The 144,179-nt window shown below is 44.5% G+C and overlaps 3 protein-coding genes and 1 pseudogene across 6 annotated transcripts; 2 read left to right on the plus strand and 2 right to left on the minus strand.

Moving 5' to 3' along the window:
* The first annotated feature begins 21,190 nt into the window (after nt 1-21,190).
* Nucleotides 21,191-25,292, plus strand: LOC124703606 (receptor kinase-like protein Xa21). The gene is made up of 2 exons (XM_047235829.1): nt 21,191-24,233; nt 24,640-25,292. Exons 1-2 carry the CDS (start codon nt 21,227-21,229, stop codon nt 25,026-25,028), a joined length of 3,396 nt encoding a protein of 1,131 aa, XP_047091785.1. The 5' UTR covers nt 21,191-21,226; the 3' UTR covers nt 25,029-25,292.
* Nucleotides 25,293-26,949: 1,657 nt separating this feature from the next.
* On the minus strand, nt 26,950-48,731 carry LOC124696730 (annotated as a pseudogene).
* Nucleotides 48,732-55,346: 6,615 nt separating this feature from the next.
* LOC124703608 lies at nt 55,347-94,442 on the minus strand. Of its 4 annotated transcripts, none has more exons than XM_047235833.1 (10): nt 94,255-94,442; nt 93,391-93,442; nt 91,776-91,849; nt 91,565-91,654; nt 90,572-90,715; nt 89,841-89,892; nt 88,635-88,708; nt 88,092-88,181; nt 87,633-87,679; nt 55,347-55,375 (listed from the first exon to the last, which is right to left on the minus strand). In XM_047235833.1, exons 1-10 carry the CDS (start codon nt 94,380-94,382, stop codon nt 55,362-55,364), a joined length of 765 nt encoding a protein of 254 aa, XP_047091789.1. In that variant the 5' UTR covers nt 94,383-94,442; the 3' UTR covers nt 55,347-55,361. The 4 variants fall into 4 exon arrangements, with proteins under 4 accessions (XP_047091789.1, XP_047091787.1, XP_047091788.1 ...); XM_047235831.1 differs by lacking the exon at nt 55,347-55,375 and adding an exon at nt 86,609-87,198; XM_047235832.1 differs by lacking the exon at nt 55,347-55,375 and adding an exon at nt 87,262-87,296.
* LOC124703607 (receptor kinase-like protein Xa21) lies at nt 81,200-85,276 on the plus strand. The gene is made up of 2 exons (XM_047235830.1): nt 81,200-84,307; nt 84,701-85,276. The coding sequence occupies exons 1-2, from the start codon at nt 81,226-81,228 to the stop codon at nt 85,096-85,098; spliced, it is 3,480 nt and encodes a 1,159-aa protein (XP_047091786.1). The 5' UTR covers nt 81,200-81,225; the 3' UTR covers nt 85,099-85,276.
* Nucleotides 94,443-144,179: the final 49,737 nt, after the last annotated feature.

The following is a 144,179-nucleotide window of genomic DNA, read 5'->3' on the forward strand; positions in this document are numbered from 1 at the left end:
AGCTGCTCAAGGCGGTGCTCATCTTCGTGAGAGCTAAAGAGTCCACCTTCTTATTTAACGGCTCCGGGAACGTGTATCGTTGGTGAAGCTTCTGGAGGAGGGATTGGGCGATAGCCTCGTTCTCCTTGCTTCTGAGGTCCTGAGTTAGGATCGGCTCGGTTTCACGGACGATGCACCCTAGTTGCATGCCGTACCCTTTGGCAACCCACGAAGGCTCCAAGGGTAGGCCACTTTCGGAGACTACCGTGAAATGATCGGTGACGTTGGCGAGCACTTGCGGCCTCCGATCCCTCCTTGGCCTCCTCGCCGTCCTCTTCTTCTTACCCTCCTGAGGGTTGCCGCCGCTATCACATTCCGTGCGGTTGGCCGCATTCTCTTCACCGGCCGTCTCTTCACCGGTTTGGGCGGCGTCGTCCCAGGTATCGTCATCGTCGCCGGTGTCGGCGGCAGCCCCCCGGCCCTCTCCCTCGGAGGCAGTGTCCCGGCCCTCTCCCTCGGAGGCGGCGTCCCGGCCCTCTTCCTCATCGTCGGGCGACTCGGCGGCGGCCTTCCGGGGCTGCTCGTAGCCCTCCCAGAAGTCCTTGTTGGCCTCTCTCGCTTCTTCGTTCTGGCTCCCGGGCTTAGAAGTGTTGCCCGACATGTTTATTTGCACTTCATTAAAAAGAGGCAACAAGTTAGTACAAAAGTCAACCAGAAAATTCGGCATGACTTTTGCTAATTTTTCTACGTAGGAGTGCCCATTTCTCAACCGAAACGGAAGTTAATCAAAGCTTCGGGAGAAATGGGCAACTCAATGAAATCCTCGCAAAACCCGGAGCCCACATTCATCACCATATTCACGAGATTCTAACCATGTTCATCATCATACAAAATTGTATCCAAATACTACTACATCAAAACCTGGAGCATCAAAAACCTGAAGCATCAAAACCTAGAGCATCTACAACAAAACCTGGAGCATCAAAAACCCGAAGCATCAAAACCTGGAGCTACAACTACATCAAAATCGAAACATCAAAACCTGAAGAATACAACTACATCAAAACCTGGAGCATCAAAACCCGGAGCATTACACTTATACTTACAGTAGCACTAACCACTTATACTTACGAGTAGCACTAACCAAAATCCTAGCTAGCAGTAGCAATAAAGAACATCAACATATAAAATTCCGAGAGATAATTAAATAGCAGAAGCTTGAGCATCATATGGAAATGCTAGTGACTACAAATGAAAATGCTATTACTCATAAATATTCCCCAAAATGAAATGCTAGTGACTTCAAATGAAAATGAAAAAGCTTGAACATCAACCATCTATGCATTCTCATCTTGCAACCAGGGAGCATGAGCATGATCATTTCATAAAATTCAAACAGTAGCATTTTCTAAACCTGCCAACAAATCCTAGCATCAATTCAAAATCAACTAGGCAGTAGCATTTCATTTTATTAAAAAACCTACTGCATTGTATTGAAAAACCTACTGCATTGTTCATTTTATTGAACCATTAGCTATACTGCAAGCAATGAAAGCATTACATAAACCCTTTTATTCATCATTGCATGGAAGCATTACATCAACCCTTACATTACATAATTATTCAGACAACCTAGGACACACTAAAACTAGATGGCTGAAACTACAACTAACTACAACAAACTAGGATAGCAAATCTTTGATTTTTTTCATGCCCTTCCTCAGCCAAGCACAAGATAACTCCAGCTTTAACCTTTTCTTCAAGATTTGGTTCTACATAGTAGGGCAACACCTCTCGTGGGTCCTCCTTCCCTCAACTGATGCTTATACTTTTTCAGTTTGATCTTGCCCTTAGGTCTGGATTTTGGAACTGGGAGAACTTGTGTAGTGTATGTGAACACACCTAGCTGGTTCAAGCCATCTCGTCGCTTCTTCTTCCCCGAACCCGGCAGCGAGGCTTCCCTCTCTTGCACACTTCTCCTACGATACACTAGCAACTCCTTGTCTGCCCTACCCATAGAAAAAGTCTTGGAAAGAGTGGCATCCCTAGAGCCAGAGGCACCAAGGGAGCCAGTGCTCCTCCTCTTTGCACTCCAGGACAGGTTGTCCATGTTTGGTGTGGTTTTCAGGTTCACTACACTAGGCATTTATATAGGATGGAGGGCATGCACAGAAGGTATGAGAACACAAGCTGAACAGTTGTGTTACATAGGACAATGCCATCAGTTACTTTTTTTGAATTGTGATGTCAATCCACAAGAGGGAGAATATTCTCCAAAATGGGTCAGAGACAAGCCATTGGGAATATTCCCCAAAATGGGTCAGAGAGCCTGTCCATTCTTGCTAGGCAGAGGCATTTTTGGTTCGGAGGAATATCCTTGCTAGGGCGAGAGGTGGCCAGAGGTGAATTAACCCAAGCATTTTCATTTTCTAAACCTAGGCAGTAGCATTTCATTTTATTAACAAATCCTAGGTAGTAGCATTTCATTTTATTAACCCAAGCATTTTCTTTTTCTAAACCTAAATTTTCTACTGCCAACAAAATAGCAAGAACTTTATTAGCTCTAGTGCAAGCAATGAATTAAAAAAACAGCAACCAATGAATTAAAAAAAATAGCAAGCAATAAATTAAATAGCATTTGACTGCATCATTTGCATTTACATTTAAACCAGTAGCATCATTTGCATGAACAAGAGAACCTAAATCAATTTCTAGCTTGTACATTTCATCATTTCATCATAGCATCATTTCATCATTTCCATTTAAACCAGTAGCATCATTAGCTTTCACCAAGAATTGCTAACAAATCCTAGCAATAACATATACATACTACACTACGACATGCCACCAAAGTAGATATAGGTCATTTGTTTCTACATTCATTTTGCTACAACATTATTCTTGATAGCAAGTACCTTTTTATCTGCTATGTTTCTACTGCATTCATTTGCTACAACATTAGCTTGTTCATTTTTATTTGCTACTGCATTCATACTAACCCTCTTTTGACTCTCTCTTACAAAGAAAATTGAGGTGTTCTTGAAATTCTATTTGACTACAGCAGCACTACTGCATTCATTTGCTACTGATGCATTTTATTGAACCAACCAAACAACTAATGGAGATGCACATTTGAGCAATCCATAGCAGCATTGCAAGGAGATGCACATTTGAGCAATCCATAGCAACATTGCAAGCAATCCATAGCAACTAGGCTAGCCAGAGAGGGAATTCGAAGCAGCATTGCAAGGAGAGCATTCACTGGGGAGGTGAGAGGGGCAGGGGACAGGGGAGTGGGGAGGACAGGGGAGAGGAGCTCTCACCGAACGGGTGGCGGCGGCGGCGGCGGGTGTCCTCCTCCTCCTCCTCGGCGACGGCGGCTCGGGTGTCCTCCTCCTCCTCGGTGGCGGCGGCGGCTCGGGCGTCCTCCTCCTCCTCGGTGGCGGCGGTGGCTCGGGCGTCCTCCTCCTCCTCGGTGGCGGCGGCGGTCGGGCGTCCTCCTCCTCCTCGGTGGCGGCGGCGGCTCGGGCGTCCTCCTCCTCCTCGGTGGCGGCGGCGGCTCGGGCGTCCTCCTCCTCAACAGCGGCGGAGCTAGGCGGTGGCTCTAGGCGGTGGCGACGGCGCTAGGCGGTGGTGGCGGTTGCGCGAGAGAAGTACTGTGGCGCTAGGGTTGTGAGTGACTGAGTGGGGAAGAAACTGCTGTTGATCGAGTTATTTCACCAAGTGTCCAAATTCTGTGGCGCATCCCTCTCAGTGCGCCACATAATTAAGCTTTCTGTGGCGCATCAACACTGACATGCGCCACAGAATTCCTTATTTCTGTGGTGCACCTAGCGGGGAGTGCGCCACAGAATTAAGACACTTAGCAAAACAAAACGGTTTACTGCTGTGTCTTGACAGATACATAGCACTAGTCTAGTGGTTAAGGCCAATGTTAGGCAGTTAGTAGCCAGAGTTCGAACCCCGGCTGCCACACAATTTTTATTCCTTTTTTCATATTTTAGTTACATTTCAATAAATAACACAACATTATTTAGTAATTAGTAGAGAGAATTATAAATTACTTGTCTCATACAAACATGTTCTTGTTTCTCTCACACACACATGCATGTACTTGTCTAACACACACACTCACACACATGTGATAGACCAAAAAAAGATCTTCTTCGTCCTAGCAACAAGCTCTAGCGTCTCTTCGCAATCTTCTTGCCCTTTCGGTTGTTCGCGGTTGAATACTTTATGCCGGCCACCTTGAGATTTCTTCGCGTGAACGGACAACCTTTAGAGGGTAGGGAGGTCTTCCTTCTTACTTTACTAGTAGTAGGCATGTCGAAGTGCTCGTCGAATTCCTCCTCCATCTTCGGGTCACCGTTCTTGTCCAAGTCTTCCTCGTTGGTGTCTCCTTGCATTCCTATGATGCTCCTCTTGCCCCTCCTCACGACAACACGGCTAGGCCTCGACGGATCGGTGATGAAGAAGCATTGGTCAACTTGGCTACCGAGTACCCATGGCTCATTTTTCGCGGATGCGTTCTTCGATTTTGCATCGGGTATAACCATGGTTGTGAAATATCGGCCTTCTTTTTCGACCTTCTTGGCCCATCTCACACGAAACATTGGCACCGTCTCTCCACAGTAATTGAGCTCCCATATCTCCTCGATCCTTCCAAAAAATCTTTCCTTGACATTAGTCTCGTCATCGGCGTATGACAAGCATAGTTACTCCTGAGTTTTGATTTTCACTATTTCTGTCCTTTTCCTCGGTGTAGAATCTGTAACCGTTGATGTCGTACCCCTGATAGGTCCTTACGTTATGCGCGGGTCCCTGTGATAAGGTGTATATGAGTTATTCATCTTCGGTAGAAGGCGTATTTCTCTGTGCTTCAACCAGTTGAGTTTGCTTGAACCAACGCGTGAAGCTGGAGTTGTGCTTTTTGGTTACGTCTCCCATCTTCCTCGGCCGGCCCATATCGATGTAATTCTGCTCGACCATGCTTTTGTGCTCTTGCACGAAAGGTTCGGTCAGTTTTAAGTGTTGTAGCGCGACCCGGTGAGCCCTGTCAAAGTCGTCGCGTCGATTTTCAATGCCGACATGGACCGAGCGGTAGCCCTCGCGGTGACCGACTCCAGCCGAGCCTCCCGAGGTGCGTCCTGGGGGTAGACCAACATGATCCTCGTCGTCCTCGGTGCTTAGATAATTCTGGCAGAAGGAGATGCACTCGTAGGTTAGAAACCCCTTGGCCATGCTTGCGTCTGGACGGGCCCTATTGCGAACGTATCCTTTCATGACACCGTTCTGCCTTTCGAAAGGCATCATGTTGTGGAGGAACATTGGGCCGAGCTGCTTGATGTCTTCAACGACATGGAGAAGGAGATGGACGCATATATCACAGAATGCAGGCGGGAAGTAAATCTCGAGCTCACATAGTATCACCACGATCTCATCCTGTAGCATCTTGAGCTGCCTCACGCCGATCGACTTCCTGGTGATAACGTCAAAAAAGTTGCATAGGCCAAACAGCGTATCACGGACGTGCTCGTCCATTATGCCTCGGATCGCAACGGGAAGTATCTGCGTCATTAGCACATGGCAATCGTGAGACTTCATCCCGGTGAACCTCTTCTTCGCTACGTCCAGATATCTGCTTATATTCCCCGAGTAACCGTGAGGAACTTTCACTCCTAGGAGGCATCTGAAAAACTGCTCGAGCTCCTCCGGACTCGTTGTGAAGCAGGCAGCGGGAAGCTGCACCGCGTTCTTCTTAGCCCTTTTACGGAGACGTTGAGTCCCTTCCGTCTGATCATCATCATCATCATCATCATCATCGTCAGTATCGGGGGCTTGAAGATCTTTCCTGATGCCAAAATGTTTAAGATCGTATCTTGCTTTCGGTCCATCCTTGGACTTTTCTGAGTTGCAAAGAGTGCCAAGCAGACTCTCGGTAACGTTCTTCGTAATGTGCATGACATCGAGGCTGTGGGGCGTGTGGAGGACCTTCCAGTACTCCAAGTCGTGGAAAACAGACCTCGCTTTCCATACACCGAGCAGCGGCTCTGGCTTCGGTCGCTTCTTTCCCGGCGCTGGGCACTCCTTCCAATTTTTCAGAAGATCATTGATTTCTGCGCCGCTCCTCGGGCGTGGGGGTCCATCGGGCTCATCTTTACCATTGAACAGATCACCGCGTTTTCTCCACGGGTGATCCAAGTGAAGCCACCTTCGAGCACCTGGGTAGACGGTTTTCGAGGACCCGGGATCCCTTGGTAGTTGTAGATGCGGGGTATCGTCCATGCACTTCACACAGCCGTTGAATCCGTGGCCCACCCGGGCGGATACATATGCGTAACCAGGATAGTCCGTGACCGTCGTGATCAACGCGGCTCTCATATCGAAATAAGTTCTAGTGTAGGCGTCCCACGTACGGGGTGGCGTCTTCCACAACGTGTCTAACTCCTCTTTCAGCAGCCCGAGATACAAATGCATGTCGACACCTGGTTGTTTCGGCCCCTGAATGAGAATACTCAGGTGTATGTACCTTTGCTTGGTGCACAGCCACGGGGGTAGGTTGTAAGGCCATACAAACACAGGCCAGGTGCTATGCGTGCTACTCTGGTTGCCGAACGGATTGAGTCCATCGGTGCTCATACCCAGCCTGATGTTCCTTGTGTCGCCCCCGAACCTAGGGAAGGAGATGTCCAATGTTTGCCACTGTCCAGCGTCTGAAGGGTGTGTCAGCATATAGCCCATCTCCGGATCTTCTTCGGGCTTCTGCCTTTCCTCGTGCCATTGCATGAGCTTTGCTTCCTTAGGGTCCACGAAATACCGCTGCAGACGGGGAGTGATAGGAAAGTACCATACCACCTTTCGAGGTACCTTCTTGTTCCCAACCTTGTACCGTCCGTGGCCACACACCGGACATGTGGTTCTGTCCTTGTACTCGCACCTATAAATCACACAATCATTAATGCAGGCGTGGTATTTTTCGTGCGGTAGGTCAAGGGGACACACGACTTTCTTGGCCTCCTCGGTACTACTTGGCAATGTGTTCCCCTCCGAGAGACGATCGTGCCAGAATTTTAAGCTCTTGCTGAAGCTGGAATCGGTCCACTTGTTCCGCGTCTTCATCTGCAGGTAATCAAGCGTTACATGCAAGCGCGTATCCTGCGGACGACACCCAGGAAAGATCGGAGTCATCCCGTCTTTCTCCATTTGCGACAGCTTGGCTCTCTCTCTAGCTACAACTCTATCGTTGCTCGTCTCCTGGAGGAGAAGATCTTGAACATGAGAGTCCCGCAAGGCCGAAATTAGCGGGGTCGCGCCGGAATCTTCTTCTTCATCATGATGATGTTCTCCGCCGGCATCTTCTTCTTCATGATGATCTTCTCCGTCGACTTCTTCTTCATGATGATAGTCCCCGTCGGCATGATGATAGTCTTCTTCATGATGATAGTCATCTCGCTCGACATGGTCTTCATGCGCACCATTTGATGGGGCCGGCCGTGCCTGGTTGTCTTGCATGAAACCGCGCCTCAGCAGGTGCTCCTCCAGTTGTCCGGAATCAGGGTTGATCCAGCGCTCGAGTTTGCATGATCGACACGGACATCTTATCTCGGCGCCTATTGTTCCGAATCATGTCCTCCTTCGCGTCTATCTTGTATCTAGAGATTCGAGCGGAACTCATCGAGAGGACCATGCTTGCTCGCAAATGGTATACATAGAACAGGAAATTAGAACCGCACCAAATGCACACACATGCATGGGCCGTACCTCTCCTCAAGGTATTACATGGAGTGGAAAAATTCGGCATGACCTCTCCTCAAAGTAGGACATATGGGTAGTGCAAAACTTGCCGAAACGGAAATGAATCAACATTTCGGCAAACATCCATGCACCACACCGGCACACACACAAGCGCTTCACCCGCAACAAGCATCCATACACACGACGGCCACACAAGATCTACAAGCATATGCATGTCTCCTCCAAGCATATGTATGTCTCCTCCAACTACTCACCTTCTAGATTCGATACCGAGACGAGACCGCGATCGATGACTTCGAGAGGAGGAGAGAGTATGGAGAGCCTTCTCCTCAACTCCAATTAAGTATCAACCAAAGTAAGTGCAATAAATACCCAAGCAAGTGAAAAGTAGAGTCAAAATGGTATGAGAGAGAAGGGGGGACGAGCTAGATGGAGGAAGAAGAATGGCTTGTGTAGTGTGGTAGGTGGGAGGTTGGCTCACTTTTGTAGATCTGGTTCGCTAACTTCGTGGCGCACCAACCACGGTGCGCCACGGAATAGCTTATTTCTGTGGCGCACCGAGCGCAGTGCGCCTACGTAATACCTTATTTCGTGGCGCACACAAACAATGCGCCACGTGAATACCTTATTTTTGTGGCGCACCGTTGCCGTGCGCCACGAAGAAGTAATTTCGTGGCGCACCGAGGTTTGTGCGCCATAGAAATTGTAAAACCAATGATTGGGGGTGACAGGGTGTGGGGCCCACCAAGTTTTTGCGGCGCACGGTTTAGTAGTGCGCCACAAAATTAAGCTATTTCTGTGGCGCACCGAGCTTTGTGCGCCACAAAATAAGTTTCTGTGGCGCACTCAAAATGGTGCGCCACAGAACTAAGCTTCGCCTATAAGGGTTTTCCGTCCAGCGGTGGAGATGGCGGTGATGATGGTGGAGATGATGATGATGGTGATGGAGATGATGTCCAGCTCGATGGCGGTGACGATGGCGTCGATTTCCCCCTCCGGGAGGGAATTTCCCGGCGGATTCCTGCCCGCCGGAGAGCTCTTTCTCTCTCGGTGTTCTCCGCCCGCGAGGCGGCTGTAACCCTTCGTGAGGATTCCTCTGTGGCTTAGGTCTTCGGGACGAAGGGTTTCGCGAAGAAAAGGAGGCGAAAGAGGCCGAGGGGGCTCCACACCACATGGTGGCGCGGCCAGGCCATGGGCCGCGCCACCCTATGGTGTGGGCCCACCCTGGGTCCAGCTGGCTCCCCCTTCTGGCTTCCTCCGTCATCCGGAAAAATAGGATTTTTGGTAAAACTTCCTTCCACAGTTGATCTTCCGAAATATCGCATCCCGACGGTGCTTTTTCCAGCAGAATCTCGGCTCCGGTGCTCGATCTCCAAATAATCATGACACATGCAAAATAGATGAAATAACATAAGTATTGTGTCCCAATATGAAATATATCAATGAATAACAGCAAATTATGATATAAAATAGTGATGCAAATTGGACGTATCAGGTATCACCGTTTGAGAGGCGGCAGGGGATCGAAAGAAAAAGGCAAGTGACCAAATTTGAGGTGCCAAAAAAACTCCAAGAAAAGAAAGTTGATTGGACATAGAGGATGACATGCGGGTCCCATTTAGCAGCAGCGGTCTCAACGTTTCCAAGGCGGCAAGGGATCAAAAGAAAAAGGAAGGAGCCAGAAATCAGGGGGCCAAAAAAATCCAAGAATAGAAAGAATTTTGGTTCATAGAGGATGACATGCGGGACCCATGATCCTGCATCGTAAACGGCTCGATCGGAGAACGTTGAACGAGATGGCGCGATCGAGAAAAAAACAATGCCGGAGAGGCTGCCATCCGGGCCCTACATCCCTCGGCGGTGCGGATTTGCGTTGACTCGGCCGGCGAACCCGAGATTTCGAGATGCACCACGTCCCGGGCCACCATACGCGACGTTTTGGCCGCTTTCGTCGGGCTAGGTGGCCTAAAAAACGAGAAAAAAAAAGTTTTGACATGCACCACGGAGGGACCAAAAATCGTCGGCCATGGTACACCAGCAACCACGGCGCGACTTCAACTTCGTCGGCCATGGCAACTTTTCTTGTAGTGAATTTTATATCCTTGGAAAGCTTATGAAACTATTCGAATAGCCGTGTCCACGGTTATGGACGATTGGAAAGGCCATATTGTTCAGGTCATCAGACCATTTTCAAAATGTGACATGTGACGGGTGACTTGAACTTGAAAGATGAATTTGACTTGAATCACAACAGAGTTGTGGGAATGACACTAATGTTCCCACTTGAGTTAGTTAGACAATTAAAGAGTTTTTTACTACTAAGTGCTTATGAAATAAAATTGGCTTTATGCAAATGAACCTAGAGCTTAGAACCCCCTTACTATAGTTGATAGTGCTTACACTAGTATTAGTTTGCGAGTACTTTAAAGTACTCATGGCTTTGTCCCTAGCTATTCAAATGGCCAGACTATGAAGAGGAGTACCAGAACCAAGAAGATGGACAGCAGGACGTCTATGATAACTAGGACTACTCCTGACGTCAACAGTTGCCTGTGGAACAGATGGACCGCGACCGCTACTTCGCTTCCGCTATGTGTTTTGTATTTGGATCTCTAGATCCCTTATGTTGTAAGACTGGATCATGTGATCCTTCGATGTAAGACAATTATGGTTTGTAATGAATGATGTTCTGTGATATCAATCTATTATGTCTCGCAAAAACAATATTCCTGGGATTGCGATGTATGGCATAATAGGCATCTGCAATTAAAAATCCGGGTGTTGACAAGGTTGTGTCAGAGCCATTGTTTGACCTTAGGAGACCCTAGTTAGAATGGACGTCTGAAAAACTTAGTTTCAAAACAAATGAAGTGAATATTTATGAAAACTTATTCTCACTCTTATCCTTGCGATCTTTTCAAAATAATAAATCCATGCTCTACTTTTCCTTGTAACTTTACATAAAAGTTTGCACACTTGACCACTTCACTAACTTACTCATCCTAAATGGTTCACAGATGGAGTACAACTGTGAGTCCTATCAGCTTGGCCACGGAGGAAACCTAATGTTCGAGAAGGATTTGAAGCAACTAGTTGAATACTTAGGACGCCCATATCCCGAGTTCTTTGGAGTGCCACTCAACAATCCATCGTGAAGACAACCTCGGTGGGAAGTTACTGCAGATCTGGGAGGAAAGCTAGGAGCCCCAATCCGGGAAACCATATGGTTTTCTGTAAGGGGAAACACTTGGAAGGAAGGAACAGCCAAAGCCATGCAAGAAGCAATTGCCCGTCTGTGTGGGCAGAATGCGAACAAGATCAAGAACACTCGCTTTGTCTACTACCCAAGACATGATCCCATGGGAAGGCCAATAACCATGCCACCGCACCCGGAGATGAACCACTATTGGGTATACCTGAACTTTATGTTGTACAAGACCCGCAAGGAGTTGGACAACGCCCTCGCCTTTCGCCAAGCCCATTACCCATGAAGATGAAAAAACCACCATCCCGGATGAAGAGTAGTATCACTAGAGCACTCTCGTAGGTATGAGTTTGTATATGTCCCCTTGTATCGTAGAACGAATGAATGGTTCTTAAAACCAACGGTGTGTTAGCTTTGTAATGTGTGATGTTTGGTATGAATGAAAAAGTGTTGTTGGTTTTTACCCCCTCAACACTACTCAAGTTTTCAAGTTTTGAACTTTTTAAACTTAAACCAAACAAACCCTAGAAATTTCCCTCTTATCTTATGATCTACCTCATTATTCAGATGGCCCCTCCAACCCGCAGCACCAACCAGGATGCAATGGTGCAGATGCTCCAAATGATGATGGTAGATAGAGAAGCCGAGAGAGCTGAACGACAAGCCAATATTGCCGCACTGCAGCAGATAGCCCATAACAATCAAGGCCATGGAAACCATGATCACCCTGGATCTAAGCTGAAAAATTTCCAGAACACTAATCCCCCAATGTTTAGCAAGACAGAAGAGCCCCTAGATGCTGATGACTGGCTCCAAACAATGGAGAATAACTTGGAAGTTGCGGGAGTAGAAGCCGCAGAGAAGGTACTGTTCGCCACCCACTACCTGTCAGGACCTGCCAGAGCCTGGTGGACAAGTGCCCGCGCAATGAATGCTGGACAAATGTTGACTTGGGAAGACTTCAAACTCAAGTTCAGCAAGTACCATGTACCCCAAGGACTGATCAAGAAGATGAGAGACGAGTTCAGGAAACTCAAGCAAGGAAGAATGTCCGTGGTGGAATACCGCGACAGATTCCTCACTCTGTCAAGGTACACCCCCGATGAGACCGACACCAACGAGAAGAGGAAGGAGAGATTTCTGAACGGACTGCATGATGAGATGCAGACTGTGTTAGTGAACATTCCCTTCGCTGACCTGGAAGCCCTTGTGAACTCAGCCATACAGATGGAGGGGAAGCTGCATCAAGCCAATGAGAACCGCAAGCACCGTATGATGAACCATAATGGACCCAGCAATACACAGAAGTACCGCAACAATTCATCTAGAGGATTTGCCCCAAGACACAATAAGCCACCTGCTCAGACGTACCGCCCAAATTACACCCACAATAATGGAGGCCACCCGAAGCCCGGAGGCAACAACAACAGCAACAACCACAACAGCAGCAACAACAACCACCACAACAACAGCAACCACAACCAGAATGGTAACAACAACGACACCAATACTGCCCCAAGGACTGGAAGCAATGCTATCCCCGTCACCCCAAAGGACAAGTCAACTGTGACTTCTTACGAATGTGGAACTGTGGGTCACTACTCCAATGAGTGCCCCAAGAAGCTTGCCAAGACTGCCCCCAATACCGCTGCACCTGCCCAGCAACAGCATCATGTCTCCACCGGAAGGAACCCGAACAACCGCAACGGTCGTTTCTACCGCATAAATGCCACTGAAGCCCAGGAAGCATCCCATACCGTGCAGAGTATGTTTTCCCGTTAACCCATGTGCCCAATCTCTCTTAGGAACCTAACTTTTCTTAAAATCTCGGGATGGTATTTGTTTAAGGGGGAAGGGTTTGTAACATCCCAAATTATAAAACAAAGAGAAAATGAATTTCCCTATTTCCAAAATTTGGAACCAACAAAAACTTTAATTAAGTTAGAGGTTGTGCATAGTACTCATGCTTATAGGTTGTGATATTGCCATGATGCTTATGTGAAGTACTTTGGAATGTTCCTAAAACCCTAAACCTTGCTCCTCTTTTCACCATCCAAGATAAAACAAAGAAAAGAAATTAAAATAAATAAAAGAAAGAGCTCATGTAAGCCTATGGTTATTCTTGCAAATAATAAACTATGCCATGTTCTACCTTGTTTAGATGGTTTGAAAAACCTCAACAAACCCAACCTATCACTTACCAACTAACTCAAAGGTGAAATAAAAATAAAATGAAAATATACATAGAGGCATATGTGGCATATAACCATAATGGAAAATCTTGACCTATGCCCTCATACTTTACCCAAATGGTTTGAAACCATTAATAAACCCAATCTAACACTAAATGAACACTAAACCATGCCTAAGTGAATCAAAGAGAAACAAATGAAAAGAAAAGAAAATTGGAATATCACCACATATATATGAGGCTATGGCCATTTTTGTAAATCTTTAACCTAGGCCATTTTGAATTGTGTCAATGGTTTGGAAGTGTAACTAAACTAATAAGAATCACTTTTGAATCAATAAAACCCAAATCAAATCAAAGGAAAATCAAAATCAAGTGACATGTGATAATGGTCACTTGTGCCAATTTTAACATGTTACCCATTTTGAGCCCCTGTATTAAGAAACTTTTAAACCAAACTCTCCCAACTCTTCGCACCTCATCCAAGAAATCATCAAGGTGAACAACTTTGGTAAAGGCCAACATAGCAAAATCTTTCTCCATTGCTTAATATAAGGATGCCAAGTGGCAACACCCAATCTGATTTAAGATCATGCCTATTTTGAATTTTCACAAACCACTTCCATTTTGCACACCACCACCAACATTGTGTGCTAAATAATATTTGAATCAACTCCACCAAAAATCTTTGAAAAATTCAAAAACAAATCACTTGCGGCCATTAACACAAACACCTTGTGTGTAATATTCAGTAAAGTTAATACTCTCTAAAACCCACTGGACTTTAGACTAAACCAACCCCACTCTGATCATCATTGACTTCCTCTTACACCCAGTACACCATGCCAGGCCTTGGAGACCATGATTAAAGCAAGACATGATCAAAATCTCACCATGTCGAGCACCTTTGGCATCACCATGCCACTCATCATCTCCCTCCCTCTCTGGTCACACTCACCTTGCCAAACAAGCTTACCACACTCCCCTGGTCCTGCCTGTACCCTTCCTGGCAGAAGACACGCACGACATTGGCCGGAACACCACGCGCCCGTACGCGCCCACGACGCCCAGGACGCGCCAGAGCGTGCATGACCACGCTCTGGACGCGCCAGTACCTTTGCTTGCCCCGTCTCCTCACGCTCCCTCTCGCTCCCTTATTTCTTCCACAGACCCTCCGCGACCCTAGCTACCTCGTAGACACACTCGTTTGCCCATGCTCACCCTGTCGCCGTCGCCATCATCACCAGCTTCCGCCACGGCACTGCCCGCTCCCATCACACTCCAGCATGCCCTCGTCCTCCATCTGCTGCGCCCTGACGCTCGTCGTGACCGCTGTGACATCGCCAACACGACGCGCCCCTACCTTGCCCTCTAGCGACACCTAACGCCATAGCCACCATCGACCTGCCCCGCGCCCCTCGGTCACCTCTGGACCCTATAAATAGAGGCACTCCCTGGACGATTTGTTCACACCCCTCACCTCTCCTCTCCTCCCTGAGTCTCCTCGAGCATTTGCTTCCCCACATTGAGCCCTCAGTCGCCGGAATTTCGTCGGAGTTGCCGCGGCAGTAGCTGGAGGGAGACGGCGATTTCGTCCACCTCAGCACCACATGCGACCCTCCATCGACTCGCCGTCGTCTCCGCCACAATTCGCTCGCCTCGCCGACCTCGCTGGACGCCGGTAAGCCCTCCATCGCGACCCCCATGCCACCAGTAGCTAGGGTTCCCTCGCTGCTTACCGTCGAGGAAGGTGACGACCCACGGCCGCTCGATCCTCTTTTAATCCGACGGCTCACATCACTGCGTACCGCTTTGGGTTTGAACAGCCGCTGACAGGTGGGTCCCTCCTTTTCAGGCAGCCCACTGCGCACTGGCGCGTAGCTGGGCCGGCCCAACTCCTTTCCCGCGCGAGCCCACGTTTTTGAAATTGGTTTAAATAGTTTAATTCAAATCCAATACTGGTGCTGTGTTCAACATTGAATAACTTCAAATCTACTGAGCCAATTTGATGAATTTTATATCCTTGGAAAGCTTATGAAATTATCTATCAAACCCCACTGGTCTCAAACCCTAGTTCCTTGTAAACCTTATGTAGTAAAAATAACAAGGCAGTAGCTTTTCAAACTTCAATGATTTATTAAAAATCAACCATAAATTATTTTGAGATGATTTCAACTCTCAAAAATCACATTTCAAATACTCTACATGATTATGTAAAAATATAGCATAGTTGTTTACCATGATCATGGGCTAGAGAAAAATAATGGCTATGTGGCCATTTCTAGTCCATTTAAACTATCTCAATTAATTTATTTAAATAGTATGAGAGGTACACTCTCATTTAAATCATTGTCCTAAGTAATCCAATATGAGGTAATGACCTTAATTTATAGCACCTCATATTTAATTACTTAGTGATATTAAACTGTTCCATAGTAGTATTTAAATTGCATGAGATGAAGTATTTCATTTAAATCATTTTCCCAAATGGTAAATATGAAGTGTTGACCTTGGTCAACATGATCTCATACTTATAATTTTAGGATATTAAATCTTAGTAATGTTCAATGATAGGAAATTATTCTTCAAAGGGAATGAATAGAAACCCTACTAAATATTTCAATGAGAGGAAATTACTTTTCAAAGTAAAGAAAAGTCAAACCCTAGTATGGATGCTTGTGATGATAATAGGTCATCTTGTGTGAACCATTATGGTTGCTAGATTACTTAAGTATTTGTTTAGTGATTGTGTACCTCGTATTTATTTTTAGACGCTAGTACTGAGTGCTACCTGGAAGAAGACTTCTACGAAGAAGAAGAAGAGAACTTTGATCACTACACCAATCAAGGCAAGCTAGACTAATGCAAGCTATATTATTGCAAGCTATTCCCAAGCTACCCTAATGTAAAGATCTACTAGAGAAAGGCATCATTACAATATTCCAAGTTTTATTCTTACAAGCTTTACCTTGGTTTATCAAAGTTTATTTTGTGCATAGTTCACTTTGGTCTAAGTATAGAGTGTTACAAGAGCATCAAAATTAGTCTAGAGAGATACAAGCTAGTTAGCACCCCTCATGACTAGTTGCTAGTGCTAAAACTAAAATTGACTACTCTAGATGGGAGCAGGTGAATCAAATGACTTTGAAAACCTTGAAATGATGATTCATTCTATTGAAAGATTTTGAAGGTGAATATGACTTGTGAATGACATGGTGAACTTTACAAAAACTGTTGGTTGGGTTCGGATGCGATACCATTCCAATTTGAAAGTACCCCCACAATACCTGATCATGGGTAAGGGCTTAACTGGAAATTTATGTGCTTTAGTATGGGTTCCCTCTAAAAAAGCGTCATAGGGGTTATACCGAGGCTGCCTCCATTGAAATGTGAAATGACGTGAAAATGAGGTGAATGTCCTACTCAAGCCCTGTGCAGTTCCCAGGCTGACGGTTTGTCTTCACTAGGAGGCCAAGCTCATGGGGAGAGGTGCCTGTACTAGGGTATGTAAGTGAAAGGTTATGGTTGGTAGCCCGCACATGGAGTGTGATAAATCAGGGTCAGTTAACCCTGACGGATTATTGAAAATGTTGTGGCAAAAGTGTGCGACCTCTGTAGAGTGTAAAACTATTCGAATAGTCGTGTCCACGGTTATGGAAGATTGGAAAGGCCATACTGTTCAGGTCATCAGACCATTTTAAAAATGTGACATGTGACGGGTGACTTGAACTTGAAAGATGAATTTGACTTGAATCACAACAGAGTTGTGGGAATGACACTAATGTTCCCACTTGATTTAGTTAGACAATTAAAGAGTCTTTTACTACTAAGTGCTTATGAAATAAAATTGGCTTTATGCAAATGAACCTAGAGCTTAGAACCCCCTTACTATAGTTGATAGTGCTTACACTAGTATTAGTTTGCGGGTACTTTAAAGTACTCATGGCTTTGTCCCTAGCTATTCAAATGGCCAGACTATGAAGAGGAGTACCAGAACCAAGAAGATGGACAACAGGACGTCTATGATAACTAGGACTACTCCTGACGTCAATAGTTGCATCTGGAACAGATGGACCGCGACCGCTACTTCGCTTCCGCTATGTGTTTTGTATTTGGATCTCTAGATCCCTTATGTTGTAAGACTGGATCATGTGATCCTTCGATGTAAGACAATTATGGTTTGTAATGAATGATGTTCTGTGATATCAATCTATTATGTCTCGCAAAAACAATATTCCTGGGATTGCGATGTATGGCATAATAGGCATCTGGAATTAAAAATCCGGGTGTTGACAGTCACTACGATGGTGCACAGCACGGCAAACCCGAATTACACATGAAATCCTACGATCTATTAGGTGAGCTTCATACACAGATTTACGCTTGGAGCAGAGGAAGAACTGAAAAAATAATATCCAAGAAAAACAAATTTCGGGAACAGATTTACGCTAGTGCAAACGCGGGAGGCGCGCCATGGAGACCGCGCTGTCCTCAGCATTTTCGCCGGCGCGGGCGAAGTAGCGGCAGCGCCTAACGTGGCAACGATCCCCCCGAGATGGGTTCTGCGATGGCGGCCTCGACGTAACTTTTCGTGGATGGAGGGTCGGGTTTCCAGGGTTTTCCCGAGAAGATGTATAAATAGGCGAAGGATTTAGGTCGGTGGGGTGCATGGGGGACCCACGCCTCCCTTGGCGCGGGCCAAAGCCAGGCCGCGCCAAGGGCAGGTCTGGCCGCCCTGTGGCACCTCTTCAACCCTCCTCTAGGCTTCGTCTTCGTTTCGGCAAAATATTAACTTTGGCTTTTGTTTCGTCCAATTCCGAGATATTTTCTATACAACTTTTTTGAAATGTAAAACAACAGAAAACAGGAACTGACACTATGGCATCTTGTTAATAGGTTAGTTCCGGAAATCATGTAAAAGTGCAACGAAGTGTAAGCAAAACATATATGAATTGGTGTAAAACAAGCACGGAGCATCAAAAATTATAGATACGTTTGAGACCATTTTTCAGCAGCTTGCAATTTATTGCCTTGCGTATTGGAATATTTTTATTATGGCATCACCAACGGGACGACGCATTTCGGACAACCAAATTATCAGCGGGCGTCCGTTTGCGTCACCTGGCGGACGCGAAAATGACCGCGAGGCGCGAATTGTCCGTTTGCGTCGAGGGCCACCCCGCCGGTCCGACGCATTTTGGACATCCCAGTGTTTTATTTCCTTGCTCTTTTTTCCTTTTTATTTAAGAACTCCCCAATTGTATGAATGATTACTTGAAAACAAGTTCAAACGCGAAAACAACTAGTACTGATTACTCAAATCGAACAAGTTCAAACATATTTAACATATAAACTAGAGAATAAATTTAAAAACAAAGAAACTATAAGCTAATTCTTGGCCTTCTTGTTAGAAGGCCCTGCTTCGTCGTCCTCACTCCTGTGCCTCTTGCTTGTCACCTCCTCGTCGGAAGAGGAACTGTCGGACGTCGCGTCTGTGGAGGAGTTCGAGTCGGACGAAGGGGCATATTCGTCATCCTCATCGGTGAACGTACGATGACGTGCCGCCCGAGCCTACGCCCTTTCACGGGCCCTGGCCTCCTTTCTTGCCGCCGCCTTCTCGTCCGCCGCCTCCCGCGCCTCCAGCCGGGCGAACCTGGCATCGGAGTCCTCCTCCTCTTCCTCCTCCTTCTCGTCGTCGCTGCCAACGGCGCCTCCGTCCTCTTCCTCCTCCTGGCCGTCGCTGGCAACAGCGCCTCCGTCCTCCTCCTCCTCACTCGGCGTGGAGCCAGGGTCGCTGGGCGTGGAGCCAGGGTCGCTGGCGTTTCCCACCAATGCCGCCATCCCGGCGGCTTGCCCTCGCTCTCCGAGTCCGACGGCAAGGTATAGTCGCTCATGACGCCTGGCTAGCTGGTGTTGGAGAAGAAGAAGAAGAAGCAGGCGGTTCGACGTAAATTGCAGCAGGCACAGGGGTTATAATCTGCGGGGATTAATGGCGGCGATAACGAAGGGGCCTGCGGTTGCTCTTCCGCGGCGGTTCGGCGCTCCATTCCGGCGGTTGGCGGGTTGATCGGCGTGGTTGCCACTCCGGCGGTTGACATCGACGTGCTTGTTGTGCTTTAATTCGAGGCCGATCGAGTTAGGGTCGCTACCAGGCGGGCGCGTGGGGGAAGCGAGTGGACGCTAGGCGCGACCGCGCAGCGTCCCCGCGGAGGTAAACGTGCCACATATTTGTGCCGCGTTTGAGTCGCTGCGAACGCCCCTGACACGATGTGTCGCCCTGCTGGAGCAGGGTGTAGATGCATTTCCGGTCCGCACGGACGAAAACGGTCGCACATCATCCGTTTGCGTGGCCCGTTGGAGATGCCCTTACTCAGGCACTCAGCACTAGCATGATGGTAACATTTTTGGTTTGGAATAGTGACCGTTCTTCAACACCTTGCTACTAACTAGCTTTCCTATTGGATGGGGCAACCGAGCAAGGAAGCGACGCCCTATAGGAGAAGGCAGTGCATACCAGAACATGGCGCTTGTACCTTGACACATCACATCACAGTTTCGGTTGTCTCCTTCCCGGTCAAGGAAATGTCGGCATGTGAGGTCTCTCTTGTACTACCAAAATTTTGACGATGACTCATTTATTCTTATAAGAGCATGACTTCTTGATCCCGGCCTATAATGTGCTGAGTGCGTTGAGTAAAAAAGAAGTATTATGTCTCAGATGGATGCTACTGGATTCTCCTTTCTTTCAAGGCCAAGAAACGGGGCAACGATTTGGAATATAATGTCCATACCTCTAAACAGTGACACTAGCACACATATCATTGGTTGTTGGAGTTTGACCGGGTAAATATTCTAGTAATTCTCTTGCGAGCAAAGCGACCTGAGAAGTGAGCAGGAATGCAACAAAAAGAACCTTTGTAGGCTACTGAACGGATGGCAGTGACAAGTCTTCAGACGGTCTGTAGCCGCGAAGGACGAGGGTGACAGATCGGGCCACACTAGAACGGTAAGTATCACCCTGCCTCATCTACATCTTTCAACAGATTCTGTTTCCCGTCATCTCCGCTGCCGGTTGCCATGTACCGTCTGAGGCTGGTCATAGTGGGGAGTAACTTAGACTAGTAACTTATACCATGTTACTAGTCTAGGTTACTACCTTTATAGTGGGTAGTAACTTATATGTGATGCCATGCATTGTATCATTTATTATGTTGTGGACTCATCTTGCCTTGATGTGTGTGATGTTATGATAACATAGCTAGTTATCACCTCACTCTCTTTCTTCATTTATTAGCATGCCATGTCACCAAAATGCCTTGAGATATGTGATGTTACTAGCTATGTTACTCCCACTATGAGTAGTCTGAGGGCCTGCGGCTCACCACAAGTTCAACACTTTTTATTGCACAAGAACTCCAGGTACACATGATAAGTTCTCCAAAGTGCACACAGCTATGAGTCAAGGTTTTTCATCCTCTGGAAAATCAACTAGTCATCCTCGACAGTCAATAGGATTGGAAAAAGCTACTGCTGGGTCCAGCTCCGGGAGCAGGATAAAACCTCTGTACACACCTAGCTACTGCTGCGTCAATGCGAGCAACGATAATTGTTTCCTGAGTATTCTCTAACCTATCGGACTCTTGTCTTCTATGAGAACGTGGAGCAAGAGGTTGGATTAGAATCCCTCAAAAAAAAAAAGTTTGATTGGAATGTCCGATGGCTCACAAAAATCTGACGATCGTACACAGGCATTAAAAAGAGAGGAAACACCCGCAAAAAAAGGACACGAGAGGGGAATCTGAACACCTTTATCAGACAAGACGGTGACAATGACAAGTCTCCTCTTGCGGTCAAGCCTTGATAGAAGATGAGGCAATAGAACGTGGTCATCTTTAAGCCATGATTTGCAATGTTTCGTTAAAAAGATCTTATTTGTACGCTACGTTTTAACCACATACATGTATATTTGAAAGTGTTGTCTTGTTTCTTGCACTACCATTCAACTGTATATAAGTTCCCCGCAACAAAAAAGAAAGAATAACTTACAAGCACAACAAGTTCTCAGTAAACCAGCCTTTCCAATTGTCACCAGCATGTCAATCATCGTAGTCATGGGGTTCTTCATGTTTGTCTCCCTTTGTCTCCCATGTTTGGCCAGTCCCGTGCATGTAGCCACCTTGTCCACAGCTGAAACTGCCACAACAAGCGCCACCGACCACCAGACGCTCATGTCATTTAGGTCTCTGATAAAAGGAGATCCATTCCAGGCTCTGAATTCATGGGGAAACCAGTCGATCCCTATGTGCCAATGGCGCGGCGTAGCCTGCGGCATGCGTGGCCACCGCCGTGGCCATGTCGTAGCGCTGGATCTCCGTGGGCTAAACCTTCTCGGCACCATCACCTCTTCCATAGGTAATCTAACTTACCTCAGGCGGTTGGGCCTCCAAGAGAACCGCTTTCATGGTACCATACCATCAGAGCTTGGACATCTATTACAACTCGAGTATCTGAACCTCAGCAACAATTCTATCGGTGGGGAGATCCCACCGGCACTGACCACTTGTGTGCAGCTTCAATTTCTCGACCTGATGCACAACATGCATAAAGGCTTAGTGCCCCGGGAGCTGGCATCCCTCCACAATCTTGAGGTACTCGCTCTTGGATACAACAACCTTACAGGAAATATCCCTGTGGAGATCGGAAACCTGAAAGGCCTGATCCGTCTTCATCTTGAATCAAACAAGATAGTAGGAGAAATCCCAACGGAAATTGCTAATCTTCAAAACTTAACAGATTTAAGTCTTGATTCCAATGGTTTGACAGGCCGTGTTCCCGCCTCGCTCGCAGGCCTCCAGAAATTACAAATCTTGTATCTTTCCAACAACCATCTTTCAGGGACGATTCCACCTTCCCTAGGAAACCTCTCATCACTACAAATTCTAGATGTCCAAATAAATGGATTAACTGGTAACATCCCTGAGTCATTAGGAAATCTGAATCTCCTCAACGTCCTTTCTCTCACATCTAATAGCCTGACAGGCCCAATCCCTTGCACTCTTGGAAAACTCAGTTCTCTGATTGAGTTTTATCTGAACGGGAATCTACTGGAGGGTTCCATTCCACCTTCAGTTTACAATCTTTCATCAGTCAAATACTTTGCCGTGCAATACAACAACCTTAGTGGGTCCATTTCAGATGACTTGGGTAATAAGTTTCCAGAACTCAAGCAGCTTGCCGTAGATAACAATCAATTTCATGGGCCCATCCCCGAGTCTTTGTGCAATGCGTCAATGGTTGAATATGTTCAATTGGGCAGCAACTTTCTTTCAGGTGTGATACCAAAATGTCTTGGAGCCAAAATGAAGAGCTTATCTGTACTGGGTCTCTCATACGGTCAGCTAGAAGCAAGGAATGATCCTGATTGGGGCTTCATTTCTAGCTTGACAAATTGTAGTATGTTGCAGTACCTAACTCTGGGCTATAACAAACTAGAAGGAGTGCTGCCAAATTCAATAGCGAATCTTTCCACAAATTTAATTTTTCTCAGCATTAAAAGCAACATGCTACGGGGAAATATACCTCAAGGACTTGGAAACTTAGTCAACTTAAAATACTTGCGGCTGGAAAATAATCTCCTGCATGGGAACATTCCTGAATCCATTGGCAATCTTGGGATGCTGGGTGAACTATTCTTGTCATACAACAGTTTATCTGGACCAATTCCACCAACACTTGGAAATCTCACATCTTTAAATAGACTCGTCCTTGGCAAAAATTTGCTTACTGGCCCCATACCATCCAGCCTTAGAAGCTGTCCTTTGGAGACACTCAGCCTAGCATTCAATCAGCTTGTTGGTCCAATACCAAAAGAGATTTTCCTCATATCTACACTATCTGTTCTCTTGCAGCTCCAAGGCAACATGTTAACTGGGACATTTCCTCCAGAAGTAAGTAATCTAGTGAATCTTGGATCTCTTGATGTGTCTGACAATAGTTTATCTGGCTCAATTCCTGCCTCGCTAGCTCAGTGCCGAAGTTTGGAGTATCTCAGTCTGAGTAGAAACCTGTTTCAAGGCACAATTCCAGCATCAATATCACAGCTGAAAGGCCTTCTAGTTCTTGATGTTTCAAGAAACAACTTGTCCAAGAGCATCCCAGTCTTCCTCGGGGACATGCAGGGGCTTGTTACCCTCAACCTGTCATTCAACAACTTTGAAGGTGAAGTCCCGGAACATGGATTATTTCTGAATGCAAGTGCAGCTCTCATTGAAGGGAACTATGGCTTATGTGGAGGCATCCCCCAATTTTACTTGCCTCCCTGCTCAAGTCATACATCCAAGAAGTGGTATCACAAGCTTGTCTTGTCCATCTCAGTAGGCAGCGCAGTTTTGTGCGTTGTCTTAGTACTATTTGCAGTATTTGCACAACGGAATTTGAGAAGCAAGTTTGCAAAGATGAGAAGGGTTCCATCACTCCATGGTGGACAACACATAAGGGTTACATATGCTGAATTAGTGAAAGCAACAAGTGGGTTTGCTCCTGAGAACCTCTTAGGCACAGGAAGCTTCGGCTCGGTGTATAGAGGAACAATGATGGAGGGTGATCAGGAAGTGATTGTTGCTGTGAAGGTGCTCAACCTCCAGCAGCGAGGGGCATCTCAGAGCTTTGTTGCAGAATGCGAGACCTTAAGATGTGTTAGACATCGAAACCTTGTGAAGATATTGACCATGTGCTCAAGTATTGATTTCAGTGGCCTCGACTTCAAAGCTCTCGTGTTTGAGTTTATGCCAAATGGAAATCTAGATCAATGGCTACACAGCCATCTCCTGGAAGATGGGAGCCATGAGGTTCTTAGTCTTATCCAAAGGATAGATATTGCCATTGATGTAGCTTCGGCACTTGAATATCTTCACAACTATAAGCCAGTGCCAATAGTTCATTGTGATCTTAAGCCAAGCAATATTCTCCTCGATAATGACAAGGTTGCCCATGTTGGTGACTTTGGACTTGCAAGGTTTTTGCATCAGGATGATACTAGCGTCCCAGAGATATCAAGTGGTTGGGCTACAAGAAGGGGAACGATTGGATATGCTGCCCCAGGTTAGCCCTTAACCATTTCATCTTTGTATGCCAGCTTCTTTAATTTGCAACCTCCGTGTAGTCTTAATTCTAAAGATTTATGAATACTTGAATGCCTACAATAAAGAAAGTGAGGTTTAATTTACACTATTTATCTACTTAGGGTATCTCTGCGCGGTTTTAGAAAGTCAAAGCACTAATTTATAAGCAAATACATATTTTGTAAGCATTTGTTTGGCTTACTGATGAGAAACAACCTATTTTATAATCATTTGTAGATCTTGCTGATGAGAAACATTGTTACCCCAAATAGCAAGTGATTTCCATTTCCATTAAAATGCTAACAGTTTCAACAAAATTCCGCATTGTTTTTCATGATAAACATGCTTTCTAACTGTAAACTAACTGCGCATACATACATGTCCAGAGTACGGTCAAGGAAATGAAGTCTCAGTCTATGGTGATACCTACAGCTACGGAATACTCTTGTTAGAGTTGTTCACTGGTAAAAGGCCAACGGATGATGAGTTTCAGCAAGATCTAAACCTACATAGGTACGTCGACAGAGATCTGAGAGACCAAGGCACCAACAGGGTGGACCTGAGTTCACTGGTACAAAGGATAAAAATAACTTCTGCATCTGAGAGTGCAACAGAGATGAGAACTGCGTGCATCACTTCAGTTCTGAACATAGGAATATTATGTTCGAAGGAACTACCAACTGACCGCATGCATATTGCTGATGCTACAAGAGAGCTACTGGGGATCAGAGACAAATATCGTACACACCTATTGAGTGAAGGTGAATCCATCTAGATGCCTGCTGACCTTCGCTTCATTTGGATTAGTATTCATCCGGTTCATCAAACAGAAGGTGGTGCAAGCTTTGTTGTTGCAATTTAATAGCCAATTACTATGTTCATGGTGTGTGAACAGTGGTACTCGTACACCACAATATATCTTAGGGATCAGGTGAAAATTCTAGTTAGAACATACTTAGAATCACATCATGTTTATTCCTCTGCTTCTATCTTGAGGCAAATTTGTGTAGTTAACAGATAAATAAGCACTCTTTTATCATCAAAAGAGTCATGATATATAAGAAATTTACTCAACTTCTGATAGGCGCCAGATCAAATCAAGCAAACACACATATACCTGTAAACGGACACGTCCGTGGCGTTCCACCAAGTGCCGCTTGTGCCCTTGTAAATTGAACGGGACGTTTCAGCTTGTCCATTTTTACTCCCGTCACGGTAAGCGGCTGGCCGGTTGCCCGCTACGTAGCTGACCAAATCTTTGCCTCGTATACGTGCGGCTCTGGTTTCTTGCTCCCGGCAGCAGAGGCATCGGGCTGGGCGTCGGAGTAGCTGATGCAGTTCCGCATCGTGAGCTCCTCCACCCTCTCGTCGGCCCCGCTGTTGGACAGGCCGACGTCCTTGGCCCCGCCCTCGGAGCTGAAGAAGGAGAAGTGCTCCGACCAGTAGAGCTCGCGCGCCAGCGGGAGCGGCGTGGCCGGCATCTCTAGCGCCTCGCTCCCCGACGGTTGTGGCTGCAGCTGCAGGGGCTTAATCTGCGCATCGCCGACCGCGCCGCCGTCCCTTCCATGCCCGAAACCTACGCCGAGGAAACTAGCCCGCGGCCTTCCGGTGAGATCACGCCGCAACGGAGCATTCCCCTCCAGCTGCTGACTGCTACTCCTCCTCCGCCGATTCAGTGGCGACCACGCCGCTGGGCGGGCACTGCGCACCCACGGAGAATCCCTCCCGGCCGGCCGCGCGAGAGAGGGGACCAGGGCGGCCCCGCGCGGAGTACCTGCAGGCCAGGAGCGGAGGGATGGGGCGGCGGCGGACTCCATCCCCATGGGCCATGGAGGGGTCAGGAGCGGCGTGACGGCGGTAGCAAGGTAAATGGACTTGGGCTGGCACTGGCAGCGCCGTGGCCTGCCGTTTCCATTTACAAAAGATGGAAATACTACCTGATGGTGTTCTCCATACCTCAAAACGCTGTGGTTCCTTTTGGTGAAGAGATATCATGAAGTTGGTTGATAATTGCAGGGAAGTCTCTGAGATCTCCACTGGGGCAGGTGACACTGTTCTTGTCAGGTATATGGAATAGCACAGCCTTGCAACAACAATTACCAAGACTTTATTTATATTTTTCCCTAGATGTTAATATTTCAATCCAAGAAGTGGTTGGCTCAGGAAAGATCCCAACTTTTTTGTTTGCCTCCCTCCCAGCAAGGTGGATCCATGGGGTGCCCAATCTTATCCAAAGGTTGATACCACTATTGATGTAGCTTCTGCACTCGAATATTTTCACCACAATAAGCTAGTGCCAATAGTTCATTGTGATCAGAAGACAAGCAAAATTGTCTGTGACAATCATGGTTGTTCATGTGTGCGATTTTGAAATTACAAGATGTATACATCAAAAACCATAGTATCCCATTGGGCATATCAAGTGACTGGGGAAAGAACAAAAGGAACTAGGTACGTTGCTCCTTCACACGGTAGGTGCTGAAATCAAGTGAAGAGAAACAGCAACTATCTTCATATGTTACCCAACGCCTTGTAAGTCACGGTATACGAAATATTGCAAATGGTTGAAGGATTTCTATGCCTTGAGTTGATGCTTCCACGTGCGAGATGCCTCAAATAAAAAGGTTATGCAAACTTTGATTTTTATGGTTTCTATTTGTCAATGAGATTAATTCTCCAACATATCAAGAAAGTTGCTATCGCCCTTCACTAGGTTTTAGCACCGATTGTGTTGACTGATTTATGATTCGCCTAAAAATAAGTATGGAATGATTTAGGATCATGACTGCAGTAGTGATAAAGATAATTTACCGATCAATTGAATCAAATATACAAATAGAGCTTTCTTCATGAACACATCAAAGTAACAAATTTAACTTCACAAATAGCATGGAGAAATTGCCAAAAAGATTGTGTCATTCCATCAAGTAATAAACTCCACTAACTGCTATTCTGATATACCCTTTATTGATGTATGTTATGGTACAAGAGATAATTTATTGTGTACGAAACATATCATAGCCCTTCAATATATTCAAATCTTCCTACATTTCAAACAGATAAATTCCATATAAATGACTATCAAGCAAAGTTTACACAACTGCAAGCTAAGCAGATCCGTAGAATATCAAGGATTATTGAGAGGGTGCAAATCCATACTTGCTATGAGAGTTCAGCAGCACATGGTAGATTGGGTCTTGGTATGATACTTGGAGAAGTTGAACCACAATGTAGCCACATGTTGTGATGCTAAAACAAAGAAGAAAGAGGATAAGAGTAAATAAGTTGCATACACAAGAGGCTGTATGCATCGCTTGATGCAGGCTGGGAATATACCTCATTTCGAAAGAAAGAAAAAAGTTGCATACACAAATTAATACTTGATGCTGCATGCACTACAATTTTGTACAATATAGTACTTGAGAAAATGCCTACCACATGTTAACCAAAAATAATCCTAGCGGACACTCTTAGAGTATTAAAATGTATGAGTCTCACACCTAGCATCAACATAAAAACTCATGCTAAATCAAACGAACATCTGGTGGTAATAATTCATCAGCATGGACAAAAAAAAAATCAGTTAGTACTAATTGCATCTTATGTTTTTTTTTAGATAAAAGAGCGGGAGTGGTGTTTTGGAACATTGTACATATGCTCCCTATATTTTGAAATGCATCTTACACATATTTTCAATTTTAAAAAAATTAAAACAAAAAATTTACACGTACATCTTCACGTGCTACGCGCTCACAAAGTCGTTTCTTAAAAAAAATCGACTTATCATGTGTCATGTGTAAAAAATACAAAATTCAGAGCTAAAAATAATGTTTTTCACAAGATAAACTCTTTTTTTTACATAGATCACAAAAAATATTGATTTTTGGCGGAAACTTGACAAACTTACATATATTATGGAGATGTACATGCAGAATTGTTTGTCCAAAATTTCCGACATTTCGAAATATGAGTTTGGTAGAGGGGGTATACGCACCCGGGAGCCGAACTGAATTTCCGTAAAAGAGCTGTGTTATATTAAGCCAATACCCTGTCTGATACAATACGGTTTACAATGCAATCAGGAATAATCCTAGACCACTCCTTGGACAATTTATTCATGCAGCCTTGTTTCGTCATACTATGAGCAGCTTCATTTGCTGATCTCCTCACCGCTCGCACCGAGAACTCATCGAAGTCTTGAAGAAGAGATTTTATTTCTGACACTAGCGGACCGTACACAAAACGATCCCGACCCTTCTTGCAAAGCTTCGCTGCAACCTCGACACTGTCCGTCTCTAGAATGACTCGCTGACTCCGAGCCTCTTTCGCAACCAGAAGACCCCTCTTGCATGCCATCAACTCGGCCCCTCTGCATCCAACAAGTGCGGGAAAAAATGGCATGCTCCCGCCACAAAGATACCATGATGATCGCGAACGACCACACCACCCCCACCAACACCATCAGTAGAGTGAAAAGCACCGTCAACGTTTACCTTGTGCCAACCATCACTCGGAGGAAGCCAGTGCTCCCTGATCTTCCCGGGGTTGGTTTACAGTGGATGTTAAACCATTCCTCCACCATATCCAATGTCTTCCTGACTAGAACCCTTGGATCCTCAACTTGCTTAGAAACCCGAGCATCATTCCGAGTTTGCCACAAATTGTAAATAAGCATTACCGCCGTAGCAGCCACCCTTCCATCCATCTTTCCAATTCAATCTAGGATCCAACCTTTGATTCGAGAATGACATGCCACGTGAGCAGGGGGTTTTCCATCACCACCTCCACCGCCTCTTCAAGAAGATGCCAAGTCATAGCCGAATGAGGGCAGGACCAAAACCTGTGGGACAAGCTCTCCACTCTGTGGCACACTAGATAGGTAATATCGTCTTTTATACATCTGCGTTTGAGCTCCTTCCCCACTGCAAGTCTATTCTCAATCAGCCGCCAGAAGTGCACCTGCACCTTGCCTGGCACATTTGTTCCCCACATCGCGAGCCACCCCTTATGTTGGTCACATGAACGAGAGGATTCCTGCCCACCCCTCCGAATCTTCTTCCTATGAACCGCCAGGTGGTATGCTGACTTTACTGAGAAGATCCCGGATTTTGTATGATTCCAAGCTATAAAATCCTCCATCCCCGGCCTACCAACATGAATTTTCAGAATATCCTCGACATCCGCCTCATAGAAAAATTGCCTTATCTCCGACTCATCCCATGCCCCTCCACCCGAAAGCATAAGATCACTGACATATTTGGGGCAGATAGCTTCCTTACATCCCAGTGGATGTTGGGCACTAGCTCTTGGGATCCAGCGATCCTCCATTACTTTCACAGCCTCACCATCCCCAATACGCCACACTAATCCTTCTCGAAGCAACTCACATCCATGGACTATGCTTCGCCATGTGTACGAGGCTCTCTTAGGACATGGCGCTGATAGAAAATCACCATCTCTGTAGTATCTTGCTTTCAAAACTTTCGCACATAAGGAGTCTGGATTAGTCAATAGCCTCCAACCCTGTTTCGCCAAAAAGGCTTGGTTGAAACACTCATAGTCCCTAAAACCCAGTCCTCCCTGATCCTTTCGTTTGCACATCCTTTCCCAAGCCACCCAATGAACCTTGCGCTGCTCTTGGGCATCTCCCAACCAGAATTTTGAAGACACGGAGCTAAGATTTTTGCACTGTTTTTTAGAGAACCAGAAGCAGCTCATAGGATACGCTGGTACAGCTTGAAGAACATATTTGAAAATAACACCTTTAGCTTCTTTAGACATACCATGTCCCTTCAAACCTTTTACCTTTGTCCATGATTGATCTGTGGCATATTTAAAGCAACCATCCTTTGATCGACCCTCTACCGTAGGCAGTCCTAGGTAGCGTTCTGACAACGCCTCACATGAAATACCAATGCGAGTCTTCACATCCTCCTTCACCGTATCGGGGCAGCCAGGGGCAAAGAAAATAGCCGATTTATTCAGATTTACTCTCTGTCCCGAGCTCACCTCATAATCTTAAAGGATTTTCTTCAGAGTCTGAATACTACTCGCATTAGCTTCCAGAAAGACCACACTGTCGTCAGCAAACAACAAATGGGTAATATGGGGTCCCTGGGCTTCAAACTGAACTCCTCTGATTAGGTTGTTTGCTTGAGCTTCTCTTAGGAGTGCTGAAAAACCTTCCACACAGAAGAGAAAAAGATAAGGGGAAATAGGATCCCCCTGTCTCAAACCTCGTGAGGGAAGAAAACTTTCCGAAATATCTCCATTGAGCTTAACCGAAAACATGACCGTAGTGATACATCGCATCACCATCTGAACCCAAGGGAGAGCAAACTCCATTTTGATCAGCATTCGTTCCAGGAAGATCAGGCAATTAGTATGGTAAAATTATAGTTGTATGAACCATAAGAACTCATATGTTATGTAGTGATATGTTAAGACCATGTATGTTGGAAGCCCCAAACAAGAATTATATACCTTCCAAAGCATATCAACAAGCATATCTAAATGACTGATGAGATCCAAGTCGACTCCTTTTGAACAACCCATACCTGTAGACATATCATCAAAGATTAACCGTTTGGCCTTGTGTTGCACATCAGGGAGTAAAATACAAGAAAGTGCATTCTCAACCAAGAATAAACTTCACCAGCTAGTAGCTAGAAATATGGAAGTTACTGAGCAAACTAAAAATAATCACCATCAAGGAAATTAAAACATACTGACATAGCATATTTTCTAAGAGGGGCTAAAAAAAGTAGGAGTGTATACAGGAAATATTATAGATTAACTTAGGCTCCGGTTGGAAACGTCTGTTAAAAATTGAGTGGAGATTTCTGGTTCCCAGGCTTCGGTGATCACTTTATTAAAAAAAATCAAAAATCATATTTAAAAGTTTCAAAAAAAATCTGAAATGATTCTGGAATTAGTCAATGATTTATCCCAAAAACATGCAAAATCACAATGCGAAATTCTTTGTATTCTGGGATACCCAAAAACTGACAAAATCTGATAATTTAAAATGTGCATTGTTCACTACACTCATATCCACACTTTAAAAAAAATTGTGTATACCAGAATTAAACGAATTTTGCATGCTTGTAGGATACATAATTGATTGCATCCCAATATTTTCATATTGCTTTAAAACTGTTAAATATGATTTTAGAATTTTTAAAAATAAAAGGATCACTGGGAGCTCTTCGAAAAATGCACACATGTTTTGACACACCTAACACCAAACAGTAACATCCATTCACGTCAAAAAAAAACTATATCACACGTCCACGTTGAAACGAAAGATGGTTAATTCTATCATTTGGTGTTTGGGACAAAGCTGCCACAACATCCAGACAGGCTAAGTATTAATTTATCATCCTTACCAAGTAGCACTGCAGGGGCTAAATATCTTAAATCTCGTCCATCCATTTAGCAGTGTTTGCTACTAGTAATCCACTTATTCATATAAATAAGTGGAAAAGAGATTACCATATGTAACTTATATGTGGGCCCTGCTATTGAGTTGAAATATGAATCTTTACCTACTAATAAAGGAAGGAAGGTTTCTCCCCAAAAATTTCGTCCGTTTTAAAACTACCCCTATTTTTAGATCACAATTACAGGAACTGTCACCGCCTAAGGCCTTGTTTGGCAGCCCGGGTTCTAGGTGGATTCACGTGTATTTTACCAGCCTAGCCCATTACCCAGAAATACTCGCTACAGCCCATTTGGCAGCCCGGTATAGAGGCGTGTAAGCCCGAGAAAACTCCCACAAACTCGTCGGCTTGACGGGTTTTCAAGACGCGAGGAGGGTGACGCGTTTCTTACACGCTCGGTGGCGGCAGCGGCGGCTGCAGCAAAACTACCGTCGCGGCGGAGCTTCACCGACGGCACGGTCGATCTTGCCGCCATCAGATTTCGCCGCCGCCAGATCTCGCCACCGCGTCCTCCCGCCACCACCTCCTCGACACGAAGACCTCTTCGGTCGCCAGATCCCGCCGCCTCCTCGCCGTCGCCCCCAACGGAACCTCCAACCACCGTATCCTCTGCGCCGTCAGCTCGGCCACCAGCAGCTCCGTTGAACTGGCGTTCACTCCGGTATGAATTTGTTATACTCTGTGACTTACCTGTGCAGGGAAAAATTTATCTGGCTTAATTCGTTGGGTCTTGTAGTTGCCTGTAGGATCCGTAGTTGTGCAGTTATACTCTGAAAATCTTGTGGATTTGATGATATTCAAAGAGCTCTGGTATGGACCATACTCGCCATACCGTATGGTGTTTTGGTATATACATGGCGAGTACTTTGTAGTTTCTCATAGCAGGTCAAGCATACAATCTCTGCCTGGGGAGCCTGGGAGCTTTATATTGCAGAATCTTGCTAAGTGTTGGGCTTGGTTGTTATGAGTACTGATAAGTGTGCTGTCAGATAACTCAAATGCAAAGTTATGGACGTTATCGGTGTTTGTTTTTGTTTCTGTCCTGGCTTGGACATGTCGTGTCCTGAAGCTTTTAGACATTGTTGACTTGCCCTGCTAAAACAAGTCTGCTTGGTCAGCATCCTATTTAGACATTGTTGACTTGCATCTGCTAAAACAAAGCGTAGCAGTTTCCGTTTGCAGTAACATATGCAGCTTACTAACAGTTTATGCCTCTTTTTCAGCTTACTGACAGTTGGCTAGGTTAACTTGAGGTAAGATCATTGCTCTCGTCTCTAATTTTCTGTAACACTTCTCATCCTGAATGCTATGGTTCATAGATACATCTTTCAAATGCTATTCTACTGTGCTGAATTATTTCTCATGTTTTCAAATGTTATGTTTTCTCATGTTTTCAAATGCTATGTTTGTACAAACACATAAGCCCAGCAATTTTCTGGATAGGATTCAGTGCCTGTTAGTTTTGGAAAGTTGATAGAGATTACATTCATTTGTATGTGCATATCTTGCCTTCTGGTTCATGATTTTGTTATTTCCTGTAGATTTTCTCTTTTACCGTCTGACATGTCCTGGGTCTGTTCTAAAAAAAAAGTCAGTATTTCATTGATTTTTGGCAACCTGAAATCAACCGTCACTCACAGGCTCACAATGAATTGGCAGAAATGCCGCATCAAATACTTTACAGGCTAGTTGCTACTTGATAGTTGCTACAAGCTGTGCCTAAACTATCCAGAGAGTCCATGTTGCTTTCAGTTTCAGGCAATTGAAAATGAAATCCTATTGATCTATTGGAGTGGCTGACGGTAGACTGTAAACAATGCGCTTGCAGCCAAAGATGTCGCTTTGCCCTAAGTAGGTTCGCAATAAAGTATGACCATGATTTTATCTTGTATGCTTAAAAAGTGTACCCATTATCTATCTCTGAACAATGGTTAGCTGGAACTAATCGGGAAACTGAAACCACTAGTCGGAAACGACGACTTACTATGTGCTGACGAAGTGAACGAAGTTCATCAAACTGATCATCTGAGCAATGATCTACACTACTCCTAAGTCATGACAAAATATATTAAACATTTGCAATGTCAAGTGAATTAAGGATACCAACAGGCATGTAAATTGGTATGCAGAGCATCTGAAATGCAGCAATCAGAATTCAGAATCATTTTCATTATTACCTATGCTGCAAGATGAGAGCATGCTATCCTACTGTGCTGAATTATTTCTCCTGTTTTCAAATGCTATGTTTTCAACTTGATTCCTTACGTTCGTCATTATTATTTTTTAACTAACTTCACAGATCTGACACATGTTTATTAATGAATGTTCAATGTCCTTTCAGGTATTGTTCTCATCTATCCCACCTATGGAAGATTGTCTTGAGAAGGGAGAAAAATCTCATCTATGTATCACTCTTGCTTTTGATGGGAGGAGATGTACTGATTTTTTTTTTGATGCAGTGTACTTAAAGCGGCGGAAGCTTGTTTTAACTGTTGGTCGTTAAGCTAGGGACATGTTTAGCCTGTTTCATTGTGTCAGGGCCTTGTTGCTGGATGTTCAGTTTGCACTGGTATCATGTGTTCGAGAATCTTATTTCGCAACAATTAACTTCAGCGCTCCTGCATGCTTCAGGACACAAGTTTACAAGGGATTGTTGTTAATGTACTCTGATCAAGAAGTTGTACTCCCTTACTTGAAGTGCTACCTAAAAACTAATGCTAGAACTTCGGTTACTTGTGATGCCGAGCTGTTGATGAACAAAATGGCATAAAGTTTTGTTTTTTATTACTTCACTCTGCAACGTGTCATTTGCTACAGGTTAGTTTCCAATTGCAACCAAATCAAAACCTATGTGCCAAACGATAGGGTTGGGTGGAGTGTATTGTGGTGTAAAGAGTATAGGGTGGGGGAAGGGGATTTGGTGAACGGAGTGTATTCACCCAATACACTTGCAAAAACACTCTCAAAAACTCTAGGATACACTCTTGCCAAACAAGGCCTTAACCTGGAGCCCTAGATCCTCCCTCTCTGCGTCGTTCCCCGCCGCCAGCGCCCAGCAGGAGGAAAAGGAACCCCGCCCCGACATGGCCATTCATGCTGCATGCTGGTTGCGTCAAAGTCTTGGCTGTCCGATGCGTCGAGGTCGCAGCCGTCTGCTGCGTGGACACATCCTCCCATCGTCTCTTCTGAAAGAGGGCCGCCACCGACGGTCGCCCGCGTGCCCAGAGCTCTCGGCCGCCGGCTGCATCCACCTAGCGTCCGCACGTTCAGAGCTCTCCGCCGCCGGATGCAGTAAGCCAACGCGGCCTCCCTGAAATCTGCTCCCGCCTGTGCTACGGGGACCAACAGAGGGGACTAGGAGGTAGTAGTGCAGGCGATTTGATGAATCCAATCGTGATTTCGTGATGAAGAACTTTGCTGAATCCCATGTGAACTCACTCCTACCCCGTATGCTTTTCAGATGCAATCAGGCATCAAAGATGGGCAAGCGCCAAGTTTGCTCCACTATCTGAAACAAAGCAACAGTAAGATTTAAGATCAGGGAAGCATCTTCCATGAACTTAACTAGGGAGGATCGGACTCAGGTGTGGCACAAGGTAGCTTTCCGGGACGGCGCACATGAGCTTAAAACAGCCTGCCGGCAGGAGCACGGGGACGGCGCGCTGTACAAGTGACTCCCTCCTGCGATGGGCCTTCTGCAGGGCATTCAGATGTGCCGCCTGCTGCAGGTGGTGAAGAGGTTGGGGTGCCTCTGATGCCGCCCGTTAGGAGGGCGATTCAGGTTGCTGCTGCTGGTGTTCAGAAGTTTGGGGCGGCAGGCAGTTTGACTGGCATATCGGAATCAAGATCTTGGCTCCAGTTGTTGCCGGATTTGGTTGATTACCATAGCCCCAGTTGATGTCCTTGCTCTCCCCGACTTAGCAACTCTGCATGAATTTGATATCAGATAAGAACAAACTGGTATGAGATGTGTCAACATCATCTCAGCTCACACACTCATTTGTTCAAAGTCTGGAAACTGAAAACTAGCTGCCGTTTTGGTCATGGATTTGGTTGCCCATTAGTTCCTTTTGTTTACTTTCACGGGCACAAGATGTTGTGATGCTCAGTGCACACATCCCAATATTTGATACAGACTTACAACTTTGTCGCAAAGATTCAACTGAGTGCTGAAATTCAGCTGCCCAAAAGAAATCAACCCTCACTACATTTCTCTATAGCTACTTGATTCTGTTTTTACGAAGTTTTCTTGTTTGCACAACGGAGGTATGTAATTCTTTTTTACTTTGTATGTACATTCCAAAATAAGTGTTCAATATGTTATAGATTGTAATTTATTAAAATCCAGTCCCGAGGTTCAAAATGATATATTGACAGTGTGAACATTGGACAGTGTCGGGCACCCTTTGCGGTCTCTCCAGTGCCAGATGGCCAAGACCGCGTGGATGTGGATTTCGTGCAAGTGTGCTCTTCCCATGTCTGATTAGTTTGAATCGTCCCATCTCTACAAGGTATACACCATGTCTTTCCCCATGTCTGAGTCTGAGCTGATTATATTACAGGTTATTTAATTGTAGTTCATGGTTGCAATTGAATTGTGGCCAATTAAGAGCATACATGGATATCAGTACGGTAGGGTGACATCTGAAATCTTTTGAGAAAGCAAGAAGTAAAGAATGCTCTTGCTTTTAGTACTGAATGGTTGCTGTCAAATTATCGACTTAATCCGTAGCAACGCACGGGCTCTTTTGCTAGTTAATTCTTATTTTTACATGTGAATGAGTAATAGTATCATTTTTATGACGAATTCTTTTGTGGTACCCCAAATCAATAACAGCCATCTATTTTAGTCCATCCAAAGGCTCAAAAGAAGTCATACTGCTCTAAAAAACGAGAGAGGTATCGGATGTCCCCGAAGGGACAAAAAAAAAACGAGAGAGGTATGTATCATACCGATGCCAAATTTCGCAGCAAACTAGAAAGAGGCCCTAGCCGGACCCAGCCCAGTAGATACCCATGGCCCAATTAACGTCCAGGCACATTGTGCGGCCGGGTGTTGAGGAGGGAAAACCTATACACCGACCAGGTCGGTGGCTACCGGCCACCGCACACCTCCTGGTCGGGTATGGGCCAGGCCCATTAGTGTCTATTTAGCCTGTAGCAGTTCGTTTTTCGTTTTTCTATTTTCTTTTCTGGTTTCTTTTTCTGGTTTCTTTTTCTGTTTTCTTTTTCTTTTTTCTATTTTCGGTTTTGTTTATATTTTTCAGATTCGAAAATTTCAATTTTTAAAAATTGTTCAAATTCAAAAATGTTTAAATTCAAAAATGTTCAAAATTGAAAACCGTTCAAATCCGAAAATCGTTCGAATTCGAAAATCGTTCGAATTCGAAAATCGTTCGAATTTGAAAACCGTTCAACTTTGAAATTTTTTCAAATTCAAAAATTGTTCTAATATGAAAATCGTTCAGATTCAAAAATTGTTCAAATATAAATTTTGTTCAAATTCGGAAATTGTTCATAGAGTAAACTATATTTTTGTTCAAATTTAAAAATGTTCAAATCTGAAAAATGTTCAGATTTTTAAAAAGTTACTTATTTTTAATTTGAATTTTTAAATTTTGACAAATGTTCAGATTTTAAAAAATTCTTTTAAAAAAGAAAACAAACAACAGAAAACAAAAAGAAACGAAAAAGAGAAAACGAATTACCTGATGTTGGGCCGCGGCCCAGCTAGCTACCCTGGAGCGCGAGGGTGTGCGGCATCCTCCCAGCGCCGACCAGGTCGGTGTCGAGGAGCTCCCTGTTGAGGAAGGGGACGGGATGGCCTAACCCTCGTTCATTAGGGAACTCCCTGGGTTGGGTGCAGCCGGCAATCCACAACTCCGACGCCGGCGTGCTTGCGAGATATTCACCTCCCCCTCCCCCTCCGCCGCCCCTTCCCGTACATGTCCTGGCCACGTTCCCTTGGCCGGCGACGACGGCGGTCGATTCCGGCGAAGCGCAACACCGGCGCCCTCTTCCCGGCCGCGGCACCCTTGGCCTCACCGCCGATTGAAGATGGAGTTCCCCGTCCTCTTCGCACGCGAAGACGCCCGAGGTATTCACAGCGGTCCGGGAACGGTGCGTGGCGATCATCACGTCGCGGCGCCCGTGCCGGCTCGGCGGTGGCGCAGGAGTTGGAGGAGGCCGACAAAGTGGTGCTGGTAGGTGACGATTTGAGGCGTCGCGGGCGCGTGATTCGGTGGTCCAAGGCGTCGCCCGCGCGTCGGCTTCTCCCGCGTCGGTCCTTCGCGGTGGTCGTCGTCGGCTCGTCGCCATCCAGACCGTGGTGGACTGCGAGCTGGACATGAATTCATCCCAGCGCGGCGGCAAGATGGTGTTCGGCATGCAGTTCTCGTCGCATAGGGGTTCAGCGGCGAGGTGGCCACGACAACCAGGTGGCCGGCGCTCATGCGGGTGCCGGGAAGGTGTGTCTGCGCTCTAAGCGACCGCCTGGTGGCCAACATTGGGTCACTGAGCGAGTGCCAGCTCGCTGAACAAGATACGACAGACTCCCTGTAAATTTGTGCTACCACATTCTGAAATGAATACTGAAAATTGCAGTATAGAGTATTGGTATCGGTAGTTTTACTACACCATTGTGTCATTTTTCGTGGAAACAACAATTAGCTTGATGCATAGAAGTTTACAATGCCAAAGAAATGAGGAGAGAAAGTGTGAGTAGTTATGCTAATACAACACATTTTGCCGTTGGGCTGACAAAACATGGAAAAGAGGTGCCATACATCATTGTTGCAATCTAGAATATGTTTTAACAATTTACAAGTTTGTTGCATCAATTTCTTTTCTTCTATAGTATGGTAGATCTGAACCTTCCATTTGTTTACAAGTGTGTAGTTAGGCTACTTGTATGTTCATCATATATCTCAAATACAACAAAAGTGATAGTATGTGCATAAGTCATATTCAAGTTGATGAGCAAAATAAAGATTGCAATGCTTATAAAGTTGTAATGAAGCTTATGGCTTGCACATTTTTAATAATACAAATAGTATAGTAAGCCTTATGTCTTGTTCTTTCTTGACAAATATGTTTAAAATCCACTGAGCAAGTTTAATTTAAAAAGAAATGTTTCCATAATAAATTTTTGCCAGGCCTCTTTCATGGCTTTGATCACCAGTAGCTAGAAAATCATAGTAATTCATGATTGCTTCCATCAGCTCTGTTTCTGTTTTCTTTTGTTATTAGTCTCTATAAGCATCATCATACTACATTGTCCAGTTAGTTCTCTGCTATAGCAAGAGCTTCATTATTTATTTTTCGACCAGTGCAAGCACAATGTTGCTTCGACTGATTTGTTTGGAATGACAACAGCCTAGCTATTCTGACCAGCTAAAAGAGAAATCATGACAAAGTATTTGGCCTTCATGTCGTAGGTACTTGCCATCCATCGGCACATGTGGCGCTGGATGTTCACTGGCTGTATCTTAAGAAGGTGGCCTAGTTCAGCAGCAATTATGAATGCTCACTGATTGCGTGTCAGCGAGTTGATTAATTTAAAGTACGCCTGCTGTGAGCATCTCTACCCTGACGATGACGAAGACCTGAGCCACAAGCACAAGTTTAAGACCTGGCTTAGCAAGATTGACGGCAGAGGACCTGGATTTCATGGCGAGGCATGATTAGAATTTGCTATGATCAGCTTTTCTCCGGTGTTTACTTGAATTTGTCATGTTTCAGACTAGCTGTTTTTATCTATTTTGGTACTAGTACTGTTTACTTCAATTTTTCATTCTGTTTGATTCAGAGATCTTGTTATTAAATATACAATTTGGATACTAGTTATCATATTTTTGAAATAGTTCAATTGCACACTGAAACTCACCATCGACACAACTCAAACAGATCAACGAACCGACATAGCCATTTTTTGTGTCTGTGGTACAGATCAAAAGGATCAAAACAGTTTTGATGTCTAAAATAGGTCAGGCATTTTTGTGTCTGTACAGATCAAAAGGATCAACACAGTTTTGATGTCTAAAATAGGTCAGGCGACCAAACAAAGGTGGTACACTTTCAGCTCCTCCATGGCTCCATGCCATATTTTCCTTAGCCAACAAGGGGCTCTGTCGGCTCATCTCAATCAGAGACAGACGGATACCGTGTCAGTGCAAAACATACCTAACTGTCGACTCGGCTATATGGCTCTTACCTAGCATTTCCAAGCACCCAAATTCTAGTACCACCACCCTTATCTAGACCCTGAACCTGAAAATGCTCTCTTTCTCAAGACCTTTTACTAAGCCATCATTTCATTTCATTCAAGGGATACATGGAACGCAGAAAGAAAACACCAGCAAAACTGAGTTTTTTCTTGCAAATTAACTACGCGGCTTCTACTCTCTTTTTTTTGCGAAAGAAATATACGGAGTAGTATTGATTAAGCTAAAGGAGAAGCCTCCTGTAGGCAACACACATAAACATTCTGATCTAGGTTACATTTTCAGCACTCGATCTTCCCCTATTTACTAACAAATGACCAGAACGATTTTGGCTCCTATCGACTGCTAACAACTTCAATTGCTTGATTTCTTGCACCGTATGACTGAACATGATCTGTCCAAGTCCGGAGACTTGATCATCCGGACTGCTTCCACACTGTCCATCTCAACAATGCAAGGCTGATCAGACCATTCTCTTGTCTTGGCAATGCCTTCCCTGCAAGCAACAAGCTCAGCTTCCAGTGGCGAGGTGCATGCTGGAATGCATCGGCAGGCAGACAACAAAACTGATCCGGTATCATCCCGCAGGACCAAGCCAGCACCCCCGTTCCCTACATGTTCACTGTAAGACCCATCCACGTTAAGCTTCAGGAAGCCTGCATCAGATTTTAGCCATGTACGAGCCAGTTTCTCACATCGTTGCTGAAACCACCTGTCTCTCTTAATCTCCTGATAGTTAACAACAGCTTGTTGCTTTCCTTTTACATCTGCCTGCGGGTAGTACTTGATGGATGTTAGTGAATCAACATAGCTACAAAGAAACCTTCATTGTAGCAAGAAAACTTTTGTTTTGATCCTGCAAATTAACTACGGCTATGACCATGTGTGCCATTTGAATCAACTTAACACATCCATGATCAAGAATCCTGTGAGGAGCAGCTATCAAATGCATAAGCAGAGATCAAGAATCCCCTGAGAAGCAGCATCCATACAGTCAATGTACCTGAATAAATAGGAGTTAATATATTAGCATCCATACATCAGCATCTTAACTATCTCATTATCTCTGACCAAATCATGGACTAAACCAAACCCAACAACATTGATGCACATAGATCTTACAGAAACCAATAGTGCTGCACTAGCAAAAGAAATTGCATGCCAAGCATGCATGCAGTGAATTTTAATTTTTCAGAGTGTCTAGAGGAATTTCAGGCATACACACAGTGAATTTTATTTTTCCTCCAATCACTGATATCTTATATCGAAATCTAGAATAAGGACTTAACATAGTTGGACAAAGTTTCCAAATATAAGGTTAACTCTTATGGGCAGACCATTCTTTCGGTTGTCCTGACTGTTCTTTCGTTGCTCTCAACTGTACAATGGCCTCTGCTAGAGTGTCTAGACCGAACATACTCAAATGAAATTTTATCATATGATCAGTTAGTGTCCATAATTTCAGTTCCAGGCTTGTGGCAGATTTCACAATGGTTGACCAAAATAACAGTTATCCTTGTTGATATGTAACTATCATTGTATATATAAATGGCATAGCTTTCTCACTCAGACATATGTTGTGGCTATACAACAGGTTGGTACTAAATTAGATCTATGACTTAACATCTCACTGGAACTGAAGTTCACCGTGAACTGAAACTTACTGGAGCCTTGAGATGCCTGTGGAAGCTCCTAGCAAAGATCCCATTAGTACCACCAGAAAGTTGAAGAAATTTCTTATGCAACTCAACGTACCTGCCGGCGAGATTGTTCTGGCGTCTGTTGATGTTGCAGCGGTATCGACCTACTGGTGGCGTCGCTCGCCGGCCACGCACAACGGGGCCGATCTCCAGAATATATCTGCACCATTCAACTAGACCATGACCAAAAGCAAGGGATGTCTAATACTATCTGATACTGCCTATTTTTCCGTTGGCTGGGTGGGGTGATGAGAAATACGCTACCTAGAGTCGGCGTCTCTCGATGTTGCGGCGGCGTCGACCTGGTGCCGGAGATGCATGACCGGGCCGATCCGCTGGCGGCGGCGGTCGCCCTCGATGCAGGACGACGGGGAGTCGATGGCGGCGGCAGCGTTCGCCCTCCATGCAGGACGACGGGGAGTCGATGGCGGCGGCGGCGTTCGCGCTCCAGGCAGGACGACGGGGAGTCGATGGCGGCGGCGGCGTTCGCGCTCCAGGCAGGACGACGGGATGCCGAGGGTGTTCGATGGGGGCGGCGGTCGCGCTCCACACGGACGACGGGATGATGTTGGAGGCGGCGTTTGTGACATAGGGCGTCCCGTGCTGGGCCAATTGTTGGGCCGGTCTCACTACTGCTACTTTTAATTTTTTCCTCCACTATCTATGTCTTGTTGGCCTATCGGGCCGTTTAATCCTGACCGTTGCCTAAATCATACCTCTCCACTCCTCAGGTGTGGTAAAAGGTACTGTAAGAAGCCTTTATGACAGGTATGTCAAAGGATGTGTAATTTGGAAAGATCCTTAAAAAGTATAATTATGTATGCCAGATAAAACTATGCATAGTTCACATAGAATAAACGCTAATTGCTGTGGAAAATTACTGAGATTTGAAGATGACTCATCGATATTGCAAAGACATCTATATAGAAGTCAAATAAGGTTGCAGCCATCCACCTGTGCACGAGAATTGTAAGTTTGAGATTTCTAATTGTATATACCAGCGAAATTAGATAAGCCAAGCAAAAGTACCAAAAAATAACTTTTCGAAGTTTGCGTAATAAATAAACAAATATATTTAATAAGTACCTACATAGTCAAATCAATGGAAAATATACAATAAGTTAATGAAGTCAGCATCATAAAAGATTTACTTGAGTCATGCCTCCAACGATTCTCTTTTAACTTTGAATGGCTTGCAGTCTTGTACACAACAATGGTGATTTCTTTACCAAGTAGGCAATATCTTTTTGACATGCCGAATCTGTGTCGGATTTTGACATTGGTGCTAGATTCTGATGTTACTTTGTGTCCAATATCTTTTTACCAAATTGGACGTCTGAGTTGGATACATACACAGAAACCAATGTCCGAGTAACACAGCTAGGTACTCACGGACAGAAGCATTGAAAAATGACTCTTCGTTGCATATGTGGACTTCTAGGACGATTCCCATATCTCATGCTTTACTTCATATTTTGAAACTACGTAGGGTTAAACTACGTAGGGTTTTATGCGCATTTAAGGGTTCTGCAATCTACCTAATCACTAGCTCTTTTATCTGCTACATCTACCTGGACACACAATATTTCAAATCGATAGTTCTAAGAAAAGGACGAACATGAATTATGAATGTAATCTCTTACGGTGTCAACAAATCCTTCCTAAAAGGAAGGCCATCTGTAACAACAGTATACATGACAAGTGCAGCCATGAGTATGCCCAAAAGGCTAAAAATAGTTCTCCCAACTGTGACAAAAGAACACTTCCTTTCTCGTAAATTATCTTGCCTGAAAAAGGAGATGTATAATCAGTTTTAGTTTGATATTAGTGTCAACAGAAAAGAGCAGAGCTAAAACTCGTCTTCGTTCATCTTGATGTGCAGTAACGCAATCATCTTTATTTCTCCCTATTCATTGAGTGAAAGTAGCGACTAACTGTGGCACAGTAGAACATAGCAGAGGCAATGTACCAATAAGGTGACTCCACATGCTCATTTTGTTCAAACTACAGAAAACTACTCATTTGATGTTGGCACAGCTGTCTTCTTGATATTATTTATTGTTGTTACTTTATGTGCAATGCAAGGAACTAGAAGTTCAGAATAAGTTAGTGCCAAGAGCTTAGAAACTAACAGTTTCAGTGTACCAAATAGGCATAAGAATTGATTAATGCAGGCATAGTAAACAGAACAAGTATCAATAAACAATGATGTGAAGGAATGCCGTCAAAGCTAATCATGAATTACGGATATAATATTAACGATTTCTGACTGATGCAGTTCTTTTCAGAATTGCAGTTATTAAATCATATATTGTGATGTCGACAAAATAGTTGACTCAGATGTATCAGTATCCAGCAAACAATGGAGAAGAATATGATTATATACCTGAGCAATAAATGATCAAGTGGATCTTCCGAAGGCCCTGGAGGAGTTATCTCAAATAGCTTGGTAACAATGTAAGCGCATGTAGTAGCACTGAGAAAAAAAAAGTAAAATGATCACATTGAACAGAATAAAGCGCCTCCAATCAAACAGAACTGTGAAACAAGCCAAGATAGATGAAGAAGAAACAAGATTATTTGCAAAGAGGAATCATACCTGCCGAAACAAAACAACAGAACTACCCAGAAGACAGAAGTAATCCAGTTTACTTCCTTGTAGACAACCCAAACCTGAAACACGATAAACAAAATAAAACACTTCAATCTGATGTTAAAGTTGGATACATATATTTAAGTCCACATTATTTAGACCCATAGCAAAGTTAAGACAGCATTCTAGTTCTCAACTGCATAACCAAGCATCATTTTCAGGAAACACAAGGACTGTATCTCAATCCAATGATAGAAGAAGAGTTGTAGTCACAAACTGAAGAAGGCTACGCACGCACGCACATATGGAAAGGCCTGCATCCCCCTATAGAACCAAGTGCTGGCTTGGTAGCTTGAACTCACAGTGGTGAGCTCATCCACCTGGGTTTGAACTGCTGGGTGAGCGTTCGCACCAAACGGGGTGCTATCCGCATGAAAATTTCTGAATATGTCACATTTCTACCTAACAACGTATACCCAAGGGAGGGATCCTTCCCCCGTTGGTCAACGCTTTTGCATCTACCTATAGAAGAAGAAGCTGCAACCCAGAATCCCAGGCTGATGCCAAAGACCTAGCTTCAGTCTTGATGACAACCTTGATTGCTGGGAGGTCCAGACATACATGCCGTCGAAGACAACATTGACTCAGGTTTACGCATTTAATCAATGGACTTCAAAAATTATTTACTAGTTCTTCATGCATAAGCAGGACTGATGCAAATATGTATCTGAACAAGGTTATAGCAGAATGTCTCCTAGCTTGGTTAGGGAGTTGGAAATTTAGATAGCTCCACTATACATCTCATCTCTTGGCTGCAATTATTGTTAGCTTTATTAACTGCAAATGTAATTAGCTACTTAAATTGCTTGAGCACTCTTATATAAAGAGACCATCATCTATGAACAGGAAGAAACATTAAATTCATCAACATCGCCATCTCTAATCTCTTTGCTCTCCAAAGTAAGCTGCACAAATCTACTGTCCTCCCGATGATATTTGCTCCATAATGATCTAGCGATCAATAAAAAATATATTTGCAATCTCCAAAGAGTGTGTCAAGGATAACATTGCTACTAATGCAAGGGGTATTATGTACTACTATTGAATTTCATCTCTGAGTTGCAATTCATGTATAATCATCGCTGTTTCAGCCGAAAAAAGGCAATGCAGTTACACATATGGTACCAAATTTGAGAATTCCTGAATTACTTTCATATAGACGCAAAGGAAACACAATGAATTGATAGAAGACACTTATGCAAAAATACAATTCTATAGATAATTTTATCAACTATATATTAGGATTATATTTTCCCAAGTTTAAAATAGTGGGCTATGCTTCTTAGCGGCGATAATTTCTAGACGGTGAGAAAGCTTAGCGAAGCTATAGGGTAGCTAAATCATTTAGCATTTTTTTACAAAATAAGAAAACTCCTAGAAAATTAGGCATTGAACATTCATATCATCTATACATATGACATTTAATTTAATAATACAAACTTGTGCTGAAAAATCATGATGATTGGAGTAATAAAAGTAGTGCATAAATCCATATTACATAAGTAGGTCTAACTTTTAAATTGAAATGTTAAAATATTTTAATTTCAAAAAAAAATGTTAAAATATTTGGGATTAGCGGATAAGTAGCGCTATTTTTAGCCCGATTTAGCGAGCTATCATCGAGAGATTCTATTTAGCACTAAAGTGATTATCTTTAGCGAGAGTGATGTGAATCCGCTATAGCGATGCTATAGCAAAGAGATAGCGCGCTATTTAAAACTTTGTATTTTTCACAATAGTTCAACTTAATCAATAACAGATAGCAAAAAAAAAAAAACCATCTTGTAGTCCACTCGTGTACAATGTGTGCAACATGTTGTACTACCAAATATTCTAAACATCGTAAGATTTGTGTACATACCATCGGAACAAACCAATTTCTGCTCACCTCACGCCCCGCCCGTCTGGCCCACATATAGACTGTAACAACCGGACTGAGATCCGGTGCCCCGACTGAGGCAGGGCACGGATGAACAGTACCGTGCCCTGCTGCCTTGGCTGTTGGATCAAAAATGAATAGACCAGATTTTGCACTGTAGCATGTACTGTGGATGTCACTGTAGTAGGTACTGTGGACGATGCACTGTAGCAAATATACTATAGCATACGCACTGTAGATGTCCCCTGTAGCATGCGCCGTTCATCCAGCCATCGGTTCTCGATCCAACGGCCAGAAAAGGCAGTAGGGCACGGTACTGTTCATCCGTGCCCTGCCTCAGTCAGGGCACCGGATCTCATTCCGTACCAACCGCCACGTCTCCCGGCCGAAGGGTGCTGTGCGGGACAGAGCGCCGGAGAAAGAGCGCGTCACGGGTGAAGGGGGCAGAGTTGTGCGTCGATGCGTGCGAGCGAAGGGGAGCAGAGCGCAGGCCCTAAAAAATGGAATGGCTGGGCCGAGCTTCCATCGTGGTTCGTGGGGAGTTGATCGATTCGGGAGGGGCCAACGACACTGGGATCGTTCGGGAAGTTTTGTCTCTCATTGGTAAGCCAGCTTCACGGGCGACAGGGACCGGGTTATTTTCTACGTACAAAAGATTGACCCGGTTTTTAACCTAGCAACCTACGTAGAAGATAACTGACCTAACACACCGTACCCATTTGCTGGAATTTCCAACTGAAATAAAGGTTCCGTTTTCATTACAGCCAAATATGTCAGGTATGAAATCTCCATAGAAGACGAGGCAATAAAATTTGGTCATCTTTAAGCCGTCAATTGCAATCATGGCCGGCTCTGACCGTTGACCGCATACCCAGCAAAGTCACTCCCGGCCGTACTCTGTCATAAGAGCGTCTACATTTAGAGCATCTCCACTAGCGACCTTCAAATAGTCGCCGGCAAGGACGCCGGCATTACTGTATGGGAGTGTCGGTAGTGCATCCTCCAGGGGATGCTGTTCCCACACCGGCGTCTCCTAAACGGTGGCCCCAAAAAAAATATTATTTTCACAATATTTTGAAAAATCACACAAATATAATTAAATTATTCATACAATCAATTAAATCAATAGTACTTAAATTATTCATACAATCAATCAAACAAATAGTACTTAAATTATTCATACAACCCAACAAATAAATAGTACTTAGATTATTCATACAACCCAACAAACAAATAGTACTTAAATTATTCATACATGCAAATAAATAGAAATAAAATCATGCATTGTTGGCGGCTCCTCTCCTCGCCCACAAATGCGCAGCTAGATCCGTCTTCAGTTGTGCATGGACATCTGCATCTCGAATTTCATTGTGTATATAAGGAAAAGCGCCAAATTCTTGGGTACATGCTCTACCTCAGCGAGTGGCCCTTGATAATCAAATGGTTGATCATCCTGCACAGGTGCGTCGCGCTCGCTCTCAATGATCATGTTGTGCATGATCACACAGACGTTCATCACCTTCCATATATGAGCCTCAGACCAAGTGAGAGCAGGGTACCTGACAATGGCGAAACGCTGCTGAAGCACCCCAAAAAGCACGCTCAACATCCTTGCATGCTGCTTCCTGGCATGATGCAAAATAGGCTTCTATCTCGTTTGATGGAGAGGGAATTGTCTTCACAAATGTAGCATACGTCGGGTAGATACCATCAGCTAAATAGTACCCCTTGTTGTATGCGCGGCCGTTTACCTCAAAGTTCACGGTAGGAGCTTGTCCCTCAGCTAGCCTGGCAAACACCGGAAAGCGCTGCAACACGTTGATATCATTGTTTGTTCCTGCCATGCCAAAAAATGCATGTCAAATCCAAAGCTCATGATCTGCCACCACCTCAAAAATAACACTGCACTCACCAGTATGCCCCTTGTAGATCCCCTACCAAGCAAAATGGCAATTCTTACAGCCCCAATGCATACAGCCAATGCTTCCCAGCATCTCAGGAAACCCTCTTGTTGCATTCTTTTGCAGGATCCGAGCTGTATCATCTTCTCTTGGTGCTCTTAAATAGTCTTTAGCAAACACCGCTATGACGGCTCGGCAGAACCTATAGAGATTCTCTGTACATGTCGACTCTGCCATCCGTAGGTAGTTATTGGTTGTATCTGGAGGAGCTCCGTATGCAAGACAGCGCATTGCAGCAGTGCACTTCTGAATTGAGGTGAAGCCCCACAAACCTGTGCAATCTTGCTTGGCCATGAAGTACTTGTCGTACTCCCTGACGCCGTGGACAATCTTCAAGAACAACTCCTTGTTCATCCTAAACCGGCGCCAAAATTCCTTCGGCGAATGAGTCGCGTCATCGTTGAAGTAGTCGGCGTCAAGCAGCATTGCGCCGGCTTGAGGATGCCGGTTGATGTTCCTCCTCTTGCCTGACTTTGAGCTGTCGCGCCGAGGCACGACGAAGAAAGGCTAGCGAACGCACAGCATGTTCGTCAGAATCAGTTGTTGTTGTTGCCGCCGAATAGCCTGAGCGTTCCGCTCCTCCGTTAACAGCTCCACCATCATCTCGTCGTCACTGTCCATCACGGCAATCAGACGAACACCTTGCGGGCGGGGAAGTTGTGCCGCGGTGGCGGCGAGCTTTGTTCCTGGTGACACAGCGGCCGCCGGTCGAGGGGGTGGCCGCCGTGTCGATGGTCGGCGGTTCCTAGACAGGCGGCGGTGTCTATTGAAAGCAGGGGGCGCGGCGGCGACGGTGATGGTGGCGCTCTAGAGGGGTGGGAGTCGGCTCGGGCGTGGGTAGGAGGTGGGAAATCAGTGTGTCTGGCTGCTAGGCGGAGCGCACGCTCGTTTTCAGACGTGCCGCGAGGCGCCGACGCGTCCGATTCGTGCCCTTGGCGAAGGGGCCGGCACGGGGTTGCTGGTGATTCTACTAGGCTCGAAAATTGGTCAGCGCCTTTTGGAGCGCACCGGTGCGAGCTCATTTTCGCTGCCGGCCCCCAAATCGCTATCGGGGCCGCTATGGGAGGCACCGGTGGAGATGCTCTTAGGCACCCTACCAAACTGCGCTTGACAGAGCGTTCGGTGAACATTTATGATGGTGTTTTTAGGGTGCGTCTGATTCCAGTCACATCCTTTAAATAAATAACTAAAAAAATAAAATCAAACGGAAAGATAAATTTCCACTCAAATTTCTTATATGTTACAAGGATTTGAATGGAATTCGTTGAAATTTAGGCCTAAACTAAAATTATTGGCACGTGCATCGGGAGCGGTCGTAGTAGTACTGGAAGAAGTTATTGATATGGGCATTACCCTTCGGGTAACCAATATTACGCTACCTCCTACAGCCCAACCAGGGGCCCATGAAGATCATCCATCGACCAAGGTGAGTCGTTATGACGGTTCCAAAAGAAGGATTCTTGACGAACAAGTCAAGAGGACGAAGAAACAAGGAAATTTTAGATGTAGAACTCTTTGTAACCTAGTTGAACCCGGACAGAACTCTCGAGACCTGGCCTGGAATATAAGGGCTAGGAGAGGGTCTGCCGAGGGACACACGATCACTGCAACCAAAAAACCACCGCAATTCTAGAGCTAGGTCATTAGAAATCTTAGCCTCTCGACGAGATCATAGTCTTAGCCTTCGGCTACCCCATTGTAACTCGATAATTTCGATAATCAAGATCAGAGAAGCAGGAAGTAAGGGTTTTAACTCACCGAGGGCCCCGAACCTGGGTAAACCTCTCTCCCCATTTGTTTGGTACCCGATGTCTCGTGTCAGCCTGCAGGATTTCGTCAACCCTAAGCTCCAAAAGGTGGGCATTGCCGAGGAGCACCCTTGTCAGTTGTAGTCGCCTTTATCGATGATCTCCTGCTTGCTGCCAGGGACGGCGGCTCGTCCTTTACCATGCCGCTTGGACCAGCTTCGACATCGTCGTGCGTGAGGGCATCTCCATCGGGCGACCTAAACAGACTGATCCGTCCGCCATGACCCACATAACCACAAATTTTGGGGAACCGATGCGTCGATGCAGATAGGCCATGGACAGCGCGCATGTCCGACCTCGCGTGTCGCGGCCCCGGTTGGAAGCGACCAGCGGTTGCAGCCATGGCCATCAAAGCGCGATCACTGACCACCGCCACCGTCGCCTGCTCTGGTAGCGCGGTCATGCGCCGCCTCTATCATCAATGTCGACGGCTCGTTCTCCGTGCTGGCATCCAATGCATTGGCCTTTTTAAATGCGGCCTCCGTGATGCTCACCTCCAAACTCCTCCCCCAACGCGACGTCGCCGTGTAGCCAGCATACCTCGCCGCAAGGCCACCACCTACTCTATGTTGGGCCGCAACAGGCGCACACGCCTGCACCTGGCCGCCACCGCCACCGCCTCCACCTCCACCTCCGTAGCCGGAGCGGAGATAGAGCTCGTCACACATTTTCAACGTAGGCCTCAACGAGGCTAACATAGCGGAGTCTGTCCTCCTGGACACGTAGTTTGAAGCCGACACGGAACCTGAAGCGACCGAGGAGGAGCAGGAGCTCATCGCCGACTAGAGTCTTGTCGGCTGGCGCACAACTAGAGAAACGCCTCCCGCAGCCTAGAGTAGGCTAACTAGCAATTCCTCCAGCGCGTCATGGAGGTCTGCCGCGAGTGGTTGCCTACCGAGGTGTCTGGGCGGCTGCTCATGGTGGCCGAGAGACAAAGGATCCTTGAGCTAAACGCTCGGACCATTCACCGAGCAAACCCGCCGCGAAGGTGAGAGGCTCACCATAAACGCCGATTTCACCATGAGGCAGCGGTTCGCGATGATCCAACGAGCCGCCTCTACGAAGAACAACGGCGGAGCTGGGCCACAGTGCCCGCCAGCAGACGGCTACCATGGTTCTATTTATTTAATATTTAGTTGTTTTCCATTTGAGTTGTTCAGTCGAATGAAAAGCGCAATGTGTTTGTTATCTCTGGCCAACAAGCCACAATGGTAGCGTAGACCCAAAGGGTCATCCACTGCGCATGTTGGCCTTGCCAGCCGGATAGAGGCACACAATACGTCCGCGCGCCAACCTAAATGGACCAAAACAGACCATTTGCGTCACCATTTTGGATCAGCCCGCTGGAGATGCTCGTAGGTCTACAAGTGTCCAACTGAACTCACGGATGGAAGAGGCGATCACGCGGCTAATGTTCCCCCACCAGGCGTCGTGGTCGTTGAGCGATGACATGAAGACCGCATTGTATCCCGACATGTCGATGGGATCGTCGCTGCTGGCGATGAGGCGCTGGTGGTAGTGGTGGAACATCGCCACCTTCACAGATTTGTCGGCCTCGTCGTCGTCCTCAACGATCGGCTCATCGATCGTGGTGCCGTGGCTTCGTGAAAGGACGAGATAAGAGTTTTAAAATTATTAAGGATTTAGCTTGTAAGAATGTGGATTTAAACTAACATTTATTTTACAAGTAGAAAACCTAAATATGCTAGGCTTAACTAAGTGCAACAATAATAACTCAAGATAAGCAATATAGTAACAAGATATATGTAACAAAAGTGATACAAAGGTATATGCACTTCAATAACAACGACTATCACAAGGAAAGTAAACTCGGGTATAAGATAACCGAGGCACGTGGAGATGAAGATGTATTCCCGTGTTCCCCCTCACAAGGTGAGGTACGTCACGTTGGAGAGATGCGGGCTACCACGAAGGTCTCCCAAACGCCACGAAAGCTCACCTTCTTCTTCAAGCCAATACCATGAAGGACAAAGGTCTTTCCCTTATGGCTAGCTTTTTCTCCGCTCCAGAAATGGAAAGCTCCACAACCATTTCACAAGCTCCATGAAGGAGAAGCTCAGGCCTCTTCACAATCTTCCACGAAGAGGTCACTGGGGCACCAACCGCCAAGCCAACTAGGAGGTTATCCTTCCAAGAGTAACAAGATCATATTCTCTCACTCTAACTAATCGTATTGGAGAGCTCAACACTATGCAAGGATGCAAAGCAAGAACACCAAAAAGGTGCTCAAAATTCTCTCTCAAATCCCACCAAAGCAACAAATGCTAAGGAGGAACTAGAGAGGAAGAACAATGGTGGAGGTAAACCAATGGCTCCAAGATATAGATCCCAAGAGTTACCCTTACTTAGAGGAGGAATGGATTGGTGGAGGTTATAGATTTAGATCTCCTCTTTCAAATCCCTCAAAAAATGCAAGAATCATAGGAGGGATGGGAAAGGAAGCAAGCTCAAAAAGGTCAAGAATGGTGGTCAGAAACGTGCCAAAAAAACACCTAGAACAATGAGAAAGAAGGCCCCTTTATAACCCTTTAAGAAAATGACAGTTTGAGCTAAAGTCGAGCCACCCATGCTGAGCCAGGCAGGACCAGCCAGGGTGCCGACCTAGCCAGCAGCAGCACTCGGCCTGCCGATCCAGACGCCGAAAATGCAACAACTTTTGCATTCGGACTTCGATTTCGATGATCTTGGGCTCTTTGGAATCACGATAACGAGCTCTACAACATTATTCATAGAAAAAATAATAGTCCAATAATTGAGTAAGAACAACAATATGAAAGGTTTTTCCTATCTATAAAAATCAAACTGGTGAAACCTCCAAACATGAAAATGCAATGGAATATGCATACGGATTCCATTTTAGATGAACTTGGACTTGTTGTAAAGCTAGAAACAAGATCAAGAACCTCAAATAAAGAAACACCAAGGAGAAACAAGAATATAGGGATCTAAAATATGCAAAGGATTGACGTTCCTAAGACGATGCGATCAAGTTACCCAACCGAAAGCCCCTCTTGATAGTGCGGCTATCTATCCTATAACACGGTCACCCACAACCACATTGAGACCGGTAAAAGGAAAACCTAGCAAGGGCATACATTGCCTTGCGCATCTCGCTTGATCTTGATGATGATGCTTCATGCTTCATTCAAGGCGTAATGCCCACTTGATCATTGTTGCTTCGTGAAGACTCATGATTGCTCCGCATACATCACTATGGGAAAGCTTCATTGAGGCACATCTTCACATGTATATTATCACCAAATGGACGACAAGCTTTAAGCATGATATCTTTGATATGCTTATCTTGAACTTTTCCTTCTCAACCTTGATGACATCCAAGCTTGATGCTATCCTCTCATGAGCTATATGAGATCATACTCTTGATGCATGCCCATAGCAAGATACCTAACCCACATAGACAACACAATATATAGTGGGTTAGCTCATGAAGCATAATTGACAAGTCTTACCGCCCACAAGATCACATGATCCAAAGTGGTAAAATCTTTATGCTTCATGTGTTGACCAACTTGAGTTCAATATTTACTCTTAGTCTTGGTCAACCTTGTATCTCTTCAAAACGATGATCTTGATGTCAATACCAAATGTATATATTTATCTTCATGGCATCCACACTTGAATCCAACACATGGACTACAAGCAGTACCTATGGAACATTCCTTCATATAAACACAACGAAAAACTTTAGTTCAAAGAGGATTTTCATTAATTACCAAAAACGCACTTAGGGGCAATGTACCCTTAGAATCTCCCCCATTTTGGTAATTGATGACAATCTCGATCAACAAGAGGGTTTATATAAGGAATATTAGAAATAAACATGCAACTTATCTGAGAGTAAGTTGTATACAAGAGGTTGTATTTGATATGGTCAAGTAACACAAAGTTACTAGCCCATATCAAAACCGATTCTACTCACATAAACTACAACTAATGCAAGAGATGTGAGTAGAACCAACATATATAGAGGAAACTCCCCCAAAATATATGCACGGTGTGATGAATTTGAATTTCATTGCATACATTGTCAAACTTAACTTTTGGGACAGTTTCCACTATATATTCAACCATGCAAAGCATAATAAATATGAAATGCATGAGGGGCAACACACTTAAGCACAAACCAAACTTAAGTATAAAACCATATCCCTTGAACCCTCTCAACTTCTCCCCCCATTGTCAACAAGTGACAAAATGAGTGCCAAATTTAGAAGGCCAATATAGTATGAGTTCCTCTCCAAGGTGTGCATTTCTCATAATATGAGTGGAATCAAATGCACTTATCCAATAACGAATACATGGAGGAAAACACAATATATTGGGAGCGGCGTTTTGGCTCCCGGTGCTCCCGGTTTTTTTGAAAAATTAAAACAAATCGAAAACTTGTCAAAAAATTCCGGAAACAATCATGCATGTACCTGACCATGGCACGCACCATAGTGTAAAATTTCGTTGCAAAATGTCATTGTATGCGCCCTGGACAAAAATGACAAATTTCTGACATGAAATGAGATCCAAAAATATGAATCTCAGATCTGGAAATTTGTCATTTTTGCCCAGGACGCATACGATGACATTTCGCAGCGACATTTTACAAGGTGGTGCGTGCCATAGTCAGGTACGTGCATGATTTTTTTCGGAATTTTTTGAAAAGTTTTGAAAAACAAAATTTGCTTCCCAAAAATACGGGAGCAAATGCTCCCGGAAGCCAAGACGAATTTCCGCAATATATTGATGATCAAAGATTGCAAAAGATAACAAGGTGAAGAAACTTCAACGAATGAAGCAATCAATCAAAAGATCCAATTGGATAAAAAAAAGATTTCATGGTAGAGAGAGATAGTGCTCTAAATGAAATAAGAAGATCCCCAAGGTTCGCACGTAAATTAGAATTATTGCATTTGAATACAATATGCACAAACATGGAATCATAACTCTCTCTTAAACATTTAGAACACAAACAAGAAATAGGTTATTGATAATAATCAATGCGCTTATGAAGACAAACTTGAGCCCAAAAACATTCATGAGATATGAGTGCATGAAGATGCAATCAAAGTAAATCAAGCATGCATAAATCAAGTTCTTACCAACAACACCAAAACCAAATGGATAAGAAAGATGGTCGGCAAAGAACAAGGATATCAAGGCTAGAGATTAACACTTTTATGTATAGCAAATCGCACAAACAATGCATATTACTCCAGAATCCTTTATATCTCCTAGAATTTAGCTAGACGTACTCACATTGTGATGTGCACATGCGAAGAACCGCCAGCTGGTGTTCGTCCCTTCGAAAGAAACGGCTTTCTCTAGAACACGGTCATGGATGCAACAAATAGAGGCATCATAGTTGGCAAGCTCTTGGCACGAAGGATCGTTGATGATCTCTGGCTCGTAGTCAACCTCTAGGTACTACATCGGCAACATGGGGAGCATATTAAAGCTATTAAAACCCAAAATTTCTACACTTAAATGCGGCGTACACGAAAATAACAAAATATTCAAATGACACTATAATGGTTCGTGAGGTACTATTCACAGAAATAGGGATTTGTTGTTTCACATTTTTGTGTAGGTCACATATGATCGTTTATTTGTTCCAAAATCTGCACAAATAAGTATCAACATAATACAATATCTACATACGTGCGTTTTTTTTCAATTTTTCTGAAACTTTGAAATAGCACTTTTTGGAACTTTCAATATAGGGTTCATGTGCCCCCGGGTGTAACCGGGTATTTCTCTCTCACACTATGATTATATAGTTGGATATCAACTTCTAATATTTTGTAAGTAAAAGTAGACACGCATGTCTATATATCTCGATATGCGTACATATATACTCCCTCCTTCCTAAAATAGGATGAGTATAATTTTTGGTCAAAGTCAAACTTCATAAAGTTTGACAAACTATATAAAAAATATGTCAACACTTATAATTTCAAACCAATATTTTTAGAATGGTCACGAAATATACTTTCATATTGTGTACATTTGATATCATAGATGTATATATTTTTTCTATAGTTAGTCGATCTTTAAATAATTTGACTTTGACAAAAAAATATTCCAATGAATAAGGCATATTTTTTAAAAGTCAAGCTAAGTAAAGTTTGGCCGAACTTTAAAAATATGTATAAAAAACCAGGATATTATATAAAACTAGTTGAATGCACGTGCGTTGCTACGGTTTTTTTTTTTATCATGTCACTATAATGCGTGCGAACATTCACATGAAGAAAAGAATAACCACAAAGTATATTCTAAAAATATTAATGTTCTAACTCTCATAAAAATTTATTTCAAGAAAAGGTATAATTTAACATCTTTTGAATATGAAATGAACACTGATTAATTATCTTTTATTATCTAATATCTACTCGTTGAAGCTCTTTAGATCGTGTACAATGTTAGGGATTTCTTCTACTTCATTTTCATGCATCGTTCTTGATAAGTGTACCAAAAACCATCCTGCATAAGCAGTATATGTTGTTAACATTAAGATTCAATGTGAAAATACCAAAATGTACAATGTAGAATACCCACCGTGCATACTGGACAAACCATTTCTTTACTCCCTTCGATCGGGTTTATTAGTCATAAGTTCAAAGTATGTGCAAGTCTTGTTAGACCAAGACATGAGTCTGGTGCATGCTTGATTTAGACTGGAAAAAAATAGACAACAGTGATAAGATCAAAGTCTGTGCAAGTCTTGTTAAACTCAGACATGAGTTTCTTTGATACCTATGAAAACAGTATTGATATTGTCAGTCAAGTGCCAAGTGATGTATTCTTGCTCACTCTATGCTGAGTGAAATAGTGAGTTTTTATTGCTGAACCTTCTTAATTATTGATAAATGACCTACCTCACTGAAGTAGAGCTGCAAAGGAATTCTGATATTCTGTATGCTAGTATTGTTGGTTGGTTCATGTATGACTGCAGCTAGTAGGGTTAGTTTATTCATGTATGAATAAGCCACCTGGTCGCTTCAGGCCTGAGATCTTTGATTTCTTTTGTGGAATGATGATGATCCTTACAAATGAAATAATAATATATTTGAAGTTAAGTTGGTCTAAACTACATACCGCCAGATACAAACCTTATTTCCTTTTATTAGCAAGTTACTTTAGATCACGAAACATCTTTAGGTTTCTTTAGGTTGTGCTCCTTGGCGACAAGGTTGTTGATATGTTCCCTCTCGAGAGACTTGAACCAATGTACCATCTACACAATTCATGATAATGATCTATTGGCGGAAAACACATCTTGCAGCATCCATCACCCTCTTCTTCATACTCCCATAGGAGAAAATTCTCTCGATCCTCTCTACTCTCTCGTGCATCATATGAATGTGAATGTTCATCTGAACCTGTCGCACTTGTTCTAGTAATGTAACTTGTCAACCATCAATGAGGATGGGTACACCTTCTAATACCAGGTGAGCACCCAACGGATCTTATTCTACTCACTCTGCCTATTGTGTGCAGCCTTCACTCGTTGGAGTTTATCTGCCCCTAGAAATCAGTTGAGCTGCTGGGGGCACTGGTGAATGAAAAATTTGTTGACTAAAGTTCTCTATTGGACGGCACCTAGGATCCAGCGACATCCATATTTCGTCATCCATGCATCTTTTTGATCCGGAAGAACTGATGAATTGTTCCTTTTGCTGGGAAATTTGGCACTGCTGTCATGTGCACTTATTTCATCTTTTTTGCTTCTTCACCTTGCAAATATGAAGACAAATAGTTAGGCAATGCAATCAAGCCTTTAAAATTCACATGCCACTGATGCTTTGTAAAATATTTCTTAAACAAAACAGTACATCATCAGAAAAATCAAGTCAGTATCCATGCTAGTGTTAACATATCAATGCTTGATCAATGTAGTGCCTCTGCAACTAAAAACCAAGTGCATATCAAGCCCTCGCCCTTATAGCTTATAAGTTATAACCATATGCGTTTGTGAATCAAATTTTTTGCTTGGAATTAGAGAATCGATATCGTTCCAGAACACAAAACCATTGAATGGCAAGCATTCTAGATTATAGAGATATATAAGATATAACCTTTTTCTCACCTAAGTGGTCGCATGTAACAACCGACAAGAGGCGAATGCTGAAATCTCTAGCTAGCCATACTTGGTCGGAAGTGCATGAGCACGTAGCATGAAGAAGGGGATAGGAGAGTCCTGCAAGTTTCAGCTATCCCTTGGAACAACCATAGAAGGAAACAATAAGGTAGATAAGTAATGAAGGCACACATTTTAGCGATTATACGAATCGAACCAAGAAAATCATACTCAAGTAGAATAATCACCCTGTGCACTTTCCATAGTACTAATTTAGAAGAAGCCAGGTATAAACATTATGCAAATATATCATTTATCAAAAAAGATCCATTGATAATCAGTTCTCTTTCATAGTTATATGCTAGAGAAAATCAAGTAACAAAAAATCTTTAAATATCCACAACCAATTTTTTTCATTCGCCTCTGTTATTGGCTTTAAAGGATGCTTGTTGGTGACCTTGATATTTTTCCAGCAGTTACTTTAATGATTCAGATGTCTGTCAAATCATAGAGTAAATAGACGATGAATATGGAGATACAGATAAAACATAATCGGCTCTAGAGTAGAAAAACAACCAAGTTAACATTACCTTCCACTGGCTCCTCTGCCCTGTAGTTTATGTGTGGTTGTTCCAGCTCGCTCTAAAAAGAGGAATACAATTTGATAAATACTCACAATGAAAAAAATTCCTCCAAAGCCGCGGCCTTATCCATCGAAAGAGACCCCCCCCCCTTGACAAGGTATTAACTTATCAATGCCTACGAGTTGTAGACTAGGGTTTAGTTGGAAGTTGAGGGCAAGTAGATCTCGAAGGTTTCAGCCGAAAAGTACTCGACGATTATGAAACTAGGGTTTGAGAAACAATGATTCGATGATCTCTTTGTCCCTCGACCCCCTTATATAGGAGGTGGTGCCGAGGGATTCGCATTGTACAAGTTACGCAGTCCGGAAGGTGTCTAACTCCTCCCGCAAGATTACAAATATTACTTCCTATTACAACTCTAGCTTTCCTTAGCAATATCTTGGGCTTCCGAATCTTCTTATTCTTCGAGTAGTGGGCCTTCAATAAACCCCGGGTACTATCTTCGGCAGGCCCATTGGGGATGCCTATGTCAGTAGCCCCCGAGATTTTGCTTGAATCGTAGAGTCGTGGAAAATCTCCACTCGTTTATTTTTACTCAACAACTTAAACTTTTCTATATTTCTTCACATGAATTTCTATATTGTACAGGGATAATGGTAGTTGGGGCTAGTTCATCTGACGGATCAGGTACTAGTTAACTGCTCTAGTGGCAATCCGCAAAAACCTACTTCAAAATCACGTCCCTGGACATTATTTCGGGATACTGGTGTAAACTTCGACAGGTGCCGCTTAAGGTCTTACCATTCCGTCGAGTCCCGGTCATATTTATCGGGTACCTAACGCGTCCGTTAGGATTTTTCTTCGTATCCGTTGATACGGATAAAAGTAGCAAACCGACGTCGGAGACGGCGCCACACCTCACGTAATGGATCTGGGGTCTTACCTTCGCAAAGTTTTGCGGCATTCAGAAATTGATCGCAACTTCGGCGTTCTGAGAATATATTGTCGAGTGCTTATTCGGCTGATGGAATGGCACATTTTATTGATTCAAAGATGACTTATATTGCTTTCCCGATGGGAGTATATGCAGAGTTATTTATAACTCGAAATATATTATTTTGATCTTCTATCTTTCCTCTTTTCATTCTGTCTTTTTTTTTTTATAATTTCATCGGGCACGCGAACAGCGTTCCCGATGGGAGTAGCCCCCGAGGCTACAGCCAAGGACTTGTGCTTGGTTGTAGGCTCCACGCTTTATGCCGCTATATTTTCTTTCTCTCCGGAAGTTTTATAATTTCTCGGGTGCGCGAACAGCGCTCCCGATGGGAGTAGCCCCCGAGGCTATGAACAAATATTTGTATTTGATCATAGGCTCACGCCATTTCTATCTTGTCTTTCTTGATCTTTTCATTTTTTCAAAGTAGCCCCCGAGCATTTGATCAAAAACTTGTATTTGATCAAAGGCTCTTCAATATTCTTGCATGTCGCCGTTTGATGCAACTGTTGAGTCGAATTTTTCTTTCTGCCAAGGTGACTTTATTGCTGACGACAGCCACGATTGTAAGTCCAGAAATCGCGAGAAGTTTTCTCCCGCTGCCCTGCGGGCCCAAATTATCCATTATCTTGACACGTCGTGTAAGTGGGGGACACACGTTCTCCGCTTTTCCTGGCGCATGTACCGTAACTTCTCCAGTGTTAAAATACTTTTTTACCCTTGTTTCCACGTGGTTATCATCTGCCGCACACTTTTTCCATCCTACGGTTCGTCGCTTCGCCGCACCTCTATATAAGATCTCCTTCTTCTTCCTCGAGCACTTCCGCTCGCGCCGTTCTCCTACTCTCCTCTGCAGAATCTCCTCCTGCGCCCCTCAATTCCTTAAACTTATCTTCTCCAAGCTGCATTCCTGCGCCATTGTTGATGCCACCGCGTCGATTGACCAGGCACAACACGCCTGAATCGTCAATGGCCGCCGCGGATCTGGGAAGCGCGGAGTGGGAAAGGTCCAAAATTTCCACTCAGGACATCAATCTCTGGGGATTAACAAGAAACCCAAGGCCCTGTGCTTCCCTAGTGAAGAAAGCTACCCAACTCCTCCAATGGGGTATCGGGTAAGCTTCGTCGACCATCTCATTCGCGGTCTTTCCGCCCCTATTCATCCTTTCCTCCGTGGATTGCTTTTTGTTTATGATCTTCAACTTCACCACCTCACACCCAACTCTATCCTCCATATCTCCATTTTCATCACCCTCTGTGAGGCCTTCCTTGGCGTTCAGCCTAACTGGGCGCTATGGAAGCGCATTTTCTTTTGTCGCCGTAATGGCTCCCCCAATATCGCCTATAATATAGGCGGCGTTGTTATTTCTGTTCGCCCCACAGTCGATTACTTCGACGTCAAACTCCCTGACTCAGTTCAAGGGTGGCGCAAGAAGTGGTTATATATTCAGGAGGAGAACCATGGATGTGCTGAAGACAACATCCCTCCTTTTGATGGTGCCGAGAAAATCCTTCGCCACCGTTCCTGGAATGCAGAGGCAACCGAGGAAGAAAAAACTTCGACAGAGGCCCTGATGACTCGCATCCATGAGTTACAAAATACTCGCGGCAAAGAGTTGTCAGGTATCCAAATTACAGCGTATTTTCTTAGGACCAGAGTGCAGCCTCTTCAGGCTCGCAAAAACCCTCTCTGGAAGTATGCTGGCGAGGAAGACGCAGATCGGCTGTCAGTGGATTTGGAGGTCAAGGATTTAGAAAAACTTGTCCGAAAAATCTCCTCTCTTAGCAAAAAAGACTCTGTCCCTTCTTCGTGTCGTGTAAAACCGTACAGCGCTAGCCATGCGCTTCCCAAGGTAAACTTTGTCGATTGATTTGTTACTGCCTCTCTATCTTTTGCATCTCCTTTTTGACATCTCCCCCTGTTTTTGTACAGAACCATCCAAATCTTGTCTCGCTTCCTCCCCTTCCTGAAGGTGGAGAAGTCGACGAAAGGGCCGTTGTCACCGACGACAACCAAGATGCCCCTTCTTTTGTGAATGAACCCGTAGACTCTCGCAAATCTGCGGGATCTTCTGAAAAGGAAGCTGCCTCCGAAGGCACTGCGTCAGCACAATCTCCTCCTCATGCTGTTTCTCCCAAGAACAAAAGGAAAAGGAATGATGTCGAAGATTCTGGCACCTCCAAAGCCGAAGAAGTTGCTCCTTCACGTCAGAAGGCAACTTATGATCCATACCTCGAGGCCCTCATCAGTTCGTAAGTTATTTATTTATTTATTTTGGTACTCGAAGATTTTTTCTATCTTGCTTTTTATGCTGCCAACATTTAATCGCAGTGATGATGAGGAAGAAGTACCAGCTTTTGATGTGGCTGCTCGAACGAGTACGTCACACACCCTGGTTGTTTCGGATACGCCAGTTGAAGGAGAGGAATCCTCGCCTCCTCAACAAAATGTCGGCCCTTCTACTCCTCCTTCGAGCCCTCTTGTCCCTTCACCGAAAAGGGCAAGGGTTGAAACAATCCCGGAGCCTACTCTCCAATTGACTAACTCCGCTAACCCTCTCTTGGATGATGTAAGTTATTCACTTTCTTGTCACTGTATTTATTTCCTCTGTTTGCTTCCTTATGCCATCATAATTTTCCCATTCCGACATTTTCTTTCTTTATCCTTCTTTGACAGCCTATGATCAAAGAGCTTATTCGTATCGGTGCCCAATTCATTGGGTATCGTGAGTATGCGAGTAAAACTGAAGGTAATGCCTTGCTGCTTCTTTTTGCCCTTGCCTTCTTACGCCTGGGTTGTCGATGTTTTTAACGAAATTTAACTTTCTTGGCAGAAAAACTGACAGAGGTCAACAAACGTGCCAATACACTTGCTCAAGAATTAGAGCAAAGTGAAAAGGCTCGGAAGAAAGCCGAATCAGATGCTATCCAAGCTAGAGCAGAAGCTGACAAAGCCAAAGCCGATGCTGCCGGTGTCGAGGATCTTAGGAAGAGACTGCACGATGCCGAGACTTCGCTGAGCGAGCATATAGCCGCACAATCTGCTCGCGAGGAAGCGATCATTAAGCGCGTAAGGTCACAAAACCGTCGCTTTGTCAGTAAGTATCTGACCCACTTCACATCCTTTCGATTTTCTTTCTTTCACTCGTTCGTTGATCAATAAGTTTTTGTCTTGACAGGTAAAACATCTCAAGAATTTGAACTTGAAGATCCTGACAACGATCCTCTTCTTGACGCTATTTCATTCCTTGAGTTTCATGGAACAGAATCACGCGAGAGTATTGATCAAGCTAAATCCGGGTTGTCGCGACTCTTCCCCTATTTCTTCCCGAAGAAAGAGGAACCCGCGACTTTCCTTGCTCTTGCCAAGTGTTTTAATCCACCACAAGATCTTGGACTGAAGATGCGCCAGGAGAACATGAAGGTTGCTGTTGAAAGCGCTGTTGCCTTGGTCGCCGATAGCCAACAAACTATCGATCGGGCGAAAGTAGGCGACACAGAGCAGATAGAACAGACAAAGTGGCGATCATTGATCAAGGCGGCAAAGCCCAACACGAAGAAAATCCTGTCCTATCTCGGGATCAAGCCATCTTCGACTCCTAGCTCATCAAAGCCGGAGGTCTAGTTGAATGCTCTTTCTTTTTATTTTTCCTGTTTTTTTAGTTGGTGTCGCCATATGAGTTTTGGCGACAATTACCTTAGTACTTTTGAAGAACTCCTTCTGTAATATCCATGTAAATTTCTTGAAGAGCAATGGAATTCTGTCTTGTGCAGTCCTTTGATATTTGAATTTTCTTTTCCAGCTTGATATTTGATAACTACTCTGCTGATCCCCATTCTGCCGATACTTCTCCTGCTTCTTCCTTCTCGAAGAAAACACTAGTCAATGATAACTTTGTCGACGGTTCTTTGGGACAACATTTGTCACAAGATTTGCAAGACTTGCGCCAACAACTTCAATCTATGAAAAAACAAACTCTTGTGATGATGGAACAATATCGACAGGCATCCGAGAGAGAGAACATTGCTCTTCAACAGGCAAGAGAAGCCATTGCTGCGAAGGATGCTGCTGTTGCTGAGGCTACCGAAGCTTCCTCTCGAGAAAATTATATGCTTCAGCTAATGACTGACGCCAGCCTGGACATGACAGGTACATTTCCTGTTCATAACCATGCTGGATATTATTGCCGCTATTCTTCCTTCCTTGACAGTTTGTTTACTGTACCAGGCTCATTTTTGGATACTGCTGCCGAAGATCAACGTGTTGAGGCTCGAACCAATGTTTTGCTCAGACTGGCTGCATGATGCGTGTAGTTGACACGTCCGTTGGGAACCCCAAGAGGAAGGTGTGATGCGCACAGCGGCAAGTTTCCCTCAGTAAGAAACCAAGGTTTAATCGAACCAGTAGGAGTCAAGAAGCACGTTGAAGGTTGATGCAACACCAGAGATTCCGGCGCCAACGTGGAACCTGCACAACACAACCAAAGTACTTTGCCCCAACGAAACAGTGAGGTTGTCAATCTCACCGGCTTGCTGTAACAAAGGGTTAACCGTATTGTGTGGAAGATGATTGTTTGCAGAGAAAACAATAAAACAAGTATTGCAACAGATTTGTATTTCAGTATTAAAAGAATGGACCGGGGTCCACAGCTCACTAGAGGTGTCTCTCCCATAAGATAAAAGCATGTTGGGTGAACAAATTACAGTCGGGCAATTGACAAATAGAGAGGGCATAACAATGCACATACATGACATGATAAGTATAGTGAGATTTAATTGGGCATTACGACAAAGTACATAGACCGCCATCCAACCGCATCTATGCCTAAAAAGTCCACCTTCGGGTTATCGTCCGAACCCCTTCCGAGTATTAAGTTGCAAAGCAACGAGACAATTGCATTAAGTATGGTGCGTAATGTAATCAACAACTACATCCTCGGACATAGCGCCAATGTTTTATCCCTAGTGGCAACGAGCACAACACAACCTTAGAACTTTCTCATCATCGTCCCGGTGTCAATGCAGGCATGAACCCACTATCGAGCATAAATACTCCCTCTTGGACTTAAGAGCAAAAACTTGGCCAGAGCCTCTACTAGTAACGGAGAGCATGCAAGATCATAAACAACACATATGTAATAACTTGATAATTAACATAACATGGTATTCTCTATCCATCGGATCCCGACAAACACAACATAGAGTATTACGGATAGATGATCTTGATCATGTTAGGCAGCTCACAAGATCCAACAATGAAGCACAATGAGGAGAAGACAACCATCTAGCTACTGCTATGGACCCATAGTCCAGGGGTGAACTACTCACTCATCACTCCGGAGGCGACCATGGCGGTGTAGAGTCCTCCGGGAGATGAATCCCCTCTCCGGCAGGGTGCCGGAGGAGATCTCCGTAATCCCCGAGATGGGATCGGCGGCGGCGGCGTCTCGGTGAAGGTTTTCCGTATCGTGGTTTTTCGCCTCGTGGGTTTCGCGACGGAGGCTTTAAGTAGGCGGAAGGGCAGAGTCGGGGCCGACGAGCGGCCCACACCACAGGGCGGCGCGGGCCCCTTGGCCGCGCCGCCTTGTGGTTTGGCCACCTCGTGGCCCCACTTCGTATGCTCTTCGGTCTTCTGGAAGGTTCGTGGCGAAATAGGCCCCCGGGTCTTTGTTTCGTCCAATTCCGAGAATATTTCGTTACTAGGATTTCGAAACCAAAAACAGAGAAAACAGGAACCGGCACTTCGGCATCTTGTTAATAGGTTAGTTCCGAGAAAATGCACGAATATGACATAAAGTGTGCATAAAACATGTAGGTATCATCAATAATATGGCATAGAACATAAGAAATTATCGATACGTCGGAGACGTATCACTGCACAACATGGCTCTAACTTTTGGGTCACTCTTGAGCGTACCCGCCAAATTGTCAGATTTCAAGACCGCGCGGCTCAGGTCCGTGACTTCCTTGACTTCTGTACGAGGACTTTATTCTTAGTTTATGGAACCATGTTCCCTCGCAACAAGATGCCAGAAACTCTTCCTGCACTAATGGAAAAATTTCGAGATGCTCCTCGAATCCATGGCTTTGTGCGGGCTCAACTCTCTGCTGGCGCAAGATTTGCTATGATGATGATAAAAATTTGCCATCCAAAATTGCCCTTGAATCAAATTGTTCCCACGTGCCTGGCTAAAATGTCGAAGAAAAAGAGGAACGTGGGCTAAATTGATGATCTGGTGACTCCTGTGGCCGAAGATATGATGGATGAACTTCTTCGGATGGATGCTGAGTTCTTTGTGAAGGGTAGCTATGCCGAGCATAGTACTCGTCCGTCCAATGAACGAACGAGCATAGACCATGTGCTAGGTATCCATTGAGGATTTTTTCCTTATTCTTGCTGTAGGTTCACCATTGATATGTCTTTGTAGACATGATTTATATTGTAAAGTTGTCATCTCTGTAAATATGTATTATTTCTATTTTTGATCGTCAAGCCCCCGAGCCTTTGGCTGGAACTTATACTGTTTTGTTATCCCGAAGATTTTTCTCTTATTGCGAGAAAATATATATATTTTGCTGTCGATGGACACGAGCCCCGAGTGTCTAGGTTGTGACGTTCTATATTTTTGTTGCGAGGTTTTTAGACCAAAGCAATAGACTTTTGACGAGTATACTATATTTATAGTTGCTATCTTCCGATATTCTATTTGGCGAGGTATTTCTTGTACCAAGGCGAAATATTTTGGTAAGTCTGGTCTATCTGTATTGTATATATTTTGTAATTTAAAGGCACTGAGCCCCCGAGCATGTCGAAGAATAAGAAGTATATCTGCACTATCTTTATTATATTGCAGCACCGCGAGCCCGCCTCATTAAAAACCTTTTCGGCCCCACTCGGTGCCCCGAAAAGGAAAAGAGTGCGTCTGAAAACTCGCGGGCGTTTCAGTACATTGTATTTTACAAAGGAGGACTATATTTCGACTCTAGGCGTAGAACCGCCTGAGCTGTGCTACGTTCCAGGGGTTTTCCTCGGGAACCCCTGTCTTCTTGTCCTTGATCCTGTACGCTCCTCCGTCGATGACTTCCGTGACGACGTAAGGTCCCAACCATGGTGACTCGAGCTTCTCGAGTACTTTGTCTGGTTGAGCCGTAAAACCAAATCGCCGACCCGGAAAGATCCGGGCCGTAATCGTCGACTCGTGGTAATTCTTCGGATCTTGCCGGTACTTGGTAACTCGTGACGAGTACTTCATCTCGAGCTTCATCGAGTGCATCCATATCATCCTCCCGAGCTTTTTGTGATGTTTCCTCATCATACTCGTTACTCTTGGAGAATCGTGCTCTATTTCAATTGGTAATACTGCTTCGGCTCCGTGGACGAGAAAAAATGGAGTTTCTTGTGTCGCCGTATTTGGTGTTGTTCGGATGCTCCACAAAACACTTGGCAATTCTTCTGGCCAGGTATGTCGAGCCTTTTGAAGTGGTCCCAACAGACGTTTTTTAATGCCGTTGCAAATTACACCATTGGCTTTTTCGACTTGACCATTGGTTTGGGGATGTGCAACTGATGCGAAGTGCAATTTGATGCCTACCTCTGCACAATATGCCTTGAACTCCTTCGACGTAAAATTGCTGCCATTGTCTGTGACAATGCTATGAGGCACTCCGAACCGAAAAACGAGGCCTTTCACAAATTTTATTGCTGATGCTGCATCTGGTGAATTTATTGGCTTCGCTTCTACCCACTTGGTGAATTTGTCGACAGCGACCAAGAGGTACTCGTATCCTCCAGGCGAAGCTTTGTGCAACTTGCCTACCATGTCGAGTCCCCATTGGGCAAAGGGCCACGACAATGGTATTGGCATCGGCTTCCGCCACCGGAGAGTGCGGTTTTGCGGCAAATCTCCGGCACGCGTCGCAGGTTCGTACTATCTCTTTTGCGTCCTCGATTGCTCGTCAACCGTAGAATCCTGCCCGAAAAACCTTGGCTGCAATAGCTCGACTGCTTGCGTGGTGACCACATATTCCTTCATGCACATCCTTTAGGATTATTCTTCCTTCTTCAGGTGTGACACATCTTTGCAAGACGCCTGAAATACTTCGCTTGTATAACTCCCCTTTGACCACTGTGAAAGCTTTGGATCGTCGAATAACTCGTCTTGCTGCAACTGGATCGTCGGGTATTTCCTGCCTGAGGATATATGATATGTACGCTTGCATCCAAGGGACTTCTACCATCATCACAAGTTCTTGGTCCTCTTCGTCTTCCACGGCTTCTTTGAGAGACGCCGAAGTTTTTTCTTCCTTTGCTTTTTTCGGCATCTTCTTCGGCTTTGTTGATCTCTCCGCTATTTCTTCCCAAAATACGCCTGGCGGGATTGGAAGGCACTCGCGACCCGATGTTTGCGAGAACGTCGGCTTCATCATTGCTCAATCTACCGATGTGATTTACTTCGCATCCATCAAACAGCTTCTCAAGCTCGTTGTACAACTCCTTGTATGCTATCATGCTCTCATTGATCGCATCACATTGGTTCATAACTTGCTGAGCCACCAATTGTGAGTCGCCAAAGATTTTTAGTCGAGTTGCGCCGCAAGCTTTCGCCATCTTCATCCCGTGTATGAGGGCTTCGTATTCTGCTTCATTGTTGGATGCATTTGGGAACGTCATCCGTAGGACATATTTTAACTTGTCGCCTTCAGGTGATATGAGTATCACTCCTGCGCCAGCTCCTTCTATTCTCTTGGATCCGTCAAAGTTCATAGTCCAAGTTCTCGACAAATCTGGGGTCCCGTGTTTTGCAGCTCCATCCATTCTGCGATGAAATCTGGCAAAACTTGCGACTTGATTGCCTTTCTTTTTTCATACGTGATGTCCCGAGGAGAAAGTTCTATTCCCCAAAGGGAGACACGCCCTGTAGCTTCTGGATTGTTTAGTATATTTGAGAGAGGTGCTTCATTGACTACATCGGGTGTGCCGAGAAATAGTGGCGCAACTTTCTTGCCGTTGTAATCACTCCATATGCTAATTTCTGGTACTGCGGGTACCGTTGTTTGGAGGGCGATAAAACTTCACTAAAAAAATATACCGGCCTTTGCACTCCATGGAGTTTTCCTTCTTCTTCTCTTTCGACAACTAGCACCGTGCTAACCACCTGGGGTGTGGCTGCGATGTACAGCAGGAGAGGTTCCTTTTCCTTCGGCGCCACCAAGACTGGTGGTGTCGAGATTGTGCGTTTCAGATCCTCGAAAGCTCTATCGGCTTCTTCGTTCCACTGGAATTTCTCCCCTTGCTTTATTAAGGCGTAGAACGGTAGTGCTTTTTCTCCCAGCCTGGCGACGAATCTGCTCAAAGCTGCGACTCGCCCAGTTAATTGCTGTATTTCTTTCAACTTTGTTGGCTTCCTCATTGTTACGATGGCTTGTATTTTATCGGGATTTGCTTCGATCCCTCTTGCTGAAACTAGGAACCCAAGAAGTTCTCCTCGCCGGGACGCCGAAAGAGCACTTCGTCGGGTTCAGCTTGAGGCAGAATCTGTCGAGGTTATCAAAAGTTTCTTTGAGATCTTCGATCAGCGTCGTCCCCTTCTTTGACGTTATGACTACATCATCGATGTATACTTGCACATTTTTTCCAATCTGTGTTGCCAAACACTTCTGCATCATCCTCTGATATGTTGCTCCCGCGTTTTTCAAACCAAAAGGCATTGTTTTGTAGCAAAACACGCCGTAAGGTGTGATGAACGCTGTTTTTTACTTCATCTTCTTCTTTTAATCTAATCTGGTTATAACCAGAATATGCGTCTAGGAAGGAAAGACGTTCACATCCTGCCGTGGAGTCGATAATTTGGTCGATCCTCGGGAGGGGAAAATGATCCTTTGGACAATGTTTATTGAGACACGTAAAATCGACGCACATGCGAAGGACTTTAGTGTTTTTCTTTGGTACCAACACTGGGTTTGCCACCCATGTGGCCTCTGTATGCAGCTCTTTGATAAAACCAGCTTCTCTCGGTCGATCAATTTCCGACAGACATAGCCTTGCGATTTGGTTCCGAAAAACGTCGCAAAGGTTGTTTTATTGGTCTTGCTAATGGATCCAAGTTTAGGTGGTGCTCGGCAAGTTCCCTGGGTACTCCTGGCATGTCAGCTGGACACCATGCGAAGATTTTCCAGTTCTCACGGAGGAACTCGACGAGCGCGCTTTCCTATGCGAGGTCCATGTCGTTCGCGATGGATGTCGTCTTTTTGGATCCGTCGGGTGAATCTGCACCTCCTTAGAATTTTTCTCGGTGTTGAAAGTTGATTCTTTATTTGGCCTTCCAACGTCCGGCAGCACGTCGTAGTCGGTCATGAGCCTTGACGCCAAATACTCAGCTTGCATCCCGAAAGTTTCTGATATTCGATGAAAATCCTTATCACATTTATCGGCTAGGGCGAAGCTTCCTTTGACTGTGATTGGTCCCTTAGGTCCAGGCATCCTCCACAATAGGTACGTATAATGTGGTACCGCCATAAATCTAGCATATGCCGGTCTTCCCAACAAAGCGTGGTACTGTGATGGGAAATCTACAACTTCAAACTCCAACTTCTCGATTCTGTAATTTTCTCGGGTCCCAAACTGAACGTCGAGATTAATCTTCCCCAGCGGATAGCTTGGCTTTTCTGGTGTGATACCGTGAAATCTTGTGTCCGTTGGCTTCAAGTTTGCTAGGGATATGTTCATCTTCCTTAATGTATCTGCATACATAAGGTTTAAGCTGCTGCCGCCATCTATAAACACGCGGGATACGTCAAATCCTGCGATGACCGCTGGTAGTATGAGTGCTGACTGCCCTGGTCGAGGAACTTGTTGTGGATGATCCGCTATAGTGAAGCCAATGTCTTGCCCTGACCAATTAAGGTACTCGACTGTTGGTGGAGGCATTTTCTCTGCCATGAACACCTGCCGCGAGATTACTTTCTGAGTTCTATTAGATGGCCTTCCCTTCTGAATCATCGAGACCGCTCCGTTAGAATTAGGATCAACGTAAGGTGGTGGTGCAGGTGCCGCCGCTATTCTGAGCTGATGTCGATTGTCGTTCGTAATCGCGGGAGGAGGTGGCAAGTGAACCTCACTTCTGGGTTCCCGAGGATTTCTTTGCGCTGCCTGTGCATTAGCATGCCCTGCATATCTTAGCATTGCTTGGAAATTACGACAATCCTTCTGCAGATGTCCCGACTGTCTTTTTCCGTTGCTGTCGAGGAAAAAGTGCGTCTGACACGGCCCGTTCATCATTTCTTCGGGAGACACGAAAGGCCTTTGGAATCTTGGCCCGTTATTTTGCCTATTGTTTCGAAATTCATCTCTATTGTCGCCTCGTTGCTCATTACTTCTCTGGAAATCATCTCTGTTGTTTCCTCCTGCACTTGCTCGGAAACCGGCCGAGATTTGTCCTGGAGTATCATAACTCGAGTACTGCTGAGGAAATCGTCGCCTTGGTTGATAATTTCGACCGCGGTCTTCCTCTGGCGACCTATGCCGTTTGTTGTGGATAGCATCTTCTCCATCTGCCCATCTGTTTGCTATTTCCATTAATGCGGATACTGTCTTTGGATTGGTTCTTCCCAAATCTTCGACAAAATCTCCACGCCTGATCCCTGCGACAAATGCATCTATTGCTCTCTCGTTGGATATGTTTTCTGCCGAGTTTTTGATGATGTTCCATCTTTGGATATATTTTCTCATTGGCTCATCTGGCTTCTGTCGACACGCCCGTAATTCCTCTAGAGATGCGGGTTTCTTGCAGGTGGACCGGAAATTCTTGACAAATATGTCCTCGAAGCTATCCCAGCTGTCGATAGATCCGGGAGGAAGCTTTTTGATCCAAGATCGTGCGGCTCCACTTAAATGCACTTGGATGCTTTGCATAGCTGTTGCTCTGGTTCCTCCAGTTAGCTTCACCGTCTCGAGGTAATCAACTAACCAGTCCTCTGGATCTTGCAGGCCGTCGAATTTCTTGAAGTTATCGAGCAACTTAAATCCCGAAGGGACTCGAGTTTTTCGTACTCTCCTTGTGAAACACGGCAAACCGCACATATCCTCGTCGTTTAATTCTGGAGAATGCCGATGTTCCCTTCGCTTTGCCGTGCTCGTCTACCCTTGCTTGTGCTGCCGTGTCTCTTGCTCCACTTGTTCCTTCGACGATTCTTGCTGCTCGCAGCCGCAGGTCGTGGACTATTTTGCCTTGCTCGCTCCCTCCGGCGGTGTTGATGCAAACGCCGTTCCCATGGCTTCGGGTCCTGCCACCGCCATGTTATACGGTGCCTCCCTTGGATCTCCCGGAGGTGGCCTAGATGCAAGGATAAAGGCTTGTGTCGCCATATACCCAGCTTCTGGTGTCTTGGGGATAATATTCCCTCTTGTGTCTATCGACATAAAAGACATGTCGAGGTTTTGAACCAGGTACTCTCTTTCTCCTTCAGGTATATGTTGCAATCTTGACCTTGCTCTGTTCCGAGCTTCTCTGTGGCTATCTCCCGAGGTTCCGGATTGTCGACTTAACTCCGCCCTTCGCACGCTTGAAGCGGAGGCTGCCTCCTTTCTTCTATTTAAAGCTTCGTCTCGTTTTTGCAATTCCCTTGCAGCTCGTGCGAGCCTATATTGATATGCTTGCAACTCTGCTGGCGTGGCTGTTGTAGCCATTGGTTCTGAGCCATCCATCGCTCTTGCGGCTCTATCCCATGCTGCCCGCGGAAGCTGAACTCTATCGCGAGGCTCAGGGCCGACGTATTTACTGCCTAGACCTTGTCGCAGATTAGAGGGATCAACGTATGGATTTCCCAAATCGTCGAAAGCCTCAGATGTTTCCTCCTGGTCACGGCTTGGCTCTCCGATAACATAAATCTGATGATGCTTTGTATTCAGATCTATGTTGGGTTTGGTGACACCATCATTGAGACTGGTGAAGACCTTGCCCATTGTAGTAGATTTGTCGATGAAGTTGTAGCTGTCGACACTACTTGAGCCATCGCTTATATAGGAGTCCGCAGATGACTCAAACGACATGTCGCTGAAGATCTTGGCGAGTTTTTCTCTTGCCCTAGTGCTGATGAAGAGTGACGACGAAGTTTCTTCCTCTCCTGACTCGATTGACGATGTATAACTTAAAAAATCGGAATCGACCGCCGATGATCCCGATGAAATCGGAATTTCGACACGATACGATCCTTCTTTCTCGACGCGAAAGTGAAACCTTACGAACGTCATCTCCATAGGCTCCTCCAAATATGCATATGCATCCAAACGGGAGGGCGGGTGAGGAACAAAATCAACAAGACCAGTTACGATCTGTTTACCTCGATCCATTGCGTTGTTTGCGGTTGACGAAGTCGACGATCTTGAACGTGCCATCGAGATCAGATCCTTGACGCCTCTAATTCCCACAAACGGCGCCAATTGACAAGTATTAACTTATCAATGTCTACGAGTTGTAGACTAGGGTTTAGTTGGAAGTAGAGGGCAAGTATATCTCGAAGGTTTCAGCCGAAAAGTACTCGACGATTATGAAACTAGGGTTTGAGAAACAATGATTCGATGATCTCTTTGTCCCTCGACCCCCCCTTATATAGGAGGTGGTGCCGAGGGATTCGCATTGTACAAGTTACAGAGTCCGGGAAGGTGTCTAACTCCTCCCGCAAGATTACAAATATTACTTCCTATTACAACTCTAGCTTTCCTTAGAAATATCTTGGGCTTCCGAATCTTCTTATTCTTCGAGTAGTGGGCCTTCAATAAACCCCGGGTACTATCTTCGGCAGGCCCATTGGGGATGCCTATGTCACCCCCCCGAGAAAACAAAACCTAGGCTCCCACCCCCGCCCCCTCCTCTGCCGCCGCCAAAGGTCCCGCCGGGAAAAGCCCGGACGGTGACGGCGGCGGGGCCTCTCCCTCGCGCGGCGGCGGCCTTCTCTTCTGGCTGCGGCGGTGCGTGGCGTGGTGGCGCTCCGGCGGTGAGGTGCTGCAGCGATGTGCGCATCTCGGCGATGACGGTGGAGGCGCTGCTCTCCCCCGCGATGGATGCATCCCTTGCGGCGGTAGCCGGGAACTCAGGGCCTGCTCGTGGCACAGATGGGCCTGGGCAGGCCTGCGGTTCTAGGTCGAGTGGCTACAGGCCGGCACGTGGACGCCTGTAGGCGTCGGTTGCTGGGCACCATGGAGGTGTCGGCTGCCGGCCGGGCAGTGGCAGGCTAGAATCCCACCGTCCAGTCCCCGTTATGCTTGCGGTGAGACGGAGGTAAGCACCTCCCACTCCAGTGGCGGCAAAATTCTCTTCTCGACGGCGGTGTGGCCAAAAGGCGGCTCTTTGCTGCGTTTTTCCGACGGGCTTGAGATAGGAAGAATAGATTTCACGACCGGGATGATTCTAATGGCGACCATCAAACGCGTTTGACAATAAACGATCAACTCCAAAATAATAATATAGATGTACACTTTATTGGAGATAAATTTTGAATCTAGAAGTACACTTATTTGAAGACGAAGAGAGTACATGACAAGAGAAAGGAGGATAAATTACAATAAAGATGGGCCAAACCTGTAGGGGGTTGTTTGAAGCTGATGTTGGTGGCGTTCTTACCGTATTGCCTGGATAGTGGGGTGGGATTAATTATCTTTACTATTATATTGCAGTTGGGGATGATGTATCACTTTGACATCAAATATTGGAGCAATCTCAACCATCGATCATCCATCTGATCATCCTAAAAAACGCTCATCGATCCTATGCGGCTCTGGATTAAAAAGAAAGTTTAGAATTTATTACCTACCAATCAGATCGCCATAAATCAAGGTAATGTCAAAAGAACTAAATCATGGATACAAGGAAAGAATTGATTAGCGCTTGCAAATTGAAGGAAATTAAATAACTCCACCTTTTTTTCCTCTAGCGCAAAAAGAAACAAAGACGTGCATGCATCAGGTTATTTCCATTCTAGAATCATTCCTTTAATCTCGTTTCTTCTAGCTATAATAACGACCAGTTTCCGCATCCAGAGACCATCGTTGTGTTGAAGCTTGTCGGTACCCGCCGTCCTTGAGGCTCCACCATTCGTCGTCGTCTACGTGTCAAAGGTGATCCTGCCAGCATCCTCAGCTTATGTCAGCTTCTCCGTGGAGGCTACAGTCTATCCTCCTCATCTACAACCAAGATGCAGCGCGTGTGTAAATTATTGATTTGAATAACACGAATAAGTGACAGATTTTCTTAGTTTCGGGTGAAAGGGCGACAACCATTTCAACAAGAAGAGGATCCTCTCTTTTTTGCAGGCGCGGAGCTGGGTATCCTGTTGCAGCGACCCAACCATTGTCAGTTCTTAAGCTCCGAATATCTCCACTACTATCTCAAATAATTAATCCCACCCCACTATCCAGGCAATACGGTAAGAACGCCACCAACATCAGCTTCAAACAACCCCCTACAGGTTTGGCCCATCTTTATTGTAATTTATCCTCCTTTCTCTTGTCATGTACTCTCTTCGTCTTCAAATAAGTGTACTTCTAGATTCAAAATTTATCTCCAATAAAGTGTACATCTATCTTTACTATTATATTGCAGTTGGGGATGGTGTATCACTTTGACATCAAACATTGGAGCAATCTCAACCATCGATCATCCATCTGATCATTCTAAAAAACGCTCATCGATCCTATGCGGCTCTGGATTAAAAAGAAAGTTTAGAATTTATTACCTACCAATCAGATCGCCATAAATCAAGGTAATGTCAAAAGAACTAAATCGTGGATACAAGGAAAGAATTGATTAGCGCTTGCAAATCGAAGGAAGTTAAATAACTCAACCTTCTTTTTCCTCTAGCGCAAAAGGAAACAAAGACGTGCATGCACTAGGTTATTTCCATTCTAGAATCATTCCTTTAATCTCGTTTCTTCTAGCTATAATGACGACCAGTTTCCGCATCCAGAGGCCATCGTTGTGTTGAAGCTTGTCGATACCCGCCGTCCTTGAGGCTCCACCATTCGTCGTCGTCTACGTGTCAAAGGTGATCCTGCCAGCATCCTCAGCTTATGTCAGCTTCTCCGTGGAGGCTACAGTCTGTCCTCCTCATCTGCAACCAAGATGCAGCGCGTGTGTAAATTATTGATTTGAATAACACGAATAAGTGACAGTTTTTCTTAGTTTCGGGTGAAAGGGCGACAACCATTTCAACAAGAAGAGGATCCTCTCTTTTTTGCAGGCACGGAGCTGGGTATCCTGTTGCAGCGACCCAACCATTGTCAGTTCTTAAGCCCCGAATATCTCCACTACTATCTCAAATAATTAATCCCACCCCACTATCCAGGAAATACGGTAAGAACGCCACCAACATCAGCTTCAAACAACCCCCTACAGGTTTGGCCCATCTTTATTGTAATTTATCCTCCTTTCTCTTGTCATGTACTCTCTTCGTCTTCAAATAAGTGTACTTCTAGATTCAAAATTTATCTCCAATAAAGTGTACATCTATATTATTATTTTGGAGTTGATCGTCAAACGCGTTTGATGGTCGCCATTAGAATCATCCTGGTCGTGAAATCTAATCTTCCTATCTCAAGCCCGTCGGAAAAACGCAGCAAAGAGCCGCCTTTTGGCCACACCGCCGTCGAGAAGAGAATTTTGCCGCCACTGGAGTGGGAGGTGCTTACCTCCGTCTCACTGCAAGCATAACGGGGACTGGACGGTGGGATTCCAGCCTGCCACTGCCCGGCCGGCAGCCGACACCTCCATGGTGCCCAGCAACCGACGCCTACAGGCGTCCACGTGCCGGCCTGTAGCCACTCGACCTAGAACCGCAGGCCTGCCCAGGCCCATCCGTGCCACGAGCAGGCCACCGAGTTCCCGGCTACCGCCGCAAGGGATGCATCCATCGCGGGGGAGAGCAGCGCCTCCACCGTCATCGCCGAGATGCGCACATCGCTGCAGCACCTCGCCGCCGGAGCGCCATCGTGCCACGCACCGCCGCAGCCAGAAGAGAAGGCCGCCGCCGCGCGAGGGAGAGGCCCCGCCGCCGTCACCGTCCGGGCTTTTCCCGGCGGGACCTTTGGCGGCGGCAGAGGAGGGGGCGGGGGTGGGAGCCTAGGGTTTGTTTTCTCGGGGGGGGGGGGGTCTCTTTCGATGGATAAGGCCGCGGCTTTGGAGGAATTTTTTTCATTGTGAGTATTTATCAAATTGTATTCCTCTTTTTAGAGCGAGCCGGAACAACCACACATAAACTACAGGGCAGAGGAGCCAGTGGAAGGTAATATTAACTTGGTTGTTTTTCTACTCTAGAGCCGATTATGTTTTATCTGTATCTCCATATTCATCGTCTATTTACTCCATGATTTGACAGTCATCTGAATCATTAAAGTAACTGCTGGAAAAATATCAAGGTCACCAACAAGCATCCTTTAAAGCCAATAACACAGGCGAATGAAAAAAATTGGTTGTGGATATTTAAAGATTTTTTGTTACTTGATTTTCTCTAGCATATAACTATGAAAGAGAACTGATTATCAATGGATATTTTTTGATAAATGATATATTTGCATAATGTTTATACCTGGCTTCTTCTAAATTAGTACTATGGAAAGTGCACAGGGTGATTATTCTACTTGAGTATGATTTTCTTGGTTCGATTCGTATAATCGCTAAAATGTGTGCCTTCATTACTTATCTACCTTATTGTTTCCTTCTATGGTTGTTCTAAGGGATAGCTGAAACTTGCAGGACTCTCCTATCCCCTTCTTCATGCTACGTGCTCATGCACTTCCGACCAGTATGGCTAGCTAGAGATTTCAGCATTCGCCTCTTGTCGGTTGTTACATGCGACCACTTAGGTGAGAAAAAGGTTATATCTTATATATCTCTATAATCTAGGATGCTTGCCATTCAATGGTTTTGTGTTCTGGAACGATATCGATTCTCTAATTCCAAGCAAAAATTTGATTCACAAACGCATATGGTTATAACTTATAAGCTATAAGGGCGAGGGCTTGATATGCACTTGGTTTTTAGTTGCAGAGGCACTACATTGATCAAGCATTGATATGTTAACACTAGCATGGATACTGACTTGATTTTTCTGATGATGTACTGTTTTGTTTAAGAAATATTTTACAAAGCATTTTGATTCAGTGGCATGTGAATTTTAAAGGCTTGATTGCATTGCCTAACTATTTGTCTTCATATTTGCAAGGTGAAGAAGCAAAAAAGATGAAATAAGTGCACATGACAGCAGTGCCAAACTTCCCAGCAAAAGGAACAATTCATCAGTTCTTCTGGTTCAAAAAGATGCATGGATGACGAAATATGGATGTCGCTGGATCCTAGGTGCCGTCCAATAGAGAACTTTAGTCAACAAATTTTCCATTCACCGGTGCCTCGACAGCTCAGCTGATTTCTAGGGGCAGATAAACTCCAACGAGTGAAGGCTGCACACAATAGGCAAAGTGAGTAGAATAAGATCCGTTGGGTGCTCACCTGGTATTAGAAGGTGTCCCCATCCTCATTGATGGTTGACAAGTTACATTACTAGAACAAGTGCGACAGGTTCAGATGAACATTCACATTCATATGATGCACGAGAGAGTAGAGAGGATCGAGAGAATTTTCTCCTATGGGAGTATGAAGAAGAGGGTGATGGATGCTGCAAGATGTGTTTTCCGCCAATAGATCATTATCATGAATTGTGTAGATGGTACATTGGTTCAAGTCTCTCGAGAGGGAACATATCAACAACCTTGTCGCCAAGGAGCACAACCTAAAGAAACCTAAAGATGTTTCGTGATCTGAAGTAACTTGCTAATAAAAGGAAATAAGGTTTGTATCTGGCGGTATGTAGTTTAGACCAACTTAACTTCAAATATATTATTATTTCATTTGTAAGGATCATCATCATTCCACAAAAGAAATCAAAGATCTCAGGCCTGAAGCGACCAGGTGGCTTATTCATACATGAATAAACTAACCCTACTAGCTGCAGTCATACATGAACCAACCAACAATACTAGCATACAGTAGATCAGAATTCCTTTGCAGCTCTACTTCAGTGAGGTAGGTCATTTATCAATAATTAAGAAGGTTCAGCAATAAAAACTCACTATTTCACTCAGCATAGAGTGAGCAAGAATACATCACTTGGCACTTGGTGACAATATCAATACTTGTTTTCATAGGTATCAAAGAAACTCATTTCTGATTTTAACAAGACTTGCACATACTTTGATCTTATCACTTCTATCTATCTTTTTCCAGTCTAAATCAAGCATGCACCGGACTCATGTCTTGGTCTAACAAGACTTGCACATACTTTGAACTTATGACTAATAAACCCGATCGAAGGGAGTAAAGAAATGGTTTGTCCAGTATGCACGGTGGGTATTCTACATTGTACATTTTGGTATTTTCACATTGAATCTTAATGTTAACAACATATACTGCTTATGCAGGATGGTTTTTGGTACACTTATCAAGAACGATGCATGAAAATGAAGTAGAAGAAATCCCTAACATTGTACACGATCTAAAGAGCTTCAACGAGTAGATATTAGATAATAAAAGATAATTAATCAATGTTCATTTCATATTCAAAAGATGTTAAATTATACCTTTTCTTGAAATAAATTTTTATGAGAGTTAGAACATTAATATTTTTAGAATATACTTTGTGGTTATTCTTTTCTTCATGTGAATGTTCGCACGCATTATAGTGACATGATAAAAAAAAACCGTAGCAACGCACGGGCATTCAACTAGTTTGAGATAGTAGTGGAGATATTCGGGGCTTAAGAACTGACAATGGTTGGGTCGCTGCAACAGGATACCCAGCTCCGTGCCTGCAAAATAGAGAGGATCCTCTTCTTGTTAAAATGGTTGTCGCCCTTTCACCCGAAACTAAGAAAAACTGTCACTTATTCGTGTTATTCAAATCAATAATTTACACACGCGCTGCATCTTGGTTGCAGATGAGGAGGACAGACTGTAGCCTCCACGGAGAAGCTGACATAAGCTGAGGATGCTGGCAGGATCACCTTTGACACGTAGACGACGATGAATGGTGGAGCCTCAAGGACGGCGGGTACCGACAAGTTTCAACACAACGATGGCCTCTGGATGCGGAAACTGGTCGTCATTATAGCTAGAAGAAACGAGATTAAAGGAATGATTCTAGAATGGAAATAACCTGATGCATGCACGTCTCTGTTTCCTTTTGCGCTAGAGGAAAAAAAGGTGGAGTTATTTAATTTCCTTCAATTTGCAAGCGCTAATCAATTCTTTCCTTGTATCCACGATTTAGTTCTTTTGACATTACCTTGATTTATGGCGATCTGATTGGTAGGTAATAAATTCTAAACTTTCTTTTTAATCCCGAGCCGCATAGGATCGATGAGCGTTTTTTAGGATAATCAGATGGATGATCGATGGTTGAGATTGCTCCAATGTTTGATGTCAAAGTGATACACCATCCCCAACTGCAATATAATAGTAAAGATATTCGGGGCTTAAGAACTGACAATGGTTGGGTCGCTGCAACAGGATACCCAGCTCCGTGCCTGCAAAATAGAGAGGATCCTCTTCTTGTTAAAATGGTTGTCGCCCTTTCACCCGAAACTAAGAAAAACTGTCACTTATTCGTGTTATTCAAATCAATAATTTACACACGCGCTGCATCTTGGTTGCGGATGAGGAGGACAGACTGTAGCCTCCACGGAGAAGCTGACATAAGCTGAGGATGCTGGCAGGATCACCTTTGACACGTAGACGACGATGAATGGTGGAGCCTCAAGGACGGCGGGTACCGACAAGTTTCAACACAACGATGGCCTCTGGATGCGGAAACTGGTCGTCATTATAGCTAGAAGAAACGAGATTAAAGGAATGATTCTAGAATGGAAATAACCTGATGCATGCACGTCTCTGTTTCCTTTTGCGCTAGAGGAAAAAAAGGTGGAGTTATTTAATTTCCTTCAATTTGCAAGCGCTAATCAATTCTTTCCTTGTATCCACGATTTAGTTCTTTTGACATTACCTTGATTTATGGCGATCTGATTGGTAGGTAATAAATTCTAAACTTTCTTTTTAATCCAGAGCCGCATAGGATCGATGAGCGTTTTTTAGGATAATCAGATGGATGATCGATGGTTGAGATTGCTCCAATGTTTGATGTCAAAGTGATACACCATCCCCAACTGCAATATAATAGTAAAGAAATATTTCATGATGTATCTAACGACGTTGATTTTGGATAGAACATATTAATGTTTTTTTCTAAGCATTCGATCAAACTTTACGTCGTTTGATTCTTACGAAAACTATAGATCTTATTCAGTAGAAAGAAGGTAGTATATAATAACTTTATGGGCCCATGTCAGTCAACTCCCCCTGGGCCCCACAAAATTAAGAGTCGGTCCTGATTGAAATGTTTTGTTAAAAGATCTTATTCTTACGCTAGCTTTCAACCACATGTATATCGAAAGTGATCCGTTGTCTTGTTTATTGCTTACCATTTAACTGTATATAAGTTTCCCGCAACAAAAGGAAAAAAATCACTTACAAGCACCAGAAGTTCTCAGCTGCAAACTAGCCTTTGCAAGCGTCGCATGAACATGTCGATTATGATAGCCATGGGGTGTTTCGTGTTTGCCTCCCTTTGTCTCCCATATTCGGCCAGTCTCGAGCATGTAGCCACCTTGTCCACAGCTGAAACTGCCACAAGAAGCGCCAGTGACCACCAAGCGCTCATGTCATTTAGGTCTCTGATAAAACGAGATCCACTCGAGGCCCTGAATTCATGGGGAAATCAATCGATCCCTATGTGCCGATGGCACGGAGTGGGATGCGGCTTGCGTGGTCACCGCCGTGGCCGTGTAGTAGCGCTGGACCTCCGTGGGCTCAACCTTCTCGGCACCATCGCCTCTTCCATAGGTAATCTAACTTACCTCAGGCGGCTGGACCTCCAGAAGAACCGCTTTTATGGTACCATACCATCAGCACTTGGACACCTTGTAGGACTTGAGCATCTGAACCTCAGCAGCAACTATATCGGCGGGAATATCCCGCCGGCTCTGGCCTCGTGTGTGCATCTTCAAGTTGTTTCCCTCGTATTAAACAACCTCCAAGGGGTGATACCTTCCGCCCTTGGTGTCTTGTCAAAACTTCGAGTTATTGATCTGAGTTACAACATGCTGAAAGGCTCAGTTCCCCGGGAGTTGGCATCGCTGCAGAATCTTGAGATACTCGCTCTTAGATACAACAACCTTACAGGAAATATCCCTGTGGAGATTGGAAATCTAAAAGCTCTGATGATTCTTGATCTGGGATCGAATATGGTAGTAGGAGAAATCCCAACACAAATTGCAAACCCTAAAAACTTGACCGATTTATTTCTTGATTCCAATGGTCTGACAGGTCCTATTCCCACTTCTCTCGCGGGCCTCCAGAAGTTACAGACTCTGTACCTGTCGAGAAACCAGCTCTCAGGTCCGATTCCACCTTCCCTAGGAAACCTTTCATCTCTACTAGTTATAGAATTCAAACGCAATGGCCTAACTGGTAGCATCCCTGAATCGTTAGGAGATCTGAATCTCCTCAAATCTCTTTCTCTCACATTGAATAGTCTTACGGGCTCAATCCCTAGCACGCTTGGAAAACTCAGTTCCCTCACCACGTTTTATCTGAACAATAATCTACTGGAGGGTTCTATTCCACCTTCTGTTTACAATCTTTCATCCCTCCAAGCTTTTGCTGTACAATTCAACAATCTCAGTGGGTCCATTTCGGATGATTTGGGTAATAAGTTTCCAGAACTACAGCAACTTAGCATGGATAATAATCAATTTCAAGGGCCCATCCCAGAGTCTTTGTGCAATGCTTCAATGCTTGAAGTAGTTCAATTGGCTCACAACTTTCTTTTCGGAGTAATACCAAAATGTCTTGGAACTAACATGAAGAGCTTATGGGCACTTATTCTCTCGCAAGGTCAGCTAAAAGCAAGAAATGATGCCGATTGGGGCTTCATTTCTAGCTTGACAAACTGTAGTATGTTGCAAATCCTAGATCTGGGTTCTAACGAACTAGAAGGGGTGCTACCAAATTCAATAGCAAACCTTTCCACAAATTTAAAACTATTCGGTGTGGATTACAACATGCTACACGGAAATATACCTGAAGGAATTGGAAACTTAGTCAACCTGCAATACTTGCACTTGCAAAATAATTTTCTACATGGAAACATTCCCGAGTCCATTGGCAATATCGGGGTCCTAGGTGAACTATATTTGTCCAACAATAACCTATCTGGACCACTTCCACCAACACTTGGAAACCTCACAACGTTAAATAGCCTCGGACTCGGCCAAAATTTGCTTACTGGGCCCATACCCTCCAGCCTTAGAAGTTGTCCTTTGGAGACACTGAGCCTACAAAATAATCAGCTTGTCGGTCCAATACCAAATGAGATTTTCCTTATATCGACACTATCTCTTTCCTTGGAGCTCGAAGGCAACATGCTAACTGGGATATTTCCTCCAGAAGTTAGTAATCTAGTAAATCTTGGATACCTTGATGTGTCTGACAACAGAATATATGGCACAGTTCCAGTCTCTCTAGGTCAGTGCAGAAGTTTGGAGTATCTTGGTCTGAACGGAAACCAATTTCAAGGCACAATTCCAGCATCAATGTCACAGCTGAAAGGCCTTCTGGTTCTTGATGTTTCAAGAAACAACTTGTCCATGAGCATCCCAGTCTTCCTCGGGGACATGCACGGGCTCGTTACCCTCAACCTGTCATTCAACAACTTTGAAGGTGAAGTCCCAGATCGTGGATTATTTCTGAATGCAAGTGCAGCTCTGATTGAAGGGAACTATGGCTTATGTGGAGGTATCCCCCAATTTAACTTGCTTCCCTGCGCAAGTCTTACATCCAAGAAGTGGTCTCGCAAGCTTGTTGTGTCCATCTCAGTAGGCAGTGCTGTTTTGTTCATTATCTTAGTACTATTTGCACTATTTGCACAACGGAGTTTAAGAAGCAAGTTCGCGAAGAGAAGGGTTCCATCACTCCATGGTGGACAACACATGAGGGTTACATATGCTGAATTAGTGAAAGCAACAAGTGGGTTTGCTCCTGAGAACCTCTTAGGCACAGGAAGCTTCGGCTCGGTATATAGAGGAACAATGATGGAGGGTGATCAGGAAGTGATTGTCGCTGTGAAGGTGCTCAACCTCCAGCAGCGAGGGGCATCTCAGAGCTTTGTTGCAGAATGCGAGACCTTAAGATGTGTTAGACATCGAAACCTTGTGAAGATATTGACTGTGTGCTCAAGTATTGATTTCAGTGGCCTCGACTTCAAAGCTCTCGTGTTTGAATTTATGCCAAATGGAAATCTAGATCAATGGCTACACAGCCATCTCCTGGAAGATGGGAGCCATGAGGTTCTCAGTCTTATCCAAAGGATAGATATTGCCATTGATGTAGCTTCGGCACTTGAATATCTTCACAACTATAAGCCAGTGCCAATAGTTCATTGTGATCTTAAGCCAAGCAATATTCTCCTCGATAATGACAAGGTTGCCCATGTGGGTGACTTTGGACTTGCAAGGTTCTTGCATCAAGATGATACTAGCCTCCCAGAGATATCAAGTGGTTGGGCTACAAGAAGGGGAACAATTGGTTATGCTGCCCCAGGTTAGCCATTAACCCCTGTTGTTCGTTTCTGTATATTAATAGCAACCTTTATTAATTTCCATAAAAACGCATCTAATTCTATTTGTGTACACGCTTCAAGTGATTCCAGTTCTTAAGATGTCCACAAACATTTCTATGCGCTAGAATTAAGACAATGGGGTTTAATTTGCACTATTTATGTACTTAGGGTCGTCGGTGCAGTTTTAGGAAGTTCATGTTCCATTAGCAAATACCCATTTTGTAATCATTTTTCTTATTGATGCAACATTATCCAAAGTAGCAAGTCATTTTAGTCAAAACACTAATATTTTGAACAAAATTCCGCGTTGTTTTTTCTTCATGATAGAAATGCTTTCTCAATGGAAACTAATTTCATATATATGCATTTTTCAGAGTATGGTCAAGGAAATGAAGTCTCAGTCAATGGTGATACCTACAGCTATGGAATACTGCTGTTAGAGTTGTTTACCGGTAAAAGGCCAACTGATAGTGAATTTCTGCAAGATCTAAACCTGCATAGGTTTGTCGAGATAGCACTGAGAGACCAAGTCACGAACATGATGGATCTGTGTTTACTCTCTTCGCTGGGGGAAGGGACAGAAATAACTCCTGCAGCTGAGAGCGCCTCGGAGATGAGAACTGCATGCATCACATCAGTTCTGCACATTGGGATACTGTGTTCAAAGGAGGTGCCAACTGAACGAATGCAGATTGCTGATGCTACGAGAGAGCTACTGGGGATCAAAGACAAATATCGCACACACCTATTGAGTGAAGGTGAATCCATCTAGAAGCCTGGTGGCCCTGGATTCACTGGGATTAGTATTCATCTGGTTCATCAAAAAGAGAAGATGGTGCAAGCTTTGTTGCTGCAATTCAATAGCCAATTAATATGTACGTATTTTGAACATTTTCCATATTATATGTTAATGGTGTGTGAACAATGTTACTCGTACAACGCAATGTATCTTTAGCCATCAGCTCAAAATTCTGGTAAGAACGTACCTAATCACATCATTTTTGTTTTCTCTGCTTGTATCTTGAGGAAAAATTGTTGTAGTTACTGGACAGCTAAGCACTATTTTGTCATCAAAAGGGAGAAGATATGTAAGAAACTTACCCGTCAACTTCTGATACGACTATAATTGCGTTTAATACACATACGGTTGATGTTGCCGAAAAACAAAAACAAAAATCAAGCAAACGTAAGTACCATAATATATGCACTTCAACTAGTACAGTGAATCTGCAGAGAAATAAGTTGTTATCATGTACATGCATGCCGTAGAGCCTGAGTATTGGCCAAAATACGAAGGTAAAGGTTAATTAGAAGCCACTGTGTGCATGAGAAAGCTCTGGAGGCATCAACAGAGGAAATCAATTCAGGCACCTAATTCTTGTCGTCACACAGGTCAAGGAAATGACAGATTGTGTTCCTTCACCCATTTTGATGTCCCGTTCAGCTTATGAACTGCCTACATACTCATCTCATCATCTCATGCTCTACTAGAGCGTAGAGCCGAATGAGCAACTTCGAATTTTCTGAATAATTCAGCAAGTATAGTATCCACTTATTTGAAAAGGAAAATAGTACCTATTCCAAATGCAGTGTCTGTCTAACGACCTCTGCATGGCAAAGGGAAATTACATCCACATATTTCCCTTCACTCATTCTCCTATCGCTGTTAGTTTATAGACAACCCAGAGGCGTAGACCTGAATGAGTCTGATACACTTCAATTTTTCTGGTTCAACCAACACGTATGCATCCAATAATATTTTTACTCGGAGAAAAATATAGACTCCAAAAACAGGGTTGTCCAACGGCTTGGGCACTGAGTTAAGAAAAATGGCATGTAGACTGTCCCTCGTCCATTTCCTCTCCCCATGACGTTATAGAAGACGTAAAGGTGATATCTACTTGTCATCATCTCATTGCCCTGGCTAGAGGTGTAGACCCGACTGAGTGATATCCACGTTTCTGGTTAAACTAATTCTTTCTTCTTATTTTTTTTAAAGTACTCTAGAGCAGATTCCAAAAACAGAGTTGTCTATCATCTTCTACATCGGAAATGGAAAATAACATACATAGACTTGCACCAGTTTTTCCCTTGAAACTGGACCATAGGCTTACCGTATATAATGGACTTTCTGTGCACCGGAGAGAGATATCAGAGCATCTATTTTGGATGCATATCCAGGTTTGTATATACTCCACCCCAAATATGGACCCTTGTTCAGTAAAGGAAGCTTTATGAACTCAAATGCTCCATCAAGAGATACAATCGCACAAAGTTTACACTTCAATAGAATCATCCCTCCTGGAATTATCAAGCAACTCAACATCACTTCAGTACAATCTTCCCTCCTGGAATTACCAAGTAACTCAACAGAGTCATCAGGCACCTTTTATGGAGAGAGGCAACAATCCAGAGCAAACCTTGTCTGCTTGGGAGATGATTTGTAAACCAAAAAGGAGTGGTGGTGTGGGCATTTTAGATTTAAAAAAAAACTGAATGAAGCTCTACCCATCAAACACCTCCATTTTTTTTCATTCATAGTTGCCTCAAAACTCTCTGGCTACTTTTCATGGAGAGATATTATGAAATTGGTTCATAATTACAGGGAAGTCTCTGGGATCTCTACTAGTGCAGGTGACACAGTTCTGTTCTGGTCAGATAAATGGAATGGCACAGCCTTGCAACAGCAATTACCTTGAAGTTTTTTCAATTTTTTCCTAGATGTTAATCTTTCAGTCAAAGGGGTGGTATGCTCAGGAAAGATCCCAACTCTTTTTATCTGCCTCATTCCTAGCAAGGTGGGATCCATGGGGTGCCCAGTCTTATTCAAAGGTTAGATACCACTGTTGATGTAGCTTCTGCACTCGAATATCTTCACCACAATAAGGAAGTGTCAATAGTTCATTCTGATGAGAAGCCAAGCAAAATTCTCCTTGAAAATCATAGTTGCTCATGTGGGCGATTTTGGAACTACAAGATGTATAAATCAATAACCATAATGGCCCATAGGGCATATCAGGTGGCTGGGAAAAGAAAAGGAGGAACTGTGTACACTGCTCCTTCACACATAGGTGTTGAAATCAAGTGAAGGGAAATAGCAACTTTCTTCTTATATTAGAACAAACGCCTTGTAAGTCAAGGAATACGAAATATTGCAAATGGCTGAAGGATTTCTCTGCCCTGAGTTGATGCTTCCACACACAAAGGCGAGATGCCTCAAATAAAAAGGTTATGCAAGCTTTGATTTCTACAGTTTATTTGCCAATGAGTGTAATTATCCAACATATCAAGAAAGTCGCTACTGACCTTCACTAGGTTTTAGCACCGATTGTGTTGAATGATTTATGATTCGCCTAAAAAGAAGTGTTAAATGATTTAGGATCATGACTGCAGTAGTGATAAAGAAAGATAATTTACCAAGCAACTGAATCATATGTACAAATAGAGCATTCTTCATGAACACATCAAAGTAATAAACTCAACTTCACAAATAGCATGGCCCCTTTTGCAGAGAAATTGCCAAAAAATATTATGCCATTTAATCAAGCAATAAACTCCACTAATCTCTACTCATACCCTTTATTGCTGCATGCTATGGTATCAGAGAGAATTTATTGTGTACAAAACATATCATAGCTCTTCAATATATTCAAATCTTCCTACATTTCAAACAGATATAAATGACTGTCAAGCAGAGTTTACACAAGTGCAAGCTATCCAGATCCGTAGAATATCAAGGATTATTGAGAGGGTGCAATTCCATACTTGCTATGAGAGTTCAGCAGCACATGGTAGATTGGGTCTTCGTATGATACTTGGAGAAGTTGAACCACAATGTAGCCACATGTTGTGATGCTAAAACAAAGAAAAAGAGGATAAGAGTAAATATGTTGCTTACACAAATTAATACTTGAGGCTGCATGCACTGATTAACAGTATACTACAGCTTTACATAATTACAGTTGTACAATATAGTACTTGAGAAAATGCCTCCCACATGTGAACCAAAAAAAAATCCTAGCAGCCACTCTTAGAGTATTAAGATGTCTGAGTCTCACACTTAGCATGAACATAAAAACTTTATGCTAAATCACAACAAACATCTGGCGGTAATAAGTCATCAGAATGGACAAAAATAATCTATTTCCAGTTAATACTAATTGCATCTTATGTTAATATGCAGATGCAGCAGATGTTCTGACAATTAGTGCGGTAAAATCACAGTTGTATGAACCATAAAGACTCATATGTTATGTAGTGATATGTTAAGACCGTGTATGTTGGAAGCCCCAAACAAGACTTGTATACCTTCCAAAGCATATCAACAAGCATATCCAAATGACTGATGAGATCCAAGTCGACTCCTTGTGAACAACCCATACCTGTAGACATATCATCAAAGATTAACCAGTTGGCCTTGTGTTGCCCATCAGGGAGTAAAATACAAGAAAGTGCATTACCAATCAAGAATAAACTTTGTCAGCTAGTAGCTAGAACTATGGAAGTTACTGAGCATACTAAATATAATCACCATCAAGGAAATTAAAAAATGATGACATTGCAAATTTTCTAAGAGGGGCTAAAAAAGTAGGGAGTACACAGAAAATATTATAGATTAATAACTTAGGTTCCGGTTGGAATGTCTGTTAAAAATTTAGTGGAGACTTCTGGTTCCGAGCTCCAGTGATTCCTTTATTAAGAAAAAACAAAATCATATTTAAAAGTTTAAAAAATCTGAAATAATTCTGGATGTAGTCAATGATGTATGATGTACACAAAATGGAAAAAACTGATAATTTAAAATGTGCATTGTTCACAATACTCATATTTACACTTTTGCCATTTTTGTGTATCCCAGAATACAAAGAATTTTGCATGCTTGTAGGATACATCTCTGCATCCAGAAATATTTTTCAGATTTGTTTTTGAACTTGTACATATGATTTTAGAATTTTCAAAAATAAATGGATGAGCTCGGGAGCCAAAGAGAGTTTTCGAAAAAGGTACACACTTTTTGAAACACCTAACACCAAACAATAACATCCATTCAAGTAAAAAAAAAAACAATGCATCCAAGTTGAAACGATGCATGGTTAGTTATCATTTGGTGTTTGGGACAAAGCTGCCATAACATCCAAACAGGCTAAATATTAAATTATCATCCTTACCAAGTAGCACTGTATGGGCTAAATATCTCAAATCTCATCCATCCATTTAGCAGTGTCAGGCTGTCAGCTACTAGTAATCCACTGATTCATGTAAATAAGTAGGCAAGAAATTACCATACGTCACTTATATGTGGGCCCTGCTGGTGAGTTGCAAACATGAATTGATTCTTATTTTTATATTTGACTGAGTACGAATATCATTTTTATGGCAGGTATGTCAAAGAATGTGTAGTTTGGAAATTTCTTTTAAAAGTATAGATTTGTATGTCAGATAAAACTATGCACAGTTCCCATGAAATAAACTCTAATTGCTTTGGACAATTACTGAGATTTGAAGATGACTCACCGATATTGCAAAGACATCTATATAGAAGTCAAATAAGGTTGCAGCCATCCACCTGTGCAGAAGAGAATTGTAAATTTGAGATTTCTAATTGCAAATACCAGTGAAATTAGATAATCCAAGCAAAAATACCAAAGAGAACTTTCCAAAGTTCGCATAATGAATAAACAAATATATTTAATAAGTGGCTACATTGTCAAATCAATGGAAAATATACAGTAAGTTCATAAAGTCAGCATCATACAAGATTTACTTGAGCCATGCCTCTAACGATTCTCTTTTCACTTTGAATGGCTTGCAGTCTTGTACACAACTATGGTGAGTGCCAAGTAGTACTATGTTACTCATACACATTTGTCTGATTTCTTTGCCGAGTAGGCATGCCGAATCTGTGTTCGATTTTAACACTGGTGCTAGATTCTGAGTGTTATTTTGTGTCTAATATTCTTTACCAAATTGGACGTCTGAGTTGGATACATACACACAAGCCCATGTCCGAGTAACACAGCTAGGTACTCACGGACAGAAGCATTGATTGGGTTCTAGCACGATTCCCATATATAATGCTTTACTTTATATTTTAAAGCTACGTAGGGATTTTGTGCATATTAAAGTTCTGTAATCTAGTACCTAATCACTAGCTCTTTTATCTGCTACATCTACCTGGACACACAATACTTCAAATCAATAGTTCTAAGAAAGGACGAATATGAAGTATGAATATAATCACTTACGGTGTCAACAAATCCTTCCTAAAAGGCAGGCCATCTGTAACGACAGTATATGTGACAAGCGCAGCCATGAGTATGCCCAAAATGCTAAAAATAGTTCTCCCAACTGTGACAAAAGAACACTTCCTTTCTGGTAAACTATCTTGCCTGAAAAAAGAGATGTATAATCAGTTTAAGTTTGATATTAGTGTCAGCAGAAAATAGAAGAGCTGAAACTCGTCTTAGTTTATCTTGATGTGCAGTAATGCAATCATCTTCATTCCTCCCTATTCACTGAGTGAAAAGTAGTGGGTAACTGTGGCACAGTAGAACGTAGCAGAGGCATTGTACCAACAAGGTGACTCCACATGCTCATTTTGTTCAAACTACAGAAAACTACTCATTTCATGTTGGCACAGCTGTCTTCTTGACATTATTTATTGCTATTACTTTATGTGCAAGGACAAGGAACTAGAAGTTCAGAATAAGTTAGTGCCAAGAGCCCAGAAACAAACAGTGTACCAAATAATGGAATAAGTTAGTGCCAAGAGCACAGCTGTCTTCTTGAGCTCAGTGTACCAAATAATGGCATAAGAATTGATTAATGCAGGCATAGTAAACAGAACAAGTATCATTAAACAATGATGTGAAGGAATGCCATCAAAGCTAATCATGAATTACTGATATAATGTTAACGACTTCCAATTGATGCGGGGTTTTTTTCAGAATTGCAGTTATTAAATCACGTATTGTGATGTTGACAAAATAGTTGACTCGGATGTATCAGTATCCGGCAAGCAATGGAGAAGAATTTGATTATATACAACAACAACAACAACAACAACATCAAAGCCTTTTCCCCAAGCAAAGTTGGGGTAAGCTAGATATGAAACCCAGCAGAAATAAAAGGAAGCCAAAACAAGAATGAGATGGAAAAGGAGAGTAAACTAAGATTCCGACACATGGGTCGCTGATCTCCATGCAGCCCTATCAAGAGCCAAGAATTTGATTATATACCTTAGCAATAAATGATCAAGTGGATCTTGCGAAGGCCCTAAAGGGGTTATCTCAAATAGCTTGGTAACTATGTAAGCACATGTAGTAGCACTGAAAAAGAAAAGGAAAATGATCACATTAAACAGAATAAAGCACCTCCAATCAAACAGAACTGTGAAGAAGCCATGATAAATCAAGAGGACGCAAGATTATTTGCAAAGAGGAAGCATACCTGCCGAAACAAAACAACAGAACTACCCAGAAGACAGAACTAATCCAGTTTACTTCCTTGTAGACAACCCAAGTCTGAAACACCATAAATGAAAAAAACACTTCAATCTCAAGTTAAAGTTGGAAACAGATGTTTAAGTCCACATTTTTAGACCCATAGCAAAATTAAGACAACGTTCTTGTTCTCAATCCGTGCATAAACAAGCATCATTTTGAGGAAACACAAGGACTGTGTCCCAATCCAATGATAGAAGAAGAGTTGTAGTCACAAACTGAAGAAGGCTAAAACATACATGTCCACAAACACACAAAAAGGCACACATATGGAAAGGCCTGCATCCCCCTACAGAACCAAGCGCTGGCTTAGTGGCTTGAACTCACGGTGGTGAGCTCGCCCACCCCGGTTCGAATCGCCGGGTGGGCATTCGGACTAAACGGGGTGCTATTCGCATGAAAAATGCTTGAGATGTCTCATTTCTACCTAACAACGTATAGCAGAGGGAGGGATCCTTCACCCTTGGTCAACGCTTTTGCATCCATATATAGAAGGAAAAGCTGTGGCCCAGAATCTCTGGCTGATGCCAATGACCTAGCTTCAGTCTTCATGGCAACCTTGATTGCTGGGAGGTCCGGACACATGCCGTCGAAGACATGACCATATGCATATAACAGATGGACTCCAAAAATTATTTATTTGATCAAGGGAAATGGCTAGTTTGGATAAAACAGAAGAATACTGGCTATGCTAATTTACTAGTTTGGATAAAACAGAAGAATACTGGCTATGCTAAAACAGAAGAACACAGCTGGACTGATGCAAATATGTATCTGAACAAGGTTATAGTAGAATGTCTCCTAGCTTGGTTAGGGAGTTGGCAAGTTAGTTATCTCCAGGGTACATCTCATCTCTTGGCTGCGATTATTGTTAGCTTTGTTAATTGCAAATGTAATTAATTGCTTAAATTGCTTGGGCACTCTTATATAAAGAGACCATAATCTATCAACAGGAAGAAACATTAAATTCATCTAAATTGCCATCTATAGTCTCGTTGCTTCCCAAAGTAGGTCATGCAAATCTGCTGTCCGCTCGATGATATTTACTCCATAGTGATCTAGCTAGGGATCAATACAAAATATCTTTGCAATCTCCAAACAGTGTGCCAAGGATAACATTGCTATTAATGCAAGGGGTATTTTGTACTACTATTCAATTTCATCTTTGAGTGGCAACTCATGTTCATCTATGTTTCATCCAAAAAAAAATAAGGCAATGCAGTTACACTTACACATAAGGTACCAAATTTGAGAATTCCTGAATTACCTTCATATAGACGGAAAGGAAAAAAAATCGATACAAGAAACTCACACAAAAATATAAGTCTACGATAATGTCATCAACTACATGGTACATTACTATATTTTGTCCAATAGTTTAATTTAGTCAATAAAGGTAGCAAAAAAACTGATAGCTATGTTGTAGTCCACTCTTGTACAATGTGTGCAACCTGTTGTACTATACCAAATATTCTAAACATCACATGATTTGTGTACATAGCATCCGAATTAACCAATTTCTTTGCAGAGAGGAAATAAAAATACAGAGATAGAGGAATTACCGAAATCGCTATCACATTTACATAAAAATCAACAAGTGTTGTCACCATCCACCTACACAAGAATTACAATTTTCATATGAAAACCATTTGAAACCATGTAAATATTGGACAAGAACTATTATCTGGCTACTCCGAGAACAACCCATACAGAAGAATTACAATTTTCATAATCAACAAATTCACTGTTTTAAAACGTATCATTCTCAGGAGCTACCTAAACCTGCAACAATGTTGACAAAGCCTTAGATCCCATGTCACACCGCCTTACTGATTCAAGACACGTAACTAAATCTGGACATGAACAAAACATGCTATAGCTAAAGGCTTGTAAAGATGGTAAAGCAATTTATGCCTTTCTTGTGTAAGGTTTACCCAGAAACAGACAGTAACTGAATTTAATGAGGAAATTAAACTTCATAACTGAACATATAACTTCGCAAGAGCTGCAAATGGTGCTGATTAATCACGCCTTTTGGAGGTACCAGCAAAATTGGAAGAAAAAAGCTTTAACATAATATATACTACCTCTGGACGCTTTTAATCGACGCAATCCAACCTATGTTTCTGAACGATGCTAGCTGAAAACGACATCTACTCGCGTCCATTAAATCCGGACGGAGGGAGTACGTAGTATAATGCTTCCTACGGTTGCTAACCATTAGTGAGGCAGGGCAGGTTACTCTATACTAACATCAGCAAGTCTTAACAGCACTATTTCAACCTAGAAGCATCGTACTGACAACAGCCTCCTATCGATCCGCAAGGGAGCACCCCAGAGGCATGAGATGATTTTCAAAATTCACCGCAAGAATTAGGATCTAATATATTAACCCTCTTCAGAGGAGAGATGAAAACAGTACTTACGGAGTGAGCAGCTCCGCGCGAAAAGGCGAGCCGTCGGTGATGCAGGTGTACACCAGGGTGCCCACCATTGACAGGCCCAGCGCGGTGAACAGCGCCCTGTACACGACGAGGGTTCCTGACGCCGCCATGGTTGCTGTGTGGGCTTACTGCGGTAGGAAGAGGACGCACGAGTTTGGTGGGGTATTTGCGGCGAGGGCAAGCAAGTAGGAGGAATCGTCGATTGACCAGGAGGGAAGTGCGGATGAGGAGCTGACACGTTGGGGCGGCGCAAGCGGATGAGGAGCGGCCACGTAGGGCGTGCACGCCGCCGCCGTCTGCGCCTTCGTGAGGCGCGGAGGTCGCATTTGAAGACAGGCTCGTGGAGTGGCAGAGGAGGAGGATGGGCAGCGGAGGTTGCCGGCGGCGAACAACCGGATTCCGGTGGTCGGCGGGGGGTCGAGACGTGCGTGGTGCTTGTACAAGACGGGCTTCCCGAACGGGCCGCGCGAAGGCCTGATTCAAGCCCAAGAAGTGAGGTCTGGAATCTATAATAACTAAATAGGAGCAACCCACTAAGTGAATTCTCTCAACATGCAAGGTGTCCACCTAAGCAATCATCTAATTGGTCCACCTCAGCAACAAAAAAAAAGGTGCATAGTGTTCCATCCTTCCAATTCCCTTCCGTTATATGCATGCTATTTCTCATAGCTGACCAAATAAATGGTACCAACGAGACCACATGCAAACCATTACAGTACTCGTCTTGTCTTCTGACTTTGATGACCTGCCATTTACTTCAACTACGTTTGTTCGGTTCGTCTTCTGCTTTCATTACCCTTTTATGCCCATCTTTGTAATATGTACGAGGTGCTAGAAGTGAAGCGTCGGTACTTTTTCCCATCTTCTTGCTATAAAAACCACCCATCTCACGCTGCGGTTAACTTAGGAGGTAAAGCTGCGGGCTGTGAAAAACCGAACGAGGTACCTCCGAGCTCCACACCGTTGTGATTGGTTTCTCTGGATAGGACTACTAGCACGGATGCGCCGCATTTGGATGCATCACCTGCTTCTCAACAAATCCAGCCGTATCTGTAGTCTGCTTCCTCCGGTGTCCGGTCTTCTTCCGCAGCCTCTTACCATCCTCAATCTTCTCCATTCACATGCATTGCAGGACCTTCTTCACTGCGCTGATGTGTTTCTCTGCAAAGAGAGCGGATATGCAGAAGGATTTGGAGGCTTTTGATACCCATCTGTTGTTCAACCAGAGCTTCCCCGATGATTGTCTTTCATTTTCTTATGGCAAGAATATTTGATGGTTATCATCCAGATTATTTTGGTAATTATCTGTTATTCGGTTTTATCAGGTTTATATAACCCCCGCATCTATACAATTGTGTATCTACATCAGTGTACTATATTGTGTGAAGTAGTTCTTGTGACGGTTCACTCGATAATATTGCTTCCTGTTACTTTCTAACAGATATAAGTAGAAACCTTCATCCGAAGCTTCGGTTTCAGGTGTTCACCCTTCTTTTCTCAATCATCTGCTGAAATCCTTGTGGTGTTTGTTCATGTATGAAACTCAAATACTAGCTTTTCTAGAATATATTATGCGCTATCTACAACAAATGTATTGGTGTATGGAAAGAAGGATCGTATGCTCAAAAACTGTTCCGGTCGATTTGCCACGTGAATTTGTATATGATTGTACTGAGCCGAGAATCTGAGTTTACCATGGCTTGGTCTCCGTTCCACACTTCATTCTTCTTATTAAAAGGGCTGGCTCAGTTTAGTCGTACCAACTTGTGTATAGTTGTGTCATGAAAGATTCAGTACTGATCTGACGTGGTCTTGCAAGATTGCAATGGACACTTTATCTGTAACTGAACACACAACTTACTTAAAAAAAGATTGGAGAATATTGAATTTTGAATACATAGAATAAATACCTATTTAAACGCATTCCCTAAAGTTATGCATGTCTGTCACTAGGAGATTTTTTGTGGATCTACAAAAGTTATCTCGAATTTCATAAAAATGTATCCGATCCAATTTTCTATCAAGTATTTTTCCATCAAAAATATGATTTTGCAATCTATACGCTTTCCAGCATACCTATTGCGGTTGTTGTTCAATGAATGTTAATCCTTTTGTAGCATGCCTTTCCGCAGCAACGCGCGGGATAACATCTAGTTTATCTTATTTGTGTAGCCTAAAATGCACCGGATATACACTTTTGATCCCAGGTGCATATATTCCCTTTACCCAAAAAAACGAATTTCAAAATATTAAAAATTCGGAGTAAAAATTTAGCCCATATATCTTCACATTCTATGTCATCAAACCTAGTAAAAAGCCTTAGTTTAGCATTGATTTTTGTCTTCTTTGCGTAAGCCACATAACAATTCATTTTTTTCTGAAACGACTTCACGAACGATGTTGAGATGTGTGGGCCACATTTTATTTAGATTTTTTATGATATTTTTAATATGTTTAAAATATATTTTAAATAAATGGAGCATATGCACCCAGGAGCAAAAGCACCCTATCCAAAATGCACCCTATTTTTTAACATGATATGAATGTTCAGCGTACATTGCTGAATGCTAATACCTAGTTTTATTTTTTCGGACTTTTTAGAGACCCGGAAGTATGGTTTTCGATTTTTTAAAACAAGCTTAGTGGTGCACTCACGTGCATCTAGCTGTATTGTTTGCCGGTCAGTCCATCAGCCTGAACGTCATGCTTGAGGCGGTAGATCTCCTAGCAGGCGTTCTCGACCTACCCACCGGCCTGGCCAATGTGAATGAGATGTACTCCCTCATGCGTGCGGGTGGTTTTAGAACTTGTACTTACATCTTCGTTGCCGTCTGGTTTTATACTTCAAGCCTTATGTTTAAAAGATGCACTCCCTCATCGCAGGGTAGGAAAAGGGAAAGCTCCATGAGAAGCGAGTAAGAAGACACCTATCTCTGCTTAGATAATGGAAACTACTTTCAGCATTGGTTAAAACAACCCACAAACATGTTATATATGGGCACTCACAGCAAAACATTTTATTTTTTTGAAGAACACGCATGAGTGTTGCGTGCCTTCTTCATTAAGATAGAAAGGAGAAGATTTATAAGAATCCAGGATTACAAGCAGAGCACCGATCACAGACGAACGACGACTACTCCACACAGACGACGAAGGAAAAAACTACTCGATCTCTCTCTGTTTTCCACACAGGCCTGCCCTCTTCCACTGCTCGAAGTCTGCTTTGATCTTGCGGCAAACCTCCATGGGCATGGTAGTGAATTTGTCGAAGACCCTGCTGTTTCTTTCCAACCATAAACTTCTGGCCACGAGCACGATCAGGGCGTTGATCTCCTTCCTGTTCTTCCTAGGTACTGGCTCTGAGAGCGTACTCCACCATGTCGCGATCTCGGCATCGGCCGTTGGAGTGAACCTGTATTATCACCAGAATTTGACCGGATCAGAGGTGGGCCGCGATTGAAGATGGGTTTGAAGAATATACATAGAAGGAATACATGAATCGGCCTTGTGTATCAAGTTTGGGCTAGTTTGCCCGTGTATCTGTAACATAGTAGGATACGTGTCGTTTAGAAGTTAGAGTTTAACCCGTGCACGGTTAGGTGCACGCCTGGATTAGAAAGTCCACCGGACTATAAATATGTATCTAGGGTTTATGAAATAAACAACAACCAACGTTCACCACAAACCAATCTCGGCGCATCGCCAACTCCCCCGTCTCGAGGGTTTCTTCCGGGTAAGCACCATGCTGCCTAGATCGCATCTTGCGATCTAGGCAGCACACGTTTATTCGTCGCTCATGCGTTGCTCGTACTGAAGCCTTTTTGATGGCGAGCAACGTAGTTATCATAGATGTTTTAGGGTTAGCATTGTTCTTCGTATCATATGCTATCGTCGTGCAACCCTTAGGCATCTAGCCGCCCTTACGCCTGTCACGGGTGTAAGGGCGGCACCCCGCTTGATCATTGTTTAGTAGATCCGATCCGTTATGATTGCTCCTTGTTCTTCGAGGATTAGTTTAATATCTGCATTGTTAGGCCTTACAAACGGGTCGAAGGATCCAGTGGCGCGTAGGGTGTAGTTTGCTAGCCCTAGACAGGATGTTCCGAGGATCAACTTCGTGTTGGTTTTTAGGCCTTATCTAGGGTCGGTTTACGATCACCGTGCGTGGCCGCCAGGCTCGATCACGAGTAGGATGTTCCGATTATGCGGTGAAAACCCCAAATCGTAGTAGGTCGCTTTAGCTTTATCTTGATCAAGCAGGACCACCATCCGATCATACACCTCGTACGTATCATGGGTGGATCGGCTCTTTGAGCCGATTCACAGGACAACTTGAGAGCCGATCGAGGCTCGTATTTAACGTTTACGTGTATGCCATGCAGGAAACTAAGCGAGGCATCATCCAACACCTTCCTGACCAGGTATAGGTCAGGTGGCACGCCCTTGCATCAGCATCGGACGTGTGTGCGGAAGGCTTTGCGGGTCGTCGCTCGGAGGGACCAGGGCCAGCCGCAGTCCGGGGAGATTCCCGGCTCTACGGTGTTGCCCGTCGCTGCCCGCCGGTGGGTTTCTGACCGCAACACATTCTGGCACGCCCGGTGGGACAATCTTCGACATCCACCGCATCGCCATCTACATCTGAGATGGCGGAAGGCACTCCGGTCAAGTACGAGGATCTGACTGAGGAGCTCAAGAAGAAGCATGACGAGATCAAAGCAGTCCTCGAAGCCGACCTCATCGGCTCTTTTCACAGAACCCGCTCACATGGCATCAGGTGGAAGGGGTTCTCACCTGAAGGCGCGCTCGATGGAGTGGACCTGTCCTCCCCGTCAGAAGAACGCACCAGGTCGCTGCGTCAGGAGATCAACTTCATGGTGGCTCATTCGCTGCACCGCCACTCTGAGAGCCTGGTGAACACTTTGGAGCGTGTCGCTCCGCGCGTGATCCAGGAAATCATGAGCCACCAGTATTCTCCGTCGGGACCAGCTCGGGGACTTACCAAGGAGAGATGCCACTCCAGTCCCGTCCGCCGCTGCCGTTCGCGTTGGCAGCACCAGAGGTGCCGAATTCATCGGCATACGTCGTCTACAAGATTGGTGGTGACCCTAGTGACTACCAATTCTTACATGAGGCGCCCAAGGAGATCCCCCACGGATACACGTGCGCATACGTGCCAGACTGCGATGAATCGGGCACTCTCGAACCGAGGCTGCAACAGCAGGGACTTCTGGAACAGCGAGGAGGAACGTCGGGAACAGATCTTGAGAAGCAGACGTGGCTAGCTAAGTACGCCACTCCGACAAACCTCCAGAGCTCAGCTCCTGCAGTTGGCTCAGAGTTGGAAAAGCAAGCATGGCTGGCTAAGTATGCCACCCCGACGAACCTTCAGAGTTCGACGCCTGCAGCCATCACCGCGGATCAGATTTGTACAATTCTGAAAGACCAGTTCGGCATGATGCCGAAAAGGAGGACAATCGGCTATACCAAGCCGTACCCCAACGAGTACGAATTGATCCCGCTACCACCCAAATATCGGCTCCCTGACTTCACAAAGTTTAGTGGATCAGATGGTTCCAGCTCCAGCGAGCATGTGAGCCGATATTTGGCACAGCTGGGCACGATCTCAGCATCAGACGAGCTACGTGTGAGGTTCTTCGCACAGTCCCTCACAGGATCGGCTTTCGGGTGGTACACATCGCTGCCACCAAACTCAATCCGGACTTGGAAGCAGTTGGAAGAACAGTTCCACGTGCAGTATCACTCAGAGGCTTCCGAGGCTGGCATTGCCGATCTAGCACAAGTACGACAAAGCGCGGGGAAACAGTGGCGGAATACGTCCGGCGCTTCGGGACCGTTAGGAACCGATGCTATTCGGTTCATGTAAGTGAAAAGAAGCGAGTCGAGTTGGCGGTGGTGGGTCTCTCATCATCGATCAAGGACGTGGCCTCCCAAGCAGACTACCCTTCACTGGCGCATATGGTGCAGAAGCTGTCAGCATATGAGCACCGCCACCCAGATGTTTACCAGGATAAATTCAAGCGCGCGGTGGTCCTGGTCGAGGCAGATGAAGATGAAGGTGCTGCGGGAGATCAAGAGGTAGCAGTGGCTGAATGGACTCGGGGGGCAAGCCCCGTGTCCTGTAAATGGGTTAAGCCACAAGGTCCTCCAAAAGGATTTGACTTCGACGTGACCAAAGCTGAGCAGATTTTCGACCTCTTACTCAAGGAGAAGCAGCTAAAGTTACCCGAAGGCCACAAGATCCCCACGGCGCAAGAGCTGAACGGAAAGCCATACTGCAAATGGCATAACACGTTCACCCACGCCACCAACGACTGCAGGGTGTGGCGTCAGCAGGTCCAAATGGCGATAGAACAAGGGCGGCTAATTTTCAGCCAGTACGCCATGAAGGTCGACACACACCCCTTCCCCGCCGTTAACATGGTGGAGTATACTTACCATGGAGGGTGCCAGCCAGATTTCTCGTGCAATATCAACATGGTAGGACCTGGGCACCACTCTGGTAAGGACGGAGATGAGGGCAGCTGCTCTCATAGCAAAGACACAGCGGAAGCCGCTCCACGCAATCGGCTTCGCCACGATGGCAAGCGCTACATCACAGAGGGAGAAGTGAGGAACGTAAGATATCAGCGACCTCTCTCTGATCACCTCCTCAACAAGTATGTGGGTCCATACGACCAACGCCGGCGATACAACGACGATGATGGAAAAGATCGTCTGGCTAGGGACGACAGGAGACGTCGTCGGCATGATCGCGACGAGGAGCGATATGAGCGCCACGCCAAGGAAAAGTCCAGAGAGCAAGACGACGAGGATAGGCACTGGGACTGCCCCTTCTTCAGACACTTCGCTGGGATTCGGGAATGAGCCGATTGCCTACAATCGGCAAGCCGCCAGAATGTAAACAAAAGAAGAAGGATGTAGCTAACGTGTCCGTGTTCAAACGTCTAGGGCCTCTCCCGCCTCGGAACAAACATGCTGAGTCCGCTCGGGTGGAAGATCTCGAGGAACTAGAGGACGATGGTGAAGAAGAAGACAAGTATCATCGGCCAAGGTGGTGCCCTGATGGGCTCAGCCGTTCCCAAAAACGAAGGGTTCAGCGTCTACGTGGGTTGGAGGAAGGCTGAAAGGTTATACCTGCACACGTTGAGGAAGGCGCGGCCTGATCGGCCGCTAAAATTCAGCGAACCCTGGACGAAGAAGGTCGGCCACAAAGGAAAGAGTGGCGCCCCAGACAAAAGAAAGCCGATGATGAGACATCGGCTGGCACAAACATGGTCTTCATCCTTCCAACGGAGTTTAGCGCTCCAGGATTAGACGAAGCACCTGTGGCACAACTTGACTGCGGCCCACGGCCGGTCATCTTTGAGAAGCCACGAGAAAGCATTGACATGACAAAGGACGGGGTTAGGCTGGTTTTATCCACCGGTTTGACCGTGTAACAAAAGCAACATCGATGGACAAACGTGGCGATGCCGATCTAGGTGATCGGCCCCAAGGATTTATGGAGGAACATTGCAAAACCTTCATCGAGCAAGCAACATGGAGGCCGATTCCAGCAATCGGCCAAAAATATCCTCACCATTCATTCTGCCTGGGTTCAACATCGATCCAATGGGCAATGGGTTTGCGTCGGCTGATGCGTTGGAAGAAATCCACGTTGTTCCTAACAGAGCCGACGTTCACATTTTAGTGCCTTGGCTAACCCTAGAGCCGATATCAGCAGTTACCTAGCAGAATCGGCTCGGGGGGCACCTAATCAGATAAACACGTACGATACATGTGCAGTAAAACATTGGGGGCCGATAGATAGAAAAAATCGGCCCGTAAAAAAAAATTTCGTATGATATGCAGCCGATGCACGGACATCGACTTAAGGACAGCTGTTATAAACAGAGGCTCAAGGGCAACCAAGGTGGCGACTTGGTTGATGTCACGTTCAGAGGTTGTTACGTCCAGAGTTTTGGAGACCACCAGAAATTCAAAACATCCTCACCGGAAGTTACATCAACATGCCGAAGATGATGAGCCGATCTGATCAGCAAGACGCAAGAGTTGGACTGGAGAAGCTCGGGGGGCAGCTCACCCTGAAGGTTCTCTCCTCTGGAGAGCCGATTTTGTTCAAATCGGCTGGCTCTGCATTATATTTTGGAAGCCGATGGTGGCACTTGGCTCACCTCTTTTCTCGCCTTGACTGAGGCTCGGGGGGCAGCTTGCTCTGAAGGACCCTTTGCTATAGAAAGCCGATGCGGTTAAAGTCGGCTGGCTCTACATCTCAACTTTTTTGAGGAATGGTCGCTGCGGGAAAACAGGGCAGGATTTCAAACATCGCTATAGATTATCGAAAGAAAATTTGTGGATAAGTGGTGCCTATCCTGCAGAAGTATCAGCTCCGGCCTCCGGGTTGATTCAGCAATGGTCCTAGAGCTCTCCCGAAGGCAAAAGGGATTTGGAAAAGAAGGATTCGGCAGGAGAACGTCTGGGAACCTAAGCTTAATGATGAGACCAGGCGTTATTTCAGAAGTTTTGCCGTTAAATCTAACGCTGCGCTCAATGGCCGCGGTTTGGACCTGTTCGGTTGGAAGTTTGGGGATCTGAGTTCGAGCAAGGTTCGCAGGTTACCGTTTGAGGAGGTGGCTAAATTCGCCTATCTCAAAATTTATCATAAAGAGGCTGATGCGTTGCCATCGGCTCATTAAGCGTTGGTCAAACTAGCAATCTGCAGAATCAGTACGAAAGGAAATCGGCAAAATCAAGTTAAGGAAAGGTCTTCTTCATTAATAAGAGAGGATTTTTACAATAAAGAGCCGATTGCTCAAGCGAGGAAGAACAAAAGAAGAGCCGATTGCTCAGGGACTACTAATCCTACATTGCTAATCCTCGCTAGCATCACCGTCGGCGTCGGAGTTGCCGTCGGCGCTACTGCCGGAGAACTCCTCGTCGCTGCTACCCCAGCCTTCGGCCGGAGCTTCTTCTTCCTCGTCATCATCATCATCCTCGCTGTCCGCCCAAGCGCGGAAGCGCTTCGTCGGCGGGTACCCAGCGGAAGAGGAGGAATCCTCCTCCTCCTCCTCCTCCTCTTCTCCTTCCTCGTCATCATCCTCGTCCTCGCTGTCCGCCCACATGCGGGAGCGCTTCTTCGGCGGGTGCCTGGCGGAGAGGGAGGTCTCTGTCTTCTCTGCTTCTTCTTCTTTCTCCTCCTTGTCGGAGGAGATGGGGTTCGCCCCGGAGTGGAGGTCGTCTTCGTTCTTGCTCTTCGGCGAAGATTGGAGGGGGAGGCCCGAGGAGGAAGAGGAAGAGGAAGACATTGCTACGGGGAAGAGGGTTTTTGGGCGGCTGGTGGACAGAACAGAGCAGGGGGATGAAGTGGCGAACCGTTCGGCACAGATAAATAAAGGGGGTGTAGTGGAGATTTAATGCCATGACGGTTCTCGAGGACGTGATGCCGAAATTATCAATTCGTGCAGAGAAGCCCGAGGAGGCGAGGCGAAATGATGGAAGATTCTGCGGCGGTTCTAGCTCTGCCACGACATGACCCGACGAAGGAAAAGCGTAATGATTTTGGAAATGTCATTTCCAAAACCGAGGGGAGCATGTGTTATCACCAGAATTTGACCGGATCGAGAGGTGGGCCGCGATTGAAGATGGGCTTGAAGAATATACATAGAAGAAATACATGAATCGGCCTTGTATACCAAGTTTGGGCTAAATTGCCCGTGTATCTGTACCATAGTAGGATACGTGTCGTTTAGAAGTTAGAGTTTAACCCGTGCACGGTTAGGTACCTAGGGTTTATGAAATAAACAACAACCAACGTTCACCACAAACCAATCTCGGCGCATCGCCAACTCCCCCGTCTCGAGGGTTTCTTCCGGGTAAGCACCATGCTGCCTAGATCGCATCTTGCGATCTAGGCAGCACACGTTTATTCGTCGCTCATGCGTTGCTCGTATCGAAGCCTTTTTGATGGCGAGCAACGTAGTTATCATAGATGTTTTAGGGTTAGCATTGTTCTTCGTATCATATGCTATCGTCGTGCAACCCTTAGGCATCTAGCCGCCCTTACGCTGTCACGGGTGTAAGGGCGGCACCCCGCTTGATCATTGTTTAGTAGATCCGATCCGTTATGATTGCTCCTTGTTCTTCAAGGATTAGTTTAATATCTGCATTGTTAGGCCTTACAAACGGGTCGAAGGATCCGAGTGGCGCGTAGGGTGTAGTTTGCTAGCCCTAGACGGGATGTTCCAAGGATCAACTTCGTGTTGGTTTTTAGGCCTTATCTAGGGTCGGTTTACGATCACCGTGCGTGGCCGCCAGGCTCGATCACGAGTAGGATGTTCCGATTATGCGGTGAAAACCCCAAATCGTAGTAGGTCGCTTTAGCTTTATCTTGATCAAGCGGGACCACCATCCGATCGTACACCTCGTACGTATCATGGGTGGATCGGCTCTTTGAGCCGATTCACGGGACAACCTCGAGAGCCGATCGAGGCTCGTATTTAACGTTTACGTGTATGCCATGCAGGAAACTAAGCAAGGCATCATCCAACACCTTCCCGACCAGGTATAGGTCGGGTGGCACGCCCTTGCATCAGCATCGGACGTGTGTGCAGAAGGCTTTGCGGGCCGTCGCTCGGAGGGACCAGGGCCAGCCGCAGTCCTGGGAGATTCCCGGCTCTACGGTGTTGCCCGTCGCTGCCCGCCGGTGGGTTTCTGACCGCAACAACCTGTGCAATCTCCATTGAAGCAGGATGTTGTACCAAATTTGCCGTGAGAAAGAGCATTGAAGTGTTAAGTGACTTGTCGTCTCCGGTTCTTGACAGCCTAGTGGGCATTCCGCCGGATGCTGCAGTCCTCTCCGCTCCATTTTGTCCGCAGCCCACAGGCAATTTTTCAGGGCAAACCACAGATCGGAAACCGCCATGGCTCTCTCCCTGCCCAAGAAGAAGGCCTGGTACGCGGACTTTGCCGTGTAGATTCCTGAGGAAGAAAGCTTCCACTAGTGGAGAAGAGGCCTTTCATCCCAAGCCTCTGGGAGCAAATGTCCCCGTTTTGAACCAAACCGGGTCCAATGGGGGGCACTGGTCCCGTTCGTTGTGTGCAGGCCAACCCCACCCATTGGTCCCGGTCCGTTTGGGACCTTTGGTCCTGGTTTGTGATACCAACCGGGTCTAAAGGCCCACCAGCAGGGCGCGACAGGATGTGTCAGGGCTTTGTATCACAAACCGGGACCCCTATATAACCTTGCCCCTTGCCCAAGTATGAGCCACACTTAGCCATTTTTTCACTTCTTATCACAAGAGGGGTGTATTGCTTTGCTCTCTTCACATGCACAAGAGGTGTTCGATGAAATGCTTAAGAGGTTTTGCCACTTGAGTTCACACAAATCAAGCCACACTTAACTTGCTTTTTTCTTCTCCATCGAGGTTAACAACTTTATCCTTTCATTTGTAATTGATAAAATGCATGTGTATATATATACATCGTTTCACTAATCATGATGTTCTGTAATGGTTTTTGATAAGCTTAATTATATCATGCAGACGAATCGGCAATGGATGTACATTGACCGACGCTTTGACGAGTTCACTTCGGGCCTGAGTAATTTTATTGCCGTGGCTGAGGCAAACAAACATGGTGGCTTTATGTATTGTCTATGTGTTGACTGTAAGAATATCGTAAATTACGCTCACTCGAGTACCATTCATGGCCACCTTCTGCGATCCGGTTTCATGCCCAGTTACTATTGTTGGACCAAGCACGGAGAAAGAGGGGTTATGATGGAAGACAATGAAGAAGAGGAAGAGGATGATGACAGCTATCACATGTTCCCTGAATACGGTGATACTGCAGAAGGCAATGAAGACAATGAAGCAGAAGATCAAGAGGCACCAGATGAGCCTGCTGATGATGATCTTGTTCGGGCCATTGTTGATGCAAGGAGAGAATGTGAAACTGAAAAGGAAAGGTTGGCCTTCGACCTGATGATAGAAGATCACAACAAATTGTTATACCCAACTTGCGAAGATGGCCATAAAAAGCTAGGTAGCACACTGGAATTGTTGCAATGGAAAGAAGAGAACGGTGTCACTGACTCAGGATTTGGAAAGTTGCTGACAATAATTAAGAGGAAGCTTCCAAGGGGTAACGAATTGTCCGCCAGTACGTATGAAGCAAAGAAGGTTGTCTGCCCTCTAGGATTAGATGTGAAAAAGATACATGCATGCATTAATGACTGCATCCTCTACCACGATGAGTGCGAGAATTTGGATGCATGCTCGGTGTGCACTGCATTGCGGTATAAGATCAGACGAGATGACCCGGGTGATGTTGAGGGCGAGCGCCCCAGCAAGCCTGTCGAAGGAGTGATCGCTACCTCACGGTGCATCTTAGAGATGAGCATTACTTCCGGGGGCGGGAGGAGATAAACCTTGAGTTAGAAGAATTGTTTTAGTTATTCAATCAAGACGCCCTCGACAAATCTGTCATCAGTTGCTACTGCTTGTAAGTGATTTATTTATGTAATTAAGTTTGTAGCTCAGCTTATTCATTTGCACTAACAATTATCCTCACTATATTCTTTGTGTACGCTATATATTAATTATGCAGAATGAAGAAGCTCGAATGCAAAAGAGGCAAGCTCCATGACATCGGGTTCATTGACCCAAACACAGTTCATGAAGTCACGGTTCGACAGTACCCCAAGGACACAGAGGACAACATGCTACTGTTTTTACAGAAGCAAGCAAACACAGAGGATATATACTTTCCCTACAACTTCAAGTGAGTGTTATAACATATATTATGCTTGTGTAGCTTCCACTTTATTCTCCTAATCATTGATCTTAAGAAAGGAGTCATACTTTTCATGGACTCGAAACGTAAAGAACATGCGGAATGGGCGAACATGGTTGCCATCCTCTAGAGGTAATTCAATCAATTTCGTATCGGCATCTTCATCTGTTCTAATTCAACGATATCATCAACTAATCAATAACTCATTTACTCATTTTTTCTTTGCCGGGCAGGGCTTGGAAAGGTTCATCAATATTGTTCCGTGTAAATGGAAACCGGAGCTTACATTTAAAGATTACCCTGTAAGTAGTACTATATATATAGCTATGTCCGTGAATCTCTTTGATATTTTATTTCAATACGATGCTTGATTATTCGTTTGATCGAACTATTTTTTCGTAAAGTGTATGAGGCAGGAACCCGGGAATAACTTATGTGGATACTACGTCTGCGACTTCATTCGTGAGATGGCAAGTCACAGGGATGCGGAGGAAGCTATACACCACACTCGTGTACGTAAACAATATTTCACAATTAATCTTATTACCATCAATTGTATTGAGTTCCATTCATATATATTGATCTCCTTTTTTAATATAGATGATACGCCTGCGGGACTCTCTCATAACGGAGGATCGCATACGAGCAATTCAAGAGGAACTCGCTGGATTCTTTCTTAACGAGGCCCTTGCCCCAAATGGAGAGTACTGTCGGAAGTTCGTAGATCTTGAACGACGTACTGGTTACGCAGTATTGTGAGATAGATTTAGTAAAGAGGTCCGACTTTATATTGTAAATATGATGATGTCTATATATTCATAACGATGTTTTGTGGTTTCTTGAATGATGTATGCATTGCTGAAACTCTGCCGCGGCAGAGAAACGCTGCTCCATCCTAAACCTGTGCCGCGGCAGAGAAACGGCAATTTTCTGCCGCGCAGAGACCCTCCAGTCCCGGTTCGTAAGCTGGCCGCACCACGTGGCGGGGCCTTTGGACCCGGTGCATATTTAAACCGGAACTAAAGGGAGGATCCTTTAGTCCCGTCTATTTGGTCCCGGTTTGGAAACCGGAACTGATGGCCCAAACGAACCGGGCCTGAAGCCCCGTTTTCCACTAGTGTTCCAAGTGACTGAATCTGGAACCTCGTTCAGGACCACCTGTTGAACTCACTCCTAGATATGCATGAACTCCATGATTGCTAGCACCGAGGGCGCACCCCTGATCGCCGCCACCCAGGTGTTGTGTTGCAGCGCTTGTGCAACCGTCATAGATTTGGCCGTAGTGTTCACATAGGTCATCAGGTTTGGAGCCAACTGATCAAGACCCTGCCCAAATAACCATCTGTGTTTCCAGAAAAGGAGCCTCTCGCCATTGCCCACCTGACACTTGATGCAGCTCTGAAACATCTCTTCTGCCTCCTCAACAATCTCGAAATCCAAGTTCTTCCACGGCTTGTCTTCTTCCGACATCGCCATCCATCTCCATTGCATTCTCAGAGCATAATTCAGAATTTTCAGATTCTTGACGCCGAGGCTCCCTAGGTCCTTTTTGAGCAAACCGTGTCCCATGCAACAACACAGTGCCCCTTTCTCGCCTCTGTGGTGGCTGACAAAAAAAAAAAACCCTGAGAAGCCTGTTAATCGTCGTAAAGAACGAAGGCGGGAGATCGAGTGACAACATATGGTAGATAGGGGAGGCAGACAGCTTGGCGTATCACTCCTTTTGAGGAGCGCCGCTGTCCAAGCTGGGACACCTCTAGCCACTTTGTCCACTAACGGTTGCAAATCTACTTTAGATAATCTGCTGATCGAGAGAGACAGGCCGAGATACTGTACCGGAAACTCCTGAATCGGGCACCCAGCACTTGGAGGATCGGCTGGTAATATTTACTCAAGCGCACCCGGACTCAGTTGGCCTGTCGACATTCATGTTGTTCTTCTACCTCTTTCTTCTATACCTAATGTAGTTTTCTTAATGTTGGTTGCACAAAATCCGCTTTCCATTCAGCTGCTCTCACCCGAAACGTTGTAGTTCTAACAAAAAAAAAGTAAAGAGCTACAAATACCTTCAGTTTCACGTCATGTTTTCTTTTTTTTGCGAAAATTTTATCGATCTATTAATAATCATAATAGTAGTACAAAGAGACCTAAAAGTAATAAAAATTACAAATAGGTCATTAGACCACCTAGCGATGACTAGAGACACTAGCGCGAGCTGCAGGCACGCCGCCGTCCTCGCCCCTCCATCACCGGAGCTAGGCAAAGCTTGTCGTAGAAGAACTTGTTGTAGTAGACAGACGGGCAGTCGTCGTGCTAAGCCCCCAAAGAACCAGCGCACCAAAGCAGCAACCGTCGCCAATGATGACAACTGTAGTTCGGAAAAGACTGACCTGAAACAGTGAACACGAAAACCAACCAGATCCCAGGAGATCCGCCGGACACACAACTCCACGCGCCCTCCACCGGCGCTAGATGCACCACCGTAGCGAGGATAAGGCGGGGATGACCTTATTTTGAGTTCAAGAAGTAGTCGCCGCCTCACCATCCTAAAGAAGACACTGAAAACAAACTAAACGAAGAACGGAAACCTTCCCACCGGCGAGAGACCGCGATCCGCCACGCCTCCAAGACCCAAAGGTCACCGGAGACGGAGCAGATCGACAGCGTTGCCGGCGAGAGGAATGGAACCCTAGATGGGTTTCACGATCGCCTGCCTCATGTGTCCTCTCTTCCGTACTATCGTGATGTTTCGACATCTGAGAAACATTGTTTTTGCTAGATGAGAACTAAGAGCATCTCTAGCCGCGTCACCCAAAGGTATTTGGGGCATGCCGAACATTTTTTCGTTTCCAGCCGCGCACCCCAAAGGCTCTTTCCGTCCGGCGTGGCCCAATATGGTGTCCGGTGCCCCGGGCCTGTCCTCGGTCCACAGGGGACGCTCCGGGCACGCCGGACACAACGAAAAGCGAGGCGAGAAGTGGCGGGACCGACGCGTCAACGACACACGAACGAAGTGTCGCAGCTTTGCCTTAATGACGATGGAGGGATAGGCGATACGTCTCGTCAGCGATGCGCAGCCTCCACGCGTCGCCGACGTTCGCACGCCACCGCGCGTTCCCGCGCTTTCTTCCCGCCGCTTCTAGCCTCTTCCCGAGCTATCTTCCCACCTCTTTTGCCGACGCCGGCGTCTATAAAAGGCCTCCCCCGCTCAATGGTAGCCACCACAACCGCCGGCACCCCTTTCTCCGCCGCAAGCACATCCCTCGTCGCATACACACCACCTACGCAATGATGAACCTCGCCGGCGCCGGCCATTTACCTCCACCACCGTCTCCACCACCACCTCTAGCACCGCAGGAGTTCGACGTCGACCCGGAAGCTGTGGAGAATGAAGCGTGGGAGGAGGCGGTGCTGGCGGAAACCATAGCGGCGTTCGACGCCGCCACGGCGGAAGAGGCGCGGCGGCGCCGGGCGGAGGAGATGGGCGAGAGTTGGCGTGCAGAGCGGGAGCGTCTGTGCATGGAGCGGGAGCTCCATTACTGTGAGCGGCGGGAGGTGATGGAGAAGCGGCAGGAGGCGCTGGAGCACCAGCTGCGGGAGGAGGCGGCAGCAGCTGAGGCAGCCCGGGCGGCAGAGGCGGATGCATTGGCGGCGGGTGTGGCGGGTGCAAATGGAGGACGAGGAGGAGGACGACAACGACGACGAGGCGGAGAAGGAGGACGGCGAAGACGACTTCGAATGGTCCGACGACGACGGGCCGGACCCGGACGAGGCGGCGGCTCAGCAACGAGCGCTCGTCAAGTCGTTCGAGTCGCAGAAGAAGCTGTAGGACGAAGTCCGTGCCCGCGAAGATGAGCAGATTCGTCCGAACTCTCCCTACTGGCGGTCCGAACTCTCCCTACTGGCGGCGCAGCAGGGGAGGGAAGGCAACGATGCGCTGATCGAGTATCAGCGTCTTCTCGTCACGCTCCATAGGGAGAGGCGGCGCGCGGCGCAGGAACTGTGGCGGAGGGGGCGACGACGGGGCGAGGCCATCGAACGCACCGTCGGACGGCTAGTAGGCTAGTGTTAGATAATCTAGCCATTTTCATTCAAACTTGTAAAGTATAATCAAATTTGGATGAAAACCTTTATTTTCGTGCACTTTTATTTATTTGGGGGTGCGTTTAGGGGATGCGGCTGGGGAGCGACGTCCCCCAAACGCTGCACGAAGAAAACACGTCCCCTAAATGCTCGATCCGGTGCCGTTTGGGAGACGATTTGGGGGACGCGGCTTGGGAATGAAATTCTACTCTACTCAGTCCAGCAGTTTATGGATACTATTAAACATATATGTCCCATGTGACGGTGAAAACAGAAACAATTTCGTACATGGCTATATGATATTAATATTGACGATCTTGATAATTGGATTCTTATGGGGGATTACAATTCTATAGATATCCATCTGATAGAAACACGGGTGGGGGCAATGTGGATGACATGTTATTATTCAATGATATAATAAGAGCTCAAAGTCTCATTTATCTACCATTACAAGGTGCAACATTTACTTGGTCTAATATGCAGAGTGACCCTTTATTGGAAATACTAGATTGGTTTCTAATGTCGAATAATTGGAATTCATCTTTTCCCAACACTACAGTAAAGGCTTTACACAGGCATGTTTCTGATCATATTCCATGTCTCATATCCATTTGTAGGGATTCATAGCATAGAAAAATAAATCCTACCGCAAGAAACAATAACAAGCCAAGATCTAATCTAGTAGATGGTAGCAACGAGGTGAAGATCATCATACCCTTGAAGATCGCTAAGCGTTCACGAGATAAATCTCGTGGTTGATGTAGTCGATCACTTGCCGCTTGCAAAAGCGCGTAGAAGATCTTGACGGTGCCACAATCGGGCAGCACCTCCGCACTCAGTCACACGTTCGGTGTTGATGATGACGTCCTTCTCCCCATTCCAACAGGCAACGGATGTAGTAAATCCTCCTCAGAATCCCGTCAGCATGATAGCGTCGTGACGGTGGTGATGGAGATCTCCGGCAGCGCTTCACCGTAAGCACCACGGGAGAATAGGGAGGAGGGGAGTGCCTAGGGTTTGGGGAGAGGGGGCACTTGGGGCGCCGGCCTTGGGTACCCTTGGGTGGTGCGGCTCTTGGTGTGGCCGGCCCCCTCCCCTCTCCCTCTCTTTATATAGGTGGAACCTCCTAGGGTTGCCCCAAAACCATATTGAAGTCCAACTCCAAAAACTGTCATATGGGTGAAACCTAGGGGAAGTGGGATTGCTCCCTTTCCTTCTCCCTTGGCCGGCCAAGGTGGTGGAGTCCACCATGGACTCCACCTTCCCACATGGTTGGCTGGTTAGGGTTGGTGGAGTCCATCCGGGACTCCACCTTCCATAGTGATTTATTCCGGAAGGTTCTAGAACATTCTAGCACCTTCCATAAATTCACCGGATCATTTCCAAACTTGGAAAGGGACTTCCTATATATGAATCGTATTCTCCGGACCATTCCGAGACTCCTCGTGATGTCCTAGATCACATCTGAGACTCTGGACAACATTCGAACTCCATTCCATATTCCATATCTACTTAAAACAACATCAAACCTTAAGTGCATCACCCTACGGTCCGAGAACTATGTGGACATGATCGAGACTCCTTTCCGATCAATAACTAATAGCGGGACCTGGAGAATAATAGCTCCCACATATTCAACGATGACTTCATGATCAAAAGAACCATTCACATAAAATAACAATTCCCTTTGTCTCGCGATATTTTACTTATCCGAAGTTTGATCGTCTGTATCTCCATAGCTAGTTGAACCTCGTTACCGATAAGTACTCTTTACTCGTATCGTGATATGATATCCCTTGTGAACTAGTCACATGCTTGCAAGCTAATTGGATGTCATTCCACCGAGAGGGCCTAGATTATATCTATCTGTCATTAGGATGGACAAATCCCACTATTGATACAAGTGCCTCAACCCTATACTTTCCGAACACTTAATGCCACCTTTATAACAGCCCATTTACGCAGTAGTGTTTGGTATCATCAAAGTATCCATCTGGTTTAGGTGATTAACATGATCTCATGGTCGAAGGATTAAGTTACTATGCATATTAAAGATGGAAGAATAAAGAACTAAATGACTTGATCATATGCTATGCTTACTATGGGTGTATGTCCATCACATCATTCACCTAATGATATTACCTTGTTATTAATAACATCCAATGTTCAAGATCATGAAACTATGATCATCTACTAATCAACAAGCTAGTTTGACAAGAGGCTTACTAGGACTCTTTTATGTTTACAAAGCACACATGTATTAATGTTTCCGGTTTATACAATTATAGAATGGGATGCAAACATTTATCATAAACACAAAGATATAATAATAATTAGTTTATTATTGCCTCTTGGGCATATCTCCAACACCATTCAGTCCACTATTCCGAGAAGCAAGGTTTTCAGGTTTGAGAAATTTTGGATTCAACACCCAGGCTTCAAGCAAACATTTATTGAGGCTTGGCAGATTAATGTTCACAAAGCAAATATGGAAGCCACTATTAATGCCAAGCTCAAGAATGTCCAATTGGCTTTGAAGAATTGGAGCAAATCAATTTCAAATTTATCACTCCTTATTGATAGTTGTGAGAAAGTGATAGTAAATCAAGTTGATGATATTGAGTAGGTTAGGATTCTTACGATTCCAGAGAACAACTTTTGCAAAATTCTAAAAAAAACATATTAGTCGGTTGCTTTCTTGTAAACAACAGTACTAGAAGAAGCGTTGTACAGAAAGATGGATCAAATTCGGTGATGAAAATTCAAAGTTCTTTCATAGAATTGCAACGGAAAGACATAGGAAAAATGCAATTGCTTCAATAACCAAAGAGGATGGCACTATAATATCAGATCATGAAGGAAAAGCGCATGAACTTTTTCAGGCATACAAAAATAAACTTGGAGTTACTGAGATATATACTATGAGGTTCAATCTTCAAGAACTTTTCACTCCATTGCCAGGGTTGCATAGCATTTCAACACCATTCACTAAGGAAGAGATTGATAATATCATTAAGAAAATACGAACTGATAAAGCGCCAGGCCCGTATGGTTTTAATGGGTGTTTCTTAAAAACATGTCGGGAAATCGTAGCCCCTGAATTCTATAGCTTATGTCTAAGAGTTTGCTGAAGGAAATGGTTTTTTGGACAGTATAAACAATTCACTTATCACTTTGATTCCGAAGAAGCAAGCACCAATTACAGTAAATGATTATAGACCAATCTCATTACTAAACTCTTGTATATTAAGTTTCTCACTAAACTTTTGGCTAATAGATTACAATAGTGGATATTACAATTGGTCAGTAGAATCAGTATGGATTTATTCAGGGGAGAACCATTCAAGATTGTCTCGCTTGGGCATTTGAATTCCTTCATCAATGTCAGTCATCTAAAAGAGTGATCATTATTCTTAAATTAGACTTCAAGAAAGCTTTTGATATGATTGAACATGACACAGTTTTGAATATTATGAGACATATGGGTTTTGATGATATCTGGCTGAAATGGATTAAATCTATATTATCCTCTGGACATTCAACAATCCTTTTAAATGGATTAGCAGGTAAAACTATTCATTGCAAACGAGGGGTGAGACAAGGCGATCCTTTATCACCTCTCTTATTTGTTGCTGCTACTGAATTGTTGCAAGTGGTTATCAATAAAGAACTAAGAGAAGGCAGAATTTGTTTGCCATTACCATATGGGGAAAGTTTTCCGATTATCCAATACGCCGATGACACCATTTTGGTCATGGAAGCTAATCCAGTTGAGGTGGCTCATTTGAAGAATGTGCTTATTGACTATGCTACATCAACTGGATTAAAAATTAATTTTCATAAGTCCAATCTTGTGCCAGTTAACATATCGGACCAGAGGGATAAGGAACTTCCTGATATACTCCCACCGTCCCATTTTAATTAACTCAACCCTAATTTTGCAAAAATAACCCTGTCGTTTTTTACTCCCTAGCCGCACATCCTCGTCCTAGAATAGAAGGCGTAGTGGGCGTATGTTGGACGTGGGGGAAGAGGCTGGATCGGAGGAACCGGGAGGCGTCGGGCCCGCCGTGGCCGTCGTAGACGCCGACGAGCATGGCGGCCGAGGAGGCGAGTGATACGTCTCCGACGTATCGATAATTTCTTATGTTCTATGCCATATTATTGATGATACCTACATGTTTTATGCACACTTTATGTCATATTCGTGCATTTTCTGGAACTAGCCTATTAACAAGATGCCGAAGTGCCTGTTCTGTTTTACTGCTGTTTTTGGTTTCAGAAATCCTAGTAACAAAATATTCTCGGAATTGGACGAAACAAAGACCCGGGGGCCTATTTCGCCACGAACCTTCCGGAAGACCGAAGAGCATACGAAGTGGGGCCACGAGGTGGACAAACCACAAGGCGGCGCGGCCAAGGGGGCCCGCGCCGCCTCGTGGTGTGGGCCCCTCGTCGGCCCCGACTCTGCCCTTCCGCCTGCTTAAAGCCTCCGTCGCGAAACCCACGATGCGAAAAAACCACGATATGGAAAACCTTGCGAGACGCCGCCGCCGCCGATCCCATCTCGGGGGATTACGGAGATCTCCTCCGGCACCCTGCCGGAGAGGGGATTCATCTCCCGGAGGACTCTACACCGCCATGGTCGCCTCCGGAGTGATGAGTGAGTAGTTCACCCCTGGACTATGGGTCCATAGCAGTAGCTAGATGGTTGTTTTCTCCTCATTGTGCTTCATTGTTGGATCTTGTGAGCTGCCTAACATGATCAAGATCATCTATACGTAATACTCTATGTTGTGTTTGTCGGGATCCGATGGATAGAGAATACCATGTTATGTTAATTATCAAGTTATTACATATGTGTTGTTTATGATCTTGCATGCTCTCCGTTACTAGTAGAGGCTCGGCCAAGTTTTTGCTTTTAACTCCAAGAGGGAGTATTTATGCTCGATAGTGGGTTCATGCTGCATTGACACACGGGACGATGTGACGAAAGTTCTAAGGTTGTGTTGTGCTTGTTGCCACTAGGGATAAAACATTGGCGCTATGTCCGAGGATGTAGTTGTTGATTACATTACGCACCATACTTAATGCAATTGTACTGTTGCTTTGCAACTTAATACTTGGAAGGGGTTCGGACGATAACTCTGAAGGTGGACTTTTTAGGCATAGATGCAGTTGGATGGCGGTCTATGTACTTTGTCGTAATGCCCAATTAAATCTCACTATACTTATCATGGCATGTATGTGCATTGTTATGCCCTCTCTATTTGTCAATTGCCCGACTGTAATTTGTTCACCCAACATGCTTTTATCTTATGGGAGAGACACCTCTAGTGAACTGTAGACCCCGGTCCATTCTTTAATACTGAAATACAAATCCGCTGCAATACTTGTTTTACTGTTTTCTCTGCAAACAATCATCTTCCACACAATACGGTTAATCCTTTGTTACGGCAAGCCGGTGAGATTGACAACCTCACTTGTTTCGTTGGGGCAAAGTACTTTGGTTGTGTTGTGCGGGTTCCACGTTGGCGCCGGAATCTGCGGTGTTGCGTCGCACTACATCCCGCCGCCATCAACCTTCAACGTGCTTCTTGACTCCCTACTTGGTTCGATTAAACCTTGGTTTCTTACTGAGGAAACTTGCCGCTGTGCGCATCACACCTTCCTCTTGGGGTTCCCAACGGACGTGTCAACTACACGCATCAAGCAAATTTACGGCGCCGTTGCCGGTGAGATCAAGACACGCTGCAAGGGAGTCTCCACTTCCCAATCTCTTTACTTTGTTTTTGTCTTGCTTTATTTTATTTACTACTTTGTTTGCTGCATTATATCAAAACACAAAAAAATTAGTTGCTAGCTTTACTTTATTTACTTGTCTTGTTTGCTATATCAAAAATACAAAAAAAATTAGTTACTTGCATTTACTTTACTTATTTCATCATGTTTCCTTTTAATTTTACCGCAAAGAACATACCGGTAGGACAAGGGTCTATAATTGGGAGAAACAATATAGAAGAATTTTTCACCCATGTTAGTACCGTTGAAGATTTTGAAGATAGACACTTGGTAGAACTTGCTCCTACTTATGAAATTGCTGCTGTTGCTTTAGTTCGCTTGTTGGAAACTAAATTTGTTAATCTCAATCCTATAATCCAACACATGTTTCTTACACTTGGTGATATGGAAGAGGGGGAAAAGAAAGATTTTGTTTTAGAAACCCTTCTTAGAGAATTTGGTGGTCTAGCAAGAGAGGCTAGAAAGGTCTTCGCTAAATTTAATATGCTTGGTTCTCATACTAATTTTGTTGGTCTCCTTGAAAAAATGGATATGGATAGGATAAGGTACACTAATAATGCTAATGATGGTGGGGAGATCAAAGCACCAATACCATGTAAACTCCTAGCTATGAATGATGCACTAGAAAATAACTATGCTTGGCTTGTTCCTGAAAATTTGTTTGATGAGAGTTGCAAGCCCAAGACTAATGAAAAGGGAGACGCTGAAACTTATGTATCCAATATACTATGCATGGTTGAGAAAACTCCAAACCCCGCTGTAGGTGCACCACCCTTTGATGTTACTTGAGTTACACTTTCTGCGCCTAGCTGAAAGGCGTTAAAGAAAGCGCTTATGGGAGACAACCCATGTTTTTACTCCAGTATTTTTGTTTTATATTTGTGTCTTGGAAGTTGTTTACTACTGTAGCAACCTCTCCTTATCTTAGTTTTGAGTTTTGTTGTGCCAAGTAAACTCTTTGATAGTAAAGTAAGTACTAGATTTGGATTACTGCGCAGTTCCAGATTTCTTTGCTGTCACGAATCTGGGTCTACCTCCCTGTAGGTAGCTCAGAAAATTAAGCCAATTTACGTGCATGATCCTCAGATATGTACGCAACTTTCATTCAATTTGAGCATTTTCATTTGAGCAAGTCTGGTGGCCTAATAAAATCCATCTTTACGGACTGTTCTGTTTTGACAGATTCTGCCTTTTATTTCGCATTGCTCCTTTTGCTATGTTGGATGAATTTCTTTGATCCATTAATGTCCAGTAGCTTTATGCAATGTCCAGAAGTGTTAAAAATGATTGTGTCACCTCTGAACATGTGAATTTTTATTATGCACTAACCCTCTAATGAGTTGTTTCGAGTTTGGTGTGGAGGAAGTTTTCAAGGATCAAGAGAGGAGTATGATGCAATATGATCAAGGAGAGTGAAAGCTCTAAGCTTGGGGATGCCCCGGTGGTTCACCCCTGCATATTTTAAGAAGACTCAAGCGTCTAAGCTTGGGGATGCCCAAGGCATCCCCTTCTTCATCGACAACATTATCGGGTTCCTCCCCGAAACTATATTTTTATTCCGTCACATCTTATGCACTTTGCTTGGAGCGTCGGTTTGTTTTTGTTTTTTGTTTTGTTTGAATAAAATGGATCCTAGCATTCACTTTATGGGAGAGAGACACGCTCCGCTGTAGCATATGGACAAGTATGTCCTTAGGCTCTACTCATAGTATTCATGGCGAAGTTTCTTCTTCGTTAAATTGTTATATGGTTGGAATTGGAAAATACTACATGTAGTAACTCTAAAATGTCTTGGATAATTTGATACTTGGCAATTGTTGTGCTCATGTTTAAGCTCTTGCATCATATACTTTGCACCCATTAATGAAGAAATACTTAGAGCTTGCTAATTTGGTTTGCATATTTGGTTTCTCTAGAGTCTAGATAACATCTAGTATTGAGTTTTGAACAACAAGGAAGACGGTATGGAATCTTATAATGTTTACAATATGTCTTTTATGTGAGTTTTGCTGCACCGTTCATCCTTGTGTTTGTTTCAAATAACCTTGCTAGCCTAAACCTTGTATCGAGAGGGAATACTTCTCATGCATCCAAAATCCTTGAGCCAACCACTATACCATTTGTGTCCATCATACCTACCTACTACATGGTATTTATCCGCCATTCCAAAGTAAATTGCTTGAGTGCTACCTTTAAAATTCCATCATTCACCTTTACAATATATAGCTCATGGGACAAATAGCTTAAAAACTATTGTGGTATTGAATATGTACTTATGCACTTTATCTCTTATTAAGTTGCTTGTTATGCGATAACCATGCTTACAGGGACGCCATCAACTATTCTTTGTTGAATATCATGTGAGTTGCTATGCATGTCCGTCTTGTCCGAAGTAAGAGAGATCTACCACCTTAATGGTTGGAGCATGCATATTGTTAGAGAAGAACATTGGGCCGCTAACTAAAGCCATGAATCATGGTGGAAGTTTCAGTTTTGGACACATATCCTCAATCTCATATGAGAATAATAATTGTTGCCACATGCTTATGCATTAAAGAGGAGTCCATTATCTGTTGTCCATGTTGTCCCGGTATGGATGTCTAAGTTGAGAATAATCAAAAGCGAGAAATCCAAAATGCGAGCTTTCTCCTTAGACCTTTGTACAGGCGGCATGGAGGTACCCCATTGTGACACTTGGTTAAAACATGTGCATTGCAAAGATCCGGTAGTCCAAGCTAATTAGGACAAGGTGCGGGCACTATTAGTATACTATGCATGAGACTTGCAACTTGTAAGATATAACTTTCATAACTCATATGCTTTATTACTACCGTTGACAAAATTGTTTCATGTTTTCAAAATAAAAGCTCTAGCACAAATATAGCAATCGATGCTTTCCTCTTTGAAGGACCATTCTTTTTACTTTTATGTTGAGTCAGTTCGCCTATCTCTCTCCACCTCAAGAAGCAAACACTTTTGTGAACTGTGCATTGATTCCTACATACTTGCATATTGTACTTGTTATATTACTCTATGTTGACAATTATCAATGAGATATACATGTTACAAGTTGAAAGCAACCGCTGAAACTTAATCTTCCTTTGTGTTGCTTCAATGCCTTTACTTTGATTTATTGCTTCATGAGTTAACTCTTATGCAAGACTTATTAATACTTGTCTTGAAGTACTATTCATGAAAAGTCTTTGCTTTATGATTCACTTGTTTACTCATGTCATTACCATTGTTTTGATCGCTGCATTCACTACATATGTTTACAAATAGTATGATCAAGGTTATGATGGCATATCACTTCAGAAATTATCTTTGTTATCGTTTTACCTGCTCGGGACGAGCAGAACTAAGCTAGGGGATGCTTGATACGTCTCCGACGTATCGATAATTTCTTATGTTCTATGCCATATTATTGATGATACCTACATGTTTTATGAACACTTTATGTCATATTCGTGCATTTTACGGAACTAACCTATTAACAAGATGCCGAAGTGCCGGTTCCTGTTTTACTGCTGTTTTTGGTTTCAGAAATCCTAGTAACAAAATATTCTCGGAATTGGACGAAACAAAGACCCGGGGGCCTATTTCGCCACGAACCTTCCGGAAGACCGAAGAGCATACGAAGTGGGGCCACGAGGTGGCCAAACCACAAGGCGGCGCGGCCAAGGGGGCCCACGCCGCCACGTGGTGTGGGCCCTCGTCAGCCCCCGACTCCGCCCTTCCGCCTACTTAAAGCCTCCGTCGCGAAACCCACGATGCGAAAAAACCACGATACGGAAAACCTTGCGAGACGTCGCCGCCGCCGATCCCATCTCGGGGGATTACGGAGATCTCCTCCGGCACCCTGCCGGAGAGGGGATTCATCTCCCGGAGGACTCTACACTGCCATGGTCGCCTCCCGAGTGATGAGTGAGTAGTTCACCCCTGGACTATGGGTCCATAGCAGTAGCTAGATGGTTGTCTTCTCCTCATTGTGCTTCATTGTTGGATCTTGTGAGCTGCCTAACATGATCAAGATCATACTGTAATACTCTATGTTGTGTTTGTCGGGATCCGATGGATAGAGAATACCATGTTATGTTAATTATCAAGTTATTACATATGTGTTGTTTATGATCTTGCATGCTCTCCGTTACTAGTAGAGGCTCTGGCCAAGTTTTTGCTTTTAACTCCAAGAGGGAGTATTTATGCTCGATAGTGGGTTCATGCCTGCATTGACACCTGGGACGAGTGACGAGAAAGTTCTAAGGTTGTGTTGTGCTTGTTGCCACTAGGGATAAAACATTGACGCTATGTCCGAGGATGTAGTTGTTGATTACATTACGCACCATACTTAATGCAATTGTCTGTTGCTTTGCAACTTAATACTGGAAGGGGTTCGGACGATAACCTGAAGGTGGACTTTTTAGGCATAGATGCAGTTGGCCTGCGCGGCACCTTCCTCTTGGGGTTCCCAACGGACGTGTCAACTACACGCATCAGCGAGCACCTGCGCCTGGTCCTCCATGGCGAGGTTGGCCTGCGCGGCGGCGCGGCGGCCATGGAGAACTCCCCCGCGGCGTGCGGGCGCAGCTCCGTCTTCCAGAGCATCCCCTCCGCCGTCGCCGCGCCCGACGGCCCCCGCAGCACCTCGCCACGGCCCTCAGCATCGTCTTCCTGAACAGGAAACCGTCTCTCGGTCCGAGCTCTCTCCTCGCTCCTCCGTCATCGTCTCTCCCGACCGTAACTCGACGCGGAGATGGAGATGAAGAACCGGGACTATGCCTCCGTTTCCCTCGATCGATCCCAGCTAGATCCATCGATCGATTGGCGAGCTGGTGGAACGGATCTCACAGGCAGTAGATCTTAGGGAGTCTGTTTTAAAATTTGAAACTGTATAGGACGGGAATGTAAAAATCAAATTCTGAAGCGTTTTTTCTCCCCCAAGTTAATTAAAACGGGACGGAGGGAGTATTTGATTGTGAAGTAGCCTCCATGCCATTCACATATTTAGGCCTTCCAATGGGTACACTAAACCCATTGCTGTTGAAATGCTTCCTTTGGTTGACAGAATAGAAAGAAGGGTTTCTAGTACAACTCTACTAATGTCTCATGCTGGCAAATTGACATATGTTAATGCAATACTCACTTCAATTGCCACCTATACTATGTGTACTATCGAAATAAATCCAAAGATTATGGGTCACATTGAAAAGATAAGAAGAAGAAGAGTGGTTTGGAGTAAGAAGACATATGAGGGCGAAAAGTGTATTTTTCTGGCTGCTTGGGACATGGTGTTGAAACCAAAGGAAAGGTGGTCTGGGTGTTCTTAATATGAAAATTCAGAATCAAGGCCTACTGCTTAAATTCTTAGATAAATTCTATAACAAGAAGGACATCCCACAGGTGAAGCTGATTTGGTCCACTTATTATCAGAATTTAGTACCACATGCTTCTAATGTTTGTGGTTCATTTTGGTGGAAGGCTATCATGAAATTATCTCCAATTTTTAGAGGAATTGCGGCATGTCAAATTGGACAAGGTGACACAACACTTTTTTGGAAGGATGAATGGAATAACCGGATCTGCAAGAACAATATCCCTCCTTATTTTCTTATGTGCAGGATGAAAATATCTCGGTTAAGGATTTTTGCTCTATGGTTAACATGGAAGATATATTTCATTTACCCCTATCACCAGAGGCTTTTTAGGAATACCATGAAGTCCAACAAGTCATTCAGGGTTTAAGCCTCTTGCAAAGTGATAATGATATATGGACTTTTAAATGGGGCGATTCCTATTCATCAAGGAAGTATTATAAATTTATGTTCAGATTGCTGAACCCACCCACTCCTTTCTCTTGGATTTGGAAATCGAAACTGTGGCCAAAACTAAAGGTATTTTCACGGCTATTTCTTGTGGATCGTTTGAATACTAGAAATATGCTCAAAAGAAGACATTTCAACATTGGCAATAATCACTCCTGTGCAGTTTGTACTTCTGGTGATGAAGAAACCTTGGAACATCTCTTCTTTACCTGCCCATTTAGCATCTCATGTTGGTCACGGATAAATATTTACTGGAGTAATGGGGCTAGCAGATTTGACATGTTGACACAAGCTAAATCATCCTTCCAGGGAAACCTTTTCTTTGAGGTTTTCACTATAGCTACTTGGGGGATTTGGAAAGAAAGGAATAATCTTACTTCTAAAGGAATTAGACCCTCAACAGAATCCTGGAAGGCAAGGGTGGTAGCTGATCTTAATCTCTTAAGGTTCAGGGTTAACCAAAACCTGGTGACAAGGTATTAACTTGTCAATGCCTACAAGTAGTAGACTAGGGTTTCGTTGGATGTAGAGGGCAAGTAGATCTCGAAGGTTTCAGCCGAAAAGTACTCGACTATGCAAAAGCTAGGGTTTGAGAAACAATGATTCGATCCTTTCTTTGTCCCTCGACTCCCCCTTATATAGGAGTTGGAGCCGAGGGATTCGTGATACACAGGTTTACAGAGTCCGGGAGGGTTTCTAACCCCTTCCGCAAGATTACAAATAATACTTCCTATTACAACTCTAGCTTTCCATAATAGTATCTTGGACTTCCAAATCTTCTTATCCTTCGGGTCGTGGGCCTTCAGTAAACCCCGGGTACCTTCTTCGGCAGGCCCATTGGGGATGCCTATGTCAGTAGCCCCCGAGATTTTGTTTGAATCGTAGAGTCAAGGAAAATCTCCACTTTTATATTTATTCAATAACTTTGAACTTTACCACATATATTTGCATACAAATTTCTATATTGTACAGGGATAATGGTAGTTGGGGCTAGTTCATCTGACGGATCAGGTACTAGTTAACTGCTCTAGTGGCAATCCGCAAAAACCTACTTCAAGATCACGTCCTTGGACATGATCTCGGGATACTGGTGTAAACTTCGACAGGTGCCGCTTAAGGTCTTACCATTCTATTGAGTCCCAGTCATATTTATCGGGTACCTAACGCGTCCGTTAGGATTTTTCTTCGTATCTGTTGATACGGAAAAAAGTAGCAAACCGACGTCAGAGACGGCGCCACGCCACACAGAACGGATCCGGGGTCTTACCTTCGCAAAGTTTTGCGGCATTCAGAAATTATTCGCAACTTTGGCGTTCGAGAATATATTGTCGAGTGCTTATTCGGCTGTTGGAATAGCACATTTTATTGAGTCAACGGATGACTTATATTGCTCTCCCGATGGGAGTATATGTAGAGTTATTTATATAACTCGAAATATGCTCCATTTTTCTTCTTCTTTTTCTCTCTCTTTTTTATAATTTCATCGGGCACGCGAACAGCGTTCCCGATGGGAGTAGCCCCCGAGGCTACAGCCAAGGACTAGTGCTTGGTTGTAGGCTCAACACTTTAATGCATCGTGTCGCTATATTGTCATTCTTTCTCGAACTTTTATATCTATCAGGTGCGCGAACAGCGCTCCCGTTGGGAGTAGCCCCCGAGGCTATGGACAAATGCATGCATTTGCTCATAGGCTCTCGCCATTTCTATTTTGCCATACTAAAAAATTTCTTCCTTTTTTCCAAAGTAGCCCCCGAGCATTTGGGCAAAAACTTGTATTTGATCAAAGGCTCTCGAAATAATCAATAATCTCCTGCTGTCGATCTTCTTATGAGACTTCATAGCCGAGATTTTCTTATTATCAAGGTGACATCATTGCTGATGATAGCCATGACCAATTTATCGGGAAGACATGAGTAATTTTCTCCCTCTGTCTTGCGGGCCCAGAAATCTCACCAATTTGACACGTCGTGCAAGTGGGGGACACACGTCCTCCGCTTTTCCTGGCGCACGCACTGTAACGCCTTCATACTGAAATTACTTTGTTACCCTTATTCCACGTGTACACCATCTACCTCACATTTTCTCCATCCAATGGTGCGTCGATTCACCGCACCTTTATTTAAGGTCATCGTCTTCCTCCTTCCATACTTTCGCCCGCGCCGCTCCTCTGCTCTCCTCTGCCAAAATCTTTCCTTGCGCCCCATAGTTCTTTGAGCTCCGCCACACTCGCACTGTGCTACTACGCCATTGTTGATGCCACCGCGCAGACTCACCAGGCACAATACTCCTGAATCCACAATGGCTGCCGCGGATCTGGAGAGCGCTGAGTGGGAATGATCCAAAATCTCTGCCCAAGACATCAATTTGCTGAAGAAACTGGGGATCAGCAAGAAGCAAGACGCACTGCGCTTCCCCAGCGAAGAAAGCTACCCAACCCCTCCAATGGAGTATCGGGTTAGTTTTGTTGATCATCTCTTCCGTGGCCTCTCTGCCCCTATTCACAATTTTCTTCGGGGGTTGCTTTTCGTGTACGGATTGCAACTCCACCATCTTACTCCCAACTCTATTCTCCATGTCTCGATCTTTATCACCCTTTGCGAGTCCTTCCTTGGAGTCCAGCCTAACTGGGCTTTATGGAAGCGCCTTTTTCTTTGTCGCCACAATGGCTCTGCCAACGTCGCCTATAACATAGGCGGCGTCGTTATCTGCGTTCGCCCTGATGTCGAGTACTTCGATGTCAAATTCCCTGATTCAGTTCAAGGGTGGCGCAAAAAATGGTTACATATCCATGAGGAAAACCATGGGTCTATTGAAGACAACATTCCACCTTTTGATGGTGCCGAAAAAATCTGTCGCCGCCGATCCTGGGATGCAGAGGCTACCGCCGAAGAAAAAGCGGCGACAGAGGCACTGATGACTCGCATCCACGAACTTCAAAGTACCCGTGGCCAAGAGTTGTCAGGTATCCAAATCACGGCGTATTTCCTTAGGATTAGAGTGCAGCCTCTGCAAGCTCGCAAAAATCCCCTCTGGAAGTATGCTGGCAACGAAGATGTGGATCGCTTGTCAGTGGATTTGCCGGTCAAGGATTTAGAAAAACTTGTCCGAAAAATCTCCTCCCTCAACAAGAAAGATCCTGTCCCCTCGTCTTGTCGCGTAAAGCCGTATAGCTCCACCAACGCGCTCCCTGAGGTAATTATCGTATGAACTATTTTTCTCGAGTACTTATTTTTGTTGACATCTTGTGCATAACTTTCTTGTCGACATTCTTCTTTTTTGTAGAACCATCCAAATCTTGTTTCTCTTCCTCCCCTTCCTGAAGGTGGAGAAGTCGAAGAACGGGCCGTTGTCACCGACGACAACCAGGGTGCTTCTCTCCCTGAGAGTGAAGCCGCAGGTTCTCGAAACTCTGTGGTATCCTCTGAAAAAGAAGCCGATTCTGAGGCCACTGCCTCGACACACTCCCTTCCTCCTTCTATTTCTCCAAAGAACAAGAGGAAGAGGAATGAAGTCGAAGATTCCGGCACCTCCAAAGCCGAAGAAGTTGGTCCTTCCGAAGGGAAGACAGCTTTCGACCCTTACTTGGATGCCCTTGTCAGCTCGTAAGTCCTTATCACTCTTTGTTGTTTATCTTGCAAAATACTTGTCGTCGTTTTTCCTTATATTGTCGACGTTTTTATTGCAGTGGTGACGAGGAAGAAAATCCACCTATTGACGTGGCTGCTCGAACGAGTACGTCGCGTACTTTAGTTGTTTCGGATGCTCAGCCTGATGTTGAGGAAACTTTGCCTCCTCAACAGAACGTTGAGCATCCAACTCCACCTGCAAGCCCCCATGTCCCTTCGCCAAAGAGGGCTAGGATCGAGCCAGCCACAGAATCTGCTCTTCAACCTGGTGGCTCTGTAACTCCTCTTCTGGATAACGTAAGTTGCTTACTTCTCCTTTTTTGTACAAGAAACTTTTCGGTGCCTATGAACTCTCCTCTCTTCGTTTTTTTTTTCTTTTTGCTGTCGACCTTTTTACCTTGTTTGATACTTGCTTCTCTTTTTCCGTTGTCAGCCCTTGATGCAAGAATTCATCCACCTTGGTACCCAATTTGTTGGGTACCACGATTATGCTAAACAAGCCGAAGGTAATACTCTTCTACTTCTTTTGGCAAATCGACGTCTTCTTCCTTTTCTTATCGTGATTCTGATTTCTGTCGACTATTTTGTTTAGAAAATCTTAGGGAAGCCAACAATCGTGCTGACACACTTGCTCGTAAACTGGAGCAAAGTGAAAAAGCTCGTAAAAAGGCTGAAGCAGATACCGAAAAAGCTAAGGCACAGGCCGCCACCGTCGAAGATCTTCGAAAGAGACTTCATGAGGCGGAACCCTCTTTAAGTGAGCATATGACCGAACAATCTGCTCGCGAAGAGGCGATTATCAAGCTCCTGGCATCGCAGAGCCGTCGTTTTGCCAGTAAGTGCCCAAACTATTTTGACTTCCTTGAACTTCTCCTTTCTTGCTTACTTATCAATAAATTTTTGCCTTAGCAGGAAAAACGGGTCAAGAATATGAACTTAGGGATCCTAAGAACGATCCCCTTCTTGACGCACTTTCTCTCCTTGAGATTCATGGAGACGAGGCACGCGACGGTCTTGCTGAAGCTGAGGCGGGGTTGTCGCAGCTGTACCCTTACTTATTCCCGAAGAAAGAACAACCCGCGCCATTTCTTGCTCTCGCCAAGTGCTTCAATACTCCCGAAAATCTTGGGCTCAAACTTCGTCAAGAAGGTTTGAAGGTTGGCGTGGAGGGCACTATTGCCCCGGTTGCCGATAGCCGACAAAATATCGATCGGACTAGGGTTGGCGACACGCAAGAGATGGAGACCAAGAAGTGGCAGTCGCTGATCAAGGCTGCGAAACCGAACTCGAAGAAGGTCCTCGCTTATCTTGGGTGCAAGCCAACTCCAGCTCCAAGCTCATCCAAAACGGAGGTTTAGTAGACCACCCTGTCTTTCCCCTTTTTTATTCTTTTTCTTTCTCCCTTTTGATGCTGTCGCCAAAGTAGCTTTTGGCGACACTTATCCCACTAGCTCCATTGTAATGCCTTGTAATTATTCTGAAAATCAATGGAATTCTATTTTGCTTGATGATTGATGTCGAACCTTTTAATTTCGGTTGATATTTGATAACTATACTCCAACTCCTGCTCCTTCCGATATTTTTCCTACTTCTTCTCGCTCGAGGAAAGTGCTTGTTAATACTGAACTTGGTGAAGATTCCTCGAGTAAGAATTTATCGCAAGATTTGGAAGAACTTCGTCAACAGCTTCAGTATGCGAAGAAGCAAACACTTGTGATGATGGAGCAATCTCGCAAGGCATCCGAAGCAGAAAAAATTGCACTTCAACAAGCTCAAGAAGCCATGGCTGCCAAGGAAGCCGCCGTTTCTGAAGCTGAGAAGGCAACCACCCGAGAGAATTTTATGCTCGAATTGATGAGTGAAGCCAGTGTGGATGTGTCAGGTATGCTTTTTCAAATCAAAACTTCTTCTATCTTCTTGTTGTATCCTATTTTTTTTTTGAAATTCCTGTGCCGTCTCCAAATAGGTTCCTTTCTCGACGCTGCTGCCGAAGAAGAGAGGGTAAACGCAAGGACAAATCTTCTCGTTAACCTTTCTCTTGACCATGGTTCTCTATTCTGGGCCACTCCAGAGTGGACCCGACGGATTGTCGGTTTCAAGACCGCGCCTGTCGAGTTCGCGAGTTCCTGGATTTCTGCACTAGAACATTGTCTCTGGTTTACAAGACGATGTTTCCTCGGAACGAGGCACCCGATACTCTTCTTGGTTTGATGGAGAAATTTCGAGATGCTCCTCAAATCCATGGATTTGTTCGGGCGCAACTTTCTGCTGGCGCCAGGTTTGCTATGATGATGATCAAAATCTGCTATCCCAAGTTTGACATGAGCCAAATTGTTACCAAGTGCTTGGCCAAGATGGCGAAAAGGAAAAGGGATGTTGGCAAAATTGATGATCATGTGACCCCTGTAGCAGAAGATATGATGGATGAACTTCTTCGGATGGACGCTGAGTTCTTCGTGAAGGGCAGCTATGCTGAACACAGTACTCGTACTGTAAATCGGATGACCATAGATAATATACTAGGCCACAATTGATTTTTCTTTTTCTGTGAACCTGTTGAGTTTTCCCAGGAATTGTCTCTTGTATGTTGTAAACATGTTCTATATTGTAAAGCCATTTTTTTTTTCCTCATCAAGGCCCCGAGTGTCTCGGTAGTGAATTTCTTTATTGTAGGTGCGAGGTTTTAAACCAAGGCAACTAAAAATTATTGAATATGCTATATTTGCGGGTACGAGCCCCCGTGCCTTGTTGTTGATCGCTATTTTGTATCTTTGTTTATTTTGCGAGGTGTTTTCGCACCAAGGCGAATTATTTTCGGAAATATATATTGGAAGTCTTGAGCACAAGCCCCCGACTCGTCGAAGAAAAAGATATATATCTCGACTATCTTTATTATATTGCAGCACCGCGAGCCCGCCTCATCAAAAACCTTTTCCGGCCCCACTCGGTGCCCCGAAAAAGGAAAAGAGTGCGTTTGAAAACTCGCGGGCGTTTCAGTACATTGTATTTTTACAAGCAGGACTATATTTCGACACTAAGCGTAAAAACGCCTTAGCTGTGCCACGTTCCAGGGGTTTTTCTCGGGAACCCCTGACTTCTTATCCTTGATTCTGTATGCTCCTCCTTCGATGACTTCCGTGACGATGTAAGGACCAAGCCATGGTGACTCGAGTTTTTCAGTACTCGTTGATTGAGTCGTAGAACTAGATCTCCCACTCGAAAGGACCTTGGTCTCAAACGTCGACTATGATAGTTTTTCAAGTCTTGCTGATACTTAGTGACTCGCGATAGTACTTCGTCTCTGGCCTCATCCAATGCATCGACATCATCTTCCAATGCCTTCCTAGAAACTTCTTCATTATACTCCGTAACTCTGGGAGAATCATGCTCTATCTCTATTGGCAATACTGCCTCAGCTCCATGGACCAGAAAAAATGGAGTTTCCTGTGTCGCCGTATTTGGTGTTGTTCGAATACTCCACAATACACTCGGCAGCTCCTCTGGCCAAGTGTGTCGAGCTTTTTCTAGTGGTCCTAACAAGCGCTTCTTGATACCGTTGCAGATGATACCATTGGCTTTCTCGACTTGTCCAGTGGTTTGTGGATGTGCGACTGACGCGAAGTGCAATTTGATGCCTACCTCTGCACAGTATGCCTTGAATTCTTTGGATGTAAAGTTACTGCCATTGTCCGTGACGATGCTGTGAGGTACTCCAAACCGAAAAACAATGCTTTTCACGAACGTTATTGCGTATGCTCGCGTCTGGTGAATTTATCGGCTTGGCTTCTATCCACTTGGTGAATTTATCGACAGCGACGAGCATATACTCGTATCCTCCTGGCGAAGCTTTATGTAACTTCCCTACCATATCGAGGCCCCATTGAGCAAAGGGCCAGGACAATGGTATTGGCATCAGCTCTGCTACCGGAGAATGAGCTTCCGCGGCAAATCTCTGGCACGCGACAGAAGTTCGTACTATCTCCTTTGCATCCTCGATTGTTGTCAACCAGTAAAATCCAGCTCGAAAAACCTTGGCTGCAATAGCTCGACTGCTCGCGTGATGACCACAAATTCCCTCGTGTACGTCTTTCAAGATTATCCTTCCTTCTTCGGGTGTTACGCATCGCTGTAACACACCCGAAATACTGCGTTTGTACAGCTCCCCTTTGATCACTGTAAAAGCTTTGGACCGTCTAATAACTCGCCTTGCTTCAACTGGATCGTCGGGTATTGTCCTTAAGATGTATGATATGTACGCTTGCATCCATGGTATTTGCACCACCAACACTAGATCATGTTCCTCTTCTTCTTCTAGTGTTTCTTTTGCAACCCCCGAGGATTTCTCCTCTTTCTCCTTCTTCTTTGGTTTCTTTGGCTTTGTAGATCTCTCTGTTATTTCCTGCCAGAACACGCCTGGTGGAATTGCAAGGCACTACGACCCGATATTTGCAAGAACATCGGCTTCGTCGTTGCTCAGTCTGCTGATATGATTTACCTCGCATCCATCAAATAATTTCTCGAGCTCATTGTACAGTTCTTTGTATGCCACCATGCTATCATTGACTGCATCACATTGGTTCATAACTTGCTGGGCCACTAATTGTGAATCGCCAAAGATTTTTAGTCGGGTTGCACCACAAGCTTTCGCCATCTTCATCCCGTGTATAAGAGCTTCGTATTCTGCCTCATTGTTAGACGCGTTTGGGAACGTCATCCGCAAGACATACTTTAGTTTGTTGCCTTCAGGTGATATGAGTATCACGCCTGCTCCAGCAACCTCTAACCTCTTGGACCCGTCGAAGTTCATAGTCCAGGTTCTCGATAGATCCGGGGGTCCTGTATTTTGCAACTCCATCCACTCTGCGATGAAATCTGGCAGAATTTGCGACTTTATTGCTTTTCTTTTTTCATACGTGATGTCCCGAGGAGAAAGTTCTATTCCCCAAAGGGAGACACGACCTGTAGCTTCTGGATTGTTTAGTATATTGGATAATGGTGCCTCGTTGACCACTATTATCGGATGTGCCGAAAAATAGTGTCGCAATTTTCTTGCGGTTGTAAACACTCCATATGCTAGTTTCTGGTACTGCGGGTACCACTGTTTTGAAGGCGATAAAACTTCACTGATGAAATATACCGGCCTCTGCACTCCATGAAGTTTTCCTTCTTCTTCTCTTTCGACAACAAGAGCTGTGCTGACCACTTGGGGTGTAGCCGCAATATATAGCAAGAGGGGTTCCTTCTCTTTGGGCGCCACCAAGATTGGTGGTGTCGAGATTATGCGCTTAAGATCCTCGAAGGATCTATCTGCCTCTTCATTCCACTGGAACTTCTATCCTTGTTTGATTAAGGCGTAAAACGGTAACGCTTTTTCCCCCAACCCGGCGACGAATCTGCTTAAAGCTGCGACTCGCCCGGTTAACTGCTGTATTTCTTTCAACTTTGTTGGCTTTCCCATCGTTACGATGGCATGAATTTTTTCGGGATTTGCTTCAATCCCTCTTGCTGAAACTAAGAACCCGAGAAGTTCTCCTGCAGGGACGCCGAAAGAACACTTCGTCGGGTTCAGCTTGAGACAAAACTTATCGAGATTGTCGAAAGTTTCCTTCAAGTCCTCGATTAGCGTCTCCCCCTTTTTTGATGTTATGACGATGTTGTCGATGTATACTTGTACGTTTTTCCCGATCTGTGTTGCTAAGCACTTCTGCATCATCCGCTGATATGTTGCTCCCGCGTTTTTCAAACCAAAGGGCATTGTTCGATAGCAAAACACGCCGTAAGGTGTGATGAACGCTGTTTTGACCTCGTCCTCTTCTTTCAATCTGATCTGGTTATAACCAGAGTAAGCATCCAGGAAGGAAAGACGTTCACATCCTGCCGTGGAGTCGATAATTTGATCGATCCTTGGGAGGGGAAAGTGATCCTTTGGACAGTGTTTGTTAAGACACGTAAAGTCGACACACATGCGAAGGACTTTAGTGTTTTTCTTCGGGACCAATACTGGGTTTGCGACCCACGTGGCCTCTGTATGCAGCTCCTTGATGAAACCAGCTTCTCTCAGTCGATCGATTTCTGACAGCATAGCTTTGCGGTTTGGCTCCAAAAAACGTCGCAAAGGTTGCTTTATTGGTCTCGCTAATGGATCTAAGTTTAGGTGGTGCTCGGCAAGTTCCCTGGGTACTCCTGGCATGTCAGCTGGACACCATGCGAAGATTTTCCAGTGCTCACGGAGGAACTCGACGAGCGCGCTTTCCTATGCGAGGTCCATATTTGTTGCGATAGACGTCGTCTTCTTTGGATCTGTCGGGTGAATCTGCACTTCCTTGGAATCCTTTGCAGTGTTAAAAGTTGGTTCCTTATTAGGCCTCCCTACATCTGGCAGTACATCGTAATCGGTCGTAAGCCTTGACTCCATGTATTCTGCTTGCATCCCGAAAGTTTCTGACAGTCGATGAAAATCCTTGTCACATTTATCGGCTAGCGCAAAACTTCCTTTGACTGTAATTGGTCCCTTAGGTCCAGGTAACCTCCACAACAAGTATGTATAATGTGGTACCGCCATAAACCTAGCATATGCTGGGCGCCCAACAAAGCGTGGTACTGTGATGGGAAATCTACCACTTCAAACTCCAGCCTCTCTATCCTGTAATTTTCTCGGGTCCCAAACTGAACGTCGAGATTGATCTTCCCCAACGGATAACTTGGCTTCTCCGGCGTAATTCCATGGAAACGCGTATCGGTTGGTTTTAGATTTGCTAGAGATATGTTCATCTTCCTTAGTGTATCTGCATACATAAGGTTTAAGCTGCTGCCTCCATCTATGAATACTCGCGATACGTCGAATCCCGCGATTACTGCTGGCAAGATAAGTGCTGACTGCCCTGGTCGAGGGACTTGCTGCGGATGATCCGCTATTGTGAAGCCAATGTCTTGCCCTGACCAATTGAGGTACTCAACTGTTGGTGGAGGCATTTTCTCTGCCATGAACACCTGACGCGAGATTACTTTCTGAGCTCTATTGGATGGTCTGCCTTTCTGAATCATCGAGACCGCTCCATTGGAGTTGGGATCAATGTAAGGTGGTGGTGCTGGTGCTGCTGCTATTCTGAGCTGATGTCGATTTTCGTCCGTAATTGCGGGAGGAGGTGGCAAGTGAATTTCACTCCTGGGCCCTTGCGGGTTTCTATTTGTCGCCTGGGTATTGGCGTGCCCTGCCCACCTTAACATTGCCTGAAAATTTCGACAATCCTTTTGCAGGTGTCCTGACTGTCTCTTTCCATTGCTGTCGAGATAAAAGTGCATCTGGCATGGCCCGTTCATCATCTCCTCAGGGGACGCGAAAGGTCTCTGGAATCTAGGCCCATTATTTGGCCTATTATTTCGGGAGTCATCTCTATTGTCGCCTCGCTGCTCGTTGCTCCTTTGATAATCATCTCTATTGTTTCCTCCAGCGCTTGCTCGAAATCCAGCCGAGATTTGGCCAGGTGCATCGTAACTCGAAAATTGTCGAGAAAGTCGTCGTCTATTTTGAAAATTTCGACTGCGATCCTCCTCTGGTGACCTGTGTCGTTTATTATGCACATCATCCTCACCATCTGCCCATTTGTTTGCTATTTCCATTAATGCTGATATTGTCCTTGGGTTGGTTCTTCCCAAGTCCTCCACAAAATCTCCTCGTCGCACTCCTGCCACAAACGCATCTATCGCTCTCTCGTCAGATATGTTTTCTGCCGAGTTTTTGATGATGTTCCACCTTTGGATGTACTTCCTCATTGATTCATCATGCTTTTGTCGACATGATCTCAACTCCTCAAGTGTCGCAGGCTTTTTGCAGGTTGATCGGAAGTTCTTGACAAACACATCCTCAAAACTGTCCCAGCTGTCGATGGAACCTGGGGGAAGTTTCCGTATCCATGATCTTGCGGCTCCACTCAGGTGTATTTGAATGCTCTGCATGGCTATTGCTCTGGTTCCACCTATCAACTTTACCGTCTCGAGGTAATCGACTAGCCAATCCTCGGGATCTTGCAGGCCATCAAATTTCTTGAAACTATCGGGCAACTTGAATCCTGATGGGACTCGAGTTTTTCGGACCCGTCGCGTAAAACACGGGAGTCCACACATATCTTCCTCAGCAAGTTCTGGTGAATGCCGATGTTCTCTTCTATCTTGTCGTGCTCTATCTACCCTGGCCTGGGGCGCCGTATCTCTGACTCCACTTGCTCTTGGTGGATCTTGCACTGCTGCGGTAGGTCTTGGGCTATTTTGTCTTGCAGCTCCTTCGGGAGGTGTGGCTGCGAACGCTGCTCCCATGGCTCCACATCCTGCCATGGCCATGTTGTACAACGCCTCTCTTGGATCTCCGGGAGGTGGCCTAGACGCTAAGATGAAAGCTTGCGTTGCCATGTATCCTCGCTTCGGTGTTTTTGGAATGATATTCCCCCTCGTGTCGATTGACATAAAAGACATATCGAGGTTTTGAATTAAAGTCTCTCTTTCAGCTTCAGGTATATTTTGCAGCCGAGATCTTGCTCTCCTTCGAGCTTCCCTGTGACTATCTCCCGAAGTTGCTGATTGTCGACTCAACTCCGCTCTTCGCCTGCTTGATGCGGAAGCTGCCTCCTATCTTCTGTTCGGAAGCAGTCTGTCTGTTTTTCCAATTCTCTTCCAGCTCGAGCGAGCCTATATTGGTAAGCTTGCAATTCTTCGATCATAGCAGCTTGTCGCCATTGGTTCTGAACCATCCATAGCTCTTGCGGCTCTATCCCATGCTGATTGTGGGAGTTGAACCCTAACACGTGGTGTAGGCCCGACATATTTACTGCCCAAACCTCGCCTTAAGTCAGAGGGATCGACATATGGATTTCCCAGGTTCGTCGAAAGCCTCGATGTTTCCTCCCGATCGCGACTTGCTTCTCCAATGGCGTAAATTTGATGATATTTTGGATTCTGAACCTTGCTGGTTTTGGTGACACCATCATAGAGATTGGTGAAGACCTTTCCAACGATTGATGGATTTGTCGATGAAGTCGAAGTCGTCGATGCTACTCGAGTCATCGCTTATATAGGAGTCCGCGGATGACTCGAAGGACATGTCGTTGAAGATCTTGGCGAGTTTTTCGCTTGCTTTGGTGCTGATGAAGCGTGGCGACGAAATCTCCTCGTCGCCTGACTCGATGGATGATGCTGAGCTTGAAAAATCGGGATCGACCGCCGATAATCCCGACGAGATCGGAACTTCGAGACGGTACGCTCCTTCTTTCTCGACGCGGAAGTGGAACTTTCCGAACGTCATCTCCATGGGCTCCTCCAGATACGCATATGCATCCAAACGGGAGGGCGGGTGAGGAACAAAATCAACGAGACTAGTTTCGATATGTTTACCTCCGTCCATGATGTTGCTTGCTATCGACGAAGTCGACGATCTTGAATGTGCCATCGAGATCATCTCCTTGTCGCCTCTAGATCCCACAGACGGCGCCAATTGACAAGGTATTAACTTGTCAATGCCTACAAGTAGTAGACTAGGGTTTCGTTGGATGTAGAGGGCAAGTAGATCTCGAAGGTTTCAGCCGAAAAGTACTCGACTATGTAAAAGCTAGGGTTTGAGAAACAATGATTCGATCCTTTCTTTGTCCCTCGACTCCCCCTTATATAGGAGTTGGAGCCGAGGGATTCGTGATACACAGGTTTACAGAGTCCGGGAGGGTTTCTAACCCCTTCCGCAAGATTACAAATAATACTTCCTATTACAACTCTAGCTTTCCATAATAGTTTCTTGGACTTCCAAATCTTCTTATCCTTCGGGTCGTGGGTCTTCAGTAAACCTCGGGTACCTTCTTCGGAAGGCCCATTGGGGATGCTTATGTCACCTGGAAACTACAATTTCTTTATTTCTAGATAGACTTTAGACTATAAACTAGATTGTGTTCTTATGTAAAGTGGGTGTATGCACCCGAGATGATGTAAACTTGCGGCTTTAATATAGTACCTTAGTAGGAGCCTCTCCTACTAATTTTGGTCAAAAAAATCTCAGTCGAGAGGCAAAACCCCCCGCAAAATAAATCCGAAAGATTTCAGACGCGTATTTGAATTGGACTTTGGAGAACTTGGGTGTAAATGATTTTATGGTGATGGCTTGATGTGACCACTAACCTTAAATTGCTGAACAGAGCTACTAAGTAGCATGGTGTACCCCTAGCCTTATATTACAATCACGAGTATATTACTTGGACTATAGCCGTATTCAAAATTAATTCTCATTCAAGTTGCAAAATCTCCTACCGATCCTGAAATATATTGGAAGTGTTTTTCAAAATGGATTTTCAAGATAGATCATGATTATGATCATGGTAACCAATTTTCAACGTGATGATGACTTGATGTGACACTTGGCCTTACTAGTACGGTCTCATATTTTTGTATTACTTGGACCGTAGCCAAATTCGAAATCTCATTCCAGCGACAAAACTTCCCGCACAAAAAATATAAATATTTCACACGCTTCCAACTTCCCATTCTACCCTCGTAAAGATGGCAGCAATTTCCATGTATAAGTAGGTTGGTGGGGGTCTACCCGTCATTTTTTTCGATCACCACCTCCCTAGCCCTGGAAACCCTCCGAAAAAATTCATTTCCCTCATTCTCTCCTCCGAGACCACCCACCAGAACTTTCCAAGTCCCTCTCTCTCCCACCTCCACGACCACCGCACAGGAACATCCCCGCCGGACTTCCCTGGCCTACCCTAGGCCGCGTGATCCTCCTCATCCGACTGTCTGATGCAGCCGCTTCATCGATGACGTCATCAACCAGAAAGGATCATCCCCACCGAACCTCGACACCATATGCTCATCCAGCAGTCTACCGCAGTCGCTTCAGCTGCGGTATCTGATGGCGTGTAACTCACACGTTCGTTGGGAACCCCAAGAGGAAGGTATGATGCGCACAGCAGCAAGTTTTCCCTCAGAAAGAAACCAAGGTTTATCGAACCAGGAGGAGCCAAGAAGCACGTTGAAGGTTGAGGGCGGCGGGATGTAGTGCGGCGCAACACCAGAGATTCAAGCGCCAACGTGGAACCTGCACAACACAACCAAAGTACTTTGCCCCAACGAAACAGCGAGGTTGTCAATCTCACCGGCTTGCTGTAACAAAGGATTAGATGTATAGTGTGGATGATGATTGTTTACAAGAACAGTAAAGAACAATAGCAGCAGATTTGTATTTCAGATGTAAAGAATGGACCGGGGTCCACAGTTCACTAGTGCTGTCTCTCCCATAAGATAGCATGTTGGGTGAACAAATTACAGTCGGGCAATTGACAAATAGAGAGGGCATAACAATGCACATACATGACATGATGAATATTGTGAGATTTAATTGGGCATTACGACAAAGTACATAGACCGCTATCCAGACATGCATCTATGCCTAAAAAGTCCACCTTCAGAGTTATCATCCGAACCCCTTCCAGTATTAAGTTGCAAAACAACGAGACAATTGCATTAAGTATGGTGCGTAATGTAATCAATAACTACATCCTTGGACATAGCATCAATGTTTTATCCCTAGTGGCAACGATGACATCCATAACCTTAGAGGTTTCGTCACTCCCCAGATTCACGGAGACATGAACCCACTATCGAGCATAAATACTCCCTCTTGGAGTTAAGAGCAAAAACTTGGCCGAGCCTCTACTAATAACGGAGAGCATGCAAGATCATAAACAACACATAGATAATAGATTGATAATCAACATAACATAGTATTCTCTATCCATCGGATCCCGACAAACACAACATATAGAATTACGGATAGATGATCTTGATCATGTTAGGCAGCTCACAAGATCCGACAATGAAGCACATGAGGAGAAGACAACCATCCAGCTATCGCTATGGACCCATAGTCCAGGGGTGAACTACTCACTCATCACTCCGGAGGCGACCATGGCGGTGAAGAGTCCTCCGGGAGATGATTCCCCTCTCCGGCAGGGTGCCGGAGGTGATCTCCGAATCCCCCGAGATGGGATTGGCGGCGGCGGCGTCTCGGAAGGTTTTCCGTATCGTGGCTCTCTCGGTACTGGGGGTTTCGCGACGAAGGCTTTAAGTAGGCGGAAGGGCAACGCGGGGGCCACACGAGGGCCCCACACGCCAGGGCCGCGCGGCCAAGACCTGGGCCGCGCCGCCCTGCTGTGGCGGCGCCTCGTGGCCCCACTTCCTTTCCCCCTCGGTCTTCTGGAAGCTTCGTGCAAAAATAGGACCCTGGGCGTTGATTTCGTCCAATTCCGAGAATATTTCCTTTGTAGGATTTCTGAAACCAAAAACAGCAGAAAACAAGAATCGGCTCTTCGGCATCTCGTTAATAGGTTAGTGCCGGAAAATGCATAAATACGACATATAATGTGTATAAAACATGTAGATATCATCAATAATGTGGCATGGAACATAAGAAATTATCGATACGTCGAGACGTATCAGCATCCCCAAGCTTAGTTCCTGCTCGTCCCGAGCAGGTAAACGATAACAAAGATAATTTTTGGAGTGACATGCCATCATAACCTTGATCATACTATTGTAAAAATATGTAATGAATGCAGCGATCAAAACAATGGTAGTGGCATGAGTAAACAAATGAATCATAAAGCAAAGACTTTTCATGAATAGCACTTAAAGACAAGCATCAATAAGTCTTGCATAAGAGTTAACTCATAAAGCAATAAATCAAAGTAAAGGTATTGAAGCAACACAAAAGAAGATTAAGTTTCAGCGGTTGCTTTCAACTTGTAACATGTGTATCTCATGGATAATTGTCAACATAGAGAAATATAACAAGTGCAATATGCAAGTATGTAGGAATCAATGCACAGTTCACACAAGTGTTTGCTTCTTGAGGTGGAGAGAAATAGGTGAACTGACTCAACATAAAAGTAAAAGAAAGGTCCTTCAAAGAGGAAAGCATCGATTGCTATATTTGTGCTAGAGCTTTTATTTTGAAAACAAGAAACAATTTTGTCAACGGTAGTAATAAAGCACATGTATCATGTAAATTATATCTTACAAGTTGCAAGCCTCATGCATAGTATACTAATAGTGCCCGCACCTTGTCCTAATTAGCTTGGACTACCGGGATCATCGCAATACACATGTTTTAACCAAGTGTCACAAAGGGGTACCTGCATGCCGCCTGTACAAAGGTCTAAGGAGAAAGCTCGCATTTTGGATTTCTCGCTTTTGATTATTCTCAACTTAGACATCCATACCGGGACAACATGGACAAAAGATAATGGACTCGTCTTTAATGCATAAGCATGTAGCAACAATTAGTGTTCTCATATGAGATTGAGGATATATGTCCAAAACTGAAACTTCCACCATGATTCATGGCTTTAGTTAGCGGCCCAATGTTCTTCTCTAACAATATGCATGCTCTAACCATTAAAGTGGTAGATCTCTCTTACTTCAGACAAGACGGACATGCATAGCAACTCACATGATATTCAACAAAGGGTACTTGATGGCGTCCCCAGAAACATGGTTATCGCATAACAAGCAACTTAATAAGAGATAAAGTGCATAAGTACATATTCAATACCACAATAGTTTTTAAGCTATTTGTCCCATGAGCTATATATTGTAAAGGTGAAGAATAGCAATTTTAAAGGTAGCACTCAAGCAATTTACTTTGGAATGACGGAGAAATACCATGTAGTAGGTAGATATGGTGGACACAAATGGCATAGTGGTTGGCTCAAGGATTTTGGATGCATGAGAAGTATTCCCTCTCGATACAAGGTTTAGGCTAGCAAGGTTATTTGAAACAAACACAAGGATGAACCGATGCAGCAAAACTCACATAAAAGACATATTATAAACATTATAAGACTCTACACCGTCTTCCTTGTTGTTCAAAACTCAATACTAGAAATTATCTAGACTTTAGAGAGACCAAATATGCAAACCAAATTAGCAAGCTCTAGGTGTTTCTTCATTAATGGGTGCAAAGTATATGATGCAAGAGCTTAAACATGAGCACAACAATTGCCAAGTATCAAATTATTCAAGACATTTTAGAATTACTACATGTAGCATTTCCCGATTCCAACCATATAACAATTTAACGAAGAAGATTCAACCTTCGCCATGAATACTATGAGTAAAGCCTAAGGACATATTTGTCCATATGCAACAGCGGAGCGTGTCTCTCTCCCACACAATGAATGCTAGGATCCATTTTATTCAAACAAAACAAAAACCAAAAACAAACCGACGCTCCAAGCAAAGTACATAAGATGTGATGGAATAAAAATATAGTTTCAGGGGAGGAACCTGATAATGTTGTCGATGAAGAAGGGGATGCCTTGGGCATCCCCAAGCTTAGACGCTTGAGTCTTCTTAGAATATGCAGGGGTGAACCACCGGGGCATCCTGTTATCACCAGAATTTGACCGGATCAGAGGTGGGCCGCGATTGGAGATGGGCTTGAAGAATATATATGGAAGAAATACATGAATCGGCCTTGTATACAAAGTTTGGGCTAGTTTGCCCGTGTATCTGTACCATAGTAGGATACGTGTCGGTTAGATAGAGTTTGGGCCCGTGCTCGGTTGGGATTACTCCCACGTTAGAAAGTCTACGGACTATAAATATGTATCTAGGGTTTATGAAATAAACAACAACCACGTTCACCACAAACCAATCTAGGCGCATCGCCAACTCCCTTGTCTCGAGGGTTTCTTCCGGGTAAGAATATGCTGCCTAGATCGCATCTTGCGATCTAGGCAGTACAAGTTTATTCGTTGTTCATGCGTTGCTCGTACTGAAGCCTTTTTGATGGCGAGCAACGTAGTTATCATAGATGTTTTAGGGTTAGCATTGTTCATCGTATCACATGCTATCGTTGTGCAACCCTTAGGCATCTAGCCGCCCTTACACCTATCTTGGGTGTAAGGGCGGCACCCCGCTTGATCATTGTTTAGTAGATCCGATCCGTTATGATTGCTCCTTGTTCTTCAAGGATTAGTTTAATATCTGCCTTTCGGCTAGGCGCAGGAAGTGTATATCAATTATTATCAAGAGACGAAGTATCAACATCATAATTTGTTCTAATAATAGAATCAAAAGGTAACTTCATTCTCTTTCTAGGGAAGTGTTCCATACCTTTCTTGAGAGGAAATTGATATTTAATATTACCTTCCTTCATATCAATGATAGCTCCAACGGTTCGAAGAAAAGGTCTTCCCAATATAATGGGACAAGATGCATTGCATTCAATATCCAAGACAACAAAATCAACGGGGACAAGGTTATTGTTAACCATAATATGAACATTATCAACTCTCCCCAAAGGTTTCTTTATAGCATTATCAACAAGATTAACATCCAAATAACAATTTTTCAATGGTGGCAAGTCAAGCATATTATAGATTTTCTTAGGCATAACGGAAATACTTGCACCAAGATCACATAAAGCATTACAATCAAAGTTATTGACCTTCATCTTAATGATGGGCTCCCAACCATCCTCTAGCTTTCTAGGAATAGAAGTTTCAAGTTTTAGTTTCTCTTCTCTAGCTTTTATGAGAGCATTTGTAATATGTTTTGTAAAAGCCAAATTTATAGCACTAGCATTAGGACTCTTAGCAAGTTTTTGTAAGAACTTTATAACTTCAGAGATGTGGCAATCATCAAAATCCAAACCATTACAATCTAAAGCAATGGGATCATCATCCCCAATGTTGGAAAAAATTTCAGCGAGTTTATCACGAGGCGGTTTCAGCGGTTTTAGCAGTTTCAGGCAATTTTGCACGCTTTGCACTAGGAGTAGTAACATTGCCAACACCAATTATTTTATCATTGATAGTAGGAGGTGCAGCAACATGTGAATCATTAACATTACTAGTGGTGGTAATAGTCCAAACTTTAGCTACATTATTCTCTTTAGCTAGTTTTTCATTTTCTTCTCTTTCCCACCTAGCATGCAATTCAGCCATCAATCTTATATTCTCATTAATTCTAACTTGGATGGCATTTGCTGTAGTAACAATTTTATTTTCAATATCCTTATTAGGCATAACTTTCGATTTCAAAAGATCAACATCAGAGGCAAGACTATCAACCTTAGAAGCAAGAATATCAATTTTATTGAGCTTTTCCTCAACAGATTTGTTAAAAGCAGTTTGTGTACTAATAAATTCTTTAAGCATAGCTTCAAGTCCAGGGGGTATGTTCCTATTATTGTTGTAAGAATTCCCATAAGAATTAGCATAACCGTTACCATTATTATAAGGATATGGCCTATAGTTATTACTAGAATTGTTCCGATAAGCATTGTTGTTGAAATTATTATTTTTAATGAAGTTTACATCAACATGTTCTTCTTGGGCAACCAATGAAGCTAACGGAACATTATTAGGATCAACATTAGTCCTATCATTCACAAGCATAGACATAATAGCATCAATCTTATCATTCAAGGAAGAGGTTTCTTCGACAGAATTTACCTTCTTACCTTGTGGAGCTCTTTCCGTGTGCCATTCAGAGTAATTAATCATCATATTATCAAGGAGCTTTGTTGCTTCACCAAGAGTGATGGACATAAAGGTACCTCCAGCAGCTGAATCAATAGGTTCCGCGAAGAAAAGTTTGAGTCCTGCATAAAAGGTTTGGATGATCATCCAAGTAGTCGGTCCATGGGTTGGGCAATTTTTAACCAAAGATTTCATTCTTTCCCAAGCTTGAGCAACATGTTCATTATCTAATTGTTTAAAATTCATTATGCTACTTCTCAAAGATATAATTTTAGCGGGGGATAATATCTACCAATAAAAGCATCCTTGCATTTAGTCCATGAATCAATACTATTCTTAGGCAGAGATAGCAACCAATCTTTAGCTCTTCCTCTTAATGAGAAAGGAAACAATTTTAATTTTATAATGTCACCATCTACATCTTTATACTTTTGCATTTCACATAATTCAACAAAATTATTGAGATGGGCAGCAGCATCATCAGAACTAACACCGAGAAAATTGCTCTCGCATAACAAGATTCGAGTAAAGCAGGTTTAATTTCAAAGAATTCTGCTGTAGTAGCGAGGTGGAGCAATAGGTGTGCATAAGAAATCATTATTATTTGTGGTTGTGAAGTCACACAACTTAGTATTTTCAGGAGTGGCCATTTTAGCAGTAGTAAATAAAGCAAACTAGATAAAGTAAATGCAAGTAACTAATTTTTTTGTGTTTTTGATATAGAGTGCAAGACAGTAAATAAAGTAAAGCTAGCAACTAATTTTTTTGTGTTTTGATATAATGCAGCAAACAAAGTAAGTAAATAAAATAAAGCAAGACAAAAACAAAGTAAAGAGATTGGATTGTGGAGACTCCCCTTGCAGCGTGTCTTGATCTCCCCGGCAACGGCGCCAGAAAATATACTTGATGGCGTGTAACTCACACGTTCGTTGGGAACCCCAAGAGGAAGGTATGATGCGCACAGCAGCAAGTTTTCCCTCGAGAAAGAAACCAAGGTTTATCGAACCAGGAGGAGCCAAGAAGCACGTTGAAGGTTGATGGCGGCGGGATGTAGTGCGGCGCAACACTCGAGGATTCGGCGCCAACGTGGAACCTGCACAACACAACCAAAGTACTTTGCCCCAACGAAACAGATGAGGTTGTCAATCTCACCGGCTTCGCTGTAACAAAGGATTAGATGTATAGTGTGGAAGATGATTGTTTGCAGAGAACGAGTAAAGAACAAGTATTGC

The sequence above is a fragment of the Lolium rigidum genome, chromosome 3 (genome assembly GCF_022539505.1).
Source record: "Lolium rigidum isolate FL_2022 chromosome 3, APGP_CSIRO_Lrig_0.1, whole genome shotgun sequence".
NCBI classification, from domain to species: domain Eukaryota; kingdom Viridiplantae; phylum Streptophyta; class Magnoliopsida; order Poales; family Poaceae; genus Lolium; species Lolium rigidum.

Excerpts from the sequence above, each read along its gene's own strand:
- LOC124703608 (XM_047235831.1), bottom strand. The coding sequence starts at position 94,382 with ATGGCGGCGTCAGGAACCCTCGTCGTGTACAGGGCGCTGTTCACCGCG. Across the intron at positions 93,443-94,254 it reads CGCGCGGAGCTGCTCACTCC|GTGGATGGTGACAACACTTG; the intron begins GTAAGTACTGTT and ends ATTCTTGTGTAG. Across the intron at positions 91,655-91,775 it reads CTGTTGTTTTGTTTCGGCAG|TGCTACTACATGTGCTTACA; the intron begins GTATGCTTCCTC and ends TTTCTTTTTCAG.
- LOC124703607 (XM_047235830.1), top strand. The coding sequence starts at position 81,226 with ATGAACATGTCGATTATGATAGCCATGGGGTGTTTCGTGTTTGCCTCC. Across the intron at positions 84,308-84,700 it reads AATTGGTTATGCTGCCCCAG|AGTATGGTCAAGGAAATGAA; the intron begins GTTAGCCATTAA and ends TGCATTTTTCAG.
- LOC124703606 (XM_047235829.1), top strand. The coding sequence starts at position 21,227 with ATGTCAATCATCGTAGTCATGGGGTTCTTCATGTTTGTCTCCCTTTGT. Across the intron at positions 24,234-24,639 it reads GATTGGATATGCTGCCCCAG|AGTACGGTCAAGGAAATGAA; the intron begins GTTAGCCCTTAA and ends ATACATGTCCAG.